Source organism: Hippoglossus stenolepis, chromosome 20 (genome assembly GCF_022539355.2).
Source record: "Hippoglossus stenolepis isolate QCI-W04-F060 chromosome 20, HSTE1.2, whole genome shotgun sequence".
In the NCBI taxonomy this organism is placed as follows: Eukaryota; Metazoa; Chordata; class Actinopteri; order Pleuronectiformes; family Pleuronectidae; genus Hippoglossus; species Hippoglossus stenolepis.
Genome location: NC_061502.1, coordinates 3,356,865 through 3,501,043, shown reverse-complemented (window position 1 = coordinate 3,501,043; position 144,179 = coordinate 3,356,865). Strand labels below are relative to the sequence as shown.

General features: G+C 40.8%; 1 protein-coding gene across 1 annotated transcript; it reads left to right on the top strand.

Moving 5' to 3' along the window:
• Positions 1-27,598: 27,598 nt before the first annotated feature.
• Positions 27,599-97,603, top strand: cnih3 (cornichon family AMPA receptor auxiliary protein 3). The gene is given in 7 exon segments (XM_035143346.2): positions 27,599-28,171; positions 28,174-28,272; positions 41,908-41,976; positions 55,113-55,160; positions 81,712-81,824; positions 88,776-88,919; positions 97,192-97,603. Coding segments are annotated over 7 exon segments (537 nt in total). The 5' UTR covers positions 27,599-28,135; the 3' UTR covers positions 97,220-97,603.
• The last annotated feature ends 46,576 nt before the right edge of the window (positions 97,604-144,179 follow it).

Genomic DNA, 144,179 nt, shown 5'->3' with positions numbered 1-144,179 from the left:
AGAGAGTTCAGTGGTGCATCCCTGTGTGTCACGCAGCACAGAAGCCGAGGTGGTCCCACAAGCCCTAATATCACACGAGCTATAACCTGTGTGCTTCCGTTGACATGGTAACTTCTCCTTACCTGCACTGCATGTCAGTTTATAATCTCTCATCCTGTCTCAACATTATCTTTAATTCATTACTCACTTAATGAGTGAGGTTTATGAATGGCATCATGCCACTTAAATAAGAATTAGGCAGTACTTATAGCGTAATTGCATATTTAATCACTGAATGAAACCTAATGAAAACATTGCTAAAATGCTTTTTAACTAAGAATTCAAGATTACACCCCTGGTTTAGCATCTTTAAGCAGTACAGAAATACTAAATTGTTTATAGATTGTGCTGCAGGAGGCTGTGCAGGCACATCGAGTTTGATCTGACATCTTTTGCACAATACCTCTTTGCTTCAGACGGATGCAGTTGTCATTTTCTCGTCCAGCACCCACATTATTAAAATTGCAAATGCACTTGCACCCATCTGAGCACCAGTGCACTTGTTGGTCTTAAAAGGAAGTGTGGTCAGGTGCATTATTGGCTTATGGCTGAACTTGAGGCGGCAGAAAGCAATCACGCTATTGACCAACCATTGGCATAACATTCTAAAGGTCTTTTTTGAAGATAGTGTTAAACCACATAAGTGGATGCATGACATGCTCAAACTGTGCACTTCTGCCATTTGCTTTAGATCAGTGATTCTCAACTGGTGAGAATCTGGTCGCGACCCAAAAGTGGGTCGCGGACCCGTTTTCAGTGGGTCGCGGGCCTTTGTCTGGGCAAAAAAAAATCCTGTGCTTTTATTGTGAAGGGGATTTTTTACGCAGCGGAGTGCCATGTATTCACACTCCTTAATAGTGTAGTGTTGGTTGTCATAGATTCAGTGAGTGAGTATTCTCAGCTAAAGCTACATGATTTGAGTCTTTTTGAAACTACTTCTCAGTAGTTGGACTTTTTTATTTCATGTTTGTGCATGAAAGCACTGTTGAGTCTGTTAAAAAAGGCTGAAGTTACTGAATTGTTATGTATGTTGTATTACCTTGTGTCCTTAAGATGCACTTTTTGGTTTTTAATTCAAATGCAGCTAATTGGGTGTAAAAGGGAATATTTCCCTCTCTAGCACCAACACCTGCTGGTCGTTTTGGTTTATCATTAAACTTGTTTTTTTGTGTTGGCATACTGTGATATTCTGTACTATCTCAGGTTCAAACTGCACCATCTTTTCATTAAATAAAATTTTCCTCGATTTGGGTCGTGGCTTGTCATTGAGGGGTGATGGTGGGTCCAGAAGCCAGACCAGTTGAGAACCACTGGTTTAGATCATACCCTTAATCATTAAAGCAGATCATTTGGTCTTCTTGATTGAATTCTCCTAAGGGTTGACAGCTAATTAGTGTTACTTAGCTAGCAATAGCTTCCAGGGAACAGCTGACTTGATGGAAGAGGATACGGTGATAAGCACAGATTTACACAAGCTTCCTGAAGGGCTGAACGTGAGACTATGCAGGTTGGAGTATTTCATAGTGAATGGCGTTTCTACGACTAAATAGAACAAATAGAAGTTAACTTTAAGCCAGTAAAATAAACAACTCACAGGAATAAAAGAAACAAATTTTTCTCTCTACAGTAATCTTCAGAAATGTAGCATTTTGTGACATTTACAGTTGACAAAAATCTTTCCGGTGCCTGCCTCTTTGTGTTTGATATTATAAACTAGTAAGTATCATGTTGGGTATAGGATTATAATGTCAAATGATGTACTGCTACACTAAAGTAAAATGAAGTAAGCATAGACTCTTGAGTTTGTATGTGCTGTGTCACTTCGCAAAACATTACTGGTGTTTCTGTTTAAGGCTTACAGAAAAGACCCAAGTAAATTGAACTAGTTTCTCTTTTGGCCTTCTGTCCTAATTATTTTTGTATTCTATGTTGTCACCATCTCATATCCTTGGGCAATTATTTGTTACCTGCTTAGAAAAAAAGGAGTAGCTGTTTCTTTTTTTATTTAGCTTGAGGCAATGTTCCCTAAAGACCAAAAGGCTTGATAATGAGGTCAGATGAATACGGGGGAATAGAAAAAAGATCTGGTTAACACAATGTTACAGTGCTGACTCAAAAGGGAACAAATCTCTTACTGATAATCAGAGGTCTGACTTGTAGACTAGTTATTATCAGATGTCTATTAAAATGTCAAAAACAAATTGTATTTTATGTTAAGATTAAAAATATGCGAAAGAGACATTTCACTGTTACTTTCAAAACCATAATAGAACAATCTGTGAATGTATTCCATACATTACAGAAGTCAATATTTGGGTCAGACAGTAAAGTGGGTCATCAACTAACCAGGTGGTCAGTGCTTCTGTCCCAAGGCTCCTCCACTCTGCAAATCCTAGTGTCCTCGGGCAAGATACTGAACCTCAAATTGACCCTAAGAGGTCATTAACACTAGAAAAGCAGTTTACAAAAGTCAATTACATTCAATTCACTATTTGATCACAGGATTTTGTAGGGATTTCAGTTTTTATTCTTTAATAAATCTTAAATTGAGGTGTAGTCAGGTGCATTATTGGCAGCAAAAAAACCTGTGCTTCTGACCAAGCAGGGGACGATAGTATTATCAGATATTTTAAAGGTACTTTATGAAGATAATGTGTACTGAAACAAGTGGGTGTACAACACACTTCCACTGTGCACTAGCCATTTGGATCAGATCATAGATTGTTAAAATAGAGTGCTTGCTAGAAATCCTAAAAACACAAACAAAATCACTTTGTCATAATGAGTTGTTTCACATTAATTGTTTGTTGTACAATTTAATCAACAATAAAATAAAATGCCTCCAAAAGATTAATACAACTGCCCATGACATGCTGCATGATATTGCTTCCATCCAGTATCATTGTATAAAACATGTTGCCATAATAAAGAAATTGCTATTAGTTTGAGTTCTTTAGTTTTTATGTTAGTTACCAGCATGGTAACTGTTTTAAAAACTAAGAATGTACATGATGCGTGTTAAGACATGTGATTGTGGCCATGCCAGTGTTAGCATTTACCCAATGTTAGCATTAATACTATCTTAGTACAGCCCCATGAAATGTTTGTGTTTCTTAAACTCTTTAAAAATGTCACAAGCCTGGTCGAAAAGACCGTCCGGTGTATGAACAAGCAGCACACACATATTTACACATATGCCTTATGATGATCAGCTGGCGACAGAGAAAAGGTTTATTGACGCATAATAAGAAAATAACTCATCATCCAGGTGATTACGTCAAAAGACACATTTCCTTCAACATTTTAGAACATAGACAGTTGATAAGTTTTGCCCCATGTGTAATTACATTTAATTCAAACTTCATTTATCCGGTCCAGGGATTCATGTTTTGCATTGAGGATGAGAATTGATGCAACAAAAAATGATAAGTCTGGAAAAGAACAAGGCTCCTTCCCTTGTCTCTCTCCTTCATGCTAAGCCAGGTTATCTCTGCCGTCAGACCTGTGCCTAACACACAAACGTAGTTATATGGTCGATCAACCTTCTTATCTCAGGCTAGGAAAAAAGAGTGAAAGAGATGTGAAGTAACAACATTCACATCTCTAAATGTATGGCTTCACATCATATTGATAAACTGACCGGCTGTTTTATCTTCCTTATAGTGAATAAACACAGTAAGGAAAATCACACTGTAATCATTGAGGTGCATGTGTGTGTGGTGTGTGTGTGTGTGTGTGTGTGTGTGTGTGTGTGTGTGTGTGTGTGTGTGTGTGTGTGCATGTTTGTGTGTAAAAATAAAGACCCACGGTAGCATTTCACAAAAGGAACTGAGTGTAACCAGGCAAAGTCAAACATACAACAGCAGCGTTTGCCTGCAGATAAGATACAGTCCCCAGCAAATCAATCCCAAGAAGACACAAGTGCTGGGGGGGATATGTGGGGGTGGACTGAGGGGCAAAGCAGAAAAACAGGGGGGAAATGGAGAAAAGAAGGAGAGAAAACTTTTTGGACACTGAAGCAGCACCACTGGCAACAAAGGAGCTCTTAAATAAATGAACCCAATTCCCAAGTGGGCCTTTACAGGGGTAATTTGCCAAGCCCATTGTTACTGCTGTAATGTCGTGTATTGATTAGCTGCACATTTACATCAAGGTGAACTCTGGGAAAGATTACCAGCCACAGTGTGTTGAGGGCGTACAGAGTCTGCTTTTCTCCTCTGTTCTTTCTACTTGTGCTGGCTCTGGGCGGGGGCTGTATCTGATATGCTGATGTAAAGGATGCTGACTCTGCCGTCGTCTTGAGTTGAATTAGAGAGAAAAAAAAATTGTCAAGGAGCTTCTGATTTCATGGCAGGGGAAACTGAGCGATAAAGAAAACGAAAAGCGAGGGATTAAAAAAGAAAAAGCTGGGGCAGGAGAGGAGGAAGATAATGAGCACAAAAATGGCTAGAAAAAAAAAAGAGAAAACCAAACACAATTAAAGAAGAGGAGAAGAACAACAGGCAGAGCAGTGAGTAGAGAGAACAATGTGTAGCTGTCGCCCCCTGTGGCCTCTCATGAGCCTCCTAACCTGAGAATAGAAGGTTTTTCTCCTCTGTCTCTATGAGCAAAATGCTGATGCAGCAGCCTGTGTCCTGCACAGATAGGCCCTGATGCTGGCTGGCACGTTCAGAAAGGCTCGCTGCTACACCTCTTCCTTTGCTGTTACAAGCTGAAAATGTGCAGCCGAACCCCAACCAAACTCGATCTGAATGAAATACGGCCAAACCTGAAACAGATGCAGCTAAACTGATAAAGGCTCAGACAGATGCGGGGTACTTTTGCTAATTGTCTTTGCTGGAGAAAGAAGCGGTGATGTGACTTTGCGGGCCGAGCTGGTTTGCTCCGGCGTCGCTTCGGGAGGTCACAGCTGCCAGGACCCTAACAGAGATTTCTACCGTCTTCCACATAGTTTACAGACAGCCGCGCTGAAGGGGCTACAGAGGAGATACTCAGGAGCATGAGTTCATCTGCAGGAGTTACATCATTTCACACCAGAATATTGATGTGTCTCATGTAAGAATCACTGGAGAAAACACACAAGTATCGATCTGTTCTCCAGGACTTTAGAGATTGTCAAATTTACAGGCAGAAATGTGAGTGGTCCAGTTAATATAGTGTGCATTATAGATACAATTTGGATGTTTATATATAATTGGTTATTTAGGAAGGTGACCAATACATTTATATTTAATTTAAACTGTTTCTCAGGTGTGCTCCGTTTTTTGTCTGCATGTGTTTGTTATTTAGCAGGATTACACAAAAAACCCTCAGATTACTACAGATTACCATGAAAGTTGGTGGAATGATGGGGTGTTAGTCCAAAAAGAACCAAATTACATTTTGGTGTGGAAACGGAACAGGGGTGGTTCCCCAATGATCTTTTTCACTTTCTTTAACATTGTCAGATGGGGCTTCTTTTTTTTTTTACATATTTGTATATTTTTAAGAGAATAAACAATCTTGAAAAAAAATATCAGGCATGTTTAGGGGACTTATATTTATGAGTGTGTGTGAGATTTGGTGCAGATATGAAAAGAAAATCCAGAACTACTGAATTTTAATGTGGTTTCATAACTGTTGGGCCTTGGTAGAGCTGTGCACTCTCAGTGACCTTCTAGTTGCTGTGAGTCTCATTAAATCTCATGGAGGAGAAAGAGAGCACCTTCAACTGAATTGCTAGAAATTCAGTTAAATTTCAAACAAATTGAGACAGTGAGACATTTTGACAAGATGCATGCCGTTTTCTAAATATGCTGTTCAGAAACAGGACCACTGCTTTCTGCTCACTGCAGCAGCTTGTCTCTCCAACGTCTGCAGGCAGCACGAATTAGGGAGTAACAATCAAAAGGCCAACAGGCTAACAAACAGTCTACTGATCCTGGTACATGTACGAATCTGGCATGTGTATCTTCCAAGTGGTATTCTTCACTGTAAGGACCAGTTTGGTGCGTATAGGAAGTGTTATGGACAGCACCAGCCAAGTCAAATCAAGTTGAGGAAACTGGTTTGTAACACTGAACGTTATCACCACTGAGGTCTGTGTGATGAAAGCTAAACTGTGTCACACAATAATCAAGCGAGTTTATAAAACTTCAAGGTCGCAATGCTTTAACCTATATGGCTGGCAGTTTTCTTATACCGTATAAATGGTGAGAGGGCAGTGAAGGATCAATGGTCAGAGTTGGACAGAGCGCAGGCAAGTGGCCTTTTCCTGCAAGCAGCATGTATGAGTAAGGGTGAACTCGATTCATATCACAAATATCAGAAGAAAGGTTAGAAAAGTTTGATCATTATGTGGCAGAAATGGGTTACATCATCATGACAAAGGAGTTCATGGCACAAACAAAGATAATATTGTCCGGGTAGCAAAACTATAGTGTCACACTGGTCAGAGGCATAAAGGACTCAGACAGGAGCAGGATCCAAATCAAGGTTTGTAACGAAAAAGTTCAGAACACGAAATCCCTCCAGGGGATGTCAAAGGTATCAAACCTGTACGGCAGAAATCACTGAGAGGATCAGAGGTCATACACATGGTAACAAAGAGATGAAACGCCAAATCCAAAGGTGTCAAGACAAACTGGTGATAACTAAAGAGAAACTGTGTCCGGATCATCCTCTCATTCTCTTCCTTCAGTTTGTGCTGTGATGTGCAACACTGCTCTACCGGTGGTCCAAACACAAACAAACTACGCCATCAGAAATATTCGGGACATGCAATAAAACGCACCATTTTAAAATATATTTGTATAGCACCAACTCCCAACATACACACAACATGCATTCTCTCAAGTCACGTTATGTAGTAAGGTCAAGGCCGTAGAATATTATAGAGAAACCCAACAGAGAGAAAAAAACTCCCTTCAGAGATACCACACACAAAGCACCATTATTCCCTCATTGACAACATGGCTAGACTGCTTATGATCAGAGTGTAAAAATCTGTGGAACCGCAATACGCTAATTTAATCACTCAAGATGTCATTGCATTATAACTGCATTGTGTCGAGTGTCAGCCGGTTCATTATGGTTTGCTCAGTCGGACGATGCACATACCTGAATCTGTCTCACTCACAGCTCCTCCAGATGCTTCCTAAAGCAACTGTCTTTTACGGAGGGAAGTTTCCTAAAAAAAAGGCTGCTGGATTCGTTGAGAAAATTCCATAAAGCCAAAAGCCCAAGAAATGCAGTCGTGTTTGATGTACAGTCATTGTTGCCAATTAATTTCCTTAAAAAAATTACGTATCAAATACATACAGTTTGTTTGAACTGTATGTTTACCTGTGATTAACTGTGCAGCAAAGGGGGACACATTTACAACTGTAACTACATTTTGGTTACTCTGCAATGGGACAGTCACATTATCACTCAATGCAAAGTGCACTTACATTTTTCATGTAACAAGTACAACATTGAAATGCATTTCATACCATTTCTTTGCAGAATCTAAGACCTTTAAAGATATAAATCTTTATTTTTTGTATAGAGAAAGATTTTGTCCTTTTTCAGCTTCTGGCCTTTTATGTTCCCTGGAAAAAGCATCATAAAAATAAACTGAAAGGAAAAACAAAGAAATCAAAAACCCTGCTTTGGTGTTGGAGGTCACCGCTCCACACATTTGCCTGCAGCAGTGTGGGGAACCATCTGGCATCGGTTTTTATAAGGGGAGTTACAGCCAAAGAGGATGAGCACGGCTGCTTCAGACAGCAGCGTATTGATCAGTGATTCATCTTCAACATACAGGAGCGAGGGATCCTGTGTGGGCTTTTCACAAGCATGTGCCTGTAGCAGAATACAGTACAGATATACTGTATGTGTGTGTACTCTGCATCACATGGCAGTTTTATCTTAATGCATGTACAATCCTGGAGAGCTGAAGATCCCACTGGAACTAGCTGATAAGCAGCATGATGAGGAGACACAATCTTCTGATAAAGCCAGGAGGCATGAGGGCAATGAAATTAAAGACTGTCATCTAGTGGTAAATCTGTAAATTACATCTTGCAAAAGGGCTGATATGAACCAATACACTTGGTGACTGGATGGAAAGCAAACGATTGGCTAGGGTTGGATACTTCACATAGTTATATATGTCTTTAGCTTCACCAGGATGAAAAGTTGAATTCTGAATCTAATCAATCTAAGTAGTGAATAGTGTAATTGGGTCATTGTTGTACCTGTCTGTCAGGATCAGTAATCCAGGCTCCAGAGGGATATTTGCACATCCAGCAATCACCATGAAGCTCCCATTCACCCGCACAGCAGTTAGTACTTAAGACTGTATTGATCAACCTGAAGAGATTGATAATGTATTAATGGTACAGCCATGGCTACTGGGAGGCAATATTTAATGCCTCTAACAGATTCGGATACAAGGGCCCAAGAAATCAATAATTAACATTGGATTGTATATTTCCAAAATGATTGCCTAGTACGCTGAGCTCAATGGAAGTGTAGAGGAAGGGAAGAAGCATTTTCTGAGAAAGGCCCAGAAACTGTGCAGCTAGCGGGTCGGGGCTAATGGAGAAGGAGACTTAAAATCTAGCTTGGACCAAAACATTATCAATGAAATGAAACAGATTTATAATCACAAGTAGATTTTTATTTATTTTCGTACTTTTTAGATAATTTTACCTTCACTGTGTAATAATTGAATAAAGGCAAAAATGTACAAACTATAAATGATAGTATTTATCAACCATAGTTTGACGAGTTGGATGATTGCTACTTCTCAATAGGTGTATACCATTGACTGTATATAAAGATGGACAACATGACAGCTCTCCAAATGTGAAGCCAAATTGCCTTTATCATCCCCTGGTGGCTGTTTGCTGTAGAGGTCATAAATCCTACCTCCTCCATGTCAGCAGATGGGACATGGACCAATCTAAACAAGTCAAAGTACACATCAAAGATGTTTTTTTGTCATTTTACGTAGTTTTTTTATCACTCTGATGTTTGTTCAAGCGTTTTTCAGGTAAGTTGGATTATAAAAACGGGGTGAAACATCATGGTTTGCAGCTGAGACTCACAGATGGCATAGCGTGTATCAGCGACACTTTGCGACTGTCGCTCCATTCTCCAATCGCTACAGGATAGACTCCAAACAACATCATTGGCCCAAGATGGCAGCGGGCATATCGGGGGATATTTTGGCCTCAAGAAAAGTGGAAGGAAGCCGAGACATGTCATCCATCTTTATATACAGTCTATGGCGTGTGCCCATCCACAGATTTTGTGCAAAAAAATTATCTGTGCATAAAAACCTCCCCAGGAATTGAAGAAAATGATGAATTATTACAAAAATAAGTATCCGTGCTGACATGAAGCTGAGGCAGGAAAGGTGGTGTGTAGAAAAAGAGAAAAAGTCACAAAGGCTGTTTTCTGTCCACACCGAGATATTATAATACCTGCTTCCTGTCCTTTTCACTGCCATCAAGTAAAGTCATTACTAATCACTCAATAATGAAAGTAATTAGTTCAACTCCACGTCCCATGGATGTGTTCATCTTTTGTATTCAACAAGTGTAGAAATAGCTAGAGTCTTAAGACATTTAATGAGCATCAGTAGTCTTGTCGTTATAGTAAAGCAGTGAGGTCAATTTGAAATGATGGACAGGTTTTAAGGCATAATACTATTAATTAATGTTTGGTCCTGGTAAATGTAAATCCAATAATTTGTCTCTTTCAAGCTCTGTTTTAGTCTCCACCCATTCCTGAGAGGAAATCCTCCATCATGCTAAAAAGCTAGTTCCTAAATTAAACTGTGGTTTGCTGCTGTCCAGCATACAGAGGGTTTATCAGAGCTTTTGTGCTAAAAACAGTCACCTGCTGTGGCTGGAAACGGCAATAACTTAACCAGAAAAGTGAAGGAAGTGCTGGCCCTATCAAACTAAAAGAAGCTGAATGAGGCTAAAACATATTGTAGAGCTGAGGTCAGCATACCCATATGAGAATATTCATGAATGCAGCAGTTTAATCACAGTATTAACATACCCGCTCCTTTACATTTTCATGCCTCTGTGCCGGCGACAGCCAGTGGCCAGGGTCATAACGTTTTTTAAATTGTCTATCCTTCCCATTCTTGTGAACATGATATCTTAACAATGCCACAGGAGAATTTCTCTAAATTTGGTACAAACGTTCACTTGTCAAGGTCACAGCAAGCTTGCCAAACCTATTTTCGCCTTGTGAACGCGTTGTCTTAAGAACATCTGGAGATAATCATTTTAATTTTGGCTCAAACGCACTCTTTGCTTTACAGATTAACAGATTAGATTTGTGTGGTCAAAGGTCAAAGGTCATGGTGGGCACACAGAAAATCTTTTTGGGCTCTTGAACATGATATCTCAAGTTGTTGTTTGGACTCAAAGATGAACAGATTAGATTTCCGTGGTCAGAGGTAAAAGTCATGGTGACCTCAATGTCTGGAAAAATATTTATCTAGACTGAAACTGCACTGGTTGGCAAAGGCATACAACCACAAGGCTGTGATTCTGGTTTCTTTTCCCCCACATGGGCACCCAAGTGTTGTGAACTGTGCTGCAGTATGTCTCACATTTATCTAACCCATTAACAAGCATGACATAAAAAAAACATTTTAAACCATATTTCTCATCACCATGCCGTAGCCAGGCCAAGGTCTATGGCCTCAGGTTGGATTTTACAACACAGATAAAAATAAGACATTGATTATATATGAAGTGTTGTTGACGTCACAGATCTGTTGGAGCCACCTACAGTGTTTCCAAAGCAGCTAAGGTAGAAAACTTTAAGAGTGTCACCTTGGTTACTTAACAAAATGTTTACTATCCACCTCTATTGTAGCAAGTAGTCAGTTAACATCCTAACTGGATTAGATGAAAGGTAAAAAACTATGAATATGACCTTTTACAACAGCTAATGTTAAAGAAATGGAGGGCTTTGTTCCCACCTGATTCTAGTGTATTGCTGCATTCTCCGCAGCATGGATCACTCTCTGGATTATCAACAAAACCAAAACCGCAGTGAAGACCTCCTCCACTCCAAAGCCAACACTCATTGAATACCCCCACCAGGTACTGTTATGCCCAGAGTAACCCTAACCAGGTCAACAGCACAGTGAACAATCGTTAAATAAAAATGAGATGCTCTTCCCAGCTATTAGAAGGGAATGGCTGCCCTGAGCTGCTTGGTGCCGAAGATCAGCAGCCTCCCACCACCAATGTAGAAAAAAGTGTGTTGAAAGTGGCACATGAACTTTCAGCACAATAATCAATAATCATTTTTGAACTTCGGTCAAATACAATGTGTGTGTGTGGCACGACCTGAAACAGAGCTGAGAGTGTGAGTTAAACATAATTCAGACTGAACAAAACTTTTTCCTGTGGCTTTATCACTATTGCTCAGCACAGGCATACCCAGCATCACCAAAGACGTTGTGTCTCCACTTTGTCCTGTTGTACAAAAATGAAGCTTTAATATCTTGGATACGGGGGGGCCACCATTTAGTACGTTTGTCCTCTGTACCATCGTGATCGTCCTGCTAATACACGCTCTCGACCAATCTCAAGTCAGTCTCAGCTGTCACCCCCATTGCTGGAGCCGATAACGTTTTAAAACCAAACTTACCTGAAAAAATGAACTCTTGTACATACATCAGTTTGATAGATCACACCAAAAATTACCATATTAAGATATTTCAAATGTATTTAATGTATACTTTGACTTTGGTCTATTTTCCATCTCCTAACATGGAGGAGGCAGGGTTTATGACCTATACTGCAGCCAGCCACCCACCAGTGGGCTGATCAAAACATTTTGGTTTCACTTTTGAGGAGCTGTCATATCGTCCATCGTTATATAATATCAAGGAGCGGCACACATACCTGTGCCTATAGCAAACCACAGTTAGCATCTGTACAGCGTCTTTAGCTATTTTTCCAAAAAGTTCAAAAACCATTTCTTCCACATTACTCAGAAATGATCAAATATAAATATCACCACAAGAAACAGCATCTATGGCTCACCTAGCATGCGACACTACACATGTGTAACACCAGTCAGCTCCATTCAAACTCTCCATCTCACTCCCCAGCAGGAGTTCACTGGTGCCTGTGGTTCTGGGGTTTGAGCAGGGAGGCAGCAAGGTGGTCACACATGAGCTTATCTAGCAGGCCCAGACTCTGCTTGACAGCCAGTGTCTTTACACCACTCTAATTATATGCAAATCTCCAAGAGGGTTTGGAGGAACGGGTGTGTGTGTTCGCGTTTGTGCAACCACGGTCTCAACCATGTCTGTTGCCGCTGATACGTATGAAAACACACACTGTTTAACCTTCGCTAGTCACAGCAGTTTTGTCAACCTTTGTTTTTCCAAACAGTATAAAATTATACGAAAGTATAAACTTTTTGTACGGTAATATCTACGGTGGCCAGGAGAGCTTAACACACTGCAAGTTCAAATTAACTCACAACACAAGCAAACTCGGAAAACATCTTCATCAATTTGACGACATGTGGCTGCAGAATACTCGTCAGTGGTGATGGAACTTCACAAAGCATTGAACTACAGCCAGGTTCATCACTTTTTTGGTTCCCCTGGAAACTTTTCCGTTGTCGTTTTCTGTATTTGCTTGTGTTGTGACTTTTTGCTGCGCATGTGTTGTCAAATTGAAGTGTTTTTCTTAATTTGCACATGTTTTTTTCTATTTGCATGTGTATCCTTAATATTCACTGCATTGAGCTCTCTCGGCCACCGTAAATATCTTCTTTAGACTTTACAAAAGGAAAAAAACTAGACCAAAGTGTCAGAAAAGGACAACACAGTCTGTTTATATATTCTTGTTTTAACTGTGAGCGTCAGCATGGCCTACTACCTGCAGTTCAATCAGGAGAGACCTTATTTAAAGAATGCACAAAAATGTATTACCATGCACAATAAAATGAAAGTGATTTGATATAAATAAGAGTCGATTTGGCACTTAGATCCCTCATGATGTCCTCAAGGTCTACATCGCTGGTGGTGATGGGATCTAGGAACTGTTGAGGATCTGATGAGTGGAGATGAGTGGACTGAGCTGGGCTCCACCAGGACACTGGATATAGCGACTGAGGAGGAGGACGGTCGCAGCAAATCACTGAAATGACAGCGACACAGAGGAGAGCAGATTTAAAGATTGACAGTAAAGACATGAATGCAAAAGAAAGGTCCTGATTGAACTTCCACTTAGCTTCTATTAGTGATCCAGCATTACTTTGAAAGGTGCTGAGACTATGGAGATTTGTGAAAGTATACAAGTGCATGGACCATCACAGATTAATCAAATCTTATTTTCTGTAGTAGACATTCAGACATTGCAATTATTATTGGCACCACAAGATGGCACTTTTGTGACATGAAAATGACTTGTGTGAACGTTGTGGGATTTTATTTTGTTGGGTTTTGACAGAAATGTCAAGGTGTGTGTTGTCCTTCCAAGTCCATTTGTGCTCCTGGGTGGATGCTCTAAAACTGTTTTCCACATGAATTGTATGTTACACATGTGAGTGTGAGTTTCCTATATGTGAATTTAAAAATAAATGAATAAATCAGGTACAGGGGCTTTACTTCTTCTTCTTCTTTAATATTATTATTATTATTATTTGCATTCAGTTTTTCCACTCTTATGAAAGCACACTGTGTGTATTTTGGGTTTGTACTTTTTGCAGTCATCTATGATCTGAACACAGTGATCATACACAAACAGCAGATTATTTTTGTAATGACAAACTGCATTTGAAAGACTGAAATGCCTGCTGTTACGGTGCAGACTAGCGAAAAGGAACATTCTCCTCACACTGCAGCGGATCCACCTTTTAATGTCGACTCCAGGGAGGTAAGAGCAGCAGCCCAGTGCGTGATATTGAAGCACTAATTCTGCTTTACTTGGTGGCTTCAGAGCCTCAGGGCGTATCGATTAAGTCATTAACACTGATCTGTCTGGATCACACAAACGACCAGCACAGCACTCGGCTGACTCTTACAACTGAAGGGGGAATTGCACTGAACTGACTTAAATGAGTATTAAGCTAATAATTTAAAATTAATGATGCACAACCATTATGCAGAATTGGAGCACTGGGCCGGAAAACCCCTTTGCTCTGATACATCAGCAGCATTTTAAGATCAATAGTGCGACGTAACAAAGTATTTTCTTCGTTACTGCACATTTTTCATTATCTGTACTTTGGTAGATTTATTTTAAGGTACTTTTACTCAGCTATATATATCAGCAAATATCTGTACTTTTCACTCAAATACATTTTTACAATGCATTGCGTTACATGTACACATTGTTGCCACTAGACCCCGCCCTCTTCAATGAGTGCAAAGCATATCTTCTGAAATGTATTTTGCTATGAGACTCAACCATTAGATACATCCCATACATGGCTGTAATAGACACAGTAAATGATGTAGTTGATTGTTAGTATAGGCATCTCTCAGCAAGTACTTTTACTTTTAATACTTAATGTTCATTTAAAAGCAGGTAATTTACTCAAGTAGAAAAGATATTCGGTGCTTTTACTTGTGTGTATTTTTGTGTATTTATTTGTACTTTTACTTGAGTAAAATGTTTGACTACCTCCTCCCCTACTGTGTAAGAGTCAGGAGATCAGTAGTTTACAAGGACAATACCACATGTCAGCTGTTTACGATAACATTTGTGAATGTTGTTGTTTATTTTGCTTCGTGACACACCAAGCATGACCAGGTAGAATGTCAATGGTTTGTGAGAACAGTATAAGTGGTTCAATACTATATTTATTGCAAGAATTATATAACAAATAATCCCATGAATAAATCAGTACAATGTGAACAGTTGTATGCAAAAGTGTGGGAACACCTGAGCAATTGACACTGCAGCAAACATTACTTTACATTAGAACATTAGAAGTCTTTCAAATGTTAATGCACTGTTACTTTTATTTCATTAACTTGTACAAATAAGAATTGTTCAAAAATAATTGTGCCATGCACAAAACCTTTGGCATCTTTCTATTTGTATAACACAAAAATGTATAAACTCGTTGGGCCTTGATGGACACAGAAGGACTCAAGGTAGGTTGACAACTGATTGTAAAAATTGAGTTTGATGAATTATCTGACTCTTCAAAGCATCTTCAACATTCAACACTCAACCATGGGCTCCACTGACCAACTCACTGTGGATCTGAAATGAAGCAAACTGGGTTAGGGTTAAAAATAAATAAAAGCATTTCCAGTTTCCACTGTCTGAAATGTCATTAAGAAATGACAGTTTCGGAGAAATGTGAAAGTCGAGGCAAAATCTGGAAGACCAAGACAGCTGTCTGATACAGCTGCAGGTCTGCTGAGAGGAAAAGGCAAACAAACATTCAATATTTCTGCAAAGGAGCAGCAGGAAAGTTTAACTGACACAAGATTTTTATTTTGTTTTTGCACTTTTAAAAAAAAATACACAAACAATGATAAATAACATGCTGTGCAGGGAGAGACAGAAAACGTAAAGCCTATTTCTAAGTACAGAACAGAAAATTCACACTCAGAAAATAACAAGACTAACAAAACATATTGCATACCATTCTCATTATTTGTATATTTGACATGTTTTGTGTATATATATCTCTATATATATCTCTATATATAGAGATATATATAGAGATATATACTGTATATTACATATCATGCAAACATTGACAACACTGGGATGGTGGTCCCCCTGCAGCACAGCTTGAACAAACAGGGTGGACAGATGAATTTAGCTGCAATGTCCAAAGGAATGCAGCACTTCAAAAAAACAAGACTTTGGGTTTGTGTGGCAGCCAGTCGCACAGGAAATATTACACAGGTAGTGGGAAGAATGGATTTAACTAAATATCAGCAAATTCTGGATTCAAATGGTGTCCTTCAGTAAAAACAGGACAATGATCCAAAGCCGACCTCCACCAGGAAACACTTGAGGAAGCAGAAGCGTTAGGGACGACCCTCACAGCCCCCTGACCTGAACATCACTGAAAGTCTGTATGTAAAACATGTTGTGTTACAATATCTCAGATCCTGAACAAAGAGTGGGTGAAAATCCCTAAATCAAGGAAATAAAGATCATTTGCAGGCTGTGATATCTGACGGTGGGCGGTGGTGGAGTGCCCACTCTCGTTTCGCCAGTTTTCTAAGTTAATAAGAAGTTACAGTGCTTTGGTTTGAAGAATTTGTAATGGCTCTAAGGGTTGTTCTTTTCAGTTTGAAAATCAAAACATGTAATTTGCTAACTCACTTTTGCATACAAGAGTATATATTTTACTAATTTAGTCATGATTATGGATTATGAACACACAGGTGGCAGATCTGGGTCGCAGCTGATGCCAGGAACACAGGGAACAGAACACAAATGCTGATACAAAGCTAAGGCAGTTAAGTGATTTATTAAAGAATACGTCAAAAACTAAAGTCTTTCAGCCTGGAAAGGAGCACAAAGGTCAAAACCAGAGGAAAATCATCGAATACAAAAGTTATATGGAGTCCAGTCAGGGACTGTATATGCAAAAAGAACAAAACCGGATGAGAAACACTCACTAAATTCAACATAACGATCAAGGAACACTGCAAACTAATAATAAGACACGTGACACAAAAATACAAAGAAAGAAACTCAAATGACACAATGGGGGGGTGATTTCAAAATAGAAATGTCATACTCCCTGTTAACTTGCTTGCACCTTCTCTCTTTTTTCCATTAAATGATCATTTATTTCACAGGACGTATCCCAGCAAAAGTTCAGAAGTTTATCACCAAAATATCAAGCTGGGTGTTGAGTGGCTGTAACGTTTAACCTACACCTGCCTAAAGGTGTTTGGGTTCTGAATTTCAAACTTTTTACTCCAGTTAAGGCAAAGAAGTTACGACTTGATCATTATCAGCAAAGAGTATCAACTTAAAACTGACTGAATGACAAATACTGTGTAAAGGGAACGATCTAAGTAATGAGGCATCAACTGTGTAGTTGTACATGTTAAATGCAGGATATGTACATTAAGCAGCACAGAGCCTGTGTGACTTATGTGGCTCTGTCATCTAAACCCTCCAACGCTGCTGTAAAGACACACCAGGCTTTCACTGCCCCTTCTGCTTCACCGTCTGGATCCTCTTGTTTGCACGGGAGCATCTTATTATCTTTATAGTGCACATGTCCATGAAGGATCGAAACATGCTGAAGAGTTTTTGTATGTTTCTGCTTCTTCATCTTGAACACAGTCCTTTAAGGGAGGTTTGTTTCGACCTCTACAGAAAAAAATGGTGGTTTTCTTTAAAAGCTGCTTCTGCAAAACACCGTCTCATGTCAAATGTAACTGTATTGTCAGCGCCTCTCACTAATACAAATGAAAGAATTACGCCACCTACTGGACAAACCTCTCCAGTTCCTCTTTTTACAGTGAAGACAGGAACATGATCTGCTTTTAGGTTGTCACTAGACTGTCACAGAGCATCAGCCCAATAATAATAATATTAATAATAATATTAATAGTAATAATACCATTAGTAAGAAATTACCAAGAAAAGTAGATTATGATTATTATTATTGTTAGCGTATAAGAAAAATAACATTGAGAGACTAGCTATTTGTAGACTTTGACCTTCACCTTTGACTGATCAGCTCCAAAACTTAATCATATGGAGATAACTCCCAGATAATATAGTTTGGTGAAAATCTGTCCATGTGTTGTTGAGTCATTTTGTCCCACAGACAGGGGTAGGATGCTTATTCAGCTATGCCAGCACTCAGAGTAATGGATGCTAATAATGCTTCATAACTGCAGGATGTTTAAATAAACAACTATTTGTTAACACATTTTGTCATATAAACTCAAATGGTGACAATGTGTAAATTATATGTTCACAGCATATTATACTGCCTCCCAGTGGCCATGAAAATATTGCAGGTTTAATGTATATGCAAAAAAATCTGTCCTTTCTGAATTTAGTGTTAAAAAAAATCCCTTAACAGACTGTAAATCTCTAAACCTTTAAAACGATGACCGGTGACCATCACTTTCACTGAAGAACTGTCAGGTGTGAATAGTAGATACACTAAATACATGTCAAACAGCAAGTAATGATTACAAAATAAGGAAGAAAAAGCATCTTGATTAAACAAAATGGATTATTGGTTGCTATGCAACACCATTTAAAATGCCTACTGGGAAATGAGCACATTATGGCCTTGGCCCCTCTCCAAACAAGAAATTAGAGGCTATGCCAATTTCTGGCAATGCTGCGTTCACAAAAGAGGACAACACTTATTGCTAAAAATGAATCCCCACAGCAGCTGATACTGATAGTCCACTGCTCATAAACACTTTGGAGGTGTAGGCACAACACAGGAAAGTTATTTTAAAGTGAACATTATTAGACTCAGCTGAACAAACTTTCAGTTGAGGGATATTCTGCAGGAACCTGGGAATTATCAGTGAAACATGCAGAACTAGCTAAGAACTAAGCGTTCAGACGTGTCAGGTGACAGTCACATACATTACACATGGTTTAAAGTGCTACATCTCAAGTCTTGGGCTGATATGAAGATGCCTATACTTGTGATGACTGTAGACAGGCGTGCTGCTTCATTTTGATCCTGATCACCATGCTAGCGACCCTGTGAGGCATGACTACTAACACCAGCATGCTAATACACTCACAATGACAACAACAACATGGTAATGCTAAGGTATATTGAGGTATAATATTTATCATTATCATCTAACATGTTACCTTGCTAACATTTGCTAACCAGCACAGCACATGGAATTTTACAGCTATTTGATCATGAATCCCGGCCTTGGATAAATTAAACATTTGACCTAATGAAGAAAAGTTTTACGTCAAATAAAGTTAATGTACATTTCCTCCTCAAGAGAATGTGAACGTCTACCATTTTGTTTTGACTCTCCTGCCAATATTAAAATCTCACAATTCTCTACCTCATGATGGCACTGGAGGTCAAGGCATGATGCTGCTCCTCTGGCTACAACCATCTCCGTACCAAAGGATTGAATAGCTGTGTGGCAACATCCTCAGGGATTGATTAATGATAATGTCTGCCCAATTCCTTCATAATAATTTAAAAAAGCAAGTTATCAGTGTGAAATATAAAACTACCAGCCACATTATTTTATCTCTAGAACATGATGTGTTCTGTCAAGAGAACTCCAACATTATCTTGGATACACCCTCAAGAGGTTTGAATGTATTCAATTTAACACTCGTGTCCAGTGTTGCCAGATGTACGATAACTTTGCCCTCTGTACGATGTATGATCAATAATGTATGATGTACGATAATTTGATCATTTTGTGACACTTGGTATTATCAGTTGTAATCTGGAGCGTAAAACATAGATTACGTCTGTGTTTACGCATCTCTTGTCACATGGCGTCTTTCCAGCAAATCATGCATGTGATGATGAACGTGACCCGTCACGTTGTGACACCGTGACTTGCGAGCTTAACACAAGTCCTTCCTGTCTCATGTTTCAAAATAAGAGCCTTGTGCCTTGAAAAGGTTCGTCTCTGTACACTAAATCGCTTCGCAACCTCAACACAGATTGGAAACGCCAGTATTGAGCGTCCCATCCCTACTCTGGTCGTGTATGTTCATTTTCCTCAAAATCATTTGAAGCTTCTGGTACAATACTTCAACATTTCCCATCTGGCAACGCTGCTTGTATCAGAAATGCTCAATAATGAGGCAGCACTGGTTCTTAAATCTACTGCATCACTAGTTGCCATGCAGACTCATCAGTCAGTCCGTCTATACCTGTCTGTCTCTCACTGACATTGCATTGGTCAAGTGTAACACACAAGCTAGACATGTAGTATTTAGGGTGACAGTTAGAGTGAGTATTTCTGAATGTTATGTAAGTCAGTGTGTGTGTGTGTGTGTGTGTGTGTGTGTGTGTGTGTGTGTGTGTGTGTGTGTGTGTGTGTGTGTGTGTGTGTGTGGTAGCACTTCTCTGTAACATCGCAGGAGGGCTGAGTGACGGCCTCCAGTGTCTGATCACAAAGCTCTCACATGGAGACTCTCTGAGAGGAATAAAGTGGAGATTTAGTTTCTTTTTTTAATGTTACTGAGCACTTGGCGTGCTGTGGAGAAAATGAGAATACATAAATGATGCAATGAGCTGTAAAATTGCCTTTTGCTTGTTAGAATCTTTTTTCACTGTTTGTCCCAGCGGATTTATCTCAGTAATAAATCATGTCTTGAATTGAAGTCATTAGACCTGGTCTGAGTACTCAGCATAAAGTGTGTTAAATTGAGTTTTCCAGTGATAGCAGACTCAACAACCTAAATAACCCCCAAGTCGACACACTCATAAATCTAACCAGAAGCTTAAGTGTTGTGTGATGTCCAAAGTGTGTCCAAAGTGCATAATGTCCTTTTGTTTTTGAGCTGGTTCTGGGTTTTACAAAGTTCAGCTCATTATGAAAGGCTAAGTTTGTCCGTAGGATGAATATATTTTCATGAAATACGCTCAGTGAGGCCTAATGGTTCAGTGTTGAGCCTGGAGTTTACATCTCCTGGTGGGTTTTCACTGGGTTCCCCTGCTTCCTCCCACAGTCCAAAGACATAGGGTTAGGTTGTTTGGATACTTTAAATTAAATTGTGAATGGGAGTGTGAATGTTTGTTTGTCTCCCTGTCTGAACCCTCCCTCTCGCCTAGTGTCAGCTGGGATTGGCTCCAGTCCCCATGACCCAAACAGGATAAGTGATAAATATAATGGATGGATGATACTTTGCCCAAAAGTTGCAGTTCTTAATTACTCAGGTTTTGTTTGCACTGCCATTGCGGTGTTTGTTTGTCAGTAGGACTATTTCGAAACTACCGGACTGATTTCCATTAGATTTTGAGGAGGGAAGACATTTTGGAGTGGATCAAAATAAACAACTGGACACCCGATTTTTTTCTCACTTTCTTTAAAGGGATAGGTCACCGAAATTTTTTAATTAACTCATTATCTACTCACCACTATGCCGATGGAGGGGGGGTGTTTAGAGTCCAGAAAACACTTTGGAGTCTCAGGGGTAAACAGTGTTGCAGCCAAATCCAATACAATTGAAGTCAATTGTGAACTCTTCTTCAGACCTAATAAAACAGAAAACACATAACATGCCTCCTTACTGCTCGTGTGGTGTCATCCAAGTGTCCGCAAGCCCCAACATTCATATTCTTATCGAAACGGTGTCATTTACACCATGTTTTTAGTCTAAATTACCTCTGATAGCCTCCTCTGGCGCGTGTTCACGTACCCTCGTGCACAGCGAACACTGCACACACTACATTTCCTCGTTTCGAGTTGAATATGAATGCTGGTGTTGGGGACACTTGGATGACACCACACGAGCAGTATGGAGGCATGTTGTGTTTTTTTTCTGTTGTTTTATTATGGCTGAAGAAAGAGGTCACTTTGGCTAAAACCCTGTTTACCCCTGAGACTCCAAAAGTTTTTTGTGGACTCAAACACTTCACCCGCCCAATTTCTGGTTAACTATCCCTTTAACATGGCAAGATAGGGTCTCAGCCTTCGTGGATGTGCTCTCCAAATGCACTTACAGTATATTTACTCCTTTATTTTATCATCCAATAATCTGTGTTTGTGCTGTGAATAAGTACACTGCAGCAGTTCAGTCAAAAGTGGAGGCCATATACGTAGATGTTAGTTCCCGATATTTGGGGGTAGTGACGTGATTTGGGGGTAGTGACGTTTTGTGCAATCACCAATTTTTTGTAGATGTCCCCTAAGTTGATGGTTAGCTACAATGACGATAATGTTATTGAAGGTTGCAGATAACTTTGTGTGTTAGTTAGATTTCATTTCCCCCACAATATTGTGTTGCAGCTCTAATGTTTAAGACAATTATTCAAGACTAATATTAGATATTTAGAAAAAGAAAAAATCCTAACAGGGCAAAGTACACTTTTCACTCACGTTTATTGGTCGGATGTGTCTGGGGTGGGAGCAAGAAAATAAATATAGGAAGAATGTCCCAGTGCATATTTCTGTCAGAGAAACATTATTATACAATTCTTCTGCCACATCCCAGAATGCACAGCACACCTGGCTACAGGAGCAGTTCAGGTCAATCTTCTGCAGCACACCTGGTTGTTGGGTAGCATCAAGATTGGATCCCATAACACTGCAAATGTCCCACTACAGACTCTGGATGAGACCAGATCAAGACCACCTCCTGTAAGGGGTCTAAGTCTGCACCCGAGAATGACTAAAAAGGCGGAAGAACAGTTAAGTGGTCTAGAAGTTCGTATATGAAAATCTTGAAGTGCTTTGTGGACTGGGTGATCAATTGTTGACATAACGCCACTTCTACTAAGGTTTGGGTTCAAACATCTTGATCAAAATGCTGCTGCTCGTAGTTTAACTAAAACAAACCGTAGGTCTCATGTCACGCCAATCCTTCACTGGCTGCCAGTTAAACTCAAGATTGATTTTAAGATTCTTTTAAAAACTTTCAAAACTCAACGTGGGCTGGCCCCTACTTATATTTCGCAGCTCTTGATTCCCTACAATCCCAGTCGCAACTTGAGATCGGCCAACCTGTCATTCTTATGCTTTTTCCTTCAGGGCCCTGAGGCTCTGGAACTCTCTTGCTGATGACATTAGGCTCGCCAACTCACTACCTATCTTTTAATCACTGCTCAAAACTTATTTTTATAGGAAAGCATTTTTGTTTGATTTGTAAGTCTGGTGCTAATGTGTTGTTTAAAATAGTTTTAATCCTTTTCACCATACTTTTACTTACAACTAAATATTAGGTAGTTTCTTATATAGGACAGCTTTAGACTCTGCTGCCTATGACAGTAGGTGTTTAGTTTAAAAGGGCGTAGAGGTAATGATGTCTGATCTACTGAGCCTGGCATTACTGCCATACAAGCCAGTTGCCAGTCAGATTTATCTTTAGCTGCATGCAGCGTTATTTTTACCATGTATTTTGTGAAGCACTCATTAACCTTGTTTGTATAAGTGCTTTATAAATAAAGTTCTTATTATTATGATCTACCTGAACCCCAATCAGCTGTCAACAGACAAGCCGTTGCTAGGCGACAAGCCAACCTTTAAAACCTTCAAAAATGATCCTCAGCTCTGACAGGGTGACATCCACCTGCCAGAAATACACACAGGGAGACAGACGTTTTAAGCTGGTTTGCCAGCTACAGCCGCAGCGAGCTATTCTGTTAGCACTCAAGCCAAGTCAGCTTTGTTTAGCCTGTGTAAGCTGAATTCACACATTTGACTCAGAGGACTGTACAATCTGTACAGCATATGATTAGGCAGCTATTAAAGGCTGTTTACTGGTGATGCAGCCAGAACAGCATCTTTTCATGCTCTTATTCTCAAGGCCTCTGTTTGCTGCCACTGCTGTTTTAATGCCTCTTTGTATTATCTATTTATTATTTAAATCATTGATTCTTCTTCTTATCATTTTATTTTATTCCATTTAACCACTGGGCCACTATTACTACTTCTATTTCCATCAACCAACATTGAAAAACTCCCAGTCCTGTCATTTACAGAGATGTTCTGATGACATTGTGGTCTGAGTTTTGGAGTGTGGACAGGAGGATGAGTAGAGGGGTCTGGTAGATCCCTTTGAGAGTTGTTGTGAGACAAATCATCTGCAACTGAATGGTTGCATGCAATGATGGTTGTGGGCACCGCCAACGTCTCCAGTCTGCAGTAAGGACGCAGAGATAAATGGACACCAGTCAGAAAACCATCTCACCTACGAACACGATGTCAATCAGCTAACCGGAGCTCATCTCTATCCATCACTCCCCTTCTCTGTCGCTGAATCCCTGATGAATCCACATCATCTATGGTACATCTTTGAAAGTCCTCAATAAACTTCGGTCCATCCACAGCTCTGCTGCCCCTCTACTCACCCACCCTCGCTCCCGTGACCACATCACCCCTGTCCTCCAGAACCTCAATGGCTCCCGGTGCCTCAGCACTATCCAATTCAAAATCCTCCTCCTTTCCCACAAAGGCCCCCACAACCAGGCTCCTTTACAAACATGCTCCATGACCACATCCCCTCACGCAGCCTCCTCTCCCTTCCACACAGGACCAAGCATCGGACCTGGGGTGACCGAGCCTTCTCTATAGCTGCCCCTTCCCTCCTGAACTCTCTCTCTCAACACATCAGAGACTGGACTGAACTGTCGACCTTCAAATCCCTATTTAAAACTCACCTCTTCAGATCTGCTTTCAGTGTTTAATGATGTTATGTTTTTATCGACAGTGTCTATTTCTTTTAAATTATATGTAAAGTGTCTCTGGGTTTCTTGAAAATCTCTATACAAATGAGATTTATTATTATTATTATTATTATTATTATTAACAAGCTGGAGAGGTAGACCAACATCTGTTTGCAATTAACTGCTTCAAATGTTTTATCAGCCAGTTGTTGTCAGCACCATGTTCTATGTTGGGCTGTGCTGGGGGGCAGGCATTAAAGCTGAGGAAGCAAACAGACTTACACTACACTACAATACTCATTTATGAGTACTATAACAGTGCATAGTGTTCATAGTAAAAGTTTGTGTGTGCACAAAAGCCCAAAACAACATTAACCAAAGAATAATCAGATTTATAAAACCACAACAAACCAAGCACAGCTCCAGGGAAGTCGTCCGATGAGCATCATCATGGAAATTCTTCATGGTCGCTGAACACTTGTTTACCTCGCGTTGTCCTCTGAGAGCCACTGCATCCACTATTCAGCATTACGCATGAGTGTCACCGCAGTATTTATGATTACAGTGAAAGGACAGATGAGTTCACACCTTCCCAAACTGATCAGGACAATCAGTGGTATCCTAAACTCTGCCCAGGGACACCATTTGGAAATGGAGGTTTGAGGGTGAACATGGTTTATTTATTTTCTAAAGTGGTCTCCAATGGTCTCCACTGCGCTCGGTGCGCTTGACGGCACACATGTTCACTGCAGCACTTTTACACACAACCTAAATGAAAACTGAAGTCGTACTTGATACAGGCCCAGTGTTAGAAGACCTTTATAGCTGCTATTTAATGGTTAATGGTATTTAATCTGCAACCTGACACAATGCAATGGTTATCAGAGGTGTTGTAAATGTATTGATTCAACCTCTTTATTCAAGTTAAAGTATAAGTTAAGTATAAGTATAAGCAAAGGCTCTAAATTTACTCAAAGTATGAAAGTAAAAAGGGCCCCTCTGAGGGCCATTTTACCGACTATCTGTGCAAAGCAAACTGAGACTCGTGTCACATCAATTTATTTCAAAGACTATTTGACTTAAATCACTCTTAGTTCAACTTTAAAATAAATGAAAAATACTACAAACAGAAGTTAAAGCAAGAAAAGATTTGTGACATGAAAATGTGTCCAGGAGGAAATGTGGAGGCTACAGTGGAATTAAGTATTCTTAATGTAAATAGGGGCCAGGGATAGGGAATGTTTTGTTGCCCTCCTTTGTTGTGGACGTTATTGACATTGTCAGCCATGTTTGCTCATTCTTAACTGTTTTCCATGTTTGTCACTTCTGGACATGGACATATATGCTATGCCTCTACTCTACAGTTGAGTCTCCCTCTCCTGTCTGTTTAACACAAAAGTAACCAGCCTGTTTTAAATTTAAGGGGTAGAAAGTACAGATATTTGTTTTCAAATGTAGGGAGTAAAGTAAAAATTCATCAGAAAAATAACTACTCGGGTAAAGTAAAGATACCTGAAAAATCTACTTAAGTACAGTAACAAAGTATTTGTACTTTAGAACTTCCCACCTCTGATGGTTATAAATATGGTTAAAGCTCAGCACTAATGTGGAGGCAGGAATTAAGGTCATTGCCTCACACCCGCTTCACAGAACACTGCAGAAGGTTGTGCCACAGAAAACTTTGTGAAACTGTATGCAGGATAATTCAAGTGTTCACTGTGGTTCACTGTGGTGTACGGTGTCAGAGGTGTATGTTACATCAAGAACACGCACACATCCAGTAAAGATGATTATACACCAACATCATAGGCTGTTATTTCTGTCATATCAATGAGTAGCATGTTTACAGGGTGTCAGCACCATTAACCCCTAACCCTAACCCCTTGATTGTCGCACTGATGCCAATGTCACTGCAGGCGATTTACAAAAGCGCCAGAAGGTGGCGACATCTCCACAGTGTTAATGTGCCTCATGCTCATAGTTAAGAATGGTGCCATTGACTGAGTTTACCTTCAGTCTGAGTGATTTCTCTTTGTAAGATAATTGTACTGTGGGAGTGTTTTTATAATTCTGTGCGGCAGTCAATATTTTTTTGTTTATTAAGCATTTGTTATTTCAATAGTTCCTCACGTGTCTTTGTCGCATTAAACTGTTAATCTGTTTATATAGTACAGGTGAATGTAGCAAACTGCCACACACACACACGCGCGCACACACAGTCGTGTCTACCTAACTTCAGAGGACATTACATTGATTTCCTGGAGACCCTCACAAACACTTTAATTAGTTCTCTCACTTACGCTAACCTAAACCTAACATCACCCTAACCATAACCTAAACCTAAACTTAACCTTACATCACCCTTAACATGAACCTAAACCTAACATCATCCTAACCATAACCTAAAGCTAAACTGAACATTAACCTAACATCACCCTAACCATAACCTAAAGCTTAACTAAACCTCACCCTAACCATAACCTAAACTTAACATTAACCTAACATCATCCTAACCATAACCTAAACCTAAACTTAACCTTACATCACCCTTAACATGAACCTAAACCTAACATCACCCTAACCATAACCTAAACTTAACATTAACCTAACATCATCCTAACCATAACCTAAACTTAGCATTAACCTAATGTCATCCTAACCATAACCTAACCTAAACTTAACCTAAACCTAACATCACCCTAACCCTAACCTAACCTAACATCACCCAAACCCTAACCTAAACTGAACATTAACCTAACATCATCCTCACCATAACCTAAACTTAGCATTAACCTAACGTCATCCTAACCATAACCTAAACTTAACCTAAACCTAACATCACCCTAACCCTAACCTAACCTAAACCTAACATCACCCAAACCTAACCTAAACTTAGCATTAACATCATCCTAACCATAACCTAAACTGAACATTAACCTAACATCACCCTAACCATAACCTAAAGCTTAACTAAACCTCAACCTAACATCACCCTAACCATAACCTAAACTTAACATTAACATTAACATAATCCTAACCATAACCATAACCATAACCTAAACTCAACATTAACCTAACCTAACATTAAAAACATATCTTCACCTTAAAATGTAATGATTTATGCTGAGGACTAGATTTATTTTTTCCCATAAAGGAAGACAAGACCCTACAACATGAGTTATATCGGGACCACCACCCACATACACACACACACACGTGCACGCACCGGGCGCAGCGCTTTTAGATCCACCTGTTCACGCGCCTCCATCCCCTTACTGATAGGTTTGTCAGAGACAGTGAGCGAGGGGGGGGGAGAGGGAGAGAGAGAGAGAGAGGGAGAGAGAGATCTGGGTTTATATTAACGCCTTGTGCACGAAGTGAGGAGCTGCTCTCTCTCTGTCTCTCAGCAGCATCACACACACACAGGATTCTGAATGGATCACCCAGGAATCCTCCTCTCTCGGGATCTTTTGCGCATCAGCCTCGTCCCATCGGTTCCTTGAGGAAACTGCTTCACATGACCATCTCTCCGACGCTGTGGACGCTGGATCATGCGGAGCGCACTGATCTGAGAGCAGCTTGGACTTCACTCACATCGCTGCTGCCGCTGCTGTTTGGAGGACGACGCGCGGCTCACCGCCACCTTCACCATCTGGGGAGGTTTCCTGCAACAATTTGTTGCAAACATTGCGAAGGGCGAAGTCATGGTGCCGGCACCGCCTCGGCTCCTCATGGCACCGTGAGAACTTTCTTCCCGGCCCCGCTTCTCTCCATCTTTTCTTTTTAGATGTTTGTCAGTGGGATCGTGCTCCTTTGGGGAATCCTCCATCGTTTCCCTTTTCAATAATGTTCACTTTTGCTGCCTTCTGCTACATGCTGTCTCTGGTCCTCTGCGTGTCCCTGATCTTCTTTGCAATATGGCACGTAAGTACCTTAGCTGTGGTCTATCCTCTTGTCTCATCGTCGGGGATGTGTGTGCATATTGGATGCGCAGGTGTGATATTTGTGCACACATCCTTGTGCATCGATTCTCTTCAGTTTCGAGGCTCGTGCACAGTGCATGCACGATCTTCTTTTTTTTTGCAGACAGGACAGGTGTGCACCTGTATCTTCACGGAGAAGGCTCCATCGTCAATACTGTGCATGCATCCGTCATTTTAATCACAATTTCCTCTCATTGGCTTACTTCACACATTTGTACTGACCCAGTTCGATATCCAAAGATGCCTGCAGCCTTACACAGCATCTGAGATCAATTAAAGCCCCTTGCTTGCAGATCAATTAGGAAATCTTGTCGAGCCATATCTCCACTCTCTCATCTCCCTCTTATCCCTCTGCCTTTAATCAAGCCTCAGCTCAGCTATACACCAGTGCCTGTCTGAAAGACTGCATTATGATATTTGAATAATCTCATTATTTGCTCCCTGAGCAACATCTCCATCACGAAGGGCCTTACATAAAGACAGATTTGGGTCAGGTCTTCCAGCCTATTGCCCCAGGGCTGCCTTCTGTATTGAAACAGCAACCGACCTGATGCACTTGTGATGACTGATCCTCTGGCAATTACAGATAATAGCCGGTCCGCCTGTCTATGAGACACTGGCCCTGTCTCTGCTGCACAGAGCAGAATTAAAGAGAGCAGGACAGTGACATGGCAGGCAGTAATGATAGTACAAACAAAATGAGTGGTTATGAGAAAAGGAAAAACCTGTAAGATGCTACTGACTGACAAAGAAAAACATCTCCATCTGTCCTGATTCATAATACAGGGCCAGAAGCCACAAACGCTCCCTTCAGTGCTGTCTACGGTTTAAAATCGGCACGGGTGGAAGGATCACAAAGGAAGACAATATTCTGTAGCTTCAGCAATAATCCACATCGCACCAGGCTTTATCTTGCATTCTGCTTAACACGGCAAAACAGTGGAGGAGCCTCCTCCGCTGATTCTCTTTCACGGTGACATACAAACATGCAGCAATAATAAGCCAGGGCTCCATACTGCGAGTAAGCATAATTAGGAAGGGGGGGCTGTGAGGTGGGAATATGTGGAGCTGTGGGAAACGAGCGGCAGAGCCAAGGCTGCACATTAACACCAGCCACCTGCCAAAAGCTGGGGAATTTTTTGGGGGGCTGGAACTGTTTCACTTTTATCAGTCACTTTTGGCAGGTTGCCATCTCAGTATCCAAAAACACTGGCCACTGTGGCAGTCTAGGATTCAGGTTAGTTTTACGCCTTGAGCAGCAGTGCATTGCTAAAACAAGCAAGTGTGCTGAGTCAAACCTACTCAGGGTACAACCAACCTATAAATAAACGAGACGTATACAGAGACAGAGGCTATGGTTTTGTTTCTATACGGCCGCTTTAGCCCTATAAACCCAATAGGAATAAAGTGAGTAACTAAGTGCTCTGACTCAGACGTATCACCGGTCCTGTCAGCAGGCAACACGAGTGCCGGAGTCACAGAAGACAAATGACTTCACATAGATAGACTTCTGTCATTAATTGACCATAATCAATCAAAGCACTCGCTGCCTGGTAAATTAGCTCATATGTATGCGTCTTCTACTTATTTTCAGGTGCTGATAAATCTTTCATTAACTCTCACTGACCACCGATTCTTCCTCTTCCACTCCCCTCCTTTACAAATCAAGCTGTGCCGTTAAAACCAATGTGAAGAGAAAAAAAGGAGAGTGCATGTTTGCTATCTTTAGAATATCTACTGTCGTTAATCACTCCTCTCTGGCCATCCCTGGACGTCTTCGATAAGATCAGGTCAGGTAATAAGGACAGAACGGAATGTGGAACTGTAGAAGTTCATTAAAGAGATGCTGCACAATTAAAGGTGTTTTTTGAGCTGTTAACTGAATTCTACGACTGTTCTTTAATGAAATACATTAATGCAGGTTTTAATGTCACATTCAATACCACATTTATGAAAAATCTACATTTATCTGTTGAACCTGGCCCACAACGCCACCTAGAGTTTCAAACCGTCTTGGACCTTGCTAGGCCAATGCTTAGAAAGAGTCCCTGTTTAGGATGATGATGTTGATCTTGAGCCTGGATGGATGGCTCAGGGCATTTAGTACGTCTCTGTGTCATGACATTTACATATATTTGAAAAGTTTACACGTTGGGCAGTTCCCAGCCACCAGAGGCCGCTCATGAGAGGGAATCTGGAGAGCCCCACTCAACTTTCAAATCTATGCTGAAACTAAACCCCTAAACCACCACATTGTCAACCATTCAGAGACGTCCACCGTCCTCTCTGACCCTTCGGCAGTCTTTGTCTCTCACACACACGGTCGCCACGAGCCATTTGAACTGCTGGCACAGGCGATTGTCTCAGCCAGCAGTCCAAATGCCTCGGGACGACCGAAGTCTTGTTCATCGGGAAAACTCTGGAGGTGAGAAGCCTCTATTTCATAGGAGATTTCTGTGCTCTGAGCCCCGCCTCCATGCACTGCGTTCTCAAGGGATTTTTTACATTTTCACAGCGAGACACTTCAGCCAAAACCTAGATGTGGAAGTTACACTTTAAAGCCACTGCATGATGAACTGGTGACGAAGCTTCTTTTGGGGAAATCAAGTTGATGGGTTCATTAAACCGTTGATGGTACCATTAATCATGATATAAAATCCTGGCAACTCAACTGTACTTCCAGAGTAAATTTTCTATTTCTTTTACAACCAGTTGCAGCAATGGGCAGAATTAGTCTGTTCGTCACATAAAATAGAAGATCACAATCACCCACGGGAGTACTCACATAAGCAATTTTGAAGCCATTTTAATTAACATACAAGGTGAACTGCGACCTCCCCCGAGCTCTACGGTTCAGCGCTTCAACGGCTCCACTCTGCTTGAGTGATTCACCTCCCATGTAACCACGCCGCCTAATGTGCTCCGAGTGTCATTAAAGTCGAGAGCGAGGCAGACGCTCCTTTCGCCGGCATCTGATAGATGGGGAAGCCCCATAGCACAGTTATGATGTAGAGACTGTCCCGGCAGCGTGGCAGAGGGTAGGAAGTCAAACTGACGTAATTTACTCTCCCACTTGGGGTTTCCATTATAGTGTGGCAGTTTGGGTATTTACTGGGTGGAAGGTGTAGTGTGGTATGAAAGCACATTTTAAATGGATAGAGCAACAAGCCAAGACAAAATGGACTAACGTCCCCTGTACCTCAGACCAACAGGAGAGTAGAGGCCCTGAGGTAACTTTCTGGTTTGTAGTAACTTGAATAATATGAGTAATAACAGTTTTTAAAGCTGAGCAACGATGCAGTGGCAAATAATTCCATTCAGCTCAGAGTCTGAGCGCTTGACCCGAGCTCTGACTGTGCGGTCTATTCAACTGCGACCGGGCCAGACAGCACTTATTCCTCATGATAGCCTCCGGAACCAGAAGACCTGACGCTGTAACAAATACACCAATCTCAGTTTAAAAATCTTGATATTTTAAATGTTTCCTCAATGGATATGACTTCCATGTCTTTTTAACTGATCTACAGTTCAGCGTTTCAGTTGCTCAGCCTGATTCTAGCGGTTAAAGCTGCTGGCTATCATTCAGTTTTGTGGGTAATCCTACCTGCTCAGCAAAGTTACATGTGCAAAGAAGCCGTTAGGATTACAGAGTGGCAATGAGAGTGTCTCTCTTTTACAATAAAGTGTACAAATACCATGATTCTGAAGCTGTTGTTTTCAGGTAAAATAAAGCATCATTGATAATGTATATAATAGCTTATAGTTACTACAAACTAAACAATGAATGTTGATGTGAATCAGCTAGAAATCAATAAAAAGATCTTTGGGCTTCTTAATTTGTGAAATGAATGAAAGGATTTGGTGTATGTTTATCCTCCACTAAACTAGTCTTATACGCTTCATTGAAGACCCCTGAAGTGGTGTATAGACCATCATACATTTTTATTATTACCTTATAAACATTTACAGACTTATACTTATTAGAAAGTGAAACCCACAGAAGCTTTAATCAAGAGAAAATCAATAAATTATTACCAAGTTAAAAAGATACAGAGCAGATTGAGGTATTTTTCACAACCTGGCAACCCAGAACAGTTCCTTATTAGCTTCTCAATGGTCTATCGAATATTAAGTAAATAATTTGGCATAAGAGATCTCTAAGTTGGTGTGTTGCTCCCTTCCTGCATTGTATAGTATGCAGCGCTATTTGTAGCGGATTCTAACCTGACCCATACCACATCCTTCCACCATGTTTCATGGTAATCTGTTGAGTAATGTGTGGGTAATGGTCTTAAATAACTGACTGGAAGACCAACAAAACAAAAACATAAGCTCCTTGGTTGAGATAATTACTGATATGTGAAGGTGCTGATTAGTTGAACCTTTCTTTACTGTTTCAAGTCTCAATGTCCAATAAACCCTCCTCTCGTTCCAGCTTTATATTTAGCATGATCTGCATGCTGAGTGACGGTAAAATCAACCTTCTTAGATAACTGGCTGTAGAAAAAGCTAAGAAGTTTATTCGCCGATATGTCAAACTAATCCTTTCATTTAAGCTGTGAGTTAACCTACCAATATACCTAATAAGTGATACCTTATTACATAGTGGTACAGTGTCACTTCTTTTTTTCAAATTATTATTTTTTTCCCCAAAGAGCAATGCAAGTGAAAGTGTAATATGATATTAACTTTGGTCATGGTAATATGCAAAAGACAGTATAAAGCAATACGGTGGGAAATTCATTTGTTTACCGAATTGTGTTGATGTGTCTTTTCGAGGGGCGCTTTTTCAAAACTGGATTGCTTCAGGGTATATATCAAATTGAATGTATGACTTCTTACTACCACATAGAAAACATTTAAAATTTAAGACATGCCTCACAAGCAAATAAATGTCAAAGATTGAGACACAACAAGTAGAAACAAAGTAATTTATTGACCGATAAATATTTTACTAATCACATTTTGTCCGTATTTCCTCACTGTATATAACAATAATTCCTAGTTTATATATATCAGCTTCAAGTTTAATACGGCTGTGGCAGAGAGGAAGGAATATATTCCCCTCACCCTTCCTTCCAACTGTCTTCCATTAGTACACTTAAATCACCTCACACAAAGCACACGCTGATTTGAGTAACACCGAGGCGACACCGCACATCAGGATTTCGTGCGCTCTTCAGGATGGATTTTGAGGGTTGCAGCTCAGCTCGCGTCTCAGTTGGCGTCGCTTCCTCGCCGAGCGTGACTTCGCATCACACTGAGATTTTGACAAGTACAGGGCATTCGCAGGCTTAACAGAGGTGTCGTGTGAATAATCGTTCACACAGAACAACCATAACACTCCCTCATCCGTTCCTGTCTCTACGGTGCTCTGATGATATGGAGCAAAACAAGTTTGTTTATTTATTTATTTATTCACTGGGTTGCTATGTGCACGACAGAGGAGACAGACTTTGAGGAAGTGCATTGGGAAGAAAGATTGAAAGACTGTCAGAGTGATATTTAGCCAAACGTGGTTTGTGCTACTTTCATTTTAACCCACAGAAGCCTTATCTTGTTCCCATGATCTGTAACACCTCAGTATGGCTCCTCTGGGGATAGACTGGCCAAGACCCAGAGGAGGAGGAACAGAGAATGTCACAGGAAGATAAATGGAAGGGGGGTGAGGCTGGGTCTGCAGAAGGAGAGAGGAGCTGCAGGAGTGATGGGATGATGGAGAAATAAGGGGGAAAAGGCCAGAGAGACTATGGATTTCACTTACTAGGGGTTCAGCCCAGTTCAGACTGGACTGAATGGATGACTGGAACAGCAAAGTGACAATCAGCCATGGAAAGGAAGGATAAGGCAGCACTGCAGATAGGAAGGGATCAAAAGAAGAGAGGAAGGATTCATTTAAAAAAGTTCTATATGGGAAGGTTGAGTCTCCTTCAAAGTGAGGAAAGGTCCTGGGATGTACCGAGCCAGGCAGCGTAGATACGAATGCAGAAACATAATGAGATCAAGGAGGAAATGAACTTCAGTCAGAGGAGCAGACTATAGTAAGTAAAGCTTTATGTTGTGGGGAGGGCACCCAAAGTTCGTCTTCGTCTGGATTATTCATGTCTTTATAACAGCGATGAAATAAAGATGTGGTTCCCACTTAATGTTCCCAACTATCTACAGGCTGCATCTGAAATAATGGAAATCTGAAAAAGTCATTCAATATTTACGAAACACTATATTGGGAAATTTAATATAAATAATTCTTTAGTTCATTCAGAAATGCAAAAGTTAAAACTATTTCTTTATTCCAGTAGTTATTCACATTTTTTGTAGCAACGCATGATGGTAGCTAGCTCTCATTGTGGCTCACTTGACAATCAACTGGTAAATCCCAAAGTGAGCACATGTTAGATGATGGTATTATTCCCCTAATAGCAGAAGGAAAAGGTGTGCGCAAAATAATAATTAGTAAGTTTCTCCAGGAAGTTGGTCTGGATGACATTTTTGGGTCATACTATCTTTATCAGCTTTCCCAATTAAATGAGTTTGGCTAGTCTTATGTATTTTCAGATCTGAGTGATGAGTCCAGTGTTACAACACAGGGTTTACACAGCCCAAATTTGCTTTATGATTAAAGTGAACATTTCTTCTGCCATATTGCTCTTATCATAACTGGAAGATGCCATGTTACCTGTTGAATCCAATATACAAGAGAGCGAACATTCAGTAAAAGGCAGAAGTTTGATTCCTTGTACCTTGAGAGTTGGTTACTTCCATCAAGACTACGAAAACCTAAGGGAATATATAGAAGAAGATAGGTGTTTAAGGTTGGAGAAATAGGTCTGTAAGTTTTGAAACAAAAATAAGTTGATTCAGACCTTCAAGGTTTGGTCCGTTAACATGTAGAGTCAGCCTGGAATTCCACCCAACTCCCCTGAACTGTAATGGAAGGAGCTCAGGCTCAAGGTGCCCTATAGTGAGACTTCAAGGGAAAAGAAATGCATAGCTGATTGTAATCTCAATGAACAGTCAACCGGGCTTTCTGGCACCAGCCACTGGGAGCTAATGGAGGTGGCGTTCAGTGTCTTGCCAAGTTGGTTCAGCATCGATCCATGTGTTCATTAACCCCTGCTGGCTCCTCATCCATCAATCTGACTCCACTGTTTCCATTGTTCCCTGCACAGTGCACCCACTGGGGGATTATATGGGTGATCCTTGTCCTCTTTTTCCCCATTTCATTTCCACTTCTTTCTTTCTTTTTTCTCACAATTTCACCCGCTACAGCACTTGCTTTTTACACTAGAATAATAAATGCACGTAATTGGCAACATTTATGTGGAAAGATATGCAGTTTACGAGCTTAGCTTTCTTTTTCGTAGCCTTATTCATTAGCTTTGTAAGTGATAATGTTACAAGAGACTGATGGCGATAACAGAGCCAGTGTTATCACGTTTCGATTGCCCTTCCAGAAGCCCTGACTGCTCCCATTAAGCAGCCCCGTCATAGACAGAGTGCTTGCCACCTCAGACAAATTGCTACTCCAGCGTTTTCTCTGTGGCTATGTTTAGTTTGTGAACATTTCTCTGGGCCAAGTGATCACAAGTGACAAGGTAAAGCTTGTGTGGATCGTGTGGATTAGAATCAATAAGATTTGCATAGATTTTCCTTCTGCGGAAAGAGACTCGCTTCACATGTACAGTAGTGGATAACTGTCAGAACAAGGGGCCGTGCGGGGGAAAAGGCTTTATTGATGATCAGAATGGTGGAGAGTTGTTGTTTCATTCATTCATTCATTAGATCCTTGCATGTAAAACCCCAATACTGCTTTACTATGTTTACATTGTTGACAGATTTTCTGCCATGTAGAAATCATTTAACTTTGACATGGAAATTGGACTGGATTGGGATTTGCCACATGTAACCGATGGTGTGTATGTATCAGGCGGTTCAGCAGTATAGCTTGTATTGAAAGATCAGAAGGAAAGACAATAGAAAGCTGTTCATATTGTCCTCTATGTGTGAGAAAAAAGGAATATCCATCCAATGTGATCAACACTTGAACAAATGAGTCATTTTCACTGACAAAATACTGTAAACCTCACAGCAGTAACTGGTTAGAGGTTGCAACTCCAGTCGGTTACAGCCAACGCTCTTTATGTCTTTGTTTAAGCAGTAGCAACCTTTGCTGCTATGGGTTACCCACACATGTAACACCATAGTCCAACAGAAACAGCGACCACGCTTCCAGGCCATGGGGACTGCAATGTAAATGAGTCACTTTACAGTTTGGTCTTCATTTTGGGTGGAGATGTGTGGATGGAGTTCTAATATTTTGTATTAAACAACTCAGATTTTCGGCTTAAAATCTCTTTGATTTTCTGCACATCTGTGGCACAGCAGTTGGTGTATGTGTTGGTTGGTTAGTGCTCTTATGGGGGCATATGCAGGCTGTGTTTCATTGAGATGACCCTAAACTTTCCTTCAGTTTTGTCGCACCTAGTGGGACAAAATTGCTCTAGACCTTTTTCACAGTAGCCATTTTGACTTGAAAAAGCACATACAGGTGTTACAAATCAATTCTGGCTGTCTTCGCACAGTCCTCAAGTGTTTACTTGTCATGGGAACTGTTGGCTTTCTCTATAATTTTGTCCCGTGCCTTCAGATAATGTACTGTATGTTGTGATTTGTTGCTATACATATTAAACGGTATTGGCTCTTATTATGGTGCATGGCGTTTGACCTTATGTCACAGCTTAGCCCACAACACGAGCAGAGGCCAAAGGCCAGTGGCTGCACAGGGAGCTGTGAAACAAGCTTGAAAGGCTGACGTGATATTACATCATAGAGTTGAAAACTCAGGTGGCAGGGAAGGAAAAAAAACAAGAAGCTGCGGCGATCACATGTATTTGTTTACAGCACATCACACTGGTGTGAGGCCGCCGGAATGGGCTCATTCGGACATTATCCAGGGTTTTTACTAGCGGGTTGAAAAGAGAAACTGCGAAAAATGTCCGAAGCAACTAACTCGGACATTTGCATTCTCACTTAAAGCCCCTCCAGATAATTTCAGGAGACTATCCGGAGTTCAATGCATGTATAGAAGCAGTTTATGATGTACAGAGCCCCCTCTGGTTATACAAAAGGTTTACTACTGCAGCTTTAAATATGTTAAACTACTAACATTACTATTTATTTAGGTTACCTTTGTTTGTTTGCTCGTTTCATGAAAGATGAATATTGTTTGACATTATATTGTAGATTTTCCTAATTTTTTTGAATATATTCCAAACAACTCACAATTACCACCTAGAATAGGATCACAGTAAACATCCTAAAATTGACAATACTATATCTGTTGAATATGCTCAGTTGATCTATTAACCTAGTCACTGTAGCTGCATATGTGCTTTTCATTTCATTTGCCTTTGGTGCCTCGCTGGATGCCCTGATGGCTGAATAAAGCAGAATGCTGATTTCAGAATTTAAGGGAAGGAAGAGCTTTATTTCATTTGATCTTGTCACATTGAAAGGAGGAGTTGACTGTGCCAATACTATCTATACAGGGAATATTCAGCTGTCTCACCCTGACAAGGTGTTCAGCCAAGATATTGCTACCAAGGTGTTCAGCACCGATACAGTGTGACACTGACATGTTAGTTATTTAAAAAAAGAAGCCATCTGCCACACATGACCAACCAGTGGCCTCTGAGTCTACAGGAGAGGGATATTTTGATGTTCAGCATAAAGTCCTAGAAGAGATAATTAATCTGAAAAGGCAGGGACTAAGAAGTGTAGTACATTTGGTGCAGTTTTACTGATTTACTTATTATCTATACTATTCATTGTTTGAGATTTGGAGTGGGCCGGTGTAAACAGGAGGGGGTCCCACCGGGCGTCCCACCGGGCTCAGGAACTGTCACAAATTGCTAGAATAATATCTTGTCTCCTATGCTTGTAAGCAGAATCCTAACCATGTCTACAACGTTGTTTCCAAAAATCTCCATTTCTGCACATCGAGAAAACAACTTGGGAGTTTTAGTACTAAAGCAGGGCCAGCAGTGTTTCCAAGCGCCTCTGTATTAGCGACTCTAAACCTCTGGAGCAGTGTGAATGCGAGGTGTATCCATCACAGTGTTCAACAGTTTTCAAATTAAAACATATGGACGTAGCATTAGCGTCTCCAATTAACTTAACTTGCATGAAGCTTAAGTACCCAGTAAAGGATACATGTTTCAAGAATGGAACTGTTAAACTGTGAGGTTTTCTCCTGAGCTGTTTTCATACATCATTGAGAGAAGCTTGTGATCCTTCCTCACTGAGCATCCCAATCCGCTGGGCGTCACTTTTAAATTTCTCTTTGCTTTCCTGACATTTCACAGTTGACCCTTCCATTGCTTTACACTTGAATTTGACGCTACAAAACCAACACAGGCTTACTTACATCAGATCTCTCTCTCTTTGTCAGCTAGCCTCTGCATTTGACTGTCTCCTGAGGTAAGGTAGACTTGTATGCTCCACATGGGGAGATTTGTTCTAACTGTGTTCCAACCTTTGCATCGTGTCCTGGTGGTTAATACAAAGATTTCATATGTGAAGTTCAGTTCTCACTGGCTGCATGCGCAGAAGACTTAAGGTTGGGCTTCGGCTTCACTGGGTTGTAATTTGTGCATCAGAGGTTGGTGAGAAGTGGTTGTGCAGAAAATTAACCCACGCCGAGTGGATTTAAAGTCCTGATAAATATTTAAGGCAAAACTTTGAATAATTTAAACAGACCTTGTAGTCTTTCACATTAGAGTGGAGGTTCCGCTGATTGCTGTTGTTGTTTTTAATGTTGTTATTTCTACGTGATTTCTTTGAAGGCAACATGGGCGGAAACATTTTTTTTGTTTTGGTCGTAGCTTCTACCAACTGACAGTTAGTGGAAATGAGCACAAATTTGCCTCTGTGGACTAAAACACAACAAATTAGGCTCCATCCATCTCGCCTATCCCGTCTCTCCCCCATGCAAACACACGTAGCAAGGAATCGGTCCACTAGCAGCCACAGTCTGCGCTGACACACAGAATCCAGTGAGCCAAGAGAGAGGAGCAGAGGGCGCCAGGTTTGATGCCAGCCAACCATGACTTCAAAGCAGTCAGTTAAAGTGAACATCCACATCAAAAGAGAACTGGATTTTGCAAAAACAGAATCCAGAGTCACTTGCCATGGATCTTCTGCAGGAATCACCCTCTGAGCATGTCACATGTTTGAGTTTTGGTCGTCTGGTCTGCAGCTCAGAAACAGATGTTGCTTCTAATCACTAGCTGAGGATCATAAATCAAGGGGAGGGAAATTCTACTATGTTCCTTAGGGATACAATTTTTTGTATTACAACATGGGTCTTTTGGGTTACACACTTTACTTACTTAAATTAGTAGTTGATAACAAGGATTAATGTGTTTTGCCAAATCTATTTAAAGAGGCACCAATAATCTACAACAGAGTATAAGGGCCACTAAAGGGGGAAATAAATCTGAGATTATCAGAGTAAAGTTGTAAATTCACGAGAATTGAGTTGTAATATTATGAGAACAAAATGTTATGCTGCACGTTGTTTAAGAATTGGAATGTCAAAGGATCAGCATCTTGTTAAGTTATATTATAGGTCTCACAAATAACGTAAGGCTTAATATTTTTGCATCATCAGCACAAGATTATCTAAATTATGAGTACTTTGAAAAGATTGTGCAAGAAATTTTGTCTATTCTGAAGAAAGAACCACGCAGGCTTGAAATTGCCTCTATTGTGGAGTTAGAAATAGTTGGTAGTGGGTGATTGTGTATCTTTTGTAACATCTGTGTGATATTTAAAGGGGTCTAATCTTTTCACAATGAGATTGGTTCAAACTTTCAGATTCAGGCAAGCATGGGTTCTTTTTTTTCCTTTATTATTGTAGAATTATGACTCAAATCCTGTAAAATCACATGTCTCTTCTTTTTCTCTCGTAACAATATAAATTAATTCTCGTGATATCCCAATTTTATTCTTGTACTTTATTCTCCTATTACTTGAAATCTCAGAATCTTTTTTGCGCCATGAAGACTTGTGTGAGTGAGTGCATGTGTGCGTATGTGTGTGTTTGTGCGTGCGTGCGTGCGTGCGTGCGTGCGTGCGTGTGTGTGTGTGTGCATTCCCATTGCCCAGGAGGAACAGCCTGGGGGAAGCTAGCTCACTGTAACACAGAGAGGCAATGAGCCAGGATCACTGTTGCGGTCCACTGGGAAATAACATGTAAAGAGATGGCTGTTAGTGCGGGGCGAGCCCAGGGAAATAACCCGGGAATGGTGTGAACCTCTGCCGTCTCTCTGATGTTAATTCCCCTCACACATTCACATGTATGAATGCACACGCCACTGCTTCCTCTGTCTCTTGCTCATACACTGTATACCCACAATGCATCGTTAACATTTTCATAACACACAAACAAATTACTTTTCTTGCGACACTCTCACTCACACCGATGTACTTGTGCTGATGTTACATTGCACTGTTGCCCTCATGCACAAATACTGATTGACACACTCATATTTCTTCCCCGCGCACACACACATTTTCCTCCTGAGGCCAAACTATTCCAGCAGCAACATCTGTCTTTGGTGTGCACTTGCCTCCATTGCAACACTTGCAGCACACATGGAAGTGCTGTGTAGTGTTTCTACTGTTCATCATTACGTGATGTTGTTATTACTGAGAGTCATCCCAGAGTGTGGCAGTGAGTGGGCGGACAGATCAAATGACACCAATCCGACGGGTTCGTTTTATGTCTCTTGCATCTAAATGTTGTCCCTCTGGGCAGAAGTGATCCAACATCTCTACTGGTGCAGATCATGTTAATGATGACGACGAGGAAGAGCTGATTGTGAAATGGAGGATGTCTCCTCGTCAGCCCTCAAGAGAGCTCCGGCTACATACACTATTAAGTTTAATGCCAGGGTCTGTTCTGTTCACAGGGCAGCAGGTGGAATGGTTTGATGTCGACTTTAAATGCTGACCTTGATGTCTCAGGGCAGTAGAGGCGAGGAAATAAGTGAATAAAGAGCTCTGGCATACGTTAGGTTTGGGTGTGTGTGTGTGTGTGTGTGTGTGTCGGAGCGAGCGAGCGAGCGAAAGAGAGGTACAGAGACGGTCACTGGTGGTGAGGGGCCGCCCATCTTTGATTAGAGGGTGTTAACATTTTCAAATACTGTATATATAAATGTCATGATGCAGAGACACTCCTAATGGTTGACATTACGTGAGCATTGGCCCATGAAGGTTTAAGATGATTTGAAACACTGGGTGTCGATTTATGAGTCATGTTCAACCCATAAATGTAGACAGTTTTTTGGTAAATTTGTTAATGCACTAGTTTTATCAATATTAAACACAAAGTAAAGTCAATCTTATATCGTGGTCCTCTGCAGCCCAGCTGGATGCATAAAGCTTTACTTTCTGCATGAAAGGTGACAAACTCAGGAGGCTTTTGGCAATAATGATGCTATTTTATCCTATATTGTCCATCTGCTTTGCTCATCCCTTCTAACACTACTCTCTCTCTCTCTCTCTCTCTCAGATAACGGCTTTTGATGAGCTCCAGACTGACTTCAAAGTGCCGATTGATCAGGGCAATCCACTCCATGCGGTGAGTCTCCTTTCCCTACTCATTTATACATTCCCACTACTACACATATTGTCCTACATGTTTCTTTCAATTACGGTCTTTTGTTTTGTGTTGGGGAAATGAATACAATCCATTCGCTAAGGGCTACAAACATCCACACACTTGTCTTCCCCTTTCTGCCTCTGTCTTTCCTTGTCTACACTCCTGTTTTTTCACATTTTCTCTCTGTCCATTAATTTTAAATCAGACAGCTGGCAACCCACTGGTTTTTTGTACGCCTCTCCTCTCCTTACTTCCTGGCTGACATGCAGACTATTACAAGACATTGGGGCAAAGCATCAAGTATGAATGAATCATCTTTTACAAATAACCCCTGAATCCAAATATAAATAAAACAAAAGTGACAAGCCATAAAAGGAGATAGATATTAAATTTGCAGTTGGTGTGATCCTGCTCACAGCGGCAAAAGGTTAAACGCTCTCATTGTAAACTGTGTCTGACCTTTTACTACCCTAAACCATCTCAGTCCTCACACCTCCAGCTCGTTTTTCATTGTGGCCTCTGGCTGGTTATATCTTAAATAAACTAGTATCCCAAATGAATTGCCAAAATCCTACTGGAAATCAGAATCCTGGGTGAAGCTCCCTACAGGGTTACTGTGCAAAAATATGTAATTCCCTGACTCTACGTCAGATTCAGGTATTTTTTTTGTTTTTTTCACCCCCTATCTTTGTTCAAGAGCGTTCAGGGCATGATTTATTAATTTCGCAGATTTTGTAATTCAACACCCTGTGCGTGCTTAGATTTACTCTGCTTGTGCTCAAACTGTGTGTTAAAGTAGCCACCTTTACAGGACTCTCAAAGAAGTAAAGTAAACGCACCCACAACGAGGACGACACAATTTCATTAGTCACCATTTAAACAGACAAGAACAATCTACGTGCAGAGGAGATATCTGATTGCAGACGTTTTACGCGTGCACAGAAGCAGCGCAAGTGCGAAGAGAGCTGAAGCAATGTTTGATGACAAGCAGGGACTGTGTAAGTGTGAGCCCAGGGTTTAGAGTGAAAGCATAACCAAATCTGAACGCGAAATTAATATGTCCTGCTCTCAAACTGAAATACCAAGCTCTTGATAAAAGATGGGAACGAAAACCCTGTTTAATCAAGACATCAGTTATCAAATATGAATTTGAAGTCAGAGGGTGATCTACATGCCTGGTGAATGTACAAATGTGATGAAAGCAGACTTGTTCAGATCTTTCAGGAGCGCAGCACCATTTGTTAGTGCCTTCCCAAAACGAGCATGTACTGATATGCCCACTCGAATGAATGTTAAGCTCCTGTCAAGAAATATTGTGGAGTGTTACAGTCCGTGTTAAAATGGGAAATGAACACTGATCTCCTTTGTCAAAGTCACACTCATGGTTGACTTAGTGACGTACTCACAACTCCTTCCTACAAGGCTTTGCCGTGCTAATAGCATAATTCATTATAAAGCTAGAGGTCCTTGTCAAGTAAACATAAAATGTAGCTGCTGATGATGTTTTTCAGTTCCAATGTCAGCAGGCAGATTTTTTCTTTCGGTGTCATAATCAGCCCGTCTGTTGTGCATAATTTCCTGCCACATTCAGATGACGGCTGATTTGCAGATGTAGTTGCATTTCTGTCTGTCAGGATTTGGGGTTATTAAATGGCCAAAGGACAACACACGCCAGGGGAATATGATGTGTGTCAAAATCGAGGTATGTACTGACATTAGCTGCATCTTAATATCTATAAACAGATTCTGCACGTGAATATGTCCTCTGGTTTCTATTTCTAGTTTGACCAATCCCCGTTTGAGCAGGCTTTGGTTGCCCGCAGGTAAACGGTCCATGTGGAGAGCAGAGGAGGTGGAACACATTGCCCGAGATGCATCACCTAATGACCTTTAAATTGATCTGCATCCATATACTGATGGCTGATTATAGAGATTTGCCAAAATGTCACCTGAACCTAAAACACCTAAAGTACATCTCTGTTTGTGTTTTGTTTGGAGAAGCATTTGACTCGTGTGATGATAGAAACTAGTCAGACAGAAAATAGTTTGTAGGGAACGGAAATGTCCAAACCAGGAGCCGCAAAATATCGTCCCCTTTCCCCAGAGGCTAATGCATCTCTAGATGATGGACGATGGGCCATCTTGACATGCATTGTGCAAGTTAGGATCCCACTGTTTTGGCTACCAGCATCAATAGGCATGAGTCTAGCAAAGAAAAAAATGTAGTTTAATTTCTCTCCCACATTGATACGTCCCAGATACCAGTGTTTCCCATTAATTATCTAGACTGTGGCAACCCGCCCTATTCTAATTTGTCCCACCACAGTTTTTACAATGAACCCAAAAATGACTTTCACTTCTCATAATAACATAGTAGATCTCTTACTGTTGGCAGCTCCATTTACCATGTGCTCGCTTGCACTATTGTCCATCACGTTTTTTCCATCCGCGCAGACCTCATAGTTTCAGCTGCAGTTGTGGCATGCAATGCGTGAGATTTTTTCTTTCCCTCCTGAGAGTGCTTGTGCACATGCACTCCCATTACCGCCATAGATTAAATCAACTTTGTGGGAAAATGCTGCAGATACCATGCTTTTATTTTTGGGGTCCAATTCATCTGGTGTGTCATGTGAATCAGTTGACAATTGATGTTTCACTACACAAGGTGGATGTTGTTTGTTTCCAGTGTCTCACTGTTAGATCAAGGTTTCACTCGTCACTGTCATTTCTCACCAGGAACAGCCCAAAATGATACATTGAGGCTCAAGTGTCACCTTGACAGATACATAGCAGCACACTCACTGACTCACTGCCACACTCACAGATAATGCTGATCATTTCAACCCATCCCTACTTTGCTTTTAAGACTTTTTCCGGCTAACGCTGGAATTTAATATTTAGTGATATTGTGTATCCCATCTGCTACTTAAATAGGAATACACCTTTTTTGTTAATCAAATGCTGTGGTTTAAACTGTGCCCTAGCAGATCTGCATTAATGCATTTAATGTAAAATGTAATTATATGTTTACATTTTAAATTATATGCGTGAGTGTAATGTGAGAGAAAGGGGTCGTTTTTGAGCCTTGCAGTGTTTTGCTGCAACCCACACCTTTTTTTCACCCTTCACCTCAAACTCTTTCTTTTACCTTTTCTCACTTTGAGGAACTGCAAAACAAACTAAGGAGAGTAAATATGTTCTGGTTCGTTGCTCCTCAGAATTGCCACGCCAGCAATCAGGAGAAGCTGTGGAGAGTAATGCACATTAGTGTTGGCCAGCGTAGGAAAGCATGCCCCAAGTGAAGTTGCTCTAGGACGACTTCCAGCCCGCTAAATCCCTTTCCCATGAGTCTTTTGGGCTTCCACTAACACAGTTGGCTCTTAATAATACATGGTGCTGGAGTACAGCACAAACAGTTAGTTTGGAGGTGACTTTGACTTAAGAGCTCTGGACTGCACAGATCCTCTGGAGTATTGACTTCTATAGTTCCTTGGGGATGAGCGGCGGAGAGAGGGGAGAAAAGTTGGAGAGGGAGAGAGAAAGATGAACCAACTGAGAGCAAAAGAAGAGTCAGCGATGGAGACACACAGAAGGAGGGAGAGATGCATGAATGAGGATTTCTGAGGAGGCGAAATGAAAAGAATTCGTCAGCTTGAAAGGCATTTTCACGAGTGTGAAAACAGTGCATTAGACCAGATTTCCCCACTCATTGCCACTTTCATACTTTGTCATATTTGCATATCATTATGCAATACAGAATGTATCAAAGAATCCAGCAGGGGAATGGGCACAAAAGTTCCATCTAATTTTCTCTTCCCTTTTCTTTCTTCTCGCTCTCTCTCATGTTTTCCTAAACCCATCCTTCCCCTTTGCCTCCTGCTTCTTATATGAAATGCATCACTGCTACCCATTTTCAGAATAAGAAAGTGGCCCTAAATGTATTTTTTTCTCTTTCATAGCATCCATTTAATATATTGTTAAAGTTGTAGCTGCTCTTAAAGTTTTCTAATGAGATCCCGCAGGCACCAGAAAAGCCTAGAAAGATTGTGGATTTGGGAAAAGTAATGATCAATAAATAAGGTTTCTAGACAGGGTTAGAATATTTAACATAACTTCATAAGTGTCTCATCTTGTGACGGATTATCAGGGTGATACCATCCACGTGTGCGCGGTATGTACAGAGCTGAAGCCAGGATGGGGTTAGCTTAGCCTAGCACTGTCAGCAGAGGGAAACAGCACACAGCTCCAAGTAAAGAACACTAATAGTTTCCATTTCTGTTAAACCATGAATTTAAATAAGAAGACATTACATGGCAGACGCTTTAGACATGGGGGGGCTATAAAGGGCCTGGATATTATTTAAAAGAATAACTTTTTATCTTCGATATTAAACTACTAACATATCATTATTAATACGATATGAACTGCCCATTTCATGGATAGCTCGAGGGGAGGGGCCAGGGGGACACTGAAGTCTAATTGGACCCTAAAGTTCCCCTGTCCTTTCAGAAGTCTTTAAAAAAAAAGGGAACCTATTGGTACTGCTGCTTGGTAACTGCTGCTTTCATCCTTTTGTTTTTAATATCTTTAGATATAACAATTTGACTAATTAAAGGTTAATACATATTTAAGTTATTCATTAATGTTAAGAGACTCTTCTATTCAATATTTTTACCATTAAACTTACATTTAAAGAGTAAAATACTTAAAAGCCTCAAGCACATTTCTTAGAGAGGATATCGGTCCACTGTATGCATGTCTGCAGAGTGTTATAGTTTCAGGGTTTAGAAGTGATGGTCAGTGTTTTATTCTTCACTTTGGATTATAGACTGTTGTCAGACTGCTTCCTGTCTCCATGGTAAACTTGGCCAACTTCGTTTTGGCTTCAGCTACACATGTGCCACTCACTCATTTGTCGCTTGGAAAGAGGGCAAATATACATATTTCCCCAAAATAATGACCCCTCATAAATCATTGAATCTTCTACTTTATGTACCCTAACTTCATCTGTAAAATATCAAGGCCTCTAGTCTCTCTGTAGGCAATACAGCTTGTAATGTGTGACTATTAAAATATGACTTTGTGTAAGTGATAACAGTTTACAAGCACTGATTCTTTCAAGCGTCTTGGGTTTTGAAATCAAGTTTGAGAATCTCACACTTTTCCATCTGTCTTTATCAGTCGGGTTGAGATTTCATCCTGACTGCAGTACTCAGCCGCAGTTCACATAGACACACATCACACACCCAGTCACACACTCACAGAAATGATATATATATATGCTCTCTCTATCTCTCTCACACACACACATTCTTTCAAAATGTCTCCCAACCCGCTTTCTTTCTTCCTATCTTTCGGCATTTCATCTTTTTCTTTCACGCATGATAATTAGTAGTTTCTGTTAGCCTGTTCCCTCGGGGAGGAACCTCACTTTGTGTAGACCTGTCCCACACACACGCACACACACACACACACACACACACACACACACAAAGAAAAAAATGTACTTTACTGCAAATTACCTGCATTTCTAGACCTCCTCTTCATTGAAGTAAGCAAGCAGCCACCTGGCTGATAAGAAAACGAGAACTATATTAACAGCAGTATATAAATAAGTGGATAAGGACAGGAAAAGATTTTGTCATAAGTCATATTTGAAATAATGTTTATATATGCTAAATGACATGCCCAGGACATAACCCGCCTCTCACCCAATGTCAGCAGGGATTGGTTCATTGCCTATTTTAATGTACAACTCTGGGGGTGAATTTTTCTCCTCAAGCCCAACATCTACTATGTACAAAATAAACGAGAGTCAAATTACTTTTTTTGTTTATCTGACCGAATACAAAATGGCCAAAATGGTCTTCTTCTTCTTTGTCTGGTTTATTGGCAGGTGGCGACCAACGTCAAGGTGCATTGGTTGAGGTGCATGTACCGCCTTAAGATGCTCATCTTCTTATTTGTTCGGTTTATTAGTGGGTGGCAACCAATGTCAAGGTGCATTACTGCCATCCACTGTGTTGGTGCACTGTTCCCTTCTTCTTCTACTTCTTCTTTGTCCGGTTTATTGGCAGTTAGCAACCAAAATCAAGGTGCATTACCGCCACCTACTATAATTCTTCTTCTTCTTTGCTCGATGGGACTCATCCATTATTCTCTTCATTTATTCTTCTTCATCTTCGTTCGTTTTTTTGGCGAGTGGCAACCACCATCTACTGCTTCTTCTTCTTCGTTTAGCTTATTGGCGGGTGGCAACCAACGTCAAGGTGTATCGCCGCCATACACTTTGTGTTTCAATATCTTACTTCCTCTTCTCCTTCCCCCTTCGGTACTGTATCTCTTATTATTCTTGATATTTGATAGCTTCGCCTTCTTCTTCGTTCGGTCTAGTGGCGGATAGCAACCTACTGTGTTGGAGGGCAAATCATAGTTATCTAGGCTATATTTAATTATTTTGTCAAGTACAAAATGGAAGCCTTTTGTCTTTGATCTGACTTAATACAAATGGCCGCCTTTGTGTTTGATAGGACTTTTCATAGTTAAACAGCTAAATCAGATTGAACTAAGACAACTCTTAGTGTGGCACAGCTCTAAATATATTGCACACTTTCTTTCTCACACTCTCTCTCTCTTGCTCTGAACAAGGGCAATCAACAATCATGTGACTGGTTATAATAAAATGAAATCACACACCACTCGGGTTGCGGATACATGTGTTGGTAGCCATCATACAGTTGAATGACAGGTGGTTTGGCTGAGGCGTGAGGTGGCAGCTGATGTAATGGCTGTGAACACTGTGCTCCCAATCAGTGGCCAGCTTCATCTACCAATTACCTGTGTCTGCAAGAGAAGAAGAATCAAGGCGCCATTGGGTCTCAGCCATTAGCTTGACCAGCTACAGTAGCTCTGCAAGTAGTCATCCAGCGTGCAGCACCACTTATTTCACGAAGGTGGTTGAATGAACTTTGCAGTGCTGCTTTCTGGTGTGACTGGACCTTTGCTGCCAGCAAGAAGCAAACAGGCGTATCTGTGAACATGCACACTTACGTGCTCACACACTTTGTCATGCATGACGACGTATTCTCTCCCACGCTGCAAAACCACAGCTTGCTGTGCATGTTTGTCATGATTTCACACCCATCACTCCCTCACATGCAGACACACACACATAGACGTCCCATGACGAAAATGCATTCGCGCTCTATTTGCATTGTTTTCCACCGTGCTGAGAATTGAATGTCTCCAATGCTAATGACATCTGTAGCTTGTGTCACTGTCGCACATATGCAGACAGACTCCAACCAGGGTGCACACTCATGTCTTTATACACGCACACACATTTTATTATGAGGGGATAAAGCTACAGCCGTGGGCGATGATAATATCAGATGCAGCCAGAGTGATAACTGAGGAAGGAGATGAAGGAAAGAGATGGTTTTGTTTAAATGGCTTATGGATGCACCAAGGGCACAAGCACAAGTGATGTCAGCTTCTGTAGCCTCTTCATGCCATTTAAATGACCCCCACACACACACACACCCACCCACACATCGTATCTGTCCATCTCCCCCCCCGCTGCCCCACGCCTGTCTCCCCTTCTCAAGTTCAAGTCTTCCTTTAGTCACACAGGGAATTTATTTCACAGCATTTGGACAGTTCGTTAACATTATGAACATCCCGTCCATTGTCCAATCAAGCTCACACTGCTCAGGTGCTTCCTGTAAATGAGAGTTTGCTCCTAATTGGTGCGGTTAAATAAAGGTCGATTTAAAGCCCCCCCTCCCACCACTCCACTCCAGCCTCCCTCCTCCCAGCTCCTGTTTATAATGTACTGCCGCGCCACTCTCGCTTGTCAAGGAAATTCTCGCTGAGTAACATTTCAAAGAGCCATCAACCTAATTGCTTGCTAATGAGTAGACAGTTGCGAGTGTGTGTGCACATGCACCTACAGACGCACTCACAGAGGCTCACACTCACACACACACACACACACACACACACACACACACACACACACAGTGTTTTGAGTGGGATATATTTTTTTGTCCTCATTCAAACCCGCCAGCAGATGAAGGCGAGGGGAGATGATGCCTTGCAGGAGTGAAATTGTCCAGTTCCTGATGAGATGCATGTTCTCGACCAGAAATAGATATTAGCAGCACATAATTGGCCACCAGACTGGTCCTTTCATGGCTGTTGTGGTGTGTTTTTGTCAGAAAGACAAGTGTGTATGTGTGTGTGTGTGAATGTTGGTTTAATGTGCATGGAGGTCATACTGAGGACAGAGGAAGGGGTTAAAATTCCTTGTTTTGAGGAACATGAAAGAGTTCCTGGACACGCATATGCAGGAAAATGTAATCCACCACTGTGAATGCAAAGTCTGAGCCCGACCACACCACACCGCCGTTCCTCCTCCCAATCGTAGATTCCCTTTTTTGCCCATCTCCCGTATATATTGCACTTCAAAGTGAAGCTTGCTTCCGCTGAAGTGGCTTCTCCTTGTACTTCAAAACATTTTAAATAATGAAAATGTAAAAGGAAGATCGAAATATTTTTTTTCTCTCACATTTTTTTCCCACGCTTCCCTCTGATGCTCTTGTGAAATGAGGTAAAGCCACATGAGGCATTTGGGGGGGAGATGGGAGATTGAAAGAGTGTAAGTCGGGACACTTTTATCAGCCTGTCTCTCTGCACACACTCCCAGACACACACACACACACACACACACACCACACACACACACACACACGGTCACAGACACACACACACACACGCAAGACTAAGAATAAATGTTACAAAATGATAAGATTGTCACACTCATTTACATATTAGTTTTTTACTCTGCTCCCTTCAGCTTCTTCTCTCTCCTTTGTAACAGTGGGGTTATCTCAGACTTGTTCGCAGCCTCCCACCCAAGACCCTCTGGTTTCATTATTTAAAGCACAAACATAAATTAAACATTTAACAGTAGAAATGTCTGTAACAGTCTAGAAAAACTGTAATTATACGATAGTGCTAAATAGTCAAATCTCAACAATACATATGCTAGGAAATGCTAAGCCCTCTACATGTAAAGATCAATTTTGAAATGAAACTTCTAATTAATGCAACAGCAAGTAGAACTCGGCACAGTTGCTTATTTACTGTGCACATCCAGCAGACACACATTTAGCATCATTTTGAGAAAAAAAAGTATTAGGGTCACTCAAATTCAAGGGGAAAATATATCGGAGATTTGGACAATAAGAAAAAGGCTGCATACATTTGTGTCATACATTTACAAGAATAAAGCATTTTTACATTATCAGTGTCAGTAAGTATCAGGACTTTGAAAAGATTGCACAAGAAATGGAGGAAATGTTTGGTAGTTGTCGCCTACCAGCCTCATGTTGGTTACATTGGTGTGCTTTTTAGTCTTATTTTGTTTGAATTGAGATTGGTTCAAGATTTTGGATCCCGAAGGAGTCAAATTCTTTATTTAGCGTTATGACCTTTTTCTCATTACATTATGACTTTATTCTCATGACATTATAAAAATGTTCTCGTTAAATTATGACTTTATTCCCGTAAATGTATACGTTTATTCTTGTAAATTGAAGTCTTTATTTTCAAAATCTCTGATATTTTCCCCTTTAATGGTGACAGGAGAAAACACAGAGTTGAGGGGCCTATAAGCTAAACAGTGGACGAAGAATGATAATAAATCTATGGATTCACTGATATAAGAAACCCTTGTACGTGCTGATATTTGACTAGTACAGCTTTCATTAAGGAGCTTGGGTTAGGTCGTGGGGAGCATGGTTTAGCAATAAGAGGTTGAAAAAGATACCTTAGATGTGTAGTAAAACAAGTAAACAAGACACTTCCAACATCTCTACAGCTCACTGATTAATGATGTTTTCTAAACAGCACATGATATTTCTGGACAGTTCATCCATCTAATGAGCACCTGTTTACAGCATCTTTGGCTAAAGTGCTGGTTTGCTGTCCTGCCTTATGTCATTACCGTTATTAAGACTATCGACAGTGGTGTGATGGTTGAAATAGTGTTAATTGATTGACACCACAGTGGATGAGTCGTACACGTATGATACAAGTTGGTTATTTGCAATTTATTTAAACTATAATATGACATGAAAGTGGTATTAGCTCCGTATTATACAGACAATATGTTGAACTATTCTTAAAAAAACCAATGTAATCAAAGTGTGAGATTCAGACATAGACACATATGCAGACATACTCATCAAAAAAGGGCTGGAGGTGTTAAAAGCTGCCAAAAGAGTCATGGTAACACGTTCAAATGTGAAAAGTAAAATAACACATGCTGTGCCACACAGTCGATAAAGACTGTGTGGCACAGCAGGTTGTCATTCATTTGTGTATATTAATACACTCCACATGCACAGGAGAGGATAAATAACTGTCTTATAATAATAAACAGCTTTTAATGGACTGAAATAAACTGAATGTAAAAAAGATGAGACACAAAGTCTGAAAAAATGCAAAGTTGAAGACAAATCGCAGGGAAGTAAGGAGACTCAGTGGAGCCCTCGGCTAAGTAAAAATCATATTTCATGGGTTGCTGTTTGCCTGAAATAACATGCATGCCAGTTTTAAATTGGCAAAAGCCACCAGTTTGTGTGTGTGTGTGTGTGTGTGTGATGAGGGTTGTCATTTCCTCCACACACACACACATAAGCATATCTCTTGCAGATTTTAAGTGAGCTCCTGCCTCTGCGTGTTTTTGACACATGCCAACACACACACACACTCACTTGTACTTCTATCTTACCATGGACACTCTTCGGCATAATGCATTCCCTATCACAATCTCCTAACTCTAACCATCACAACTAAATGCCTAATCCTAACCCTAACCTAGACCTTCTCAGAGTAAGTTAAACCAATAAGTGAGGATCTGCCAAAATGTCCTCACTCCACAAGGTCTATGCTCAAAATGGTCCTCACAAAAAATACAAAGTACAAGTACACACACACACACACACACAAACTGCTGCATGACTACTTGCACTGTAGTTCAGCACACTTCTTCCCTGCACTCAGCATTAAATCCACATGATATTAAAAATGCACAGGTGAGCTAAAACCCATGGTTCTTGAATGTAGGCTACAGTGTGAAGTATAGAGACACAGATTCTCTCTGTGGCTTTAAGTAAGTAAATCCCAGAAACCAGGCCGATGTGGACCAGAAAACACTCAAAATAGTGTTTCCATTATGTGTTTTCAGTCCAATTATTTCAGCACATTTTCAGTTTTTTTGTTTGGCGGCTAAATATCAGTTCATCTTTTGACATCCTGGCTTTAACACTGCGTGTGAGGCCAAATACTTTTTTTTTAAGTACTCCATCGTTCCCATGGAAACTCTGTTGTTGACTCGCAAACCAGTCCAAGAGGAACAAAGTCAAATGGACTGACCACGTCTCCACGAGCACAAACAGTGTGGCGCTCAGATCCATGTATGATTTATAAGCTGCCGCAGCTATGCATCGCCCCCTGTGGAACACACTGCGCTGCCACTCCACTCCATATTGGGTCTCGGTAGGAGCTCAGTTAATATTTGATGATGATGTTAAAAGCTTCGGTGAAACGGTGCCTCAGCATTGTGGCGATTGCTGATTTAGGCCTTTTACAGCTGAATACACATAAAGACCATAGACATATTAAAATGTACTAACTTGTGTAAACAAAGACAACTACTGCTGGAGAGAAACTCAAATTTTTCTCACTCCCCAAAATGAAGTGAATGAATAGTTGTGCCATCACACTGCACTTCTTATATGGAGACATGCAAAGATCTACAGGGTGGGTGTAGTTAACAATATATGCAATTCATTTCTCTGCAGTACATGTTTTTGATTCTCCATGTAGCTCCTTTGCTTTCAATTACAAAGACACACCAGATAATGACAGCTGATAGCAAGACTACCTGGATCCACTAGTAGTCGCAAGGTGCTTTCAGACGTGCACTGAACTCGACAGATCCCCGCAGTTCGTCTGGACGAGGTGTATGTGTGAAAGCAAATGTCTGAGTGAGAGCCTCTGGAGTTTCTGCGGACTTTCTCTGCCTGGCCGTTAAGAAGGCAGAAAGCCTGGAGGAACAGATGTGGGGAGCAGCAGGCACTGCTCCCTAAATTACAATGTGAAACCAAAAAGAAGTGGGACAAATGTAAACGTGTAAAATGGTAAATGTTCAGACTGTCACGTGTGAAAACCCATGATGACGTCTGTTGTCCCATCATTCAGGAACAGCTGACAAGAAACCTGACCGGACTCACTCATCTCAGCATGTCCTATGTTGGTAGAGGGTCATTTTATGCAGTTTTTGAAGGTTTAAGTTATGGAGAATTAAAAAAGGAATGACCCAGGCAACGGAACAGCTCACCTGTGAAATCTGAACCAGATGCTGGTTTAAGTTACAGGCACACTTTTTGATGTTTGCTTTTGCTCGTCCTAAAGAACAAGAGTTCCTCCTCACCAAGCAATTTCTATGACGAAGTGAGACACATTCACTCCTAGTAGTGAGCTGACTCCTCCTCTTCCAGAGATCAGTCTGGAATTGAACACACATCGTCACACAGATCTCCAATATTTCGCCAGTTTAGGAGAGGGTTGTTTTAGAGCTTCACAGAAATACAAAATATGAGCAGGTAATGGAGATGGGTGCTGATTGGCTGCTGTGGGTGGAATGACAGCGAGAAGAGGAATATTTATCTTGCAAAATTGGGTCTAACTGCACCTTTGTGATTTTGTCAAGTCTGAAGTCTGAACTGGACTTGAATCCAAGCCTTTAAGACATTAAAAGAGTTTGTGCGGTGCATTCATGTTCAGTATAATTAATGTAAAGTATATTTGGCTGTGATCGTTCCTGTAGCTTCTCATCATTCATAAGTTTGAGCAGCGTTCTGGAAGGGTACTCGTACTGAGCATCAGGCCCGTTCGACACCTACAACGTCTAGATACGTGCACTATTTCTATTCTGCTTCCTCTTTGATCACATATCAGCATACTCAGCCCGTCACAAAAAACAAAACAAATTGGATCAAGTGTGACTCCTCAAACTTACCTCTTTCTGTGTTCCCTTCTTACAGAGGGAGAGACTGCGGAATATTGAGAGGATCTGCAACCTGCTGAGGAAGGTAAGCAGCGGACCAATCATCATCACCATCCCACTTGTGCTGTGCAGATTGTAATTACTATGCTAATGAGAATACAATTAAGTGTAAGGAGCATTGCACCTTTCAGTGGAAATTTAAATGCAAAACGTTTTGCTGATGAAACGTCACGTTGTACGGACAGATGACACATTTAAGGATATTATACGTGTTTGAAATGCACGTCATTTGCAGCACAAATGTACTTTTCTAATTGCAAGGCTGCTGTGTCGGGAATTTTTTTGTACTTTGCACATCAGTGTTTGCTCATAAGACTAGTGTTGTAGTTTGTTAACTATCTTATTCGCAATGCAATGCTTCTTTTGTCCTCTTGCCTCATGTTGGACTGACATCAAAAGGGAGACTGCTCTGTGCTCTGCAGATGGATGCTCTCTCTCTGTTGTGTGTGTGTGTGTGTGTGTGTTTGCAGACATTTTGCCTTGAGGTACAAGTGAGTCTGTGAAGAAGCCCCCTCTCAGCTTCAGTGTGACATCTGTTTCTCCCTCCACCCTTCCGAAACTCAAGCTGCGTCTGCACGCTTCGTGTGTGTGTGTGTGTGTGTGTGTGTGTGTGTGTGTGTGTGTGTGTGTGTGTGTGTGTGTGTGTGTGTGTGTGTGTGTGTGTTTATGCTGGAGGTTCATTACTCCAGCAGCTGATCTTGGTTATCGGTGTTGTCAACTCAAGCCCCCGGGCCCTCCACTGGCCCCTGGAGAGGACATTTTCCCTACAGCACTAACACCGAGACAAATACACACATGAATGAATGCACAAAGCAACATACAGTACACGTACACACACACATGTGCAGATGTCCAGATGCACTGTCCTTGCAGCTGTGACCGGCTGTGCAGTGATAACTGGAGGTAGCTGTCGATGTGTTATCACAGTGCAGCTTAAAGGTGACCTCCAGCTAATGTATCACTGATCTTTGACATTTTAATCAACACGAAGAACATCTCCGAAGCCTGGATTCACACGGCTTCTAAACCTGTGACGAAATCAGTATAAGGTCAAAATCCGCAGCCATGCGGTCAGTCTATATATTTGATCGATTTTTGTTGAGACAGAATTGGCTGCATTATTTAGTGTTCCTGTAATATGGGCTATTGTAAGTGGAAAATGCAGCTTAAATTCTCTGGAGACATGTTGTGGTCGTATGCTACTTTTTCCACAAGCCTACTATAACACAATATTATGGTTCTGGCAATCTTTGAGGGTTGTACTTGTACTAAGGCTACTGTGCATGACACCTGCTACCAGCCCCCCCCAGGCCTTGTGATAAACTAGCGACCCGTTCAGGGTGTAGTCCACTTTGTACCTCATGTCAGCTGGGATCGGTTTGAACCCTTCTAGGGTCCCTAATGGATTCAGTAAATGGTATAGCTGATGGATGAATGACAGCATGTAAATCTTCAGACATGCTAGAGGCATAGCTCCAGTTGGTTGATCAGTCCACCACTTTGCTCCTGACAAAAATAGCTCCACACCTATTTAATGGACAGCCATGACATTTGCGACAGCTATTCTTGATGCGAAGAGGATGAACTACATTGCCAATACCATCTAACGTTTTGCATCCCCAATGTTCAGTTTTACCCATGCAATACAAACATTGTGTATGTGTTATGTATTGGAGCACCATTAGTTGTGCACAGTGCAATTCAGCACCGTCTCAGCCGGGATGGGCTCAGACACAAGCCACTTTTGTACTCTACACTACAGGTAGGCAGATTATTGGAGCTACAGAGCCGAGTTAACGTATAGCTCCCTGCACTGAAGAAAACTAAAGCCCAGATTGTGACTGAAACCCTGTGTTGACATGGGCCGTGTCCGAAATCCCCCACTCATTCGCTTGCCCCTACCTTATTATATAGGGACGTCTATGTAGAGGACTATAGCGTGAGCTCATTGGCAAAGGACGAAACGCTTCCAGACACAACTCTGAGCATTTTTTCTATGTAATTGTCGCAGGATTATGACGTACATAACTTCAGCCAGTGGAAAATCCCACAGCAAATTGTATTTATTTATTTCACACTTTAATATGAATCTGCTCGGGTCTTACCACAGATATAAACCTGTCCGTCTTTTCTGTATCCTCTTGATGATTTTGATATTTTTTATATATTGCTTGGTTTGTGACCATCGGTTGCACACTACTTTTCACGATGCATTGTGGGAAACAATGAGTCCACTGTATAGGGTTTAAAACCTTCACTGAGCATTTGGACAGCACAGCAAAATTGCAAATTCACTATATAGTGGACTATATAGGGACTAGTGAGGGATTTCAGACACAGCCATGGCTTTGGCGACTTGTGTTACTCTGCTTTATGGGTGTACCGTGGGTGTATCAACCAGTTTGTGTGTTTTGATGGCTGAGTATTGTGCTGAAGCCATCCATGTTCCTGAAATCATGTGGTGTACTGGTCACACATCTGTCCTGTCTGATAGAAGCATCATTTGTTCAAATCCCTGCACAGCTATCTCAGCCATATCCATAGCAACGCAGAGTCAACCGCGAATGCAGCCGCAGTCGGAGCAATAACCACATACACGGCCACCCTTCACAGCCAGGCTGTATACCGTCACAGTTCAGCCTTTTGAAAGGAGGAATGAGCAATAAATGCATAAAGTGTCACATCTGCTCTTCTTTAGTGTCTGCGGAGAGTAAACCTCGGTGTAGTACAACAGGACCGGATTTCTGTGAGAAACGCAGGAGCCTTGCAAGGTGTGCTGCCTTGGAGTTTAAAGCCAATTGTGACCTTGTAAACTCTCTCTCAGTAACTCTCAACAGTCAAAATAAAGCACAGTACAGCTGGGCCGACAGCTCCTTTCCTCTGGTGCGACCTTGTTTCACCTGTCACAGATCACATTTTTCTGATTTATCAATAGAGCTTGTTTTTACGCCACTAAATTTCCAGCATAGCTCAACAATAAATAAAAATGCCCACAACATTTATGCTGATATTATTCTTTAGTGGTGCATGTCAGCAAAGATCACTAAGATCTAAAAGGCAGCACTTAGTTGTCAGTCACTAGTTTCCTACTTATTACTAATAATTTGTCTTCATCAAGATACCTGCTGTGAATTTTGATTATTGCCAAGGAGTGCAATTGAAAAGCAGAAAAAAAATGGTATCACAAAAATAGGTTTGTATGCTGCATGCACACAGTTTTAGGAAGTATTTTGGAGTTGTCACACACTGTGCCAGTCAGTGTGGATGCCTGAGGTCTTGATGCGAGAGGATCTGCTGCATTGTGAAGCTTTTTCCTCCTTTTGTCCGGAGCTCCTCTCTCCCCCTCTGAAACTCTCCAGCTCGCTCCAGCTGGCACAGTCGCAGCGCGGTGTCCCTGATTGATTTGGTTCAAAGCTTTGGCTGCGTTTCTTTATGTTGGCACACCTACTTTATAGTTTTCACTATGGAAGTGGACACGGGCCATTTTTGATCTCACTGCAGTGTTTGTGTGAGTGTGTGTGTGTGTTCTCCTGGGTAATAGGCGGTTGCAAACACATGGAGATGACAAAAGCATGAAGGGTTTATTCTGTCCTTTACTCTCAGCTGTGTGTGAACTTGTACAGATATCTCTGTGAGGACCACTTTGAGGCTACAACCTACAGAGTGAGGACATTTTGGCCGTTCCTCACTTTCTGACACACTTTCAATTTGATATTTCAGGGTTAAGACTTGGTTTTAGGATTAGGGTAAAAGGTTTAGGTGAGGATTAGGTGTAGGCATTTACTTTTGATGGGTAAGGTTAGGGTAAGGGGCTAGGGAATGCATTATGGCAATGACTGTCCTCACAAAAATAGATATACAAACGTGTGTGTGTGTGTGTGTGTGTGTGTGTGTGTGTGTGTGTGTGTGTGCAGTCTTGTGGCTTGAGTCGGTGCGTTGTCACAGCAACTGAGCAAACCTGAGTGTACTCATTAGCGCTCTTCCTTCCTTTATTTTTGGTCCTGTCTCACCCTTTTCCTCCTCTATCTCTCCTCTTCTCAACCTCCTCCCACTCTCTCCCCCCTTCCTTAGGACAGTAATGAGTAGATGATGGAGGATGAGCACAGCACATAATGGTTCATTTCTAAGGTCCCACGGGTATTTTCTCTTTGAATAACTGCCCGTGTCTTCCAAAACCATCTTTAGCTGCTTTTCACTTGTGTCACCAAGGTCATAACAGTCAGTTTTTAAGATAATCCAGATAATTCCATCCGTCTGTAGCGGTGGTCACAGAGAGAGCAGGTTACAGTTTGAGATGGTTCTCTGCTTCATGACACTGTGTCAAACCGAAAAAGAAAACCAAATCAAAACCCCACTGACTTCCTATCAAAACTAATACAAAAAATCGTACAGAAGCAACAGCTCTGGCATTAAATTCTACTCTTAAGGTGCAGTTATGCTTAATGGATTCCGTGCACCGACATCAACACGATGCCTTTCCCTTTTAGACTCAGGGCTGTCTCCTCCTAATCTATAGGTGTTGCCTCTGAGAAAAATATAACACTGCCAGAAATAAGCAAAAAAGAAACGTAAAAAAAAAAAAAGGCATTTCCCTGTCAAGACACAGGCCTGGAGAAGGCTCCAAACAATGAAGGTTCCCCAGATCCACAGTAGCCTCAAGTAGAGGATCAGGAGATAGAGAGAATCCTCCAGTATGCAAAGGTGTGTGCACGTGCGTGTGTGTGTGTGTGTGTGTGTGTGTGTGTGTGTGTGTGTGTGTGTGTGTGTGTGTGTGTGTGTGCGTGTGTGTGAGAGAATGGGTAAAAGCACTTGGAGCTATCGATAAGACTGGAAAAGTTTGGTAAAACCACGACTCTTCCTGAACCTCGGCCAAAATGAGCAACCAGGGCAGCAGGGACTTGGTAAGAGAGGTGAACAAGGACCTGATGGTCACTCTGGCTAAGCTGCAGAGATCCTGTGAGGAGATGAGAGAAGCGTCCAGAAGGACCACAGTGGATGTGTGTTGTTAAGTCTGGAGAATCTATAAGAAAGCGGTTGGTGATGTCCTGGGGGCATTTGTTGAAGGTTTTGCTTTCTACAAACAGCCACTCAACTAACCTGATTTCCCAGCCGCTCAGGACCAGCTGGGTTAACAGCTAACAGGAGCCACACTTGCAGATGTCAGAGCAGTTCGAGTTCCATCAATTTCTTTTTTTCTTCATGTATAATACTGGCACACTAGTAAATTAAAAACTTCTCATGTCTGCCTCCTATCACCTTCACAGCTCCTCTGATCAGACTTCCTAACAAACCCTGATGCTCCAATGAAACAGCTTTTCCTGTATTTATCTGGCACCACATTCAAAACCTCCAGTGGTAAAAAAAAGTTCATGGTTGGTTTAACGTGGTATCTGTGAAAAGGCTTCGGTGCGTCGCATTTTTCACAGCAGTGAGCTGGAAGCTGAAGTCCACTGGGATGCGCTCTGTTTGAACAGGGCTCCTCGTGCTGCTGCAAACAAAGACAGGAACAATAACTAATTATGAAAAGTAAGCAGAAGAAAGTAGGATTGAATTGATTACATTGAATTATGAACTCAATTGATATTGACATGAAATCCTATCGTTAAAGTACTCTTGATGTGATGAAAGTGGCCACACACTGTTATTAACCAATGCTTTAACTTGGATGTTTTTTTATGATTTCACTTTATTAATTTGAGCTATTTTTTTAAAGACTGAATGAAATGGGGAATTGAGCTTCTTGGGAAACAGTGTATCTCTGGTGATCTCATGAAGAACATTGTTAAGATGCAACCAGGATATCAGGCGACAGGCTGGACGTGGCAGAGATCGTGTGTGTGGAGGTGGGAGCAGTTTCCAGATGGACAACCGGCAGTTTCATCAACACGCCCACTGTCGCTCTGCGGATCTCCTGCTGTTTTCTCACATGGGCTCATTTGGACAATCTCTGGAGATTTTATATGGGGACATCCGGAGAATGTCCGTATCGACTGACTTGGACATTTGCCTTCACATATACAGCCCCTCCGGTGAATGTCAGGGAATGACCTGCAGTCCAGTGCAGGTCTGAAAGTAGCTTGAGAGTTGAGGCCAAACAGTTCAATCTTGTGAGTCTTGTTTCTTGTAGCTTGATTCCGTTGTGTCTTTCAGTGAGGAGGGGCATTAATCCCAGATCTGGGATTGCTGCAATGATTACGCTACTTCTCCACACAGGATCTCTGGAGCTCAGCCAGAGAGACCATCATGTTCTTGTTAACCTCAGTTACCAAGACGATTCTCCCCTGATTGCTCAGACCACACCTCATTGCAAGTTTTTTGTAGCCTTCCCCAGATCTGTGCCCTAAAACAATATAGTCTATGAGTTCTGCAGGCAGCTACTTCCACCTCATGGCTCGGTTTTGGTCTGATATGCATTTCCTCATGTCCAATCAACTGAATTTACTCCAACAAAGAAAAAAGGTCGAAATAATGATCTCAATGGTATATTTCAGTTTACAGTATTTTCCTTCTTAATCTCTTTTCAAAACCATTAAATTCTGGTTTTACTTTCATGGGCTCATTATGGGCTATTAGCCTGAGCAACAACAAAATGGTAAAAAGTGTTATTTGTTTCCAGCAGAAACACTGAGCAGTGGGCCTCGTGGGGACCAAAGCCCGCAAAACGTAATTTCTGAGGTCCTACTTAACCAATACGATAACTGCCCAAACCTGTGTGTGTTTGTGTGTGTGTGTGTGTAAAATCTGCGTCATTGAGCTGCTTAATTAAATAAAATTAATTATCATTACTAAAATTAATAAATCACAAAACATTCTTCGCGTTTTTTCTACTTTTCATTTCACATATTTTGTAGATTGACAGTGACGCTTTTGCTTTAAAAACACCTAATTGTGCTATTGTGTCGAACATTATGCGACTGCCAGACACTAAGTAAACCGACAACAATAACAGGGCCATCCGGTGTGTTGCTGATAAATGGCTGTACATGTGTGATTTCTCCTGTGTTATCCTTCACGCAGCAGCTGTGCAAGTTCCCTGTCAGTCACAATAATGAGCTTATATGCAAACCACAGTGCTCCCTTGATCCCACACACTGTTGCCAGGAAAGAAGACCTGAGAGGTGTAGTGAAAGGAGGGAGGGGTGAAGGGGGAGGGGGGAGGGGGAAACTCGTCTCAGACAAGAAAACACCAGCCCAGATTTCCATAGTTGTAGTCGTCACGAAATAAACTCTCTTCTCTCAGAATCTGTACTATTGTGCACAGGAAGTGTTGAATAAATGATGATGTTATTGGTGACTATAATAGTCTGGATGCTGATTTGGGTTATGGAGTGGAGGCTTTCAAAGTCTGACGCTGTACCATTACCACACTGTGCTAATTTCTTCAAACTGCATACCGTGGGAAAATACAACACCGTTAACCTCATGTCTAGGAAGAACCTTTCATTTTTTTGGGAGAAAACCATGGATTCAACTATCTTGACACTAATCAATGTATAAAAACAAATAATTTGTAAAATAATAGTGATTGAAGGTCTAAATCGATAACATAAATGGAATAAATGGGGGGGGGCGGCTCGATGGTAAGCACAGTCGTCTCAGGTCTGTGTGGAGTTTGCATGTTATCCCCGTGTCTGCAGGAACACATGCTGGTGTACACAGAAAGCATTTGGTTGTTAGCTGCAGATTTCTCTAATAATAGCAAATCAGTAGGCAAAGCTACGTCGTGAACGCATAGACCCAATCAGCAAGCGGTTTTGAGTGTCCAAGTCATCATTTCCAAATCAGGGCATGCAGCCTCTCTCCGTTTTTTAGTGGCTCCAAATCTCTGGAGTAATGTGGAGTGGAGTAAGGCAGAGTCGAGTCATTTTCAAATGAAAACATAGTTATTGATGTGCCCTGAATTGTCTGTAGGTGTGAATGTGAGTGGGTTGGGTTGTTTGTCTCCGTAAAGCCGTTTTCAGACATGACCTGCGGGTAAAATCCGGAGAATTGGCTATGGAGTTTACCTGCTTGCCTTTCACAAATGCTCTACGCAGCAGGAGGTTCCCTGCACAGATGTGTTCACAGCAAAAAATCCTCCACATTATTCAGGCGAGAGGTGGAGCAGCCGGGTGCAGCAGACAGAAACAGGAAGCCATGTATTAACTCGCTGCGTGATTTTCTTTACAACAGACAGACACCAGTGTCGGCTCTCATCACCACAAACTCTCTTGACATCTTCGTCTGTGTGTTCTACGTGTGTCACCACGTTTTCACCGGGAGATATTTCTTTCTTTCTTTTTTTTTTCATTTTTGCGTCTGTCACACCCATTTCTACGGACAATATATTAGTAGGCAAGGGCGGAGAAAGTCTGCAGAAACTGTGGATCGTCTCATTCGGACAATTGCGTCCACACATGCACCTCCTCTGGAGAAAATACGGAGGAACTGCAGAGTTCAGTGCATCTCTGAAAGCAGCTTATGTTGGCCCTGTGATACGCTAGTGAACTGTACCCCGCCTCTCGCCCTATGTCAGCTGGGATTGGCTCCAGCCCCCCCCTCCACCGGCAAAAGAAGCATTACAGATAATGGATGGATGGAATAAAAGCTTGTCATTAATGTCTGACTGATGAAACACCCCTGTAACCAATAGTATATCACATACAGTATGAATCCACCCCTCCAGTCTTCTCCTAAATAAGCAACATCATGCACTACAGCACAGAGTGCATTGGTGGAGCTAGACCGTGAAACAGATGTGCTTCAATACGAGGCTGTGCTCACACATGAATGAAGAGGTATTACACAGTGTACACTCCATCTGCCAACACCTGGCTGATGCTATAGCAGCATGTTGTCAGCAAACAGACAACACACCCTAATAAAAAGATATATATATGCAAAGCAGGTTATAACAGCAGCACGGTTTGCATGGTTTTAATAGCAGCTTGCTCGCTGCCACATGGAGTAGAATATGACAAGCAGCATAATCCCCAAATCATTGTACAGTCATACTCCATGCTACCTCCATCCAAACATCTGTCCATCCAGATGTTGCTTGTAGGACTTAAGTATACGTCCATCCATATCTTCATACAACAGACCTTTCTCTTAACACACGTGACTTTTCACGAGCTCGATTAGCAGATGCTGAATGCAGCGTTCGCAAATTGAAGCTCTGCAGCATCATGGTGTGAACTCTCTCCAAGAATATAAACTCAGCCGGTCAGCCTGCCCGTTCCAAGTTAACTCAGATTCAAGCCCAGGGCAAAACAGCAATGCATCCTGAACTCCATTCATATTCATGAGGAGGGAGCACTTGGTTAAAACTTAGCGGGCATGAGGTGGGACGACAGTTTGTATCTACGGCATGGCACAAAATAAATCAGCAGAGCTCCACTTCATGGATTTCCCTGTTTGCATGAATATGGATGATTTTAAAGAGCACAGTGTTTTCCTCACATAAAATCCCCTTTTACACCAACATAGTAATTGTTTTCTAAATGACAGAACAATCTCTCAAGCAGTTTTCAGACATGACCTTCGTGTAATATCCGGAGAATTGGCCACAACGTTTACCCAGAGTTTGCCTTTCACACATGCACAACGCAGCAGGAGGTTCTCTGCACAGACACGTTCACAACAGCAACAAATCCTCTGCATGTTTCAGGCGAGAGGTGGAGCAGCGGGGTGCAGCAGGCAGAGGCAGGATGGGACGTATTAACTCTTCTGCGAAGATCACGTGATTTTGTTCACAGCACCCCGACACCGTCGTCATCTCTTATCACCACAAACTCTATTGCAGCTCGCTCACAGCTTTAATTTAACCAGTTAATCAGTAAGTTAATAATAAAGGAAACAGGTAGCTGAAATGTATTTTTTTTTTCTTTCTATCTTTAGGACCAATGTCCAGAGACATAAAGAAATGAATTCACCAAACTTTGCAACAACGTTCCATTTTCATTCAAAAGTAACTGAAGTCTCCTCAGAATAGATAAATGTCACTAGATAATGTTTCATTAACTTGTGATGATATATCTGTGATGTCAAAACATTAAGTCAAGCTGAATTTAATCCTGACGTTACCTCGCTTTATCATTAGCTCATAATTATGCATCCAAATCTACATAACAAATTAAAACCTGTTAACTTAAAGGGATAGTTCACCCCAAAATTTTAATTCACTCATTATCTACTCACCACTCTGGCGATGGAGGTGTGAAGTGTTTGAGGCCTTAAAACACGTTTGGAGTCTCAGGGGTAAACAGTGTTGCAGACAAATCCAAAACTATTGAAGTTACCGGTGACTCCGTCTTCAGACATAAAAAACCAACAGAAAAAAAAACTTAAAATGCCTCCATTCTGCTCCTGTGGTGTCATCCAAGCCCCGACATTCATATTCGACTCGAAACGGTGTCATTTACACCATGTTTTTAGCCTTAATATCCTCTGATATCCTCCTCGGAGCCGCGTTCGCACACACACTGCACACAAGTTCTCGCCCAAGGCCACACGTGGTGTGCGCATTAGCATCGTTACATCTGCTAGCATCGCTACTTCCGGTAGTGTACTTTTATGCTGAAAACACAGTGTAAATGACCTTGTTTTAAATGTGAATGTTAGGGCTTGGCAATATTTGCCAAAACAAAGCTATAAGTGAGCAAACATTAGACTTTGATTCAACAAGTGGCCAGAAACGTGACTTCATGAATTCAAATTTTGTTCCGTAACTGCTGGATGTGTAAATAAGTAACTTCACCATTTCAACTTAATATGTGATGCTTCCATGAGGCCAAAAAAACATTTTATTTATGAATTATTGTCGGTTTAAAGTTAACGAACACATAGTTCCAACTTATTAAAAATAAACGTTTTGTATCAAAATTTACCACCCCTGCAAAAAAGGGAAACTTGTGGGATTTCTTTACAGATATCTTTTCCAAACAGGCATTTTTTCTGCCTTTCTTACTAAAATGTAGCTAGGAAACTGTGAAGTGAAGCTGAAATGCATAGAGTAGATGAGTTGAACACATACTGTACCCGGACCTGCCCCTGAGGTTCTGCTCCTGCCGCAGCCCTATACTCATCACTCTTTGTGTCCCCTGAGCCGCCTCAGGTCAGTGTCTTTACTCATTACAGGAAACTTTCACCAAAGCCAATGAGAAATAGGGGTCACACCATTAATTTAGGTGATATATTGTATCTGAATCTGTATGTGTCTCTCTCGAGTGCACATTTTGCTTCATTAATAATGAAGCGAAAGATTATTAGGCAGTTGGAAGCCATAAACTCTTTAATTGCAGGCTTCCTCCCTTCACTCCTACATGCTAGTGATGTCATCGTGAAGCTTACCCCACGCTCCAGTTATAGCCAACCAGATTTGAGGATGCAGAGGAGTCAGCTGAAAAGGGGAGGGGGAGGGAGGGTCCCCTGTGGTTGCCGTGATGCGTTTGAAGTTCCAGTACAAAGGTCTCTTTGCCTCCTTCCATCCCTCAGACCCCCCCCCACCCCCCCATCTCTCCCTGACTCGCTCTCATTTCCTGTATCCATCATGCATCCATACCCACACCTCACTCAGTCTGTCCCCTGTCCTTTCTTTGTGTTTTTCCACCATTGTGTACACACACACACGCACGCACGCACACACACACACGCACACACACACACAAGCGAGCTGCTTTCAGACATGCACTGAACTCTGCAGATACTCCGTAGAAATCCCGGAGAGGTCGATGTGAGAACACAGCAGGGGATCCCCCACTGGATTCACCGCAAGCATTTGGGTTTAGGACAAAAAAAATGTAAAAAAGGTGAAAAAGTGGTGACACACGTAGAAGACACCGACTAAGACACCGTTAGTGGTGATAAGAGCCGACACCGTGTCTGCGTCTTGTAAAGAAAATCACGTGATCTCCACAGCAGAGTAAATACGCCACTTCCTGCTCCACCTCTCGTCTGAATAATGCGGAGGATTTGTTGCTGTTGTCTGTGCAGAGAACCTCCCGCCGTGTTGTGCATGTGTGAAAGGCAAACTGAGGGTAAAGTCAGTATCCAATTCTCCAGATTTTACCTGCAGGTCATGTCTGAAAACAGCTACACACACACACACTACATAGTAGCCTCTTAGTAGACAATCCTCAGAAGCCAGTAGGAGTAGCTGGGCGTGCAGGTGCTGTGGACTGTGTGTGTGTGTGTGTGTGTGTGTGAGTGTATTGTCTGATGTGGGGCCACTGAGGGCCTGTCCTGCATACTTTGATAAAACTCTGTGAAGTTTGCCAAGACACAGGACACAAAGGAAAACTGCAGTCTGCACTGCACAGATGGTGATTCTGTGTGTGGGATTTAGCTCTGAATGTGTGTGTGTGTGTGTGTATGTCGTGTGTGTTCTCTTTTGGCTTGTGTTTATGGGTGAACATTCTTGCAAAAAGGTGGATGTCAGTCATGCAATCCTCTAAACTAATGTATTCAATGTAGATATCTTAAAATAGCATAAAATGAAAGGGACACATTTAGACTCTTTCTATTCAAGCAATGAATCTCTGCAGTCTGAGGACTATATTTCCCTGCAGGTGCACTGCAAGCTTACGAGGGAAATGCAGTTTTTATGCAGTTGTCTTCTTGCACATTTTCACCAATTCCTGCTTCCAAAGGAATGTGTTTCCTCACATGTGGGGGAGAGGTGCGGCTTGTGTTTATACCGATTAGGTGATGCGATTGAATACTGGTGCTGATTTTGGCGCCAAATTGCATCCGTGTATGAATAGACCACCTTTTATCACAGGGGCAGGGCAATTGTTTTGGCTTTGCCTGGCAGACACACACGGAGACACACACACACACAAACCTACACACACAGATCTGTCCAGTAAAAAAATTACTTGTCAATTACGTCAAGTGTGGACTCTTTCTGTTTGCTTCTTGTTCCATCAGCTGCAAATTTAGAAATAACAACAGACACTACCAACAATATCATCCATGGGTGTGACACATCAGTGCTGCTGTTCTGTGAAGATTGAACGACCTGTAGAATCGCACCAGATTTGTTTGTCCCTTAAACACCTGGTACATGTGTTTTGTCTGCAGTCTGTGATTTGGGAGAAGGGTTGTGAATAATTCTACACGTGGTCGGCACAACAGCATCACTCCATACATCATTTAAAATGTCCATGATTTCAGTGGATTATGTTCACTTGTTTTCCCTGCTGCTCAGCACCGTCTTCACGTGTCAGGCTCCGGCTCGCAGCTCTCCCACATCCTGCTTACCTGACACACTTGCGTGGATACCTTATTAAATTATTCATAAATTCTCCAAACCCTATTTTGAAGATTAAAGGATAAAAGTGCAGGTTTTTGTTCGCCAAATAAGAACAGTTGTGCATTTGAAAATAATAATCGTCCAACTGCACTTATTTATGCTTTTTAATGTGCAGACGGGAGGCAAACTGTGGATTAAACTGTTCAATCGCATTTAAATTGTGTAGCGCCACGTTACAGCATTCATCATCTCAAGGAACTTTACAAAGTAAGGTTGAGATGTAACCCAGAATGGTGCGTACATAGCCTTATATGCCACTCGAACGAGAGCCTCCCCATGAACAGGTAACGTTTATCTAATGAGCAAGCAAAAATACACAAATGCTCTTGCACAAGGCTAAATATATGTGTGGGAAAAGGTCAGGGAATGTTTAATGTAAGGAAACTAAAACACAGTATGTCGTAAAGGTAAGGGAAGGATCGTGGCAGCAAACCTCTGCATCCAGCAGGAAAGATGCACCAGTAATTAACTCTACAATCATCTACCACCATTATCTCCACATCCCAACTTCTGATAGAATATATGCTGCCACAGCAAAATGCGCTTTGCTGATTTGAATGAAAATAATTCCCAGGGTTACTTAGCTGGGTATCCCATCATGCATCTTAACAGTGAACTGTCGCTGCTGAAGAAAAGGTGTATAATCCCAGTGACTGAAAAACTACTAAGAATTTACTTATGCAGCAGTTTCCTCTGCATGGCTTCTGTGTGCTTTTGACAGACAGAAGCTGTTCTCTATAAACAGTGCGTGTTACAGTCGTGGGGATATACTCAGAGTTAGTCATACACTCAGCCAATGTGCTTTATTCTCTATGGGTCTGCATATACCAGACTGTCACCTAGGCAAGTTCTACATACAAATATGTGTGTGCATCTGTGTGTATTCATACACTTGAGTGTGTGTGGACGTAGCCTGATGTTCTTTGTTTATATTGGTTTGAATATTAGCCTTTTGTGAAAGTTAACATGTCCCTGAGCCTGTAGCAGATCAGTACAGGATATAACAGTGTCACATCATCATTAAGTGCCTGCAGTGTTATTTATAGACAATTTGTCCTCATAAGGATAATTAACAAATACATTAGCATAAGAGAATGATAGTAATTGTGGCGGAGATGTTCAGTGAAAGAGGCGTAGCTGAACTCCTTATGCACCATTGCTCGATTCCCAACGCAATTGTCTGGAAAATGTAAACAGCATCATCTTCTTAGTCGTTCACAAGCAGGGGCACTGTTAGCATTTGTGGACCCACTGAAACAATGTTGCTCCGGGTCCCAGTTTATTACTGTACATTCCAGTAAAAGCTTTATACTACTGTACATAGCAGGCCCCTGTAACCATCATCACTTTTTACCTGGTTAGTGACAGCTATGGGCTCAAGTAGGAGGGATAACATGTTATTCAAGGGAGACAGTAAGAACTGCTGTTTGTTCCCAATTAAGAAGAACATACTGGCCTAGTGTGTGTACACATCGAAGGAATTTGACTTTGGATTAACACTGCTCTTATTGTACTTACATAGAAGTAGACATACAGCTAGGGAAGTTAAAGAATGGTCCAAAACTACTTAAATTATAGTGGTGGGTGGTCTGGACTGTACTCTACAGTAATAATGTAGTACTTTGAAAACACTAACGACCAACACCATAATAGTATGTACACCATGAGAGTGTGTACACATGTAAACTGGTTCTGTATGTCATAAGAGTACTTTGCAAAGAAGCAAGAAAAGTTTTGCAATGTAATAAAAAATAAATACTGTATACATATGCAGGAAATTGATATTTACATTGGAAGAAATTATGGATTTTGCTCTCCTTTAACAGGGATAGTTTTTTCCTGATTAATTATGAAGAGAATACAAAAAATATCCCTGTTGTCCCATGGGTGGTGATGTGGAAGAACATATTACTACAATGCTTTGTTGTTTAGCGCAAATTATTGAAAAAGTGTACATTACCCTCCTTATTTCATTGTTACAAATTCGCCAAAGACAAAAAGTATTTCTTCAAAATCTTGGTTTAGGGTTAAAGAAATCAAGAATAACCCCAAATAGTAGTTTCATCCTTTGGGGACCATGAGTATCCAATGTTAATTCAATTAAACTGCCCAAAAGCTGATACTTTGACACCAAGTTATCGGACAAGTTTGAATTGACTATTAGATCTAATATCATCGTAACATTGGGATGGGAAGGGTGCTGATGAAGCCATTACTCAATAAGAAGGGAGTCTGGAACTAGGGGTATTGCTGCATCATCGCACATGACCACCATTGTCCACATCTTCTGAAACAGAACAGGGTATAATCAAACAGAAAAGGCTGGGCCTGCCAAAGACGAGGGGATGCAGAGGGAAAAAGTGTGGGAGAGGAGGACTCATTAGCTTGTCAGGGAGCCTGCGAATCTTGGTTGGAAGAGACCAGGCTGAAGATATGGGAGGGGGCATGGAAGTGCTAACTAGAAGAAACACTACCGCGAGGCACAGCAACGTATTCAACCCAGTATCTTTAGGAGGTTCGGTCAAAGTGGACGATTCTGCACCTAATGATTCACGTTCCGATGCAGATGTTCAAATAGTGTGTGCCCTTTGTGTAGTGAGGTGGGCGGCTGTGGCTGAGTGGTCATCGAGACTAGGAAAGCGCTATATAAATACAGACCACCATATGTGCGTGTGGCATATCTGACATTGGGAGTTTTTTTCTCCAGTCATCAACCTGCAATCAACATTCACTTCGTCTTTCACTATCTCATGCAAGATTTGACAATACACCTGACAATACTGACATCTTTATGGCATAACCTCCATCTTAAGCTGCCATGAACGGATACTGAAATAAGAAAGAAAAAAAATAGATAACGCGACATGGCGAGCAATCACGTGGCAAATAGCGCCACACATAGCAATACAAAACAGCAATGGAGCCAAACACCAAGTTTGGTTTATTGTGAAACTGTGGAAGAACAAATACAAATTGGTGGGCCGCCACAGTATAGATAATTAATGGGAAACACCATCATTCTCCTATTGTAATGATTTAAAGCATTTTTTCTCTTTGTTTTATTTACACAATTTTTTTGTTCGGCGAGCATTTACTCGTGGCTAATGTGATGACACTAGTTAGCTTCTTAGCCAGCAACATACACACCAATCCTAAAATCTGCAGTTCTTGTTCGTGTGAGCTCAAGCTGATTTTAATCATCCCAATAGTAACAAGAGAAATGGTAATTTATTTGATTTTTGAATTATCTTAGTCCAGTTTGTCTTCCTCTTGCCATTTAACATTGATGCAGGGTCCTATAGTGTCTGGAGGTCAGTTCTTGTCATGTTCATGTTAAACTGCTCTGAGTAAGTCGTTAACTTTGCACCACGATAGCTTGTCAGTTTCATTCCAAGCAAACATAAAGACCTTCAGTGGGAGGAGAAAGCAAACAGGTTCAAGAGAAGATATGCATTATATCTACTAGACAAGGATGCACTCGTTTGTGCTTTAACAGACTCAGATGCTGTGATGGATGCTCCAGTTCTTATTAGTGTTTGTATCAAGAACCCCTTCAACAACTCAACTTTCAGTGAGATTACGACCCTGTCACATGCTTTTAGCAAGACACGATAGTGTGTGTGCGTGTCTCAAAGTCAGAGGGATATTCTACTTGGCAATCCCCACTTGGTCGCCTTTCATTACAAAATGAGACACACCACTTTTGATTTAGGTGACAGCTACTGTAACAAAATGGCGGCTGACACGTCTAAAACGTAAAAGTTTGACTGGAGAATATTTCTTAGCAGTTACTTTAGTAGTCATGACGGTACAATACCTTTTTCAAGGTACAAACTCAAAGCGATGCACAGATATCACAGTAAATCTTTGAATTTAATTCTCCAGTTTCCTCCGGCTGAAGGCAACATTGCATATGTCGCCCGACCCAAAGCTCCATCCGAGTGTGTGAGGGCTTTTCGAATATGCCCACGCCTGCGGCAGCCGTCCTCACCAACTCATGCGGAAAGAGCATTTCATCAACTCAATTGCAAAAACAAGACTCTTCCAATTTCACGCCTATCATTCCTGGCCTCAGGGTGAAAGGGCATCGGCAGAGAGCTGCTGAATACTGTAGTGAGCGCAGTGTGTTCGAGACGAAGCAGAGGAGGCTTTGATGTTTCAGCTCAAGGGAACATGGTCTCTCAGCAGCTTGGCAATCAATGCAAGAAGCCGTGGACGAATATATAGTATCACTACTGTTGTGCCAAATCCTTATATCTTGAAAATGTCAATATTTAAGCAATTATAAAACTGTCATGCTATTTTAATTAAATGCAGAATGTAGTATACCGCTTCAATGTAAAGGAAAACTAGGAGTTATTTAAATTCTTTATATCACTATCTCCAACTTTTGATACTAACATGGGCAGTCAGACGATTGTACATGATGAAAACATACCAAGATAGATCAATGTTTTTGATATGACCATTTATAGATTGACACTCTTGGTTCACCTTTGAACTACAACACTATTGGAGTTGTGCACATGGGATTTTCCAGTGCAGTGCAGGATTATGAGTGAAATTACGGATGGTAGCTGGACTCTATCTTTTGTATACAGTTGTCTTCTGCTGTTATTATTTTAGCCTTCATGCTTTATTTCTATAAATTCTAGACTATATATATATATATATATATATATCTTTGAATCTTGAATCTTTGAAACTGATAGAACTGATGGCCTTAGCTACCAAGGTAAAACACATAGTAAAAACTAATTATTATGTTAACACATTTTAAATGGTTTTCATAAACTCCAAATGTCAACAATGTATCCATATAGTATTGAAGCTTAAGTGAAAGAGTGAACCAAAGAAAACAGGTGTCAAAAAAAGCTAAGAAAAAAAATAATGTTTATCGTTAGTAGGAAGTGACTTGATTAAAGACTGGTGACAGTACATTTGGCACTCAATAAGAATGAATGTGGGAGATTATAGGAGGAGGGGACCACATGTTCACACAGATTTAAACGCACCATTGATTTCTGTGAGGCACCTTTGTCAAATAATAGTAAAAATAACCCTGATGATGTCATCAATCAATTGCAGAAAGAGGGAGAGTTTGAGTGATGTGGGCCTTTGTTAGTCCGTGAGAGTCTTATGGAAGTGTGAAAGGATTCATTGATTCTCAATATTGATTGCTTCAGCAAAAAAAAAAAAAACTCAACCAACCAGATTCCACAATTGTTCTTAGACATGCATTCAGTTTGATGGAAATAATGCAGGAAACTACTCCATCCATAACCTTATCCATGATGTAGTTATGTATTTCATGCTTTGAAGTCTGATGGATGTTATACGCGGGCTTCATCTGGTTCAGTGATGATGAATGATGCAAGACCAAAGCCACTTTACTATGGACTTATCTATTTTTCCACTGTTAAATGGTTAAAACAGATAGGTTGTAACCAATGAGCTTTAGAAGCAACATGCATTAAACCAATCAGAGTGACACCTCCCATGTCCTTTAAAACCCAGGTGTGATTGGGATTTGATATATTGCTATTAAAGCATTTTGTCATTTTTTGTAAGTAAGAGTGAATACTTTCTGTAGAGGAGAAGGTTTCACATCACACAAGGGAAAAACATCTGTGTGTGTGTGTGTGTGTGTGTGTGTGTGTGTGTGTGTGTGTGTAAACATGATGTGCACCCACCAATGAAGGAGGAGCAGTATACCATCTTGATAATATGTCCTTTAAACAACGTTGAAATGCTAAACTAGCGAGGTTTTTGTTGGTCAACCTCACAATCGTTTTGCAAGATAAGGCCCAAAGTGTCCCAGCCACTCTGCACTGTGGGGATCTGTGCTTTCACACGTGCTGCTGCTCTGCAAGCTGCAGAAGCAGGTGGCTGACAAACAGTCAGTGTGACCCGGGTGTGATGGTGACTGGAGAAATGAAGTTGTGAAACTGGTGAGCAGCCGCACAATGAACATGCTGCGTCTCTCTTTCTTTTCCCATCGCTTCTCTATCATCTCTTTTATCCTCTATTTATTCCCCTCAGTTGCTAGTGTTGCTTGTGACCCAGCGACTTACCCCGCGCGCCTAAAAAAGAAAGTCACATTTGAAAAAGCCTCTGAGCGCACTCCATGGCGGGGGGGCCTGACAAATTGGACCTGGAGAGGTTGGGCCGAGTGGAGTCGGCCCTGCCAGGTTCCACTTGGGCTCTGACACACGCGCGTGGGCAGAGGAGCTCAATTACCATGTTGGATGGTGATTTGCAGTAAGAGGTCTGAGAGCTGTTTGCCTGAGCGCAGGGGTAATGAGAAGGGAAAAAAGAGCATGTGACGGTGAACGAGCAGAGAAAATTCGAGTGATCACTGGAATATAGGCTGGATTACCATATTATCAGAGGCAGCGGAGTAAAATAAAGTAAAGTGTCGATTTTGCCACCTTACTTTCATTTAGTAGTTTTTTTGATGAAAATAAATGTGACTTTATCATCTTTAGTTGGACCTTAGTTGCTTGATTGTTGTTGGTTTTAGCCTCAATTTAATGAACAGAGATTCTGTCTGAATTTCATCAGTGAAATATTACCCTTGGTTTTCTAAATTACAGGTGTTACACCAAGATAATTGGCCATATGGGTTATATAGGTCCTTTATGCCTACTCTCGGCTTTTTTGATATTTTATATATAGAGTAGGGTTAACAGAAGCAGTAAAGTTCAGTGAAAAAAGCTGGGTGGCAAAACAGATAGAAAGGTATAGCTTTTCTCTTATTATCTTTAGGCTGATAATAAAGAGACAGTAACTTCCAGTAGTAGTGTTGTCACCATGACCTTAACAGGCAAACACTGTGAACTGCAAGAAGTCACTTTGAGTCAAAAACCAATAGTTACGGCACGCAGAGTAGCTTACTCTATAACCACAACTACGGTGTTTGTGCTAAGGGAGGGTAATTGCAGGTGGAACAGCAAGAAGGTTCTGGGTTCGAACCTGATGACCAGCCTTCTGTGCCTGCGTGGGTTTTCTGCAGCTACTCCAGCTTCCTCCCACAGTCCAAAGACAAGCGGGCCTCAGCTAATTGGAGACTCAATTGCCCAGAGGTGTGAAAGTAGGCGTCAGTTTGCCTCTGTGTCAGGCCTGTGATGGACCGGTCAGCTGGCTCCCTCCAGGATAAAGGGTATAACGATAACGTATGGGAATGTTATTGCCTCCTGGCTCTTCTTAATACACAGACATTTAAGCACTATCAATATTCTCATGTCACATTCAGCAAGAAAAAATGCTTAAATTTTGCCCTCACAGTGTGTGGAACATATAATTTATACGTAATTCGTGCAAATATTTGGGATTTTGTCAGGGATTATGCTGATTTCTGAGAGTTTTTTCCTAATGGACATTAGAGATAATGAAATCTTTGGGAAGTGTAAGTCGAATTGAATCAAAAAATCTATGTATAATGTTTGTCTGACTGCAGAAGAGTATGATTCAGTTTTTAGCAAATTATGTTTAAAAGTAAGACAAATTAGTAGAACTAGTACAGTGCCCATCCTAAACTGCCTGTTTGTAATGTTATCTTCTCTTGTCTTGTGTTAATTCTCCGGAGAAACTTCAGAATTTGTCCTTGTCATTAGTGAGTCCTTCTCAGTTCGACAATACACTGTCCCTTTTTATAAAAAGTCTTTGGTGCACAGTGACATTCATCAAATTAAACAGAATTTGCTATATTATTGTTCATGTGTGTAGTTTATATGTAAATAAAAAAAAATAATTTAATGTTATTTTTTCATAAATTGTGTGTCAGCTACAATCAACACAATCTTCAGACACAAGTTCACAACTTTTCAAAATAAAAGCTCCATAATTCAGCTCAATATAAAGCATTGCAGTAACAAAATAAAGATTGTGCTTTATTAGTGTGTTGTGAATGTTGTTGCCATGGCGGAGAACAGCACCCACGACTCTGGTGAAATTAAAAAAACTAATTAACCAAAATGATGTGGTGACGATTTAGACCCATGCTTTGACCTAGTTACCGACCACTGCCGTAGTTTATCTGAGGATGTAGAAGAAGACAACTTCAACTCGGTTCGCGGACACGCTGTTTTCTTTTTCATTGTTATTATTGTCTGTATATTTTACCCTAAATATCTTCAATAGTGTTAAAAAAACTGGGTGTAAACTGCCATTGGTGCCCAATATGAGATAAATACCTAACGTTATAATTCAATCCATTATAGCATCCTTGCAGAAAACTGTGTTCATGTAGCTCGTCATGGTTAAACTACAGGTACCTATATCTATACCTACAGTATAGTATGTACACTTTCAATGTTCTAACATACACAGTGCTGTGAGTTTTGTCGGTGTGGAATGCATCATGGTTGCAGTGGTGTTTCTAGATTGCAGAGTCGCTGTGTATCTTGGGACTCTGGTAGTGACTGGGGTCAAATGTAGACCCCCACATGAATGAAGCCTTGCCAGTGCTGCTGCTGCTGGATGGATCAGATGGGTATGAGGGGGAGCCCCCGGGCACCACAGCCAGAGAAACAGATCTGCTGTCCCAGCCAGGCACAGTCCCAGATGGGTCCCTCTGTCAACACACACACACACACACACACACACACACACACACACACACACACACACACACACACACACACACACACACACACACACACACACACACACACACACACACACACACACACACACACAGTCTGTGAAAGGAAGAAAATTGTGTTTTACACATTAGCATGGAAATTGAATGCATATGCTTTCATACACACATATATATGCTATAATGTGAACATACCCACTGAATATAAAGATACAAAGAAGTCATTGCAAGGGCATCTGCAGTGTTCAGTGGAGTTTATTAATTGTTAATTTGCATTTGTGTGTGTGTGTGTGTGTGTGCACTGAACATATACAATCAGTATTTGTAATGGTAAACAATGAACAGCCTCTGTTTGGTCAGTTTATTTTGACAATGACTAAATGTTTCACACAGCTGTTTATACGAAAGGGCGCGACTGCTCAGCAGACCTTGACTGAATGGTTTGTGGTCACACTGTTGGATTTAGAGAGCAAATAGGACTTTATGCTTTCTACCCAAATTGTAAATAGGAAAAAGGTAGTTTGGTTTTTCCAGAACCTCAACTTTAACAGTATGCTACTAAAGGGTTTACATTGGTTTCTCCACGAGTGTCTGATGTTATATAGATTTGCAGCTCCAACTTAAGTGTTGGGATGTAGTAGTAAATGTGGGAGGGAAGAAAGTGCACTGAACTCCGGAGAAGTACTGGATGTATGAATGCAAAATGTCCAAGTGGGAGCCTCGGCAGTTTCTGCAGGACTTTCTCTGCCTGGTCCCCTAGTAGAGAGTCAGTAGAAGGTCTGCAGAACACAGCAGGATTTCCCCTGCTGGATTCACTGCGAGCAAATGGATGACGCTTCCAACACGCAACTAATGCTAAAATTAAAAAAATAAAGAAAACAAACATCTCCGGGTAAAAAAAGCGGAGCCACACACATCTAGAAGACACTGACGAAAATGTCAAGAGAGTTTGTGGTGATAAGAGCTTAAGATGTGTTCCGCAGCGGAATCAATAGTAACGTTGCTGTTGTTAATGCGTCTATGCAGAAAACCTCCTGCTGTGTTGTGCATGTGTGAAAGGCAAACTGGTGATAAAGTTTGGGCCCAATTCTCCGGACTTTATCCTCAGGTAATGTCTGAAAATGGCTGATGTAGTTGCTGTGACACAATCCTTTGTTTGATATCGACATTGGTTTGCCATTATAAACTACAATAAGCCAGTAATGTATTTCACTTAATGGAATGCTAACTAGTTTTTTGTTAGGGTGAATTTGGGTGATCTGGGACAGTTCTTGCAATTTTGACTTCTTTTAGTGTTCTTTATGCCAAACAGCAAATTCTTGCTTGAGTTTGATAATCTGGGACAGGTCACTTTGTAATATGGGACACTTGTATTGGGCTTTAAAAAAGGCCTAAATAGCCTTGCTTTGTGCCAAGCTCAACATTACCCATTTTAAAAATAGGATTGGTGTTAATGCTAAACCTATAATAAAAGTCCTGTTGACTAGATTGTGTTAGAACAGGAAATAAACACAGGACAGGAACTTAGGTGTCCCACATTACCCAATTTCCCAGATTACCCAAATTCACCCTCCTTTATCAAACAGGGACATAATCAAAGAACAAATGTATCATTTTGGAACTACATGTCATTTTTTTGGGCAGTTAGTTAGGGAGATGCCAGCATCCACAGACTCCTCCTCGCCTGCACAGGTTTCACTGTTGTGTTCAGGTTTGTCCTGCCACTGCTGTACTTCATCTCTGTTCTACAGAGCCGACATATGGCCAGAATTCTGTCTACCTTTATAAAATCCAAATCTTCAGCTTTAGTTGTTGTCACACATATTGCTGTTGTTCTTCTAATACAACTAGGTTGAGTCTTACACTGATTATTGAACTTTTACTGGAGTTTTAAGACTGTTTCTGTCAACAGCATCTTAACTACAAAAACAGGCCACCGACTGTGTCATAGTACATTTAGTTGGATCCGGGGGTCCACAAACGGATGTAGTTGCATCTCTTACATTTCATTTAAACCATTTTACAGTTCATATCTGTGAATTGTTACACCTTCATTAATTTCTCAGTTTTCTACTATGTGGGAGCTGGAGTTTTAGAGAAATAACGATGCCTGAATTGGTCTGAGTCAACAGTTTTAAGCCATAACTGGATGAGGTTTGCAATCACAAATCCAAGTCTGCAATCATTAAACATATGACAGGATACTTGAATCTAACGCTTTGATGCGTTCATATTAAATGCCTATAACAGCGTGGTTATTTGGAATTTTTTTACAAGGCCTCTTGGGGACACAATGCTTTCTTCATCTTGTTGACATCACATTGTGATGTTGTTGCCTTTAAAGTTTTATGCACATCTCAGTGTTGTGTAATTCCTGCAGTGACAGATCATGTTTGCAACTTCATCTGAGCACTGAGCCAATAAACATGAGGGATCTCAACAGAGGAGAGAGAATGTAAAGCTCAGTGTGACTATTTGTCTTTTACTTCAAGCTTTTTCTCTATGTGGGGTGTTTCTGTGTGTGTGTGTGTGTGTGTGTGTGTGTGTGTGTGTGTGTGTGTGTGTGTGTGTGTGTGCGCGCGCTCTCGTCCATGTGCTGCACTGTGCACGGCTTCACTGCTGCATGTGTAAAAACTAATGGATATATTTAGGTTTGGTCTTCACAGCAGTTTTCTGGTCTTCCACTGTTAAAGAGCTATTGAGTGGAGACGTGTTTTTCTGTTATTAGGAGGCATGCAGCCATCTGAATAATGCATCCTGAACACGGCCTTGTTATGGCAGCGTATACAGTAATGTTCAAGGCCCAGAGTGGCACCATAATGCGCCGCCCTGTACACTGTTAAATATACATGAGTGATGAAGTGGCTTTCTTTGTGAATAACATTAACTATAGTGGTGAAAGGCTTCGGTGGACTCAGACTGGGATTTGGGTTATTGTTTGCAGGGATTTGCATGACACACAATTTTAACCACGCAATAAAATAGTCCTAAGACTCACGTAGCTTGGTAAGCCAGGCTTTAGTGTTTTTATGTCAGCTCCTGTGGTAGCCAAGTTTTATACATGTGTTTAGTCTAATCTGAAGTGATCATCTGTAACAGTGTCAGGGCTAATGATGCTCCAACGTCTGTTGCTTAACAACAACAGAACCTTAGCTGATCATTTCAAAATAAAAAGCTAATTTTGAGGTTACAGCAGTAGATTATCTTGGTTGACTAAATACAAAATTAACTGTGTGAATGAAGTGAAGTGAAGAAATTGTACATTTTTAAATAGAAGTAAACATGATAAGTGTTATTACAAAGTAATCGCACAATCAGCAGCTATTTTCAGGGTCCATTCCTACAGTAATCTTTTCTTTGTTTGACTGAAAAACGTATCTAGATTTCTTGTACCCTTTCTTCTTCAATGCATTCTTCTTGTGACCTTTGTTTGGCTGTTGGGCTACTTCTCATGAGGACTTGTCAAGTGAGGGCATATGTAGATGAAATGCAAATGTCGGGTCATTATAAAACATTTCATAACTTCTTTAAACTTCCCTCAACCTTTCAATTTGGGGAGCAAAAGGGAGCTTTGTTACTTAAGGGGGAGGGGGTGGGGGAGAGATAGTGGAATCTGTTGGGTTTGGTGGCGAGCACCCTCACACATATTCTTACCCTCACTGTTTGCCAAGAGGTGGTCTTGCCATATGATAATTATGATAATGATGGCCCACTGCCATCAGTGCGTGCTGCCCATTGTGAAGCTAAGCTCTCCATAATCTTGAATGGGGGCATTTAGCCACTTGGAATACATGCAGATAGACAGATTTCAGCGGCTAAATATAGGCTAGGCTAAGGATTTGAATGCTAATGATGCTTGATGCGCTTTCTTTCACCTGTGGGCATTAAAATGATAATGTGGCATCTGCTAGCAAACTGCCCTTTGAATGTAGTTTTAGCTCAAGTAATATCTGCATTTAGTATCAGCACTGCAGTAAAAAGGAAGATGGAGAAACAGATAAAACTGAGTGTAACCTTTTATTAGGGATGTACATCTGAATAATCAATCAAGCCCCCCCCCCCCGCGCTCCATCTCTCTAGCCGGTCACACCAATTACTCTATTAATAAAAAATGATGCATTGAGTGTCTCCACTTTCTACCATTGTGAAAGAATTAGGCCAACATTTCTTGGAATACAGGTGCTGCCATCTTACGCTGGTGATGTCATTTTGAGCCACTGATTACGCAGTAGGGATCGTGAAGTGGAGCTGCATACCAATTCATTGTCTGACCTGTCAATCAATATTTCTCAGCCGGTTTAGAAAGCATTGAATAAGTAATTAAAACCAAACTTATCAGAAAACATGAACACTTTAACACACATCGGTTTGATAAAAATGTATTCGGTGTGTAATTTGACTCTGTAGTTTGGCTCATATGCCATCTACTAACATGGAGGAGGCAGATTATACTAGCAGTACTGTAGCCAGCCATCAGGGGCCAATCATGTAGTTTTGGCTTCATTTTTGGAGCCGTCATGTCGAAGTGTGTCATTTTCTTTGCGGGGAAGCATCCATTTAAATTACAGCAATCACCTGCCCACGTACAAATGTTCCAACAAACCAAGTTCAGCTGCCCAAGAAGATGAACTATGTGACTAATCCTCATCTCTCTCCTGCCTCTGTCTCCCTCCTCTGTAGTTGGTGCTACCGGAGTATTCCATCCATGGGCTCTTCTGTATCATGTTCCTGTGTGCCCAGGAGTGGCTGACTGTGGGCCTCAACATCCCCCTGCTCTTCTACAACACTTGGAGGTAACTATCCAATCCGTTGGATTGTCCGTGTGTGTGTGTGTATGCGTGTGTATGCGTGTGCGTGTGCGGTTGTATGTCTGAAACTTTGACAAAAAGAAACCTATGCTGAAAAAGCTGTAGATAACAATGAGACTTATGATATTCTAGTTTTTTTTGCCAATGCAACAATGTTAAAGATAAGTAATTATATCCTAATGTGATTCCAGACCTCACAATTTACATGAAACATTTACCCCCAAACTATAGGTATGTGGTGAAGTGGCCAAACCTTGCACATTGTTTAACCACAATTTACTGACCATAATCTCTCCATAGTCACACGAAAGTTGCCATTGTAAATTTATGTATTTCTTTCTCAAAAGTTGAATGCAGTCTGCGTTTTTTATTTAATGATCCTCTATCGACTTCCTCTCTTAGAAATAAGATGTGTAATAACCCACACATATAAATAGCATAGCTTAGTATCAATAAATACCAAAAAGTATTTTCAAGATTTCTCTCAGTTTGAGTAACAGTTGCTAAAAACAGTCCTTCCATGGAAACAAATTAACACAAATTCATCCAATCCCAACTTCCAATCTTGTTCAATCACAGCTTTCTTTTTCTGCAAATCTGACCAATTTGTGTAATTTCTCAAGAATCATAGCAATAACAGTTTGTTTAAAACGTATTCATGTATGTCATCAAACTCACTTCCTGGTTCTGAAGATGCAAACGTGTGTGGCGCAAACATCTCAAATTTAAAAAGGACTTCTGAAGGCCAATTCCTCTGCACAAAAGTGGGTTCTTAATTACTTAGTACCACGTAAAACGTTGTAGTGAAACACAAACACACAAACTTCTAATGGTGAGACACACCTGTAAAAAGGCTGAAACATGTTCACATACATGACAAATCAGTATGAACGCTCAAGTGATGGCATAAAAACGTTCTAAATGTGAAAATTGTTAAATGCATAAAATAAAAACATGGTTCTAAAATTGCGTGGCTATTTTTGCTTCTTTTTTTTTTAAGTTCCTCTTGCAATTTTGAAGCAAAAAAGCCTCAACACATCAACACACTACGTAGATTTTCTAGAAAAGCTACCGTTTAATCAGACATGTTAAGCTGCAACAATCCAACAAAAAGTCTCCTAACTGAAGGGACTGTATAAATCTCAATAACCAGCTGTTTAGGAAACAACTCAAGCCTTTTGTCAAAATTGTAACTATATCTTTTTGAGACTATATGTCTTCAGTAGGAATGAATGGGCTTGGGACTGAAGGTTAGGGAACTTATTGATCATGGCAGCTAAAGCAAAAGTGGTAACAAGATCCTTTGGTTTCTCTTCAAAGCTTTGTCGTTGTTCTTTGTTCTGGCTTCTTCTGACATTTCTCCACAACATGATACACCGCCCCCTATCATTCATGTGTTTAATGGCATCTTGGGGATATGTCGCGTTTCTGAGGACAAAACGCCCCCATTTGAAGCTGAATCAAATGTGTGGGTAAAAGCAAGTATATCAGTGATCTGCGCATCACCAGCCCCTTGAACAGCAGTGTCTGAAAATAGGTCACCAATCAGCGATCTTCAGATTCCTTTCGCTGCTCCTTCTGTATCTGTTTTTGTCTTTGTTGCTGCTCTTCCCGCTGGTCGTGGGTCGGACGCTGGCTGCTGACAGCCTGATTGGTTTAAGCTCGTGTGCTCAGCTGGTTGAACTTACAGAGTGAGAGGAGAGGAGAGAGGAGAGGAGAGGAGAGGAGAGGAGAGGAGAGGAGAGGAGAGCCAAAGAGGGAAAAGCATCTTGCTGTCTCATTAATTGGAGACTGTGCCAGATGCCCACCAGCTACAGATGCTGCTTCCTGCACAGCTGAGAGAGAGAGAGAGAGAGAGAGAGAGAGAGAGAGAGAGAGAGAGAGAGAGAGAGAGAGATGAGAACACAAGGAAGAGGGGGTAAGTCATAGAAGCAGGAGGATGGAAGGTGAAGGAGGGAGTAGCTGGAGTCCAATAGGTTTGGTGAGAAAGGAAGTGAGTGACAGGAGACCGATCTAATATGGACAAGAGATGCAGGGGGGAGTGAGAGGGGGAGGAATGGAGTCACTGATGGTGGAACAAAATGAACACTCAGCTCATGGATACATGCAGTGTCCATGTATCACAGCAACAAAAAGCAGGGTGTGTATATGCGCTATAGCTTTTCGCTCCAATGTCTATGTGAGGCTCTGTTTGATCGGATTTTTCTGGAGGACTGTTTTGAAAGGGCAGATTCACACAGATTCCATGGATTTTGAGAGGTCTGTCGATTCAAACTTGTATTGAAGGATGTCCTGTTGCGAGGAAAACCAGTTGTCGTAAATTGCTCACTTGAAATGACTCACTTTCAGTGGCTTCAGAAAGTAATCAGACCCCAGCTCTGGTCTGATGAGACAAAAATCAATAGTATACACCTAGTATACCCGGCAGAATCATGCTATATGTGGGGAGCGGTCTTCTCAGCAGAGGGGACAGGGAGACAGAAGGATGAATGCAGCCAAGACTTGGGGGGGGAACTGCTCTAGGCTTCACACGACCTCAACCACGACAGTGAGGATGTTTCACTTTTCAGCCAGACAATGACCCCGAGCATAAAGCCAACACAAAGACAGAAGTGTCTTTAGGACAAGTCTCTGGCTGTCCTCAAGTGGACTAACCCAAAGACCAGACTAAAGTCCACACACCATCTGCCACAAGTTTACCCCAGAAGACTGGAAAACCTGACGCTTTGCCCTTTCGCATTGGCGTTCGTTATATACTGATGTTTAATCTGTCCTCACAGCTTTAACATTAGCTTTACCAAATGAAACGTTTGTCCTGAGGGGGGGTGCAATAGCAAAGGTCAGTGACCATTCAAACACCGTAAAAAGCTCTTCACTGGAGCAGTTCATAATACCCACATTCAAAATGTAAATTTGTTCAAATAATAAATTTAATCCACTTTTATGTCAGTTTAATTAAGTCACAAGTAATTAAGAAGTGTCAAGATTTCAACATCTTATTAATTCCTTTACTAAAAGTCACCACTGTCCTTGAGTGGTGTGGCCAAAGCCCAGATTTAAACCTCATAGAACATCTGTGGAGAGACATGAAGATGACAGGCAGTCTCAAGAAGACTCAAACCTCGAGCTGCTTTCAACAAAGGATAATTGTATCTATCTTGTCCAATTGTACAATACGAGAGTTTTCTCAAGCCACTGTATATTTCTTTTGGGGTTCCATTTTTCCTAACTAATGAAATAATTCTGTCTTAAAGGGTTAGGTCACGGAAGCTGAGCAGCCCAGGCAGGGACAGGTATAGAGACACTATGGATGTTAAAAACACAAATCCTCACTTAAGTGCTATAAAGTGCTACATACGTAGCCATGATAATATTAAACATGAGGCAGATCAGTATATTTTGTGCCAAGGTTTCTGACTGTTTGACATTTCTGCTAAAACCACTGAAAAATACGAAAGTTTTGAAATTCTGAAAACAGAATATTTGAAAAAACAATGTCTTTCTGACCTTGGGAAATCTGCCCTTCTCATGTAAGCCTTTTCCACTGCCTATGTGGTACACAATCAAATTCCAGGGAACGTCAGGACTACTTTGCAACACGGAAAACATGCAAATAAATAACATACATAGGAAGTGGGTTCAGGCAACATCCTGGTTCAGAAGGGCTGACATGTACAGTATATTGCTGCAATGTTCTGGATTTTTCCACGTCGACTGTAGATCAGTGAAACACGTAGCCAAGGGGCTAGGGAGGTGGAGATATAGAGAAGGAGCGATATTAGGTGAAATATAAATTGCCCAAGATAAAAGGGGCAGGTATTTCCTAACTAGATCCTCCAAAGCCCACTAATGCTGTTCCTCGGTTTTGTCTTGGACTGCAACTCGACGACTGATGGTCCAGAGGGACTTTGTTTGGACAGTGTTTCTCGAGAGACATGTTGCCGCTGGATACAGTTTTTCAATTCTCTTAACACCACAGATTGGAACTATAGAACTACAATCACCTCCAGTGGCTCTAGAAATATCAGAGAAGGATATCTCAGAAGCTCTGCATACAAAATAGGTATCGATAGGTGCAGCTAATGGTGAAAATATCGTGAAGAAGTTGTCAACTTGAAAAGACAACGAGATTGGAGAGCTTTGATGAGGGCAGACTCGGGTGTCGATGTGCCGTAAACAAAAACATGTGATCTCTGCAAGTGGAAGTAAAATGTTACATCCTGCACCACACCTCACTTGAACGCTTCCAAGACTGTGACTTTAACAATGACTTTACCTTCGATTTTGGAGTAGTAATAGAGTGTCTACAATGTGGTGTCACCAGGATTACCTAAATTAAAGCAATGATGTTGTCTTAAGTCCCTCGTTGGCCTGTTAGGGCTGTTACTTTGGCTCAAAGTGTGACAGAGCAACACGCAGACAGACAATGTGCCCGGCCTCAGTGGAGAATTAATGATCGCATTAGTCGTGCGATTATGTAACCGGCTGCTTCATTGGTGGGGAATATTTGCTTGTTTATCAAAACAAATAAGTTCTCACAATATGTGAACGTGGGTGTGTGATGGGAAATTTTAAGGAAAGCTGGCGATGTGCAGTTTCTTAGAATGCTTTGGGTGCCAGCTGAATCATTCTCAAAGTGTGTGTGTGTGTGTGTGTGTGTGTGTGTGTGTGTGTGTGTGTGTGTGTGTGTGTGTGTGTTGTTTAACATATTGCAGAAGATTTGTTTACGCATCTCACTCTTGTGTCATCTGTTACCTTTTCTCAGGGGAATAGTGTAACAAATGGTGTTGTTTTTTATTTTAAATGACAATTTATTAGCAAATCGTATCGTTAACTATTATATTATCTTGTTTACCTCATCATCAGCCATTTGTGCATGTAAATGTTGCAAGAATACGTGGTAATGATGTTCAGTGACTCATTACAAAGACCCCTGTTTCATTCAAGATGCATTTTCTGCTGCATTATAGAGTGTTTCACACATGCATGAGTCATACTTGGCCGACATTAACAGTGACTTAGTGACTGTACATTGTAATTAATTCATGTCAACCAAATGTGCAATGTTTCACATTCATTAAAAACCAATGAACATGAATTTACATTCAGTATGGACATGCATTAACCATCTGTTCACCTGGGTTACGACAGAACAGGCCACGTGCATTAGCTGTGATGGCAGCTTTCTGGTTAGACTTCATTACCCATCAAACCACTCAAACCATCATTTGAATGTGAAATTCATTATGGTGGTCTGTATGGACTAAATGACCAAGAATAAAGAAGAAGCAAACCATCTGAATGCATCTGGTCCCTAACATAATGTTCAGTAATCCGTTGTAACAGATTCCTGTTCATTTGTATCAACTCTGGGGTCCATTAAAGGCAAATTTCACCCTATAAAATCAGCAAGAAGGCAATTGCATCAGTACATGAACAGCTTTCTCTCAAAAGCAAATGCCAGCACTTCTCAGAGCGGCTTGATTTCATAATTGTAACAGCCCTCCTGAGATAGGTCTCACTGGGATGTAAAAGCTCCTGGAAGAATCCAACAATTCCCCCAGCCCCCGACTCTGCTATTAATCACCACCAGGTTTTTGGTTTTGTTTTGGTGACACATCTTCATTTGACACAGCCTTGCGAGAGAGAGACCGCTGTTTACAAATATTGATTATGCTAAAACCAATTAAATATTTTATGCAGATTCTCTTATAGGGTGGATTTTCTCTTCAGCCATAAATCAGTCAGCATATAAACTAATTTGAAACGGAACAAAATTACTCTTTGAATCATGGTGATGCATACAAAAATCGGAGTTGTAATTCACCAGCTGAGCTGACAGGATTAAAGAACCCCACCCCTGATACCTTTCGAACAGACCTGGGTGAAAATATATTTGAATATCTACTGAAATACTGTGTTGAATCATGCTTTGTTTATCTTGTTGGAAACAAACAGTTTCACGACAAGATAAGTCACATCAACTTATATCCCTGATGGACTGTTTGCTGCTACCCTTACTAGTGACTGTCAATGTTCATCCTTCCGAGACAGCAGGATTCTGCACAAAACGAGAATCTATCTCGTCAGGCTCCAAGCCATTCGCGTTTGGCTACAGTGGTTATCAATAATTGAAATCCTGTTAGAGCTGCTATAATATATATCCAAACATTGATTACCCCAGGCTAACTGTCATTGCTGGATGACTTTAGATATCCATGGGATCCCGATTTTGAAGGAAGGAAAAGACAGCTTTCAGTTTATTAAAGGAACATATCTCGAGTGTCATGTCGAGTTTGGCTAGAGTTGCTCGAGGTTAAACTCCTCCTAATCCAGTATAGAACATGATAAAGCAGCTCATGTTAGCCTAAACTCTTACAGTATGCATAATCATGCTTAACCTAGGCGTTCTAGTCCAGAACAGAGTTGATGTTTTTTTCAAATGTAACCTGTAGTTAACATAGTTAGCTAATGATACCCCCCTTAGCCTTTGGAGTAACACTAGGTTGTTACTGGCAGTTTAAAGGTAGTTATCATGCTAGCATTTACATCTAAAGTTACAGTAGGAAAAAAAAAAATTCAATTCGTACCTTTGGTGAAATGTTTTTGGTTGAGGTTAAAAAAAATCTTGGACCCACTCTCCAAACTCTTAGCGACATAATCATGGCTTCAGCATGTTGAGAATTCTAAAGCTTGACAGGCAAGAGAAGGAGTTTCGCAAACAGTCAATCACCTCAAGCCTATTCAATTGCTATTTCACCCACATCTTCTGCATGATGGTGCTCCGCCTAACTCATCATGCCATCTTTGTCCATACTTTGTCTTTCCCATTTCCTCCGCCATCTACCCTGCCTCCCTCCCTCCTTTCTTTCCCCCTTCCCCTGGGTTCTGGAACGGGTCAACTACCCGCGGTGTGGTCTTTGCCCTCTGTGGTAGGTACTTTCATTCCCCAACGGACACTAAGGAGCTGCTCTACGACCCGGCGTCCGTGATGAACGGCGACACACTCAAGTTCTGCCTGAAGGAGGCGTGGTGCAAGCTGTCCTTCTTCGTCCTCTCCTTCTTCTACTATCTCTACTGGTGAGCACAAGGCAGAGGGTGCGGGAAATGATTGGATTACATTTAAAATAGATTACATTAATCTGATTGCAACAGCTAGAGTTTACAGAAAGCTGAACTGAAGTTACTCTTTTAAAACATGCATTAGACCTGTTTTGGAAGGGAAATTGTGAAAACAAAAAATTTACACTCACATCGCTTTTGATTCCAACTCTGTTTCTATCGTGTGGCCATTTAACTTGTTTGATTCCCCAGTTCTGACAAAGCAATGTGAGTGCAAATCACTGAATAAAGTAACCATTTCTCTGGCAATCACATGCAAGTTCTCTCATGTACTCTAGGTTTGTTAGGCTAATAATTTGTGTTTGTAGGGCCACTACTGCTAATGCATGTGATGTTAAGAGAATTTGATTCTTTACTTCATTGACAAGCACCACTGTAATGCTGACATGGATAAAACTACGTCTTTAGATCGCTTCTTGATTTAACATGTGCCTGATATTTACCATTGTTTTTGCTAGATATCTTTCCTTTGAAATGCACTCAATGTTCCTGTCCATGTCTAACGATGCTGTTATTAATCACTCCGGATTCCTGTTCCATGTGTCATGTGGGTGCTGCAGTGTGTGGAACCTGGAAATATCCCTCTAATAGGTCTTATCAATGGAAACACTTAAAGGTACAATCCTTATCTTTTTTTTGATCTTCCATGCTAGGATAGTAAGTTGAAAGAATAACATTCTGAAGAAAATTTGACCTTAACAATCTTCCATATGGCTACCACAGTGTTTCATAAAATCACCTGATATGGAGGCCAAGCTTGCCTTCAATTATGAATATTTCATGCATGGCTGCTGTGGCTGTATGGCTTTTAGCTGTACAGCCACGTAGCTTGAGATTTTTTTGTGGAGCCATATCAGTTGCAGATTGTACTTTGGGGATTTGGCGTCTCTGTAGACATGGCAGTATTAGCGCAGATCAAAGGCGATTTTTGATTACAAATTATTCCCGAACCTGAAAAGGATTGCAACTTTAACATGAAGTTGCTCTTGTATGCGTGCGATAATGCTGTGATAAAACATTTAACACATGCTGCAAGGTTGGTTAGGTCCCACCCTTGTATGATGTGCTGTTGTTATGTCTTTTTAGGCAGCAGGTATGTTTGTATGCTGTTAACATGTTTATCACAGCAATACCACACAGGTAGAAAAGCAACATCATGAGCAATGATGTGTTGGTCTTTTTCTATAACGCAAACATATTTTTGGTGTATTTATGTGATTTTAATAGAAATATCTTTACCAGACCTCTAACAAGTTAACCTATATCGTTAATGACAATATATCATGAAATCAAGATGTGCCAGAGAGATGAGGCGCCGCTTTGTGTTGATCCCTCTGGATGTTTTTCAAGATATCTTATCTACCTGGTCTCATTCCCTTGGCAAAAGCAATTTGCTCTTCGAAAGATATCATCATACTGACTATAACCTTTCATTGATAATGGTAAAGATGATGTCTTTACATTTTAAATGCAAATTTTCACACTAGAGTATACTCCCTCCTGGCATGATATAGTAGCAATAATTAGAAGAAACCGATATATGCATTTTGATTTATGCTCACATCTCGTTCATTTTCATACCAGTGTCAACATCAGCCTTGAGTTCGATGTGTTGTTGGTTCAACAAAAATGGCACTTAAGATGTGACTTCAAAGGACGTCAGTACTGGTGGTTTGGACTGTGTTAAGAGAACATCTCTGGGCCCTGTGGCACTTAGCTCAACTCGCGGGGCACATGTGCTGTTAAAGTTCCGATGATAAAGATTGTGTTTAATCGCCATGTTGGAACGCAGCCCCGCAGACTCACCTTCCGTATGGCCGACGACCCCCCGCTTAGTTTCCATTTGGCCACGGGGTCTTTACCCTGTCCCGTGAACACCTCCACCACGGCTCCACCCTGCGGGCAGCACACGGGTGTTGCTGTTAGCCTGCAGCTAAATGTCACACAGGGCTGAAGCTCGCACAAGCCCACGGAGAACACGTTATTCACACGCGACATTCACAGTGTTGTGCTCGAAGAATGGAGGAAGAATTCAACTTACCTGATAGTTACTCCTGAACATTTTTACCTGACGTCAAGTGAACGCCACAGGAGTAAAACGACGCGTGTGTTTTACCCACGTGTGAAATCCTGCGTGTTAAACCATCACAACGCGTTTCAACGAGTCCCAGAGAGAAGCTACGCGTCTTATTGTGTTTTAACTGTATGTAAAGGAAATTGTGCAAAATAGGTACACTAATGCAAATTATATGTGATTAGTAGTTAATGGGCTAAAACATAAAAGAAATGTATGACTCAAAGTTTTCTCTGGAAGAAGTCACCAAGAGGGCTACAACTTTATAGTAGGATAAGAGATGCAATATCAATATAAACTATCACTGTAGTCTTATATTTTATTTGTGGAGAAAATACAGTATGTCCTGGATAGTGTGTTTTGGTCCACATGTGGACACAGCTGTAAGCAGAGCATTCTTCTTGAACTTAAATCATCTTGCTTCTCCATCTCACTCCATCCTTTCCTGCTTCAGCTCATGTTGGATTGATCTGATGTTTTAAAGACCACTGACAACAGCAGCAGCAGCAGCAGCAGCAGCAGATGTGAGGTATAGCCCTCTACAAAGCACAGTGATGGCCCATTCACTTTCAGTTCCACCAAGTTCAAGAGAAAATATTTGTTTTCACAATTGAGACGTATTTTTGACATCAAACATGGTCTGATTTTCATGTAGGAACCAAAAAAATCACAGTGCAGTATCAACCTGTGAGCTGGCCAGCATCTAAATTTAGTATTCTTTCATTCACAAATCTTCTATCATGGAAGTAGAGAATTTGTGCATGTAAAACCAGTTACCAATTCAGGAAGTAAACTATGATTGCATAAAAAATGAACAGCATCAGAGGGGCGATGCACACCCTGCCTGCGTGCTGTATAAATCCCAATCAGGCGATGCACATTTTTATATTGTATCAAAGCCATTTTTTAAGGATGCCATAATTACATTTTATACCATGATGATGAAGCTAAATAAGCTAAGGCATCAAAAAAAGAACGTTTCTATAGTCCTATAGGATGTAGCGATACCTGGAGGAATGCATTTTTGAGTGTGATGCATGATGTCATTTTCGGACTTATTCTGACTTCCTCTTAATGCCACATGTCATATTGATGTAAAATGATTTACTGATAAATATAAGACTTAGATTATCCCTCAATTTTTGTGGCGGTATCATAAATAAAAAAAAATCTGCAGACCCAATCAGCTCCATGAGTTAATCATTCGTAGATGCCTTTCCACTTAATATTCCCACCAAATTCGCCCCTCTGTTGATTCATTTTGCCCACATACACAGACAGATGTGCAGGGCAAACATATTGTTGGTCAACACAAAGAGATGATTTGATGAGTAAATAGAACTGGTTGAATTGGAAGTGAAGAGGCCTGAAACCTGCTCTGTGGGGCTTTGTTTCTGTTTTCTTATGTCATGACACTGACCCTTCTCTCTCACCGCTCCCTGAAACCAAACACACTCCGGCTCACTCTCCTGCATCTGTGACCGAAAGATCCTTCACACCCTCACAATTAATCTTACACACACACACACACGTACGCAAAATCCCACATATTCACGTAATGAAATTATGCATGCCCTCACAGACACACAGATGAAAACACACTGCACCTGAGCACTCAGCATCACACCCGGGTGAGGGGGTGATGTCAAATCTTTTGGTCGGGCAGTGGAGCGTATCCGGTGCAGATGACCAACTGGAATTACTCTATAACTCTTGACTTTGTCCATCTGGGCGACAGCGGGAGGATAGAAGCTCAGGGGGAATTGAGCAGATTAATACATTTATACATACACTCATCTATTTACGTTATGTTTTGTTCATTGAGATGGATCTACGTAATGTTTCAGGAGAGAAATCAAGACCTAGAAACCAGGAGACATTTTTTTTTTTATTTAGCACAATATCAATATACATAAATCTCACTTTCCTCAGCAGAACGACGCCCTGCCTGAATAACAGTCCCCCTCAGAATGTGACCTCTGATCTTTACCCTCCAGCCTCTCTCTTCCCTCTGTCCTCTGTGGAGACTTGTGTGTAATGTGATGCACTCAGGTGTCTAATCCTTTTTTTCCCCATGGAAGAAGACGACAGGCTTCGGTATTTCCTCAGCTTGTTTTCTTTTTAACCCTGTGCTCTAGCGTACTGGTCCTCAGCATGTTGTTGGATGCGGCTGCCCTGCGTGTCGTGACTGTCATCCTGCTGTACATTTACAAGTCAAACCTTTTTTTATCCCAACTGTTGCTCCTTCCACCTTCCAGAGGACATGATAATCTGCCCTTTGTATTTGCTCACACACACACACACACACAAAAACACTCACGCACTGATACACAAACACACCTTGGCTCATTAACTGGACAGATGCTCATACTTGACTATAGGGAACATGTACAACTCATGAAAATGTGTGTAGTTATAACGTTATTATGTAGAATGTTTATCACTGGCAGCCATTGAGCTGTGGACCAATGCGAGTGGTCATTTTTCAGTGAAGTAGAAGCAAAGGTGTTCATTCAAGGTTTACTCTTGTCTCACAGTGGATCCACTGACTACATGTAGCAATGTGAAGCTAGATTGAAGCAACAAAACTTGAAGGGGCAATACTGCAATTACAATAATTTGCAACAAGACATATATATCTTAACAACAAGGTAGAATATTCACTTTTGTATACTGTTTGTACAGATAGATTAAAAACCATGCAGCACTGAGTCACAAGACACGAATGTTCAACAGAATTACCCTAGACATTTTTACGCATTGCTGAAAACTCCCTCCATAAAAGAATATTGGAGAATAAGGAGCCTGTTGACATTTGTAGACCGTCTGGAAAGAAGTTTATAACAATGCAGCGTTTTGGTGAAAATCCCGTAATAGTTGGAGGGAATTAGATTTCCCCGTCCTTTCACCTCACACATTAACACGCAGGGCTGCACTGCACTCTAATTACAATAATTGGATGTTACCTCATTACCACATGTTGTTACTGTGTAATAAGGTGTCTTGTGAGGAGCCTGTGTTCAGCACAATTTCACCTCACGTTTGCTCTAATGATCCTGGGACTTCATTGCACTTTGCTACAGTTATAATGCAGATCCTGGTCTAATGGCTGATAACGCTCACTAAACCCGGCTGGACTTTCACAATTAAACATTGTTTCCCCCCCCACCCCAACCATGAACATAAAAATATTACAGTGTTGACTGCTTTTATTACAATCATCATTATCATTTATGATTATTATTGTTGTTGTTAATGTTGTAAACAGTGTGATAAGTAGTCGTGGAAATGTAGCAATGAATCTGTATTACACATTTTCGAGAGAAGTATTTCTCTGCTGCAGTATCTCATGACACAAGTCATATTTTAGCATACATTGTTAAGTTATTGTCTAATTAGGCTAATGTTCTATTTGCATTATTAGCTTTTTTTTTATCACCCCTGACAGCATTTTAGCACAATTCCCACATTAAGAGAGGCGTATTTAGAAAGATTGTTATATATGTTTTGTGTAAGAAGTTCGATCAATGAGAAAGAGTGGGCTGTTGAGGAGGCCTGAGCTTATACTGCCTGTTTCGATTTGAGGGGCTGCATAACAGGTCATTTGAGATATATAAAGACGTTATTTGAACTATGAATCATGCAAAGCTGCTCTAGTCCAAGAATAAAAATTCTAGAGCCTTTAGATATAAGTTTAACACAACGCAACTGTGCAAACCAGGAGAGACTGCAGGTTTTCTTCAAATATAAATGAAACAATGCACATATACAAAGACATGACATCCACTGTCTCATTTCTTTTATCCAGAGATGATTTACAGCAATGCTTATACCTCAGATAATAAACCCACTCACATACAGTTTACAACATCTAAATAAATAAATCAAATGTAAACCCACCTATCTATGGGTCAGTTATAAATTCACAACCGAGTCTGGACTTTGACAAAACATCCAGACCAGCCTGGTTCTGCAAGGTTCTACCAGTAGGACAACAAGACCCTGAGGAGAAATCATCCACTCCTGATGACTCTGGGATGAATACTGAAGTTTGGAGTCATGAGTTTCTGTCAGTGAGATGCAAATCTGTTCCTGTCAAGTCACAGCTCAGTGAAACTGAATAAGTGTTGACTTCCCAATCTGTGATTTTTATGCTGTTGACGTTTCATGTGATGCTTAATCATCCTGTTTGTTTCCAGGTTCAAATAATCACATATAGTATTTTGACTGAAGCTCATCAGTGTCAAAGCATCACCCTGGTGGAATCGCATTACACTTCGCAGCAATATGTTTTACAGCTTATTGTTTACATGCTCATTGCATTACATGATGCTCATCAGCCTTTGCTTTTTTATTTTTCATTCATTGGCAAAGTTTTTCACTGCTGGTGTATTCTAGGAAATAAAAACAACGCAAACATGCCAGGAAGGATTGTTTCCTTTATATTTTGATGTACTTTATATACATCATAGCAGGAAGAAAAAAAACTGTAAAATTGCAATGTAGTGTAGAAAGAATGTGTAAAAAATGTGTCCAATGTGTTTAATGCTAAGATACATCTCAACTAAATTACATTGTTATTTATAAAACAAAACGTTTATTTTATTTGTACTTATTTGTTCCTATTATATAAACCTGATTCCACTGATTATTACATACGCTAATATATTGTTGTGATCAGTTTCCACAGTTTTCCTGTTAGCAGTGTTCAGGAACATAAACCACCAATGTGAGGAAAAGCAACAAAAAAAAAACGTTTAACATGCAGGACTTTTTTGCAACATCAGAAGTAAATCAAGACTCTGTAACTTCCAGGTTAATGGTTGCCACCTTGACCACAAATTTAACATTTTATTTTTGTGTATATTTGGTGTCACAGGCCCCAGAAATACGAGTGTTGGCTGTAGATCTACAAGTTTAAAGGTTCAAATTACTGGTGGCGTTATCACAAAATTGGCAGATGGATGCGTGCTACTGTCTGCACTACACTGGGCATCTGCATAGACGTACATTTGTGTGAGCATGGACATAGACAGATGATGAAAAACAGGGTTGCACAGAAGAGAGGAGTCATAAACTCGGCAAACTGACTCAGTGATGTTGGTTTCATAGTGGTATCGAGTTTGGCTAACGTTACATAAGCCATCATTAGCTACAGCAGAGCAAGTAAGACTGGCAGCAAAATTATGGGGTCTTTCAATCTGAGAGCAGGACTTATTAATTTCACATTCTGGTTTTCACTCAAAACTGTGCGCCCGCGTTGTGGATGTGTTAGCTGAGTGTGTAAATGAAGCTGTGGAGGGTGGGAGTGCATTAACCCGGTTTACCCACCCGTTTGGGACTCTTAAAATAAAGCTAAGGCAACAAGGGCGGGACAATTTCATTTGTTAACACTATACCTGGCATTCTATTGGTTGGGGAATTTTGACAGACTTGTTGCACAAAAAACTCCAAATGCAGAAGAAAAAACCAAGAGCAGAGGAGGAATCTGAGGGCAGACTAAGTGCACAGACAGTGTGAGGGCGAGAAGAAGAGCTGAAGCTGGAGCGCAGGAAATCAGAGTGCAAGATTTTGAGCACAAGCAGATCAAGTCTAAGCCCAAGCAGGGGCTATTTGAGTGCAAGCGCAGGGTTCTCAAAGACACTCTTGGATAAAGACAGGAAAAACCTCCATACAAAATTCCACTTTTCTTTTGTAAGAGGAACAATGTGAGTATTATGTCCATTTAACCCGACTGATTATTATTGAACTAGGACCATTAAGGTGCATAGCAGGATCCCTGACACTGTGTCTCTATGGCAGAAATTCAGCCGTTAGAGAAGATTATGCAGATTATAACAAGAGAAGCTTCAAAGGGACGTCACATATAAAAGTCTGTTGTCTTGTCAGAATCCGAGATAAATAAGTCAACTGCTGACATCAAGTACACAAACAAACTGACTTCCCTTTAAATGCGAGCAGCTGAGGCAGCAGCATTGAGATCAATCACCAAGAACTATGGATGAATGAGATGTCAAACACACACACACACACACAAAGTTTTATCGTAATGCTTCAAATGGGCCTTTAGATGATTTCAATTGTTATGTAATTTTTTTGCTTCGTCACGTCTGCCTCGTCTCACTTCCTTTCTCCTGTTCTTCTCTTGTGTTGCAGTATGGTCTACTCCTTGGTTACCTCATAACAACTGATTTATACTACAGAGAAATAGAAAAGGCCTCTGGATTCACAGACTGCCCTTTGGGTCAGTTCTAGAATTGAAATGACAGGAAATTTAACAGAAAAGACAATGAGAGAAACATGTTTTGTGTTGTGAGGCCAAACGATGAACACGTCGGGGCTGAAGCTCATTCTATGCTCTGGCCCTCGCCCCCAAAGAGGAAAGGACTTGCTTTATGCTCGACTGTACATAAAAACTGAAGACTAAATCTGCTGTTTACAGTCTGATTGGTCATAGCGAGACCCAAGTTAATCACTGCCTGGCCAATGTTTGTATCACACACACACACACACAATCACACAAACACACATCCTCTGAGTGGTACCATACTCACTGTACAGTAGCAGTGCCGGTTAGGACGACCAGCAGGGTAGCGCTAAGAACACAGTACATAGTATGTCTCAAGCACTGCACATGCAAGGCACTGTGCAGGGACCTCACACTTTCCTCGCCGACGCCTCGCCAACCGTAGCTTCCCCGGTGAGCCCGAAACGAGGGGTGGATGGACGAGTGGACGGATGGATCACACTGTACAGAACAGAGAAATGAGCTCTGGAGGAAGCACCAGGGAGGAGAGTTCTCTTTGTATCTCCCCACAGATGGCACATAACAGTCCACAGCCTGTGGACTTCTCTTTCGAACATTATGTGAATGGCTTTTGTGACGTGTGCATTTTTGGTGTATTCTTTAACAAAAGGCATTTCTAATTGATCTACGGCAAAAGGTATTCTATACAGCAAAAGCCTTCTTCGTGTTGTCCTCGTGTTGTTCTATTGTGGGAAGCTTTTCTAGAACTCGGAACCGAAGTAAAACCACAAAAAAACTGAAACCTGTCAAAGCTTTTATAGTAGAGGAGCACACATTCTTTGCACAAATAGTGTCTTTGATCTTGCACAATATTCGCAATATTTGGTTATATATTAGAAATGATTTATGATAGTCTAGCCACACAGGTGACGGTCTTCCAACATATAAAGAACTATCCAGCCCTGTTTGAAGATAAGAGGTGGGGGGGTCTTTTCTAGCTCTATTTACACCATGGACCAAAATGTTGTCTTTCCAGTATTTGAATTGATTTATTTATTTATTTATGTCTATTTGTGAGATACTGACAGCTTGCCTCCATACTCTAAAATAGGAATAAGAGGAAGTGAAAGGTGTCTCAAAATAATCTCTCTCAGTGATTTGAGTAAAAGCAAAAGTAGCAGACAATGCAAATGATATTTGAGAAACTGCCTGAGTATATTGAGATGTTATATAGTTATTTCCCGGAGATAAAGTCCCCTTCCATATGCAGGTTAGAGGTCATCCCTTGCAGCTGCAGGGAACTCGGCGTCTGGCTCGCAGACAATTCAGCAGTGCAGGTGATTGGACCTCCCCTTTCCACATGTAGCACAGTTTGCCACTTTTAGATATTTTAGTACACACCTGGTATTAACATGTGGGTTTTGTGGTCACAGGAGACACATTCAGGACACATTTTAATGCCAGGTGTGAACACACGTCCTTATCGCTGGCTACTAGTGATTGGATCTCTCAGGACGGATGGTAATACCAGGTGTGTAGATCTCCACCGTCATCCCTCACTCGATCACTGACTCAAGGAGCAGATAGGAATGCCCACTTCTTGTTGTTTTCTCTTATTCTAAGTCATTTTCTATCCTTACCGTGTTTGTGACCAACCAAGTAAAATTTAGATATTGTTTATGAAATAAAAGTATTTTAAAATCAAAACTTGGTGTCCATATTTTTCAACTCGTCATACTTTTTTCTATATATTATGTTTAAATAGGAAGTCAATCAATCAAATTGTATTTGTATAGCCCATATTCACAAATCCCAATTTGTCTCATAGGGCTTTAACAGGGTGTGACATCCTCTGTCCTTAACCCTCAACAACAGTAAGGAAAAACTACTAAAAACCCTTTTAACAGGGTAAAAAGAAGGTAGAAACCTCAGAGAGAGCCACATGTGAGGGATCCCTCTCCCAGGACGGACAGAAGTGCAATAGATGTCAAGTGTAAAGGAGAACATCATCAAGATAAGGGTATTAGCAGCATTGATTAGAATAAACACTTTGTAGCATAACTGAAGGTCAATGAATTGATGGATTATTGTCAGTAATGGTCGAGTATCTGAGGAGAAATACTATATTATATCAAGCAGTCTTGTTGTAATCATAGTCTATGGTCAGCAGCCACCACGATCATGATCCACCATCAAGATCGGAGGCCACTATAGTCCACAGTCATTGTCCACTGCCGCCATCAGGATCCACCATCAGCTGCCACCTCAATCGTGGTCCACCACCACTATCAGATGCCAGCACGATACAGGATCCACCATTACGATCACGATCTCTGATACGCGATCCACCATCATAAAAGTGACACACAGATGGTGCCGAATCGCCACATGTGAATGACAGATCTAACTTTTAATGCAACATGTATTTAAACTATTCACCCACACTGACGACTGTGGAGAGAAAAAACTCCCTTTTGAAAGGAGGAAACCTCAAGGAGACCAAAAATGTTTACAGTTTTTGATAAAAGAATACTCACATTCCTCTGCAATAAGTTAACATTCGTTCCTGTCCACCCAAAGATCCACAGTCTTTTTTCTGTGCAAAAATACTCCACAGTTCAACCATGAATGAACATGAATGAGGATTCGGACTTATGGTTGGTTAAAATAAGAGTGTATTCTACAATATATCACTTAGTACATTCTACTTTTTTCTGTTATTGTGTGGTTAGATTTCCTTGAACATCATACATAAGTAAATTGGGCTAAATAGAAGCCACTTTGCTTTAAAAACACACAGTACTGAAGTACCACAGATTTTGCCTTGACACCGTGGAGCTCAAGTCAAGTTACTGTAAATTTCCTTCCTCAATTCTGCAACTTAGTTGCTCAGAATTTGACTTCCACTCTCCTTTACCTCAGTAAAACCAGCAAAACTACACTTTACAGTCTGTTAAAACTCTTGCAATGGTTAAAGGACAGATATATAAAGTGCAAAATGTAACTGCAGTGTATGAATTGAAAATGACACAGGTAGCATGGTACATAAGGAAGCACTAACAGATGGACTGGAAAACAAAGAAACACGATAGTGATGGGAAAAACACAGAGAAGACATATTCAAGGAAATGAATTTTGTAAAAGACGGTCCAGCCAGGAAGTGACACAGAGGAGCAGACTGAGATGATTGGTTTGAACTGCATTAAAATACACATTTCATGGTTAAATTGATCACTGACTGTGACAGGATAGTTTTAATGTGTGTGTGAGTGTGTGTTTGTGTGCGTGTACAGGTAAGTGAGTGTGTGTGTGTGTCTGTGGCAGACAGGCGACGACAGATTGGTGACAGTCTGTCTTCCCAGTATGCACCTGGGTGTCCACATCACTGCCATGTATTTCATCTTAATTAAACCAGTCACACGCTTCTGACCTTTTGGCTCTTCATTGTTTGTGTATATATGTGTGTGTGTGCAGACTGGCATCTGCATGAGCCCCCCCATCCCACTCTGCACCTCCTCATCCCACCCCTCTCTCTCTCTCTCTCTCTCCCCCAAATCCTCACCAGCGCTCCTCTCAAAGCTGTGAAATGACACTGAGCTCTTGTCCTCCGGCTCTGGCACACTGTGCTCAGCCGTCTGGAACCTGAGGTTTGTCTGTAAAATTCTGTTCCCTCAACTTTTCACAGCGAGGGAGCCACTTTTAATCTCACGCTGTATGGGACTGAAGCCCGCTGATGCATTTTGCTACTGTGTCGATGTGAAGGCCCTTCAGAAAGAGGCCCTGTGACTCACCTAGAGTTCAAACCTAGTTTTTCCAAACTGTGAATATAGGACAGGGAGTCAGTTTTTGTAGAATGGACTGACATGGGACACAGGAGAGCTGAAGTTTATCCAGGTTGATGGTTTTGTTCAATGAGACACCATCCTGGGTGGCTGTGGCTGAGGATAAAGTGGTCATCCTCCAACCAGAAGGTCGGCAGTTCAATCCCAGTCTTTTTAGGCATACTATTTTGAGTCTATCATCTGCTTGTAACATATTTATATATTTATTCCTTTTATTATTCCTTTTTACTTTAGATTGATTTCATACCAACTAAGGAAACCACAACATTCCTAATTACCTCTATGAAATGGATACAATGTCATTATTTGTTCAACTGTGCACTTCTTGAATATCACAGGGTGAACATACAGAGACAGAAAAACATTCATACCTGCAGTCTAATGAGTCAAATTAATTAATTGACCTAACCGCTAACCCCTGTATGTCTTTAGACTGTGGGGTACCATGGGGATAACATGATACCTCCACACAGGAAGACCCCTGGCTTACCCAAGAACCTTCTTGATGTGACGCGACAGTGCAAACCACTGTTCCAGTTTGCCACCCATGTCATTTTACCTTCCAAATAAATTATTTCGATTGGCAGAGAACTCGTGAAAGACTGACAGGTTGATCACTATTGATGGGTTTGCATTACCATATATGGTAATTGGTAGTACTAAGTTCCAGGTGTATTGGTCCCTCACAAATGTCTCTATAGTCAGTTGTTGTCCTGATATTCAGGTTTAACAACATTGGGACCACTGTCTGTCTTATTGAGCCTCTGAGTCATCTTTTCTTGAGTGCTGTTTCCTGACTCATTCACTTTGTCCTCAAAACACCTCTCAAGTCGTCTGCCATCTTTTTAACAGTCCCCCAGGGAGCCGGAGTCCTTTGTTTTCACCTTATCGCAAACACTTTTGTCTTTTGCAATTTTTTCTTTTGTTTGTTTCACTACACGTCCTTCAGCCTCTTTCACTATCCTCCCCCGAGATCATTTTATCCTCAGACACTGAGCGGGAGAGAGAAGGGTAGGGGTGGCAGATGCAGTTAAGCATTATGGTACTTGACGTGTGCAATTGAGCCATCCTGCAGAGCTGGATGGGCAGTCTGTCAGCTCCCCGTGTGCTTCATATGGCTGTGCTGTCAAACTGCATTACTCACAGCGCCACTGGTGACAGGGGGATGATTTCACCTGTGTGGCCAGTGTGCATCCAACACAATTACAGGTCCATTAACTGATTCAAGTCATACATGCAGATTTACCCTCATGAGAAAAGCTTTGTATAATAAGTTTGCGATCTCAGAAGTTGCTACTACCAGAAAGATATCATGTACACGCATAAAAAATTGTTTTGCACACCCCACTTGTGAATTTATCTCTAATCCCTTTTCCTCATGTTGTATTTTCTTCCACCTTTTTTAGCCCTGCCACACATCTCCTTTTCACCTGTCTCCCTTTGGCATAAAACAATGACTGGTTGGAGATGTTATTGTTTATCTCCCTCTACAATACATTATTACATTTTGTTTAAACATGGTGCAACTTGTGCTGATGTCTATCAAACGAATTTACAAATCACAAAATCTGTTTTATGATGAAACAAGGCAAGGTTTGCTATTTCATAATCAATCAATAAATTATCCCTAGTCTTATTGACTGAGACTAAAACTTCTGATAAAAACTTGTTCTTTTCATAATCATGAATCAAAATCTTAAATATTCAAGTTCAGTATTTAGTAAAGTAACTATAAAGAATTTACTTGCACTGATATAACCTGGTTACTGGTAAGTTGCTATATCTGATTTCTTAAACTTTGTGTACAGGAGAAATCTGGCTCACCAAGTTGGGATTGTTGTGCAGAACAGAGTAGATTTTCTTGGCCATGCTTTCATGTTATTGGTTTCTAACTTGTATGTATGACTAAGGATTACAACACAGAAACTATCATGTTGGCAGAGTGGTTAGAACAATGCAATGAATCGTGTTTTACATTTAAAATAACCAACAGTCATGAAATAATGATGAGTGTAGTTGAGAATTTCTGGATCCTTATAGTGTATTATATTGCTGTAAAAGTAATGTAATTCCTGTAATTGAACCACCTGTACAACGTCCTCCCCAATTCCCAAAATGTGTATTTGCAAGGTATGACCTGCTGGTTTCTCTGTGTGTAATGTGTGTTGTGCCACTTAAACGTAAATAGTAAGAAAACATAAGCAGGTTTTCTGCCCATGAAGAAAAAGAAAATAATAAAACCTGGTTAATTTGCACTGCCATACATCATAATGTCCAGTCCAGTAATAGAATGAATTTGCTATGCGATTGAGTTTTAATACAAGAGAAGAACTCATGTTGATGTCCTCCACATAAGCACTGGTTTTCCTGTCAAAAACAAAAAAAGAAGAAAACGGAAAAAAGAAATGGGCACCATGGCAGGTGCAAGCAGGCGTTTTCTGTTATATCTGAGAATCCCTGGAATCCATCAAAAACTAAATAACATTCACTGGTGTTTTACAGCCCACTCTTGGACAAGCAGCCAAATTATTTCCCCTATCTTGGCAAGATAAGTCTTCACAGTATATTTAGCTAATTTTCCTATACTACACATTCTGTACGACAGACACATGAGGACTGCAGGTGCCTCTGATAACTGAGAGCACACTGTAGCATGTTGAATCCCTCTGTGTTTCACAGTTGCCTCACCTGTAAGTTAAAGGTTCAGTGGGTAGAATTTAGTGACATCTAGTGGTGAAGTTGCATGTTGCAGCTGAATACCCCTCACCTCACGCTTCCAAACATGACAGGAACCTGTGGTAGCCTTCCGTTGTCATAACTCAAAAGGTGTTTAGTTTGTCCAGTTTGGGCTACTGGTAAAAACATGGCAGCCTCCGTAGAGAGGACCCGCTCGAGATGTAAATATAAAGTATTTAAATACAAAGGCCCCATTCTAGGGTAAAAAAAAACAACAAATCGTACAATATATTTGAAACACACTATTGAAAACATCACTAAGATCATTTGATATTCAATGTCTGCCATTATATCCCTTTCACCTAAATCTTACACACTGAACCTTTAAGTAACCTTGAGACTCTTTGATTAGTCATTGGCAGGGCAGACCAACCTGCGGCCTCCAGGCTGTTTATGGCCTGTGAGACAATCTATAATTACAAAAAAGCAACTCAGATATATCAAAAACAAGCAAAAAAACTCATGACAGCAATTAATCGTGTGTCCACAGTGTTGCTAGAAATCAGCAGCTAAACTGGAAGAGTGACCAACACAAGACCAAATTATAACAGAGACACAGTTTTGGGGTGAGCAAGCTAACAGCTGAGAAGCTGAAACTTCATCCAGAAGTAAAACTTGTTATAGAGCCTTATTGCTACTGTTGAGCTGCTCAACTCTCAATTCTCCAGGTTTTACCCAGAGGTCATGTCTGAAAATGGCTGTCAGGGAACCACTCAGTCCCTTGGGTCATGTTTTATTATTTCCTGGTTCTTGTTTGACGTCACTAACCTCACCTCTTGTCACTTCCTGTCCTTGCGTGTTTCCGGCTGCTGTGACTATCTGGCCAGCCCTAATGTGTTACACCTGTGTCTCATTGCCTCTCCTTCCCCTGTGTATTCCGTGCTTCCTTTCCCTTGTTTCACTTTGTTTTAGTTCCCTTGTGTCCAGCCCAATTTCTTCCAGTGTTAAGTTTCTCCGGCTAGATAACTCTGCTCTCATTCTTTGATTAAGCCTCTGCCTCATCCTCCTCTGCATTGTTTGCCTGAGATACTCGTCTACCCATGCACTGACCTGTATCTTTTGGAATTGTGATTTTTGTTTCAAACTCATGCTTTTGAGCAAAGCGCAAAAATCCAACCGACAGAGAAAAACATCTGCACAAGGACAAACAGGAGCATGAAGCAAGACCAAGGAGATAGTATGACCAGACAAACTGACAAAGGGCACTGGGAGCTCAGACAACAGGACCCTGGCCACACTAACGCAGATGTTTGTCAAACTGGTTTCTCTGTGTTTGGGCCTCTCGTCAGCTTTTGAACCCACTGAATCATTACAAAAGTCTTCCAAAATGCAGATTTTCAAAAACTCCAGTTTCTATGTTTCAATGTTTGCAAATCTGAGTGATTGTGAAAAGATGGTGTGACCGTTTACCTTGTGCATGCCCACTGTTACTTTGCATAATGAGCACGTGCCTGAAACCACAACAATGACAGCTATGTGCCGGTTTCTCTGCGTTTGGTTTAGCATCACTCCTCGACATTGCTGACATTCAAAGGTATCTGCCTCCTCCAATATTACTCTGACCTAAGTTCACTGAGCATGATTACAATGTTCTTCTCTGGTATTTGAGAGATCATTGACTTTATCGGCACCTACTGGCCTGGCATGCTTGTTTGAGCATTGAGAGTCGTTTTTGTGTTCTCGTCTGGAAGGCGATATCTTGTAAAACAAAGGTCGACTAAAAGGTAAAACATCAGTTGAATAAATATAAAAATAAATGTAGTATATCTATAGTATAGTACTTGTCTATAACTTGCCGGTGTGAGTAGTTCTTTTAACACTGACTTGGTTCTGCCTAAAGGGACCGTTCACAGAAAAATAAAAATTCACTCATTATCTACTCAACACTCTGCCGATGGAGGCGTGGGTGAAGTGTTTGAGTCCACGAAACACTTTTGGAGTTTCACGGGGTGAACAGTGTTGCAGCCGAATCCAATACAATTGAAGTAAATGGGAACCCTTCTTCAGACCAAATAAACCAACAACAAAAAAACACAACCTGCCTCCATACTGCTCTTGCGGTGTCATCCAAGTGTCCGGGAGCCGCGACGTTCATATTCGACTCGAACTGGCATCATTTACACCATGTTTTAAGTCTCTCTCTCTAATATCCTCCTCAGAGGCACGTTCACATTTGCACTCACACACCGGAAACCCTCACCCACAAGCTCTCGCCCAAGGACACGAGCGGGTTCTGCGTTAGCATCGCTACGTCCACTAGCATCGCTTCTTCCGGTAGTGGACTTTTAGGCTCAGAACATGGTGCAAATGACCTCGTTTCGAGTAGAAAATGAATGTGGGGGCTAACTGACACTTGGATGACACCTCAGGAGAAGTATGGAGGCATGCTGTGTTTCTTTCTGTTGTTTTATTACGTCTGAAGAAGGGGTCACTTTGGCTGCAACCCTGTTTACCCCTGAGACTCCTAAAGTGTTTTGTGGACTCAAACACTTCACCCAGCCCTCCATCGGCATAAGTGGTGCGTAGGTAATCAGTGAATTTAAATTTTTCGGTGAACTATCCCTTTAAGACTGACTGCCCAAAATGTGGAGAACCAGCAGCGAATAGCATCATCACCTCACGCCTCACCAAAGAGAGGCAGTCCCAGCTATCGTATTAGAGAGGTTAGTGTGATATATGTGTTCAATAAGAACTGCCCTAGAAGGTGGTCATGAAAATTGAAATGGCCCTTGATAGGAAAAAGGTTTGTGAGTGACTGAGAGTGACGTGTGCAGTGTCCCGAGGCTCCTGCAGCAAAAGCTTCTCTTAATTGTAACAATCAATAATTGATCACGATATAAGCGGTAAACATAAAAGCTGACAAAATGACTTGCTCATCTGTATCTATTATTGTACATGAATAAACCACACTAATTCTAATTCGAAAGGATCAGTGCACTTTTCAGGGCCATCACAGTAAGTTTTTTTTTATCCTCACTTTATGAATATCACATCACACGTCACAGTAACTCAGCATCAGAGACAGAAACATGATATTCCCCCACAAATTGAATTGCAAATACTGACTCAAAGAAATCATAACATATTTCCAAACACAATACAATACAATATTTAATAAAAATAATAATTCCTCTGCCATGGAGGTTATGTTTTCAATGTTGTTTGTCTGTTACAAGGATTAAGCAAAAACTGCTGAACACATTTTCTTGAAAATTGGACGGGTGGCGTGTGGCCCAAAAAAGAACCCATTAAATTTAGGCGCAGATCTGGGGGTATTTTAAGTTTTTCTTATCACTTTCTTTAACATTGTGAGTTTTATCACTGATTTCCCAGGAAATAATTCATGGATCTTGATGAAAAAAAAATCTGGCATATTAAAGCCCCTCCAAGGAGTTTTTATCTGGTTATGAAACAGTCTTATTTTAATAATCCTGCCTCTTTATGAGTTACAACGGCAAATAAGACAACCAGGGAGAATATTGGATTTTCCTATGAACTATTCTCAATGTCTGTGGTCTGGTCGGATTACCCACCAAGTCAGGGCAACGAATTACGTCAGTCAGGTTGGAAAGGCTTTTGTCTAGGCTGGAGGAGAGGAAACAGAAGCGGGGGGAGTGAGCTGGGCTTCAGGCTAAAGGTTAACCTGGACAGACCAGCGCTCCTGTGTCTGTTCCACGTCTCTTACAAACGAGATGGATAAGATCAGGATGAGAATGACATTACTTCATCGCTCTGCATCCTGCAAACTGCTGTGTGTTATGGTGTGGTTTGACATTCCAGCCGACTTTAAGCCATATACATTGAGTGACTTGGTATTGTTTCAGGTGGGATGTTCCATTTGCCCACAAGAGGAGGGGGGAGTATGGATTTCTTGAATCTGTATACATTTATTTAATACTCAATGGTTATGGAAAATCTGTTCTAATATTTTTCGAAGATTGTCGCACAGCGGTCAGAGAAGAGGATGTAAACTGATGTAGTCCTTGTTTCATGTTATATCAATACAGTAAAAACAATGTAGCGAGAGCTGCGGAGTCGCTGTGTTTTATTGGTGCTTTTATTGGCCGTGGCTTGGTTGTTGTTATACGTTTTATTGAATGCCATTCCAGTTCAATGATAAAATCCTGTAGGTGAATTTGAAAGTGTCTATGATCAATGTTCTAGTCACAAATTTAAAGTTTCACGTAATTTACCACAGTTCTAAGCCATTGGGAGCAAGCTTGGGAAAGTACTCACACGCAGAGAGCAATTAAAATTATTGCATTATACAACTGCTTGATTCCCAAAACTCAGAATTTATATCAAGAAAAATCTATAAAAGCCACATTTGTGAAAGGTTCAAATGAGGCCCCTATTTACATGTTAGATGTTATATACACAAATCAATTACAGAGTTTATTGATTAGTTTCAATTACAGTTTGGACTGAAACTTGACTCCACTAAATACTAATTTGCAGCATTTCTGCTGGATGTGTAAACAGACCTTTAGCCAACACATTCAATATTATCTACTTTATAATATATTAATACTGTGTTTACAGTTTGTTGCAAACCCCTAAAGCAGAGGGTCTTAATTTGAACTTAGCGGAGGACCTCCAACAAGATGGAAAATATTCTGGGGATGCCTCATATACATCCTTTGGAATCATTTGACATAGTCTATTTTTTTTACATTTAGTTTTCTACTGTTATGTGACAGAACAGTAGAAGAGAAATATCTTAGAAAGGCATTAGACATGTATTGGAAATATCTTCACCTTGTCAACTGAATTCTGATTTATCATGATAATTTCAATAGAGGAATCTGGAAACTGTGCTCACAGGGGGTCCTTGGACCCCTGTTTGAGCACTACTGCCCCAAGTGTAAATTTAGTTTTTGGTTAGCGTTTTTTTGCTCTAGAAATGAGTCTGATTAAGGTCAATGTTTAAAAGTAAATAACTGTACAATGAAAATGAAGCATTACAATTTTCAGTCCAGGTTTTTCTTTTCTTTTCATGTATCTCTACTACACACAACCTGACTGTTATACACTTACAAACCCTGTTCAGAGAATACTACAGAGTTAAAACAGCGAAATGAGGCCATCAAAAAGAAAAGGATTATAGCTCGTTCCATTGTAACGTTAGAGAGGACTGCAAATGAACCCATCTCTAAAGAGCACTTGTACCTTCAGAGCCTCTGGCACAGACTCCAGTGATACAGAAGAATCAGCCTTTACTGCCATTTGCACCGTAGGAAGCCTGTCCTGCTTTAATGCATCAGGATAGAGGGAGATTGTGTACTAGAATGATGTGAATGGTTGATGCTCTGCTCAACAGCACAGGTGTTGAGGTGTGTGGTGGATCGGACAGTGACAATTGGCTGAAATTAACACAAGGCCTATGAATGATCCATGTGATAAAGAATAAAACTTGATTCATTTATAATGTGTTCAGCTCAAACATAAATGTCATCATACCTGATTATAGCTTTAAGTTTAAGTGACACTGCACCCTTGAAAGTGTTTCTTTAAGCTGTACAACTTAATTAAATGACTATGAAAACATTTAGATATAATATCTCTAACTTTGTGTTTTGCACCGTTGCTTCATCTCTCTGTCAGCAGCACTGAAAGAAATCCCACCGCACCGATGTGCCTCAAAACACCTACAAAGTTTTTTACCATCCTCAAAGGCAGCCAGACCTCCTCCTAACTCAACATAAAATAACATAAAAATGAAATGCCGCTGCTGTTATCCTGATTATTGATTTTAATGTAAAATAAAGTGCTACACATTACATTTCCACAAGATTTTTTTGCAAAAACCACGTTTTTTAAATTAAAACTGTGCTATTGAAGTGACCAAGTGTAAATGGGATCTTTTAACTTGGCTATTTGGTCATCTTAGGTTGTTATTTGTGGTTCAGCTGTAAAAAACATCCGCTGACTCCTCGGTCACCTAACAGGTGAACTGTGGAGTGACTTTTAAAGAGTGGCAAAAGTGTCGTGAAGGGAACGGAGTAAAACCTGGAGCCTAGTAGAGACCAAGGCTATTTTCTGCAGCCCACAAATAATATATGTAGAAATCGCTGACGGCCACATTCACCAGAGTTTAAGGGACTGAGCATGGAGTTATCCAATGACAAGTCACTACTGGTGAGATTTTTTTTTTTACCTTGGCTTGCCTATGTTTTATTCATTGATTGAAGACACAGATCTTTTTCTACGTTTCTACTTTTTTTTTTAGCTAAATTATGCATAGGTAATATGGACAACTTTTGTTGGATTAAACTTCCACTGAGTGGTTTTTTTTTTGGAATCATTTATTTTTTGGGACAAAGAGACTGAGCATGGGGCTCGTGGAAGAAACCGAATCGAGTATAAACCTGATGTATTGATGTTTGTGCGTCCTGTGACAATATTCGTACAGATGTGGTAAACACTGCTCTTTGGAGTTACCCTTTTTCTGTTGTCAAAGCCTGATTGTATATTAACAGGTTCTGTAAGAAAGAGCCACCAGCATTACATTCTATGACACTTGCGGATTATTCTTTGGGTAGCAACAGCCTTGACGATGGCACGTTGCCTGATTGACACACAAACAGACCAATCAGTGTTGCATTCTGACAGGGGGTGCCTTGTTTACAATTTTTTACATAGGGTTGGCTAATGAGAGTGGGACAAAACATGACAAATATCCATATTATTGCTTTGAACAAATATCCAATCCATCAGTCCAATCTGGAGAGTTGGAGCCAATCCCAGTTGCTACTGGGCGGGAGGCAGGAGTTACAGAATGAATGCAGTCAATGAGAGCTCTGCCTGTGTGAGTGTACAGTGGCTTGGTTACACATAGATGCTGAGCTCTCTGTGGGAGTGCTAATTACAGATAGATATGCTCCTCTCCTTGACGCTGAGGTGACCTTCAACACTGTTACATTAACCAGGAGGCTGGCGGAGCTCGCACGAGCTCCCACGCACCCTGAAACACACATATTGCTGAGAAATACTGTTACTCTCCAAATATGTCTGAGGAGCTTGGCCATTAACTCCGAAACAGCTTTATACATGAAGTCCTTCCTCTCCTCTTCCTCTCCATCTGCTCACAGCTCAAGGCTCTGTGCTAAATGTGGACGAGCTAAATGGGCGAATGCGATGATCATTATGTGTTGGAGAATATATAAATAAATATAATTAACTGTGCTCACAAAATGTTTTTGCTAAAGATATTGATCCCCTTAAAAGTTGCAATCGACAAAGGACTGTTGTGAAATTAGAATTAGAAATTAGATATTATTCCAACCATTATTCCCACAACAGCACATCTGGCTTCACCTCTGTACACTGCTTTATTTTAGGCTGATAAAGAGATGCTAGAATTCTACATTGACTATTGTAGTGGTTGCAGTTTTTTTCTGAAACTGTAAAAGTTATTGGCAGTAATTAAGCCGCAGCAAGTTAAGACCTGTGCAGGACTCAGTCCACAGAACCATGAAGCTGCACCACTGGCGCTGCACAAAGAGCTGTTCACCTGTTTATTCAAAGTTCAATGGTGCTCGACTCAGTTGTTGTTGCTGTTGTCATGAACGCACATGTTGTTGTGAACACGTAAGTGACAATGTCACATGAGTCACAGCCGCTGCTGCTGCAGAGTGCTGGTCGTGTGTTACGGTTATTTCAGTCAGGAACACTTTGTCATGATTTAACCATTTATTGCACAAATGGGAAAACAGTTATGCTTGGCACGGTTGTCTCCATTCTTTGGATGTTCCCTTGATTTGCCACATTTGTTCAAGATGAATACCATTTACCACATCTGTGTTTGGACTCAGTTCTAAAAGGTGGAGGCTGGGGTGGTGGAGGCAAGTTCGGCAGCAGAGCATGAGTGGCAGTGTCGCTGAGCAGGGATCAGTGAGGAGGAGGTCGTATTTAAAGGGGCCGCTTGGCTGAGAGACTGGCTGTGATTGGTGAGTGCACCCATGAACCTAGCAGTAGCTGACAGCTTATGACAGCTGAGCACAGGACTCCGTGTCCTGCATGAACTAACATGATGCTTCATTAATAATAATGCATTGCGTGTCCAAATGGTACCAAATTTACCTCTGCACTTCTTTGGGCCCTTAATAATACACATGCATAGTGTGAAGCCGATAAGGAGATTTTCTCAAAATTTCACTCTACATACATAGAGATTTCTGTAATTGGTAGATAAAGATGTGTGTGTGTGTGTGTGTCTGTCATTCACATAGTTGAGGGTGAAAGTGGGTGCAAGTGAGGGAGAAGTTGTGTTAAAATGTTAAAGGGATAGTTCACCAAAAAATTTAAATTCCCTCATCGTCTACTCACCACTATGCCGATGGAGGAGTGGGTGAAGTGATTGAGTCTGTAAGCCAAAAACATTCAAACGAGGTTACTTACACCAGCTTACGCCTAAATGTCTGCATTATCCTTCTAGTTACTACTGCAGTAACTGCAGCTATCACGAGTTCTCACAAGAACTACTGCAGTAACTAGGAGTAGGACAACAGCGGACACCTGGGCTAAAAACATGGTTTAAATGAAGCCATTTCCAGTCGAAATTAAATATCGGGGCTATTGGACACTTAAATGACACCACAGGAGCAGTTTTTTTTCCTGTTACTTTACGTTTGAAGATGTGGTCGCCATATTCTTCAATTGTAATGGATTTGGCTGCAGCACTGTTTACCCCTGAGACTCCAAAACTGTTTTGTGGACTCAAGTATCTAGATAATGAGTGAATTTTCATTTTTTGGGTGAACTATCCCTTTAACGAAGAGCCAGCTAGTCCTGGGTCTGAATCCGACGCTGTGGCTTCCATAATGAACCCAGCAACCCAGATTAAGACAATTAAAATTCACCTTGTGTGCGTCTCTGCCTCTTGCCTCTGTGTGTTTGTCTCCCTGCAGACCCACTTTTGTAGTTTGACATCCTAACAACTTTGAGGCCTCAGATCAGTGGGCAAGGCCCTGTGGGGGAAGTGATGGACAGAAGCCCCCATGAGACATCTAACCTTGAGTTGCTCCCATTTAATGCTTTGTGGTGTCACCTGCCGACTGCAGCAGCGGTTGGCAGAGAGGATACATACATATATGGGCCCAATCGACTGTAGCCGATTTATCATGTAAACATTCCTAAGGGGCTAAATTAATTTGCATTAAAATAAAGAATGCATGAAGCAAGGAAAACAATACTGATAGAGAGTGTAATAAGTTTATTAATAATTCAGTGTAATTTTAAAATTGAATTTGATAATCAGAAGGCTGTTAAATTTAACATGTATTATTTACTCGTGTATAAAAAGACGCAAAGTGAACAAACCAGTTTAGAACTAAACAATCAAACCAACGTCAAGGCCACAAACAACTAAAATAACTAACTTGCTTGAAGATCTAATTTGTCATCTTTTTTAAATGCAAATTTTAAAACTTTATGTTGTTGTACAATACCTTTATATAACTCAACACGACGTAACACCAAATTTTTAATTAGCACATTTATAAGTTAAAAAAACAAATAAAATTGAATAAAATACATACTAGTTGCTTAAGTTAAATCAAAATAAAGTAGGTAGGAAAAAAAAGATCACATTGTGAAATAAAACCACACATTACCAGATACTAAGTGTAACAATTTCATTGTATCCGAGTTCAATTTAAATCAGAAAAAAACATCCCACAATGCAATGCTCTGCATTTTACAGATGACCCTTGAGTAACATTGCACCCAATGTGAAACAACAATGACTCATAACACTGGAGAACTGACGTTGCAAACAGAAATGGAAACTAAAATTCATTGAACTGGAGATTTTAAGGTCCAATGTAATGAATTTGGGGAATCTACTGGAAGACTGGGAACATAATATTCAGACATTTTTTTGTGTATAACCACCTGATACTAAACATTATTGTAATTTAATTTGGAATGGGCCCAACAAGTTGCCATGTTGCATAGCCACAGTTGCCCATAATGGACAAACACTGCGAGGGCCTTTAACGTGTTTATGTTGAGGGCCACTGTAGCTTCTCCGACAGGCTCGTAAGGAAAGGGTGCGCCGAGGGGTTTTCATCTGGTTGCAATCTGCAACGTTACCACTAGATGCCACTGGATCCTACACACTGAACTTTTGAATTTAAGTTATTTTGCAGAACCACTAACAGATGGAGAGAAATGGTGCATTAATGATCAAGAGAGCAAGCGAGCAGGTGCACAGAGAAATGGGTGAAAATAAAGCCCAACTTTTATCTGGTGTTAATGATTTGATGCAGTTAAGTGAAATCCTGCAGACAGAGCTGTGAACATGCTTCTCATGGTGTGTAAAGCACGGTGAGTTAACCCCGGTCACACTGCTGTCTGAAAGTGGTCGAACTGACGAGACCGAAGAACACATCAAATATTCTCCCAGTAACATCACCTTTGTTGGTACAATTGTGGAATTATAAACTAGAAATACTGCTAATTTAAAAAAGAAAAAGTATTATACAAAGGATCGACAGATTTGTTTAATTTGTCCCCCCTTTTTTGAACAGCTTGTAGTTCTGTAAACGTTTTATTTACAAAGTGGATTTTCTAGATGCAATGCTATTGTTCCCTAGCAACTGATATGCACATCATTAAAGTCTTTACCCACTAAGTCATTTGAGTAAATCATTCATTTGAAACCTGAATTTAGGATGGATGTGAATAACTGCTGCCATCAAATCCAGTTCTTTGTTAGCACACTAGAGGACGTCCCTATTTCGCAGCAAAAAACACAAACAATGACTTGATAAAACAATGGGCCAGCAGCTAACACTAGTTGTTATACGCTCTGAACTTTTTCAGGTCTTCCCCCCTTGATAGTAAAAGGCAGATGAATGATGACAGTATCTCGTTTGAGATGTAACAGTTTTATTTTTAGCGTTTAGTGAACTGTTAGCAGATACTTATGACCCTTCCTATAGAATTCTCTGTATCCAATTTCAGAGACCTCCGTCTTGCTCCCACTGCTCCGTCAGCCCCCTCATCATCATGTGCACGAGCACTCATACCCTTGTTACTGATGTTGCAATTCAATACAACAGTGTTGTGGTGTACAGAGCCAGTGCTTTGAATTGCATACACAGAACATACTCAAAGATATTGACAGAATTTGACAAAAAGTGTATTGAATTAATATTGCTTACCCTACCTTTAACACCTGTGTGAGCCTATGATCCACAGACCATAGAGTAAAACAACTGTGTGCACAACAATTCATAATTTAAGAAGGGGTTGCATTTTTTTATTTTTTTTTATAAAACTTTAACAGTGTGTCTTTGAGCCAGCAGAGAGAGAGAGCAGAGATGAAGAGATACATGTACTTCAATTTTGTAAGCACTGTAAAGGCACGGGAGGTTTATTAGATATTCCTCTGCAGTAAAACACACTTAGAACCAAACATCTAATAGTCTCAACACGATTCTTTGCAGGGTGCATTTTAATAATACAACGAGGTTGTCATTTTAAATGTTAAGAAGCTATAGAATAAACACTAAAAGAAACCGTTAAAGCCTTGAATTGCTCTAGTGGCACATTTCAGGCTCTATATTCAGCCCAGACCAGAGTGTGTAGCTGCGAGATTCACTCCCATGAGAACCATCACAGTAGATGCATTTCACACTCTTAAAACTGGGTGATTTGAATATCTGGAGCGATTTAACCTTTAGTTCAGTGTTTCTAGGTAGATGCATTATGGGAAATTCATGTGCACATACACACACACACACACACAGCATTCCAAATTTACCATTAGACAGTGCACTCTTTTATTTTTTATTAATTTTATTTATTTATTTGCCTTTATCCCTCTCTATTTCCGTCTTTATCCAGCTCGGTACTTCTCACTCTCTCCTTCTTTCACAGTTTATTTTTCCTCATCCCCCACTGGCTCCATGTCTACCCTGCCAACCTCTCATCTGTTTATGCAGGATAAGGACACCAGAACTAATAAAAATGGAATCCGTGAAACACACACACACACACACACACACACACACACACACACACACACACACACACACACACACACACACACACACACACACACACACACACACACACACACACACACACACACACACACACACACACACACACACACACACACACACACACAACTTGCGTAGTGAAAAATGCACATGATATAGAGACACACGTGAACGCTGCAGTGACAGACACACAGTCACATGCCAACATAGTCTCCAGGGGAAATCTGCAGTGGCAGAATTTTATTTCCTTTGAGCTTTGCATCTGTTCTTAGGTAACCTATTTTTGATGGGGATTTGGATTTGTGCGTGTGTGTTAGTTACTCAATGGCTGTCTTACATTGAATGTTCATAGTGTGTCAGACCTCAGCACAAAAAACACAAGGTTGACAAGCAGTGGGTTACATGTAGTCTGTGATGTGGGATTACAGTAATCTGATCAAAGAGACCAAAAAAGGCTCAAAACTCTGCTAGCAGCCCCTAGAGGCTGTAATGATCACTACACCCCGTAAAACCAACAGGCAGTCAAATATAGTTCTTTTCAGGTTACAGCACTGAGAAATGTCATCATTTGAGACATAAGTGATACCATACATGTCAAGGTCCTAACATTATGTAATGAATGTATTTGTTTTCTACTAAGGGCAATTCTTAAACACATTTGGAATCCGTTTGCCGTTTGTCAGCTATCGCTCTTCTTCCCCTCCTTGGTTGAGCTATTGCAACTTCTCTCCGCACACAACTGCCAGTGGAACTTCTAGCAGTCAGTGACGTTAGTTATGAAAGTTAATTTGTGATCTTGGAATTACAAAAAAAAACGATCTAGACTAAATACTTTTGCTTTGCACAGTCATCACCAGCAGAGAACATTTGCTCAGTGGAGATCTGTTGACATGCAAGCTGAGTAGATGTTATGATGCCTTAGGAACTTCAAAAAACGTCACGACAGTGTTGGTTTGAATAGGATAATAATAATTTTACAAAGACACTTTACATAGTGAAGGATATAATAAGGAAACAATCAATATACTCTTTAAAACAAAGAAAAAGATAAGGAATGAGGTACACTAAGAAAAATAGAAAAACATGGGGATGGAGAGGGGGTGGCGACTGAAAATACAGGTAAGCAGTGTTTTCCCTCATTTTCTGAACAAAGCAAGGTAGCTAGCTAGCTGAAGGTAACATTCTAATCCAGCCTACACAGCTCATAGGAGCGCTCTTGAAGTCTTCCAATCGGAAGGAGATCATCCTCTGGGGAGCATGAATAAGCTCAGCAAATTTCATGGTAATGTTCCATTCAGATTGTTCTATAGTTTTGACCTGATGTCGTCGATATGGCCAGAATGTCACCAAAACTGCTGGCAGGGATTTTGATTATTAAAGCAAACTTCATTGAAAATTCAGAGACTGTTACAGCTGATGAAGTAAGTAAACACTAAGATGATAGAAGTCCTGATTCCATTACACCTGCTGAGTTTGCATGTTAGCAGATTCATCTTTAAGAATCCGTCCACTGATGAAGACCAAGTGATAAGGTTGAAAGCTCGAAAGAAACTCTGTGCACGGAGTTGGATTTTAAAGTCTCAAACTAAGTTAATATGATTTTACAAATCTTTAATTTTCTGTCAAAGGCTGTGTATGAACAAAAGAATAAGTTCAGAGAGCGTGCGACAAAAGGAAAGAAGCTGCAACGTAGAACAAGTACGGTCTGCATGATCTGTAGCATTGAATTGTCCACATCCATATTGAAGTATCATAGGAAAATTCCAGCAAATGCAATATTATTGCTTTTCACACTATTTGAATTAAAGTCACCAGTTGGAATAGATTATGTAATTACACATTATCAATCCACCCACTCCCCCCCCCCTAAACACACACACACACACAGGGTGCCATTATGAATTACCATGAGTGGATTTATTATTAGAAGCGTGCTTGTCTGGGTGTGTGCCAGGATTTATTAGCTACATTTTCTACATTTGCGATGTTCATATTGTGTGTAACTGTTGATTTACCGCAGTCAGGAGGTCGTTTTCTGCACAGCTTCGACTTGAAGCATGAAATAAACGGCAATTTCACTTCATCTATCACCACCCCAGTGTGTAACTGAGCTATTGTTTGGCGTGGTTCCAATCCAGACGATGACAATCACTGTTTACTGTGTGTGTGTGTGTGTGTGTGTGTGTGTGTGTGTGTGTGTGTGTGGTGTGTGTGTGTGTGTGTGTGTGTGTGTGTGTGTGTGTTGACTACAAATGTGTTTGTGCTACAGTGTTAGGCAGGCTGTGAAGTACCGCCTCTGGGAAGTCTAAAATAAGAAGAGCATTCAGACTCTTACTGTCCACACACACACACACACACACACACACACACACACACAAAGCAATAGCTGGGTGAAAAATTTCGGACAAATCTTAGAAGCTGCCTTCACCACATAATGTCATTCTCCATGTGTGAGAATAAGAAAGAAGTGTCAGTGTCAAATGTTCCACTATCAGTTTCACTCATTATATATCAACAGTATCTGAATAAATGATGTTTACAGATAACGGTTCCAATCCTGGATGTGTCCTGAGGAGACAAATCTGACTCAAAATGAAAGGAAAAAATATTTAGAAATGCATACAATGATTTGTGTGTGACGTTTTGATACTCAACAAATATGTGTTCCTATCCACAAATACCCTAACAATCTGAAAACGCAGATTGAATAGCTTACATATAGAGCTCCACTCAAAATCCACAAATGCATGCTACCTTTCAATGCTGGTGAAAAAAATTGCAGAAATATAGGAAATGCATTCTTCTAAATGGACAAGTACATGTACTATAAAGTCAGTATCTGACCACTATCACTATTGTGTTAAGTTCTCCCTGTGTTTCCCTTGTACCTGCACTGGCAGTTTGTACGGGAGAGGAACCAGCTCACCATCTATAAACCATTAGCCATATATATTTTCATTAAAAGGCTAATGTTTTCATTGGGTTATCTGACATCTGACGCTATAGATGCTAGTAAATGTAAAGCAGTTTTCAGACGAGATCAACGCAGCAGGATGTTCCTCAGCTCAGATGCGTTCACAACCGTCTCTCCAGTGTCTTTCACATCTTAATGGCTCCTCTTTTTCATCAAGAGATCTTTTTGTTTTTTCAGTTTCACATAAGAGAATGCAAAACGTGTCAAAGTTCACGGAAGTTGAACTCCACCCGAAACCACATTGTGGATTTGCTTTACCACGGGAAGTGAATGTTTCATTCGCCTCCCCGCTCACATAGATTAGAAGTGAACGGGAGGCAAAGGTTTGCCACTTCTAAATTCCTGTATGTGTGGCCGTGGCCTTAGAAACATCAACGTGCCCACTTGCTTTATTTTCACATAGGCTCACTTGGACATTATCCAGAGTTATTACTCGGGGGCTGGCAGGAGAAACTCCAGAGGATGTCTGCGGCAACTGACTCAGACATTTGTGTTCTCACGTACAGGCCCTCCACCTGGAGTTCAGTGCATGTCTGAAAGGTGCGTTATTCTAAATGAGGGGTGAAGAGCTACTCGGTCCATTTAGAAGAACACTTAAATTGCACACAAATTCAATGAAGACCCAGTATTTGCAGATGATGTAATACACGTTTGTGACCTTTCCCAACCAAACTTCTGTCAATGGTAATCCAATTACGAGTGTGAGACAGGTCAAGCAGACCATTATACAGTAAATTATGGATTAATGTATCAATCAGACATGTCTCATATCTATTGTTTGTCACTGCTTCCGGGCTGTATCCCAAACACCATCATTAAAAGCTGACAGGAATCGATGTGTCGTGCCAGAGGGAACAGGTGGCTTCTCGAGCGGCGGCGATGAGCTGAGAGACGAATAAGCAGCAGCAGGGAATGAGCAAATGAGTTTGACAGTTTAAACGGGCCACCCAAATGGTCATGGCAGTGTGCAAGCTCAGCTGACATGTCGGATGACTCAAGACCACAGCATCACCTTGAGTCGTCTGCCTCAGCTAACTTCAATCACTTTTATTATGGCCTAAGAGAAACCAGATACAATGCTACAGATGGACGAGAACCGAAAAGAGCAGCATCATCAAATTCATCAGCAACATTCCACAGTGTCAGGAGTGGTCCAACAAGTAAATAAGCCTTTAACCATCCGAGAGGAATTGAAGGAAGTGGCCAATTGAAACTCCCAGTTTGACTGATAGCAACATTAATTATTCAGCCATGGCCTTTTGCAAAAGTATGTTGTGTTCACTCATGACAGTAAATTTGAAAACACATATAGTTAATTTAATATTTCTTATTTGCTGTAGCAGTCTGTAATGAGCAACATTTCCACATTAGCCCATACCTATCATGGGGTCAACATCAGCTCGTCAAGAGAGGCGCTTGTTGTACTGAGGCCAGGAACTCAGGGGACAGAACCACAGACTGTATACAAGATGGACAATGTCACTCCACTTCTTCCCACTGTCCAGAGATGAAGCCAAAATATCCTGGATACGAAAGTTGTCATCTTGTGCAGTTGACGTACTTTGGAGCCATCTCCATCTGAAGCCTGTAGATGGTGCTGCAGTAATGACATTTCAGTCCATTGTTATAACAGCAAATAATTAAGTCAAACCATCTCAGCCCGGCAGCAGCTGATGCCAGGTCTCTCTCTCTCTCTGCTATTGCTCCGACATTTGCTGGACGTCCCAATGTCCAAATCCTTTGCGTGACATATAATTGCACTTTCAACCATTTAGGTTGTTGCCTTGATTTTGAGGGTAGGATATGAGGAAAAGCAAAAACTGTCCAAGAGTGAGATGGATCACAGAGACCGAACACACAAGGAAGGTGAGCAGGTGAACTGACTATAAGCAGCTGAATCACCAGTCTCATCGACGGCCTCTTCCTCTCCTTTCATTTCCTCCTCCCCCATCATCTTATCTGGCCAACCGCCACACTGCCCGCTCCCTTTCTCCCCCATCCCCATCTCATCTCCTCTTATTTGCTCTGTCATTTAATACAAGGAAGCCAGCAACAATGGCTCCTCGGAGAGAGCCGCAGATCAATTTCCCCTGCACCCTGATATTGAATGGTGTCTTTGTGTTGGGGGAGGGGGGGGGTCACAGTGAGCGACCTTGCTTCTACTGGGAACTATCAGTTCACCCAGCAGCCCCGGAATATTTTACTTTCTCCTCTATCCTCTGACACCGCTGACACGTTCAATTAAACAAAGCATTGTTGCTTTGGTGGAATTACTCTTTAATAATGATTTAGGTTCTTGGGCTCTAAGTAGGGGAGATATCTCAAGAGCCCTATTAATAATCTGGGCGGGCAGCATGAATGAGTAATGCCCAGGCCTTCCTCAATAGCAGCAGACTCTTAACCTGCAGTTAAGCTGCTTAGTAGACAAAAGCATGCGGGTGAGGTTGTTCATGTAAGCTCCCTGTTGTGCATAAAAAGTATTATAGTCTTAAAGAGCAGTAGTAAAACTCCTCAACATGCCAGATAAATAACAGAGATGAAAGTGGGCCCTGCAAAAGAAAAGAAAAGAAATTACATGCTTTCACATGAAAATAGACACAGTAGAATGCCACGATAAATGCAACATAAGACGGAAAATAAAACCCACTTGATACAGTATAAACGAGAAAAATATAATTGATGAAAAGGAAAATGAAGAAATAAAGTCAAGCTTAATGATAAATAAATTTAAAAAATGCAAGAGTTTTCAAATTAATCTATAATTTTTTTATTAAATCTAAAATAATCTCACAGCATATGCTGCTGACAAGTGTCTCTGGATCAGTGAGCATTGTATGGAAATATATATCAATTATATATCAATATATATTTACAAAAAATAAATTAAAAGGTATATATGATGTGTTTATATTGTAGGTATATAGAGCATTACTTTAAATAAACAGTACGACATTCCTACTAAACACATTATTGCATTAATTTATTAGCAAAATAATATTGCTCATGAATTCCACAAGCATTGTTAATTAGTGATGTAGAGTTCCAAGAGAACGTAACCTTCCCTCTGGGTTCTTGGACTATGTTTTGTGTGTGTGTGTGTGTGTGTGTGTGTGTGTGTGTGTGTGTGTGTGTGTGTGTGTGTGTGTGTGTGTGTGTGTGTGTGTGTGTGTGTGTGTGTGTGTGTGTGTGTAATATCGGATTACATATTCAAAGTTCATGCGATTTTACCCGGAAGGCAAGTAATCAGAGATTACAGAGACATGAGCCACAAATAGTACTAATAATGCACAAAGGACTGAATGCACCCAAAGACAAAAACCAGGTGGAAAGTGTCATAGCAATAAATCTTGGGAGCAAAAACAACTGGTGTAGATGATGGCCCGGACACGGCAGAGGTTCTGAGGATGTATCAACCAATGCAAAGCAAATATGGCAGTTTGTCTTACCAAAGTTATGATTAAAGACCGTGTGGCATAAATCGTGCAACTAAACATCCCGCTGAACCCTATAATCAATGTGGCAGTTCAATAAAGCATTGCTGGGTAGTTTATATGAAAAAACTGAACAAATTGTCGACTATTATTGAACAGCCAAATCTGATCGGACTGACTAAATGACAGTATGTTTAAAAAGCACATTATAAACAGACCTAAGAGAGATTCAGAGGATTTGAGGTGAATAAACAGCAGAGGCAAAGGTTACTGTTCCAATAACTCCACATGACACCTATTTAGCTGCATTCACCTCACTTCCACCGGGATTATGCAGTGTGTGTCCGTGTGTGACCGTGTGTGCGTGTGTGTGCGTTTGTGTGTGCGTGTGTGTGTGTCTCAGCAGGATCTCCACTTTGCTCGCAGTGTGTATCTCCGGTGTTGGAGGAAGACCTTTGGATTAACTTTAAACCAGCGCCACATGGTTCCAGCGTGTAAATATTAACAACCTTGCACAGACACACACACACACACACACACACACACACACACACACACAAAATAAGATGACTGATTGAACAGGTGAATTGAATGGTTTTCAAATAATGAATTATTGACAAACCGTAGCTATTGAACAGGTACTGAAAATGTGACGAGGTCAGTGTTATGGTCGTGTTTTCAAGTTGCTGCATGTTTTAAACAGTTTTTTAAAATTATTTTTATCATTCTGTTTTGATTGTTTTGCTTTTATTATTCGTGTTAAGTGCATGCAAGTGTTTTTCCATGCCTGAAACACCCAGACACTGACCCCAACAGCAAACAGTAAAGTGGCAACAGGTGGGAGTTCACTGGTGAACCAGCAGGCAGACAAAGACGGAGCAGACATTCGGATCAGGCCCAGAATAAGGAGGGCCAGTTTGCAGCTCTACTAACCGGCAAAGCCCCTTAGGGCAGACACAGCAGGTAACTACAAAGACCGAGTTGTAGAACGATCCTCGGCGGAACCCATGGTCCAGGAGACTCACTGCCACAGGAGCCCGAAGAGCAGCAGCCCGTGTCGGATCGGCATGTATACTCCAGCCTGGGCGGGGCCACGGCAGAAAATATTGTACCTGGACATTAAGTGAGTCTTAAGACATTCAAATTTTGTCATGCTTATTGTTTCATTGATTGTTTTTAATAAACCTTTTCAAATACACTTTTTAGTTGTGGTTTTAACAAAACTAGGAATTTTCAAATAAGCTGTGTAGCCTTTCTGGAGCGTCCTAGGGCTCTTTATATAGGTTGCATTGTTGGCATTTTAAAATTATTTTGTATTTTCCTTTTATTTTTTTAGTCAGTTCTAAGCAGCACTCGATTTTTAATCCGTGGATCCACCATGGGCCAAATATATTTACAGAGGTTATTTAGAGGTTTGAGATGCTTTAAATTCACTGAACTATTGCATTATCCACAATTTCTATGCACCCTCCCCATTGTTATAGCAGGACTTCCAACGAATGGTGACGCCAGTGAGCAGTTGTGTTCTTTTGACAGCTCCAGTGAATTGTGCTGGTTGATCTGGGTTTCTGCAGAGTCAGGAATGGAACTGGAAGCACACCATTGGTGCTTTGCTTTCAGCTGAGAATGCTTCTCCAACCCGACCCAGAAACTCACCAAGGTCTGCCATCATTGAAGACATTTCAATCCTTTAAATGTGTGTCACGCATCACATCTTTCAAGGGCCAGAGAAACACTGGGAACTTCAAACGGTTTGCATTGCTCCATACAGAGCCCTTCACTCTTTTGAAGCCGTGTCGAAGACCTCTGTCCAAAGCTCATCCGCTCAACATAGGAAATCAAGCAGCTATTGACACCACTCTGATCAAGTGGCGCTGAACCACTGTGCTGTGGTTCAATGGCATTGAGTGGATCACAAGTGGGTGGGGGGGCCAAGAGACTAAGACAGAGGGAGTTCAGAAGCGGGACTAGACGTGGGCATCCACTCAAGTCTGAGTGATATCAGACAAAGCAGCTCCCAAGAGGGCCCCACTAGAGATATACGGGAATATAATGAATTAGTAAAGTCCATTTCTTCAGAAGACGAGAATGTGCAAATGTCTGAAGAGGGGCCTGTGCCCGAACGTTACCTACCTGGGAGCATTAACTGGAGTGAGCACATTCTCGTCTTCTGAATTTCATCCCTTCTGTCCAGCACCTAGTGGTTACCAAATTTGGATGCGTGGGAATAAATGGTAAATGGTTTGTATTTATATAGCGCTTTTCTAGTCTTGATGACCACTCAAAGCGCTTTACAGGATCTTGCCCAAGGACACTTCGGCATGCAGATTGGGAAGACTGGGATCGAACTGCCGACCTTCTGGTTGGAGAATGACCGCTCTCCCCCTCAGCCACAGCCGCCCGGTTCCATTTGGCAAATAATATTTCTGCATCCTAATCCATCTTCTTGGCATCTCCCTATCGTCTGGAGGAGCTAAAAGGTGGAGAACAGGTAAAGAGGCCAGGAGCAATGTTAGCCAAATGGATGGCACTCAATGTGTTACTGAGGTAGCACATGTAGGAGGTATCTGTGACAAGAATTGCAGTGCACAGGGAATTAGAGATTCCACATTTAGGGTGAAAGAGAGCGAAAAAATCTTTACGTTTAGCTCTTGAGAGCAGTGAGGATGCATCATGGTACATGTTGTTACATCTTGTTGCCCAGACACCTTTAGCTCTGCTGCTGCTGCTGCTGCATCCCTATGCACCATCTGCTGCATTTTAAATGATGCTCTCAAGGCTTTTTCTATCGGCTGTGTCCTCGTTCAGACGGACTATGTGTCACACGGCCTCGAACCAAATAAGATAACGGCAATGTGAATAGCTCAGCAGCGTTATCAGAACACAGGGAGTAGATGGAAATAAATCGTAGCTGCTCGGATGATGAATTAGAATCAATGGTGATCGCAAGATTAGCAGCAGGTTATATTTCAGCGTGTCTGGCAGTCATTTGCGTTGTTAATTTGTTCCTCAGTAGCATTGTCTGTGCTTATGTGTGTATTTGTAAAGTTAGGAGGGAGATTAGCCACGAGAAAGGTCACTTGGTCACTCACTCCTGTTCGGCCGTGTGTCGTGCGGCTGCTCTGCTACTTGAAACGCCTTTTTATAGTCAATTGGTTAATTCGTTCAATTCTAAAATTCTGACAGTAGAGTTTCTGTATATATGAACAAAGTTAGTTAAAAAAATGGAAGGGGTATAATTTGCTATTTCTGTCTTTAGGTTTTACTTGACACACACACACACACACACACACACACACACACACACACACACACACACACACACACACACACACACACACACACACACACACACACACACACACACACACACACACACACACACACACACACACACACACACACAGGATGTTTACAGGCCCAAACCATGGTAGAGTTTTAATATACATTTTGGAGGATACATTTTAACTCGAGGGGTTATAAATGGCAATTTTGGATTTTAGGGCACATGCAGTTAATTGTAAAATAATGTGTTTATTCCCTCATTTGGTGTGTTGTGTTAAAGCATCAAATTCCTTTGTTGTCATAATGATCTGGCTCAACCAATGGGAAAACGGTTTAGTTCCTCTTGCTGCTTGGCGGTTAACTTCAGTCCCACACACGGGCTCTATAGTACAGGGTGACAATGCAACAGCGCGGCAGCGGCCTTCACGCCATTGGAACTCGCGTTCGTCGGTTCGCAGGTTGTGTTACAGTAGGCGGTTCAGTAGCCGACGCGGCTGTCGGAGCATTTCTCGGTGCAGACTGTCATCGCGTCGGGGTAATGAGTTTCCCCACCTCTTTCTGTGTCTGTGTGTGCTTGTAGTGGTGGGCAGGACTATGTGATTGGAAATTAAACAGACAACAAAAATACAAAGTAGGATATATTGATAATTTATATCATATAAAATATGTAATTTATATAAATCATGGGAGAGGGGCTCATTAGATTTAAAGAAAGCAACAGGCGGGGGTTTAAGGGTGGTTATGATTTTGACAATGTTAAGACATTTTAATCAAAGTTTCCTTTAAATACCATCTTCTATTACTGTTTATGCACATTTAAAACAAATACATTTATGTTCATGATGGATGTATTTTTTGTTGTTGTTTATTATTGGATGAAGGACTCAGCTTTCGTTGATGCTGACCCATTGACCCATTCTTTTGTTGTAAAAATAATTATCATAAAACCCTCACTTGAAAGACCTCAACGAACCAAAAGTCTAATTATGTCCTGGTAGAAATGGGAGAACGTTAATTAATTTAGGGCACATCAAAGGCTTTTCTCCCATGAATCTCTTCTTCTATTCAAGGATTTGGTATCTTACATGTAGCCCACTCTGTTCCACACATCTGGTATTAAATTCCACCTGGGTCCTGCACAGCTCCTCCAAACACAGAGATTAATGGTGGTTTGACTGGCCAAGACACAGCCCATTTGAAGTTTTCTATGGCCCACGAGACTGGCTACAAATCAGGCCGACATGTGGGTGACATGATAATACAAATGTAAAGCTAAAGCCTCACGGACAAACAAAAGCTAACACATGACTTGAATCACACTCGAGTGCTCACACACGGCGTGATCAGAGCTGAGTGGACACAGTGAGCCAGGTGAAGGGATGTTAATTCGAGTCGACCAGCAAAACACCTGTTTTGAGTTTTTATGGGGGGAAAAGTGAAAGGCCAGTGAAGACCTTTAAAAACCACCTGCTCCACATGTTTTACATAAACACTTTTTATATAAAGATTGGTGAATAATTATTAAGATGTGACAAACCAAAGCTGTCCATCTGTATTATAATGTTTGTCATGAGCTTGTCTTGACAACATATCTTTTGTCTAAGACAAACTGCTACATTTTCTTTCAAATAACTCACTACATGTCAACATTCTGGTAGAAAATATGCAATAATTACTGTAGAAGGAACTAAGAAGGAACTGCATTACAAAGTACCAGAGGCACTCAATTTGGGCTTTTACAAAAAACCTTTTCCTCCAGGGGAGCATGTCCCCGGACCCCAGTAGCTAGCTGGTCTGAGTTTCAATTACTCAATAGTTGTTTTTTACTACTTAGATTAGGGGAAGAAAGGGATGTGCATCACTAGTTTATTTCATATAGTAATATACCTATTAACATTAGACAAACATTCTGTTAGGCCCACAAACCCCCAGGGATTTTCCTATAAGGCCCACTTGCTATTAAAGTTGAATTGCCCTGCTGTATGAGCTGCTTTTATGATCAGCAGGGATTTTGTTCTAACATTTAGATGTATGATACCAAATTATAATTCATCATTAAATCTTTTTTTTAACTCTAGATAGCATTAAGTATAGCTTTAAAAGGCTGGGTTAAATAATTAGCATATATCTAAATCCAGAAAACTGATTTGAATGCAACAAAAAACCAAGAGCAAACACCACAGATTAGTATGACAGCCTAAAACACCTGTTAATCATCCTCCTCTTTATCAGTTGGAATAGCACTACACCTCCAGCAAGCCCAACAATCAAGCTGCACCAAGTTTCACATTCAGTCTTATTCTGTTCAGTTTCATCAAGATTCTGGAATTATTCTCTGGGAAATATGAGAAATTGTTAAATAAAAAATGTTTATAAAAAAATCCTATCTCACAAGTGAAAAAAGAATCCTGCATCCACCACCTGATCCATCCCCAGAATCCTTCCACCAAGTTTTGTGGTAATCTGTCCATTCATTTTTTGTGTAATCCTGCGAACTAACAAAAACAAAACAAAAACAATCATAACCTCCTTGTCAGAATTAAGACATTTCAGGCAGGGAACCTAATTTACAGCAATAATAATAATTTCTGTTATTGTATATCAATCAAGTGTTTCCAGTCTCTGAATCCTGACTACTACTACGACTCAATGATGACCAAATGTAGCTTACATTTCCAGCTGACTGACCTTGACAGGCTGAGTTGGAGAAGAAACATATGATGCGATCATGCCGTCTGTCTGAGGATCTCCATCCCCCTCCCCCAATTCCTTATGCTGCTCTGATCTAACGTCTGTCAGACAAAGCAAAAAGTGACAAATTAAGGAAAAGTATGCGTCTGTCTGCAGCTGATGATTCATGGCTGGAGCAGACTGAGGCAGTGAAGCAGCAGAAATACAGATGTACATGCACAAACAAGGACATCCATTAAATACACAGTATGTATTTCATTTCTATTTTTCAGTTTTAATTTACCATCACAGTTTCAAAAGGCCTAAGTAGGCATTTGTCAGCTCTGTTACGGCTTCTCTTTATGAATAGCCTTTCAGCAGTGTAACATCAAATGAACAGCACTAACCATACGCCTGAATTACATTTAAATGTATCAGAATGACTACAGGCCTTGTCGCACCACATTTGAAACAGCAAAATGTCATGAGGTCGCCAACTCACAGGCAGCTAACTGGCTAGGACAGCCTGTAGCACTAATATGTAACACCAATTTGGGGATCGCGCCCTTCAGAGGATCTGGTCTACGAAGATCAGGCCTCCATAGACTGAGTAAAACGTGAGGGCCGAACTGAAAAGTGATGGTCTAGTCTGCAGAAGATATCCTGTGTGTTTCACCAGCTCTATCGTCCTCACTCTCACTCACTGTATTAACAGCAGCAGCAGTGTATCAGTGTATTTTCTTTATTAATGACATAACTGCTGTGGCCATCAGACAATCTGTCTTTCTTCACCTCCACCTCACTAACAAACACCATTACAAGCAGGATAATATAATATTCATGAGGTGCTTTGCATCGACCGTTTTGTGGTTGAAAGTGGGCGTGTAGAGGGCGGGATATGAGGCAGATCCACGTACGAACGTTTCCAAGTGGACTGTGATGTATATGGGAAAATTGCGTTGAGGTGTGCGTGTGCACGGTTTTGTGAATTAGAATATCTTTTTGCGTGCGCCTTTTTGGGCTTGGGGACAATACTGGGGAGAGGACGCATGGATACCTTACAGAACCTGCTGACACCCTGACCTCAGCAAATGGCAGAAAATGGACGGATGAAGGCTTGAGGGACGGAGTACCTGTCACACCTCAGTCAAAATGTCCATCTCTGGGGATCTCAGTGACCACCAGCAGCACACCTTTGCATCACTTGCTATAGGCAAGTTTATGATATTACACTTGTTAAAGGCTGCTAAGCTGTGCTGGACACGAGAGAGGAATCTCTGCAAAAGCTCTACCTCCTAACTGAACCCACGTTTTGGACTTTAGAGTGACGCCTGTGTTTTCAGATTTTAGCCTTATTTTACTATTCACTGATCACTTACTGCTAATGTCCATGCAAATGACTGAACCTTTTCTGCTGTGGCTCTCCACTGACAGAATTCATTTGTCGTCAAGTAATTAGAGCAAATACAATGTGTTTGTCACCAGGTTAGTGGAGCTTCATTAGCGGTACGGATAAAACTACTTGACCTTGCTGTGCAGTACAGTGGGAAAACACAGAGGCAGCACAGCCTGATTGATCACAGCGTTCAGGGCATGACTCAGCATGAGCAATGGTAAAAAAGAGTTCACAAAAAGTATGTTTGAAAAGTGAAGATGAAAATTGCATCTTAGCCCCCGCAAATAAAACTTTTCTGGCTTTAAAACACTAATAATCCAAAATGTCACAGTAACCCATAACGACGACAGGATGCCACTTTAAGAGACAGCTGGTGGCATGAACAGTCATAAAATCTGACTTCTGCGAAGCTAATGAGTTTATATAACTTGTGTTTGCCACAGACTGTACGCCACTGATTTGAAGATTTGAGGACACGCCGCTAAATTTATTCATCTTTGATTGTATGTATGTGTGTATCTGTGTTAGAGATCGCTTCATTTACTGAGTTTCCAGAGCTCGTAAGAGTGAAGCGGAGGGAAATCTCCCCCCACATCATGAGAGCTGCTCTTACTGTTTTCACTGATTTCATCCATGAAGGTGATCCTCAAACGACGCACACAAACACATGAGAAGATATCATATTCATTCACAAGTGCTCCAATGCAGGTGGGTCGGTCACTCCAGCGCACACAATAACACACAGCTGGTAACAGGAGGGAAAACAGGAAAAGTCGGGAGAAATTGTCTCCATCAAGCATGACACATCCATTTGACATCGCACCATGAAAAAAGTGCTTAAGCAATCACAGTTTTGGCCAACATCAGAGCTGCTAATACATTTTCTATGGAGCTCACTGACGCATCCCCCACACCCTACAGCAAATCTGTGCTCATTTCGAAGAGGAGTGGAAAACATACAGGCATATTTTAAGGGGGGGTCAGATAGGGGAGGAAATGGATATTAAATGAGGAAAGAAACTATAACTTGAAGTATTTCTTTCCCTTTTCAAAAACATGTATTATGCAACAGTTTTCATGCCTTACTGCCTCAATTCGGTCAAGAAGAAAATTGGTGTGAGATACAGATGGGATGAAGAGATGAGGTGAAACATGAGTAAAATGCCAAACTTCACTTACAAACAGATGTCTCGACAGTACTGAGAAAAAACCTGCATTCAAACTGAAGTGCAATCCAGCTATTTATTAATTCCAGAAAACTGATTGTCTGTGGAACGATCATCTTATCATCGTCATACTTGACATGTTTCTCAAGAAAGTACAGTGTCAAATTTGGACATGTGATACGTTCAATATTAATAAATGTAAAAGAAATCGTCAACAGTCAGTTCTTCTGCTTTTTGTGCATCAGCAGTGGTGCAGCTTCAGGGTTCTGTGGACTGACATCTATAATACTACAGTTTAGTTTGAAAGGACAAACCCAGAAATGCCTGGATCTAGCCAAAAAATTGGATCTAGAAAAGAATCAGAATTGAGCACTAAGGCTTGCAGTGTGAACGTAGGCTTAGATGATCACTCTCCAGCCAGTGGAGGCCTTTGAATCAAGATTTAAAAAGTTAAAGTTAATCAAGTTTGAAACAGGAATGTGGGTAAATGGTCTGTATTTGTATAGCCCTTTTCTAGTCCTGATGGCCACTCAAAGTGCTTTACAGTATTACATTCACCCATACATTCATACAGTGCATCTAGGTGCAGCACTTTCTCTATGAGAAGGCACTTTAGGGCTCAGTATCTTGCCCAAGGACACTACAGCTCTAAACCCTGAGCCAATCATTAGTATGAATCTAAGTGTAACTGTTACCCACAGATAATGCCTACATTACTGTTGTGATCATGTATGACGCAGCATGTGTGTCTATGTTTGTGTATGACTTCTTATCTAACAAATTAATATATGTCTTGTTTGAAGATACTTTAAAAGCTGCTTTCAGACATACACTGAACTCTGGAGAATGTCAGGAGATTCTCCTGAGGGGCTGTATGTGAGAACTCACCTGTCAGAGTGAGCGGCCCCAGGAGAGTTTCTCCTGCCAGGCCCTTAGTAAAGACTCTGGAGAATGATCTTCCATAGGATACACCATGAGCGCATTTGAGCAGAGAATCTCCTGCTGTGTTGTTCATGTGTGAAAGACAGACAGGAGAACATCCAGTTGGGTCCAGACTTACTGCCGAGTCTGAAAACTTTTATATAATGCCACACGGTGTTCTCCTTCCTCTACCTTCTTCTCTGCAGCAACGTTATCCTCGTGCGCTGGTCGGGAGAGTTGACATTTATGTCACGTTCATCTTATACAAATGAAACAGCCTTTGAGTGGAGCAATGTTAAAGGACAAATCACTTAATACTGAGCTAAAGGGCACAAAATGTTGACACATTAGCATTTGTAAAGATGTTATGGCCACAGTGTAGACAAACAGTTGGCCTTTACACACTTAGCAGACATGAAGCAACATTAGCTATCAGAGATTTGAGTTGAATCTGTCACTACATGCTGCACTTCTCACATTACATTAAACATAGTCGTTTGATGCAGTAATATGAAATAAATATGTATAGTATGAAATCTAAAAATATTAAATAGTACAGATTTAAATGTAAAAGGATATTGAAAGAGATTAAAACTGTCGCCTTGCTGTATTCTCACTTTCTTTCTTTCGGTTCAGCTCTCTGTCCCTCTCCCCCTCCTTTCATTCCCCTCTATTTGCTGATGCACATCAACCCTTTCTCCAGAGAAAGAATTGGATTTCACATTGATCGAGCCAGACGGTGGCACAGTTTCATCTGCTCGGCCAGCTGTGATTCCAGCCTGAAATATGGGACCCGACCGCACAGCATGTCACAGTGTTTAGGAGCAATAATACCAGCGCTTAGCCAAGCCGAAGGTCTCCAATACTGACCTCTCATGGGTGATCATCCACCGCACTGATCAGTGTGTGTGTGAGTGTGTGTGCCTGTATTTACAGTACACTGTATCTCCCCACACCCACTTCAAGGTCACACATTCATGTGAAAGGGTGACTCACTGAAAAGGAACATCACGTACGAGGAGCAGTTTCAGGGCCAAATGAGAAGCTTTAATGATTCGGAATAAATGGATGACAGGCATAAGAAATAAATGAGGGGGATTCAGTGTTGGGAAGATGCGTCAGGGATGTTGCTCTCCGCATGGTTTCTATTGCAACGATTGAATACGCAGACTTATTTCTCGCAAACCCATTGAAAATACACAAAAGGTTATCCTACTCATCCAGGACATATAAGACTTAAAGCCAGCAAGAGACACAGTTTGCTTAAATAATCAAGTGTGATAGACAAGCGGGAGGAAGTGAAGCAAGAGCTGAAGGCACGGGATGAAAGGAAGAAGTGACTGGAAAGGAGAAGAGGACGTGTAAGGATTCATTTGATCCCAATTACGGCTTGATTGCTTCATGTGGCAGCTCATATTCAGCGTGTGAGCTGAGGCAGTATGTTGTGTCATATGAGAGGGTATGAGTGGCTTTTGATTGAGCTCTATCAGGCTGTTGACTCAGGTTCTGCTTGTGATAAATGGTGTTTGCTCTTATACTTCATATTTTTGCTTCATTATTTATGGAGTGTGTTTAATGGAATTCCTCCATATTTGAATTATATATATATAATTAAAATATATATATATTGAGTACAGAGAGAGAGAGCGAGAGAGAATTCTTTTTATTTCACGGCAAATCCAAAAATGTATGCCCAAACCAAACAAAAGATATGTAAATGTCCCAGAACTGGACCAGACCAGTGTATGACTTGGCCATGGCCTTTGACCCATGAAGAATTGACAAATGTCAGACATTAACTCTGTACAGTCAGGAAATCCAGACAATGCTTGTGATTAATTGTGACTTTATCTAGGCCATACCTTGAGGTCATGCTACACTCTTGTTTATGATCAGCAAATGGCCTGCAGTGAGGTGCAGTGCTAATCACTAGACTGGATGAGATCTTATTTGACTGAACAACATAATAATAACTTGAGCCTTTTATTGTTGAAAAGAAGCACTTATAGTTGATGGGACTTATATGTTGATGGGACCGAGATGTCCAAACAAAGTGTCCACAGTTGGTCAGGATGAAAAAAAACTCCGGAAGCCCTCAAGGCTCTGTTCTCACCCCCCTGCGTTACTCCCTCTACAAAGAAGTGGCCGTCATGCTCAGCTCCAGCATGCTGGTACATTCACTATGAGTTATAATAGAAAGCATTTTCCTGCCATTACAAACCACGTGTTTCGAAGTGACAATTAGAAACATTGAACCTCACTGCAAATGTCCTCATTCGTCATTTAACACTGTGTTTACAGTGGTCGCGTTTCAACTGATTCTTGTTGTCATTTTACAATGACAGCAAGAATAACAGCGCTTCAATTTTTAACACTACGTCCCTTTTCTGTGAGTAATATTTCTATATGTAACAATTTTCTTAAAAAATGTGCTACTAGCTACATTTATTTTGTATTGGCCCATGAGAGATTTAATAGGCAGAAGCCCTTAAATCACTTGTTGCTGTTTGTCAAGCCTAATTGCTGTGAATCAATGTTTCACTTCTCCCTTCTGGATTTTGGCAGCTTGACTGTCCAAAGATTTTCTTCAGAAAGAATTTTAATGAGTAAATCAAACTGAGAGAGGGTTTTCCATCCCCAGTGGAAATTCTGCCCTTGTTCACAGCATTACTGTGTGACACTGATGTTTTTTAACGTTGATAGTTGATTGTAATGGTTGAATTAGCATCCACAGTCCTGTCTGTGGTTGGATTTAGGGAGCGTATGGTCACGGTCTGGCTTGTTACAGAAAAAGTTCACAGTGGCTCCAGACAGTACTTGTTTATTCACATTTAAGCAAAAGTGCACATTTCCCCTTATCTTAACCAAGTGCTATGAGAGTGTCAAAGATTTGCATCTATTTGTGTCTTTGCATTTGATTTGTATGTAATCATGTAATCCAATTGTGAGAAATTTTGTATTTGTGTCTGCTTTGAATGCACAATTAAAAGTAACTTTTACAAACTTCTTAAAAGTAAGCAAGTGTAATTTTGATCACATCTCGGTCTCATCTTGTAGCTTCATTGAGAGAACTGATGAATGAAAAGGTCACGTGCTTCCTTTTTATAATTACCCATGTTTCTACAGTAGCCAAGAGAGGAGAAACCACAGACTGGCTCCAATATGAGCTTTTCCCATTATAACACTACCTGAAGGCTACCTACTGGCTTCGTAAGGGGGTTGATAAGAGGAGTGTTTGTTTGGTTGCAATCTGCAACCTCACCACTAGATGTTAATTAATATCACTAAAGTGGTCCTTTAATGACTGAGATGAAACCTGACTCCTTCTCACTCACATTAATTATATTCATCAGTGACTTTGAGTATTTCACCTCTTTTTGTAATTCCACCATGTGAGAGAAAGAAGGTGGGGATTTCCAGGTTTAATGTTCATTTTAATCGCAGTCATTTCCTTCGTGTTGAAGAGATGAATAATAAGTAGAGGAAGCGGTTTCCTGCAGCTAATGAACTTCCAACATCCCATATCTATCAGCCTATACAGTACATACAGTATGTCTCCTTCTGTCCACGCTTTACTCTCTTTGCGAGAGCTCATGCTTTGGATTCATGAGCTGGTCTGTGTCCTTGGGATGTCCTCCCAGGAGATGCTCCTCTCACACACTTTGTAAGTCTTTCATCAGCTTGAATATTATAGATAGAACAATTTGGAATACAGAGGAGGAGAAGTATGAAACCGGGCTGGAATAGAAGTAAGATCAAAGCAGTTTGTCATTTTTATTAAATATTAATTAATACCTTTATTAATTTGAATTTGTATTTAAATTTACAGGACCAAGCATTTGAAAATATGCTATCCGGTGTTTTTAGGAATAAATTGTGTTGTCATTATGTAAAAACAATGTTTTTAATAATAATTTGAATGATTTAATTTAAATTAACAGCTAGTGGCTCTATCTTCTTTTCTTATCTGATACCATGACTTTTTATCTCCACTTGAGGAAGTAAAATATTCATAGTTCACATAATCCATTTGAAATTCATGTAAACACCTTTTCGGTGCTGAAATATCCGATCACGACTAAACATCATTCAAGAGAAAGATCACACTTGTCATATGTCAGATTTAAGATGTATTGACTGAATGATGACTTAAAAAATGACTCACAGCTTAAAAGTAAGTAGTAGTCGCTGATAGACTTTGAGCAGAACACTGAATTAAATATTTTTTCTACTAGCTAAGGTACTAAGCTACTAAAAGGCAGCAAAACATCCTGTCATTCATCTCACTCCTCTCGCTGTCTCTTTATTTGTGATGCATTTACAAAGAAGGCTTTATTATATAAATGATAAATTAGCCAAATGTAAAGTTTGTGGAAAACCTGATTGTGTTGCAGAAGTTGGATTAGGTTTGGATCCAGATTTCAGATCCATTTTGAAACTGGGTGTATCTCGCAGCTGCAAGACGATAATGATGATTGTAATTGTTTTCGACAGCTCTATAGCTCCACTATAGAGTTGGTTTTGTACAGTATGTGTTAGTATGCATGCCTGCATGTGTGTGTATCTGCACTCCTGTATTATGCATGCTTTTTTCCCCAGCAGTCTCGTGACATTGTTCTGCAGCAGTATAGACAGCTTGAAGTCTCTCTCACTTGCTTTTTTTTCCTACAGGCCTCTCAACCTGTTTGGGCATCAGCAGCGTTAAGAGGCACACTGGACCCTTTGACACCAGTGATTACTTAGCACGACCGAACACGGCGCCCAGGTCCCCCGGCTGGTTCCTGTCTGCTCTTATATTCTGCTTACCGTAACACGAATCTGACAGTGAACAAATTGACTGTGTGTGTGTGTATATATATTTATATACTGTGTGTGTGCCTGATGAATTGTTCTGTCGTATTGGCTTCAGTTACAGCGCAGACATTCAATACGAAGCCCTATATCTCCAGTTTTGTCATTGTGCTGCAGGGTTATGCACTGCAGGATAATTGATAGTTACTTCACATATCTATTATATTTTCTATGTCTCTGCCATTCCTCGGCTTGATTTATGACAGCGCACGCCCACTAGAAATCCTGGACTGGATGCAAATCCATGTGAAGATGTTACAGACGAGGATGCTGGGTAGACTTTGAAACTGTGGGGACACCATTTGGTGTATTGGATTGTTTCCATGAAATATTTGTTTATCTACAGGTGACAGCGCTCATTCATCAACAGTGGCATTTTGAAAACATTGACGTGAAAGTGTCAGGGTTATCGCAACAGCTAATGCATGCATGCATTAATCTAACGAAACATCAAAGTTAGTTTAATGGGTACAAACAGATGATAAATCATGCTGCATGTTCCACGTCAGTCCTAAAAAAGCAGGCACAGCATGAAAGGATAGAACATGATATAGTAGTTCAATCTACAAATCCATCAACGTGGGTGGTCTATGGGTCTAATAACATACAGTAACAGCAATATGTTATTTATCATTTCTTGTCTGCTTCTTTACGCTCGCAACATAATATCATTTTCTTTTGATTCTGTGATCTTTTAGTTGAGGTTATTTTGTCTTGAATTGCAGGCTAATCTTTTATCAATCTGCTAGTTTTGATCTCTTTTACACCTAAACTAGCGGGTATATGCAGGTAGAACCTGCTAAAAAAGGTGATCGACTCCTTTCCCATTACCAGTAGAGGAGTTTTCCTCATGTTCAACGTCACAACCACCAAAAAAATGACACATTCTTTCATCTCTTGCCAAAGTAGCGCCTTCACCCGGTGTCATGTTTCCATGACTGTCGATCGGAGCCTGATCAGAACCTGTGTCATTTGACCTGGGAGTTAATGCCAATTGAATCAATTCTCATTGCAGACAGAAGCCAGATGTTAGCAGGTGTTAGTTTGTTTTCTAATGGAAACGGTTTTTTTAGTATACTCTGCTCTACTGACAGTGGTAGCCATTTTTGTATTTTACTGATGTTTTATCTGTACATGTTCTGCACATTGGCAGTGATTCATACACACGGGCTCAGCAGGACCCTGACACTTCCTGTTCTCATGCATCTTCGCTGTCAGTGTCATCCAGTCCTCCTTCTCATCCTAGTCACTATCAATGATCGGATCAGGAGCCTCAGCCACTGCAGAGTCAGTCGATCCGTCATCATGGTGTAACAGAATGAAGGGTTGCCTGTGAACTAAGGAAGCTTCATGTACCGGAGCAGAGAAAAGGGACGATTGAAACAATGCTGCAATTGTTTGCAAGAATTACAATTTTCGTATAACGAGTAGGTCAGTGACACTTTCCTCCCAAGAAGGACGTGCTCCTAAGTTGAAACATTGAGTTCATAAAGATCATTGGGGGTGCAATGAAAATTCATCAAATTAAGTGTTTTTCCATAGTAAAGTGACACAAGGAGACATCTGCAAGGCAAATGGTGTTGTTGTAAATGCTTTAATTGGTAGAAAAATAATAAATGGCTCTGTGATCATAAGTTGGTTGAGGCTTTACCAGTAAGAGGCAAGGAGCTGATAAATTAACCAGTGTTGGTGATGTATGAGTGAATCAAGCTGAGCTATATTGGGGGTATATTAGGGTTTGATCTCTTATCCCAATTTAAAAAGATGCCTAAAGAAATGAGATAGTGTTTTATTACTAATAATTCATAATTCATAATTTATTCATACTTTGTCATTTGCCATTACAGCAGCAAATGGGATAGAAAAAAGAAACGTGCAATATAAAACACAAGGATATATTAAAACAGCACAGACCGAAAAAAATCTCCTAATGCAGATAAACTAGAGCACCCATGAAAATAAAAACTCTGACTGCATTGGATTAGCTAAAAAAAAAAAGATAAATCTGTGGGTTGAAATGGTGGATTTGACCATCATACAATCACACTGCACTATCTCTCTCCTCCCGCTCACTCAGATTCATTGTATGAGCTGGTGTGCTGATACTGTCAACGCTGTCCTCTCACGGAAACCTCAGTGTCAGCACGCGGTAACTATTTCACAGCCCGTATATCACGTCTCAGGCAGAATGTGCACCAAACTGCCTCACTTATTGTTGGTCTGACATTTACACTGCACCCCTGAGCGAAGAAAGACTCCGTAAAATACCAAGCGTTATGTAAAGGCCTGTCCAGATGGGATTAATTGTACCAGAAGAGGTCAAGCTAGTCTTGTGTGGGGAAGCATTATTTAATAAAAAGAAAAATATGTGCCTCAGCAGTCTGGAGAATTATAACTGCAAACGATTCATCCAGGACAGGGCGTTAACTCAAATCACTGTCCTGCCCTCGCAGACTCAACGCCATCCTGACATGCAGCCCTGTCTGCGAAGGCTTTAACGCTGCATTCGATGGGAGTTGGGAGAAAGAGTCAATTGCAGTGGTAAGCAACCAGCAGTATTGCCCTTTACACCTTGAGAGTGCCCCGTTAGCCCCATTGAAGAAGATTCATTTATCTCAGTTATTGACACCAGCATCCACCTGAAAAGGTATTGTTCTCCTCTTGTGTTTAGCGCTCACCCTGTATGGACCAGCGTTGTTTTCAAAGCTGTTGTTGAAACGGTATGTAAATTACCAGCTGATGTAACCAACAGCAACCGTGTCAGACCAGTTCAAACACTGTGACTCGAGGGAATAGTCCCATTCTAAAGATAGATACAATACGCTTTGATTGGCTGTGTTTTCTGCTGGCTTGTAGATTGTAAAAGACAAAGTCAAATATGTGTTTAAAGCTAGGGTTGGTAATCCTAGAAAAGCTAGTAGCCTGCAACCGATACCACCTACCCCCTTCCACCAGCCCTCCCGTGAAAGCTACACCCAAATGAACAAGACATGACAACTGCTTGAAGCCGACTGGTCCGTGACTCGCTAGCTTACGTCTGACTACCATCTCTGCTTCAGCGATGCACGTCTCTCCAGCTTAAGACTCGCATTGATTTGTCAACGTTAAGTTATTTTTAGATTCAGGATTTTCAAATCTGTCTAAAAACTATACCCCATTACACACTTGCACATTTTAAATAAAGTGCGATGATGACATGGTAATTACCTAACTGGTGTCGACTTCCACATCAGCACCGTCCATCACACTGTCTGTATTTGTTTATTGCAATTGCCTCTTTGGCAGCTAAACAGCATCTATTTTTAGGTGTGTAACTGTATATTCATGACGACAAGGATCAGTGTTCATCTTGCCTCTGGTACACCTCCAAATAATGTTTATTTCACTGATAGGAATTAAGAGGAACCCTGGAAGTCCTCCAACATTAATCATCAAATAGAGTTGGTCTCATGTCACTACCCTTGGTCGCAACCCCTTGGACCATATCCGCGGCGGGTATAGCAGTAATAAATACATGGTTCAAATGATGGAATCGTCACTGTTGTTTGGTTAATATATGAGCAGCAGTCTCCCAATTTTAAAGTCCTGTGTTGAGTCAACCCATCCACCATAACCTATGCATAACATGTACTTTGTCAAGTTACTGTATATACAACCATCACAGAGTGTCCTCCGTTGCTCCTGTCATGATTACAACTCCTGTTTAAATGGTAAAATCTTGATTATTACTGTGGGATAAAACAATATAGATTTACTTCAAGACAATTGATATTAGCAGTGTTCACACCGATGTCTTTATCTGTTTGATCAGCTTCCAAACTTAGATTTGTACTCGATGACATAATATTATATTGTCCTTTATAAGTCTCACTATGGGGAAATTTTACCGTGTTAAAGCGGCAAAGAGGCAATAGTGAAATACACTCTAGGTAAAGGTAATAGATGAATACAAAATACAATACAAACACAAGAAAATGTACAACCTATGAAATATTTTCAGTCTAACAGTATTGCACTTATGGAATTTCACATTATTGCAGTGGTTTAACAGTAAATACTACAGAATAAATAACTGTTTATAATTGTCAAACTTTTAATCGTCCCTTTTGTTTAATTGTTTTCTGATTTCGGTTTATTTCTAACCTCATTCTCTCAGGCTTTAGGAAGTCTGTTACATCTACACTATCCACCTTTTCTTATGTTAAAGACAAGAACAATCTCAATCTGCTGCAATTCCAGCAGCAGGGATTTCCTAAGATATAATCATACTAATCACATCGGGAGCAGGGTAATGACATTTTGCTGATGTATTTTTGACTGCACGTACACAACAATCATGTATACATTCTCACATGAAATAACAAGTACCTTATTATTCTCACAAAAAAAGATGCAATTTTCAGCCCAGGGGCACTTATTGGTCCATACTGCTTCCCGAGAAACGCATGTTCAGCAGAACAGTTTCTGCATCGTGGCCTTGTGCTGTGACTGGATTAGAATAATTACCATCGCCTGTCTTTTAAAGCTGCTTTGTGCCATGAGTCAACCTGTAGAATAAAGCCAGGGATCATTTGAATGATCCTGCGATCAAAAGGTTTGTCTCATGTTATGCGTGTAAGAAATGCACAGAGAACCTCAGACTGGACAAAGCAGGAGACCCAGTTTGTGAAGCATCACAGTTAATCTTACACGACCTTACTGAATGGGAATCATGATATCATCAAATATTATAATAATGGGTTCTCTGTGTTAAGAGACACATATAAATGACTCTGGGGGCACAGACTACATGTTCCATATGGATGATCGGCACATCATACCCTGGGTACACTTGAGCTTAGGGAACATAAGGGATTTCGCACTGACATATTCCACAGCCCTGATGCATTATACATGTTTCCAAGCTGCATGGTAATGAATCGAGAAAGGCTCGCTGCTGCTTTCAACACGACTGCATACGTTTTGATTTATGTGAGTTATCCTTCTTTTTCAAAACACATTTATGACCTTTATCTGTGAAACTACAGTCCTGTAACCTAGAAAATAAACTGAACATAAACACCTAAGTTAATCTTCATTTACTTGTAAACCTGCGTGTTTGGAATGTCCTGAATTATTCCTTGTCATTAGTGCCTCCTCCTTAAACAGTTCTACAATATATTGTCACTTTTTTAATGCTTGTGTGCTGGACGTTGTGTTTTTTTTAGTCTATGGTGCAGAGTGAAGTTAGAAAACTTTGTGTTCATCCTACCTGGTTTGGTCATTCCAGCTGGTGTTACACTGCAACTGGTGACAAGGTGAAAGGAAATCAGGAGTCACACCCCCCACTGGACATGACTGTACACAAAGTTGAAGCCTTTTTTAAGTAAAATCTCCCAGAAAGTCCCAATGACACAATTAGACCACATGTCAAACTCAAGCTAGCCACAGTGAGTGACACTCAATTACTGCAGGCCCTTTGGTGCTGTTCTCAAATTGTCCTCCTTGGACGATAAAATTCTAATTTCCATATGAATTTATCCCATCATTTCTCCTGGCAGCTGACTGTGGCTTGATGTGTTCCTTTTTTCTTTTTTATACACATTCCTAATTTCCCCCCAAACAGGCTTAACCGAGCCAAGAGGGGGTCCAGGAGAGAGGAGTTCAGGCAGCTGCCAGAGCCAGACGAGCATTTCAAACTACAAGTTTGGATGAAGGGGTTTCTTTTACCCCGACTGAGATCAACAAGCAGCGCTGCTTTACACTGATGGGGAAAAGAAAAAAAAAAAAAAAAAAATCACACCAAAGCTGCTCTGCATTCTGGAGATAACAGAGTTTTTACAGAAAAAGTCAGGAGATGTTTTCAGCTTTGTGGGCAGAGGGAGGGGAGCGGTGTTTGATGAGCCCAAGTCATCAGCCATCTGGAAAACAATGATGAGCAGGGTCAGAGGCTGCATCCAACACTATACAGGGTGTGTATAGCTGCGTGTTTCCAGTGTGTATTCAAATGTATTATCTTTGTGTGTGTGTGTGTGTGTGTGTGTCTGTGTGCGTTTTTAGTTTATTTGTTTGTCTGTGTATTGAAAGTATAGAGAAGGCCTTGATTCAAAAACATTTATTAACATAACTTCGTAGTAGTCAAGCATATTTTATTTCTAAAGAGATGACATAACACATACTGTAGATTTGACATATATTGCTTTTTTAACCCTTTTTTAATATTGGAAATATATTTTTATATGTAAATATAAATGCTTTCTAACCTGTTATAAGTTTTTTTGGTGCAATTTCAATTTCGCTGTTAAATTTTGTTTGTAGAATTCCCAAATAAAAGGGTCAATAAATAACATGATGAAATGTTGTAGCAGTTAAAAAAATGAAATTAGTACACCAGTCGAGAGAACAAGAGGCTTAGAAGATCATTGTTATTCACTTGATGTTTTTAAATTCATGATAAAAAAAAGAGTAATCAGGCATGTGTATATTGTATATGTTCAAATGAGATTCTATACTTTATTTATCGAAGCCCATTTCTGCTTCTACCAAGTCAATGGATTCCCTTCATATGCATACTTCATTAGCACAGTGCTTACAGACGGGCACTGTGCACCTTCTGCAGAGAAGTAGGTTAAACGTCATCCTCATGGGCACCTCAACTGTAATTACAGAGGAGAGGAGCAGCATTAATCATTTACTGTCATTGACTGTCAGAGGGCTGGATGTAGTGAACCTATTCACAAAGCTCAAGTCTCTACCTTTCATTTCTCTTCTTCTGTTCATCATCCCTGAAGGTGATGTATTTTGTTAACTGTATTTCATGTTTATATGTGTTTGCATCTATGTAGTAAATGTGTGTGTGTGTGTGTGTGTGTATATATATATATATATATATATATATATAAAACAAAACTCAGTATTGATGAGTAATAATATTATTAAAAACACTGTAGATGAAGACCCATTCTGATGTCTCTAAAGCTAAAGTCGATTTCAAAGATCTTCAGTAAGACTTATCTAAGCTAATATCTCATTCCTCCAGTCACCGAACACATCAGGAGGCTTCACAGTGAGTGCCACCAGGCCCCTTTTATCTTTATTCGATCCCAAACATCCACTGAACATTTGGCGTTTTTTTAATGTCGTTGTGCTATTTTTTTTTAATTGTCATGTGATTGGTGGATGCTTTGGAACAATGAAGTATTGAGCGATCACACAGCTTGTGTATGGACACTAGTGCACATTCTGATACTGTTGGTTTTCATACTTCAGTTTTATTTGCCATGTATAAGAGGTGATGAAGTGGATGTGAGAGGGTCGGGAGGAGCACCGACATCTGTGCGGGAGGTGTGGACGGTAAAGTCCTGTTATTTTGTCTGCTGTCCTTACTGCCATTATTCGGCAGATTTGAAACAAAGTGACCCTTCACCTTGTCAGGGAATTTACAACTACTACATCTTATGATACTTTTAATATGAGAAACCTTAAAGAATTAAAGTCGGATGTTTTATGTTTTGTGCTGGGAGTCACTGTCATGTCTCTGTCATTGGGATAAGATGAACCGACAGCAACACAGCCGGCCCCTGTAGAAACATCCCAGTATAGTTGTACATTAAGATCTTTCGTTTGTCTTGCATG